The 133148-nt window shown below is 38.9% G+C and overlaps 2 protein-coding genes across 2 annotated transcripts; both read right to left on the reverse strand.

Moving 5' to 3' along the window:
- Positions 1-16373: 16373 nt before the first annotated feature.
- LOC114027883 (cytoplasmic dynein 1 light intermediate chain 2) lies at positions 16374-68989 on the reverse strand. The gene is made up of 13 exons (XM_027842056.1): positions 68883-68989; positions 68129-68202; positions 66279-66395; positions 61096-61326; positions 52231-52400; positions 41692-41785; positions 39110-39245; positions 32910-33021; positions 31365-31424; positions 27579-27620; positions 26803-26920; positions 25175-25291; positions 16374-19557 (listed from the first exon to the last, which is right to left on the reverse strand). The coding sequence occupies exons 1-13, from the start codon at positions 68987-68989 to the stop codon at positions 19454-19456; spliced, it is 1482 nt and encodes a 493-aa protein (XP_027697857.1). The 3' UTR covers positions 16374-19453.
- A 150-nt stretch (positions 68990-69139) lies between these two features.
- On the reverse strand, positions 69140-120394 carry TERB1 (telomere repeat binding bouquet formation protein 1). The gene is made up of 17 exons (XM_027842081.1): positions 120364-120394; positions 113366-113476; positions 113045-113173; positions 111525-111656; positions 110602-110662; positions 110396-110511; positions 109963-110085; positions 101281-101433; positions 98530-98661; positions 96539-96664; positions 94702-94862; positions 92828-93201; positions 89470-89534; positions 89041-89136; positions 85320-85469; positions 84926-84990; positions 69140-69349 (listed from the first exon to the last, which is right to left on the reverse strand). The coding sequence occupies exons 1-17, from the start codon at positions 120392-120394 to the stop codon at positions 69140-69142; spliced, it is 2235 nt and encodes a 744-aa protein (XP_027697882.1).
- Positions 120395-133148: the final 12754 nt, after the last annotated feature.

Here is a 133148-nt window from a genome sequence, read left to right on the forward strand (position 1 = left end):
TGAGCTTGGCACTGGCCTATACTATTGACCAGGGTCATACAGTCATTATGTCAGAGGCAGGACTTGAACCCAGGTCTCCTTGGCTTTGAGGCTGTCTCTCTGTGCACTACCCCACACTGCCTATACTGGGATTCTTATCCCCATTTTAGGAAAAAGGAAATTGAGGCAGAAGGTGGTTTCATGACATGTTCATGGTCATATAACTGTAAGGGTCAGGGGTGAAACTCTAATTCCATAACTATTTTCTATCTTCTCCAACATTCTTAACCTCTCATATTGAGGACCTACTATGTGCAAATAGGGGCAGCTATGTGGTACAGTTGGATAGAGCACTGGACCTGCAGTCAGGAAGACTCATCTTCCTGAATTCAAATCAGGCCTCAGACACTTACTAGCTGTGTGATTCTGGGCAAATCATTTCACCCTGTTTGCCTCAGTTTCCTCATCTGTAAAATGAGCTGGAGAAGGAAATGGCAAAGCATTCCAATACCTTTGCCAAGAAAACCCCAAATCGGGTCAAGAAGAGTTAGACACAACTGAACAATAACAACATGTGAAAATTACTATGCCTAAGGTCCTGAAGCACAAAGAACTGTCCTTGCTCTCAAGGACCTTATAATCTCATGGAATATAGATAGAATCAGATGGCCTAGGTTTGAGGCCCAGCTCTGCCATTGACTGTTTGTGTGGCTAGGGATAAGTTCTTGCTTTCTCTGAATCTCAGTTCATTCATCTTTAAAATGGGGACAATATATGTCCTCCCTGTCTCCCAGGACTGAAGAAGGATATGGCTTTCAAAATGCTATCTGAATGTTAAGTATAACAATAATGAGACAGGATAAATTCATTATAATCTCTTCACTTGAATATACCCTGGAAACTGTCCCTAAAAATAGTTTGCTGGGATTTCCCAGTTTGACATTCTTTCACTTTCTTATGACTCAGAACAGATTTGTACTGTAGACAGTCTGGAGGAGTCCCATGACTTTGTGGGTAAAATTGAGAAATCTAGGCGGCATATGTAGAGTGACCAATGAGTGGCCTTCAGGAATTTAGAAGAATGCTCACTGTGGGCTAGAATGATAGAGAAGCTTCCTAGGAAGATATGAGTCTTGAGCTGGGCATGGAAGGATGAATGGGGCTCTGATCATCGGGGAAGTGGGTCCCAACATGATTCCCCTCATGCAGGCTGTGTTCAAACCAAACCAAGCTATTGATCTGGTGACTCTGATCTCCAACAGCCCATCCACTGTGACTGGAGTGCCCTCCCTCTTCATCTTCTGTTTTTAAGAATCTTTTTCTTCCTTCAAGGCTTAACTCAGGTCCTATATATCCTACAAAGCACAACGCCTTCCTTAATAACCTGAAAATGTCCTTCCACTCCTCATACTGTCCTAGAGCACTTAATTTTTTTAAAAAATTATGAACTTAACATCAATAAACATGAATATTTTATATACAAAGAACAGGATTGTATATGAAACCATGAATCTCTTTTATGTTCAACTTTTTTAAAAAGTATGTTATTAAATTTAAATGATAGACCAATATTTGCCCTGCTTGTGAACTTCTTTTTGCTCTCTCCTATTTTCAGTGTTTCAATGATGCTCTTTTCTTCTTCTTTTTTGCATCACTATCATTACCTATCCATTCCCCTCCTGACAACTTTCCTTCTCCTCCCCTCATATAAAAGTCCTCCATTGTAACAAGTAAGCATAATCAAGCAAAACAAATCCACACCTCAATCATTTCTGAAAAATGAATGTCTCAGCTAGTCCATCACCTCTCTGTCGAGAGGTGAAAAGTATGGCTCATCATTGGTCTTCTGGAATTGTAATCGACCACTGCATCCATCAGAATTCTCAAGTCCTTCAAAGTTGCTTTCCTTTACATTGTTGTAGTCATGGTATAATTTGATTGTCTGGTTCTGTTCAGTTCAGTTCATTTGATATCTGTTCAAACAAGTCTTCTCACTTTTCTCTGAATCCATCCCTTTTGTCACTTCATAATTAACATTCCTTTACATTCATATACTGGATGGAGAGAGAACCTCGTTTCCAGTTCTTTACTATTACAAAAAAAAAAAAGTGCTACTTTGCATGTTTTTGTAAAGATGGATCCTTTTTCTCTTTCTTTGACCTCTTTGGGGCATATTCCTAATAGTAGTATCACAGCAATGCAGTATGCTCAGTTTAGTGACTTTTGGGGTGTAGTCCTAAATTATCTTTTAGAGTGGTTGGATCAATTCACAGCTGCACCAACAATGCTTTAGCATGCTTGTCTTCCCTTGGCCCCTCCAACAGCTGTAATTTTTCTTTCCTTTTTTTTGTCATCTTTGACAATCTAATGGGCATAAGGTGCAACCTCACAACTGCTTTAATTTGTATCTCTCATTATCATCTTAGGACACATTTATTGGTTCTCCTTTGTGCCTGTCTCTCTGTGCCTTATATCATACTTACCTGTATAGATGTTGTATTTCCATCCTCCACTGAGATCCCTTCTTTCCCTCAAGAGAAAGTAAGCTCCACGAGGGCAGGGGCTGAGTTATTTTTTTATTTTTGTATCTCCAGCACTTTGGATTTAATAAATGTTTGTTGGAACTTGGTAAATGTCCAATTAAGAGCATCTCAATCCCAGGGGAATAGAGGTAGAAGTAGGAATATTTGTGGAACTCACAGGACAGTGAGTAGTTCAGTTTGGCTGAAGGGAAGAGTTAGGATAGGACAATAACAGAGATAAACCTGAGAATGCAGGTAGAGGTTAGACAGGTGATGGCCTGGAATTCCAAACTAAGAAGTTTGGACTTTGTAGCCACTGGGGAGTCAATGAAGGGGAGTGGCATTCATAACACAGTTTTACCAATGCTAATTTGTAGAACTTGGAGAAAGGGAGACCAGTTAGAAGGTTAATTTAAAAGTTCAGACTTAAGATATAACTTATCCAAGTTCTTCTCTACTGACCTGAATAACTAAGAGCTAACTATAATGGGAAACGAGGCAGTCAGGAGTGGGGATGTCACCTCCTCCAGGAATCCTTCTTTCACCATATTCTCCCCCAGGGTGAAAATAATCTTTTCCTCCTCAAGTTTCTCATAGCACTTTGGTTCTCTCCTTTGCATTTATTTCATTTCTTCTTGTTCAACAGTTACTCATTCGCCATCTCATCTCCCAATTAGATTGTGAACTCCTACAGGTCAGGGTCTATGTTATGTCTATTTTTCTATCCCATTTCTAGCAGAGTACTTTCAATTCAACAGGGATTTACATTCATGGCACTGTGCTAGGTGGTAGAGATACAAAGTCAAAAAATAGTCCCTACCCTCAAGTAGCTTACATTCTTCCAGAAAACACTTTACATACTTCATCTGAACCCTGTGAAATAGGTGTTATGGATATTATTTTCCCAACTGAGGTTGTGAAATGGATATTATACTATTTTATTAATAACTAATTATTAATTTGTGATTCACCCTTTTTCCTCTTATTTCTGTTAAATACCCATCTCCTGAAAAGGTCAGCCAGCCTCTGAAGGGCTTGGCAGAGTGAGCAGACTTGTTCCTAGCCCTCAAGGCACATGCTTGTTAGTTGGGCAGGACCCCACCCAACTGAAAGACCAAATTTCTGTTAAGAATATAAACAGAATCCAGTTAAGCAAGCCTTTGCTGGAAGAGGAACCCTCTGTCCTTGGTCCCCACCATTAGAATATAGGGCAACTCAGCTTATGAATGAGAAAACTAGCTAGAGAGGTCTGAATGGAAATGATTTCCCCTTTGCCCAGATGCCTTGAGATTTTTGAGTCTGATAATCAAGCCACATTCTCAACAGGAGATGCTGAAGACTTTTAGCCCACTTCCTCACTGGGTTGAGTTTTACTTGTCAGGGGAATTCCCTTTCATAAGGGATTTAAGGCGTTTCAGGGTCTACCTTGGCAGTTTTGGTTACTAGGAGAAACCACTAATGTCGATGTATTGATTGCCATCGATACTAATTAATAAATTGATTAATTACCTAGAAACTCTGTCTCTTGGGGTCACAGTAGAGAGGTTACATTACTTGCCCAAATTAGCAAATGGCACAGGAGCGATCCGAACTCATTTTTCTCTTGACTCTAGTTCTAAGGGTCTTTCCACTATAACAAGATGCCTTGTAGTAAGCATTGAATGTGTTTGTTGAATTGAACTAATGAGATTGGAGGAAAGTTGAGTAGTCTCTTTTCCCCAAAATAACTTCCCCATCCAGCTGGCTGGGCACTGGACCTAAAATTCTATCATTTTACATCTGGCCATTGGGCTGAAGCCATGGCCTCTCCAAACATCCTCTTAAAAAACTCTGGGAAGAAATAACCTTTGGTTCTCCTTCCAGTTCTGCCACTAATTTTCTCAGTGAACTTGGACAAGGCACTTCCACCACTTCATCATCATAGGGAGATGGAGTAAAGGATTAATAAAATTCCTTCTAGGTCTGATATCCTGAGTCATCTTTAATGATAAGATTCCCTTGAAGTCTCAATCAATTTGTCTGATGATTCCCTGCCAAGGTCCTAAAACAAATAGGATCAATTGGCATATTTTATGCATGAGAGGTCAAAAAAAGATCCCTGAGAGTTTACAAGTCAATGAATCAACAAGCATTTATTAAGGAGAAGATACATCCATAGTCTGAGACTTCCCTTTACTTCAGTCCTAATACACTATCAGGTATAGTTGTAGGTCTGGTGCTAGGCTACTAGTTCATGCTTTCAATAATGCTTCAAAGTCATCAGTCAACCAATTAGCCTCTCCCAAATGCCTAGCACTATACTAGGTGCTGGGGGAGACAGAAAAGAATTCTAAAGCTCAGTCACTGTCTTCAAGGAGTTTAGAATCTAATTGGGGTGTCCGGGTGATTTACAGAGTTTTAACATCCTAATGTTTTCTCTACCAATTCACAAATAGTAGTTATAACTTTGAATGTGAATGAGGATGTTTATAGCAGCTCTCTTTGTGGTGGCAAAGAACTGGAAATCGCAGGCAACCCTCTCAAATGGAAAATGACCAAACACGTTGTGGTGTATGGTTGTGATGGAATACTATTGTGCCATAAGAAATGATGAGCTCAATGATCTTGGAAAGGCATGGAAAGACTTGCATGAAATGATCAAGAGCAAAGTGAGCAGATCCAAGAGAACATTGTATACAGTAACGGCAATATTGTTTTAAGAATGATTTTGAATGACTAAGTCATTTTGACTATTATAAATAATTAAATTAATATATAAATAAATTTATTTTATTATTATATTATAAATATAGTATATATTTATATATAAATATATTGTAGATAAAACAAAAATAAATAATAAATTAGATTAAAATAAATAATTATTTTTGAAACTAAAGGACCTATGAAGAAAGATGCTACTTGCATCTGGAGAAAAGAACTGATAAATAGAAGTATGTATGGAATAATTATACAGATATACACACACACACACCCCTATTTATGTCTAATTGTAGCCATTTCTAGGGCAAGAGAGAGGGGAGTGAAGAAAAAAAGATTTACACGATAGCTTTGTTGTATATTTGGAGGGAATAGCAAGTTGTACATGATAAATTTGCAGTTTCATGTGTAGATCATCTTTTTTTATTGTACTATGTTATGGACATGCTTATTTTGTTCTGTGAATTAAAAAGAAAATAAATTTTTAAAAAATGATATTGGGATAGGGAAAGGACATCCCTATAGTGAGACACTCCATGGGCATTCATATACGCTGTAGCCAGGAGGAAAAGAATGGTTGGGGGCAGCTAGGTTGTGCAGTAGATAGAGCACTGGCCCTGGATTCAGGAGGACCTGAGTTCAAATTCGGCCTCAGACACAACACTTACTAGTTGTGTGACCCTGGGCAAGTCACTTGACCCCCAATGCCTAGCTTAAAAAAAAAAAAGAATGGTTGGTCACTTCCTTTAGAATTCTACTTAGTCACTGGTTCTTCCTGCTCAGTGCCTAATAAAGGGATTGCTTTTTCTTTTTTGTTGTTTTTAAGGCAATTGGGGTTAAGTGACTCTATCCATTGCACCACTTAGCTGCCCCAGGGATTGCTTTTTCAAGGCCAAGTAGCCTTTAGCAAGGATTCACACATGGCTGGCAGCAGGTAGGGGCTTCATCGTTCCTAGAGTACCTAAATGCTGAGCTAGCACATCTGGTCAACCAGAATCTAGCAGCTCGACTTTGCACAATCCCCAGTTACAGATAAATGAGGAGATAGGCTCAAGAGATCAGCCAAGCAGGTTAAGTTAGTTGCCTAAAATAAAAAAAAATAAATAATTCAGGAGCCACAATGCAAACTAAGGTATCCTGATTCCCAATATCAAAATAACTTTGCATCACTCTCATACATCATGCCACTTTTCTGACAGTATAGTACAATATAAAAGGCACTCACTTTGGTTCAGGGATCCCACTATTGGGCGTATACCCCAAGGAGGTCAAAGACTGAAAGCAGGATCCCATATAAATCAACATATTCATAGAATTACTTTTTGTGGTAGCAGTGTACTGGAAATAAAGAGGGGGTTGATCAGCTTGGGAATGGTTTTCTAAAAAATGCTATTATGTGAACATAAAAAGAGTGAAATAAAATGGAACCAGGAAACAACATGATACTATAATAATGCAGATGGAAAGAACAGTAAAAGGATGCTAAATTCTGAGTCATTATAATAAGCAAACATAGCCCCAAAAAGAGATAAGGAAACATACCCTCTTCCTTAAGTGAGTCCTGCAAGGGAGGAGAGGGGGTTAGCTTAGGGTAGATAATCAGTATAGAATGTGGCACCTATGGTCAGAAAGAGTCAATGTTGGGTGTTAGTTGTAATTTGCTATAAGGGAAGCTTAAAGAATGATGGAAGAGCCAAGAAAGGGGAGCAGCGCATCCAGAAATTATTATGGGTTTTTTTTTAAAGTATCAACAAAATTGGGGAAGAAGGCAGATGATGGCTATCCCCTTCAAATATCTGAAGAGCTACTGCGTAGAAAGATCAGTCACATTCAGCGTGTTTCCTGAGGGGAGATGTAGGAACAATGGGTGAACATAACAGAGTCAGATCTGGCTCGATGTAAGGAAAAACCCAACAACTTCCAAAGTAGAAGTTGCTTCCAGAGATATGGATTCCCCATCCCTAAGGGGCCTCAGGCAGACACTGGATGACTGTCCTTTGTCAAAGACGACCAGAGGGGGTCAATGTTCAGGTACAGACAGAGTGGATAGATGAATTATGGGGTTCCTTATTATTCTGTGACTGACAGCACTGGGACAGTAGTAGGACATGGGTTCCAGTTCCAGGTCCAGCATTTATTGGATGTGTGACCTTGGGCATTCCACTCTCTTGGATCTTAGCTTTCTCTTCCACTAAAAAAAAAAAGAAAGAAAGAAAACAAAGCCCCGCTAAATATGCAGAGAAGGACTTGACATATTTGAGGTTCCCTGAAACAGTCACATACTATGTTCATATATTTAAAGCTGAAAGGAAACTTAGGGACCATCTAGGCGAACCCCTTCATTTTACGATGAGGAAACCGAGGCCCACGGAGTGTGACTTTTCCAAGGTCATACAGGTAGTACATGGCAGAGATTGGATTGGAACCCAAGTCCTAAATTTACCAGTGTGACATTCAGGGATTCTGTAACTGCCTCTTGACTCTCATTTGTATCTACTGGTGAAGTTTAAATATAGTTTAAGGCATATTTGTTTTCCCACATATTCCAGAGCTTAATCCCAGGCTAGCATTTAATACATGACTCAAAGTTTGTGGGGGGAAAAAAGAGTTCTCTATTAAGCTGGGCCAAATATTTCAAATATCAAGGACAGATGTAACATACCACAGGCTGCTAACAGTTCTACCAAAGCAGCAGTCGTATTTAAAAATGAACTGCTGCTCCCAAAAAGCACACACACACACACACACAGTGGGAAATTGTTGAACTCCTCCCAAAACACAAAATTAAGATGCTTATAATAATCCGAGTTTAGCACTCAGTTTGCCTTTGGAAGCCAAGCTTTAAATAGTTCTTTAAACAGGCAAGTTGGTTTTTTCCAGTGTGGGTTGATGGCCCTTGTGACTTAAAAGGTTTGTTCTGATCAACGCCAGGAAAGCATACTTCCAAATGTAGCAAAGAATGGACACTTCAAAGCCTCCTCTATGGGGAAGGGGAAGAGATTATTTATCTCACCCTTATTTACAAAAAACAAAGTGAAACATCCTATGTTTTAGAGCTGGAGTCAGTCCATCAGTCAATCAACAAGCATTTATTAAGGCAAGCACAGAGAATGGCAAAAATAGCCTCTACCCTCAGGGAGTTCACAGCCACAAGGGACACAGAATGTAAATAACTGGGTATACACAGGACACCTACAAGGAAGAAAAAGGCTCTACCAGCTGAAGGAGATTAGAAAAGGCCTACGGCAAAAGGCAGGAGTCTTAAATGAAGCCAGAGATCTAAGACGTGAAGGTTAGGATTGGTGGGGGAGAGCTTTCCAGTAGAAGGGATGGCCCAGTGTCTCCAGATGGAAGGGTGCTGGATAGGGAAAAAGCCTATAAAGACTGGAAAGGTAGGAAGGGGCCAGGTCATAAAGAGCTTCAAAAACAAAACACAGCATTATGTATTTGATGCGAGGAGTCATAGGGAGAGCCTAGAGTTTATTGAAGGATGGAGGGAGACTGACATGGCCAGACCTATACTTTGGCAACTGAGTGGAAGAAAGATGGTAGTGGGGAGAGACTGGAGGCTGGGAGACAAGGTGGGAGGCTACTGCAATAGTGCAGGCTAAAGGTGATGAAGGCTGGAGGTAGGGTGGGGAGAAGGGGATACCAACAAGAAATGTTCTGAAGGTAAAAATGGTAAGATTTAGCAACTGATCAGATTTTGTGGGGTGTGTGAGAATGTTAAGATGAGGATGACACAAGGGTGGCTAGCTTGAGTGAACAGGAGGATGGTGTCACTCTCAAAGGTAACTGGGAAGTGGGGGCAGCTAGGTGACACAGTAGATAAAGCCCTGGAGTCAAGAGGACCTGAGTTCAAATCTGACCTCAGACACTTGCTAGCTATGTGACCCTGGGCTTAACCCCTACTGCCTCCAAAAAAAAAGTAATTGGGAAGTTCGGAAATGGGAAGGGTTAGAGTGGTAGGGAAAGAATGAATTCTATTTTGGACGTGTTGAATTTGAGATGTTTACAGGATAATCAATTCTAAATATCCAAAAGGCAATGGTAATATGAGACAAGCTCAGGAAAGAGGTTAGGGCTGGATATATGGAGCTAGGAATCATCTGGAGAAATGATAACTAAACCCACAGAAGCTGATGAGACCATCAAGGGAGCCAGGAGGAGATCTTAAAAGTTCATCTGATCAAGTAGACAAGGATTTATTAAAGGCCTAGAATGTGCCAGGCACTATGCTAAGTGCTGAGAATACAATGAAAGGCAAATACAAAGAACAGTCCCTGTTCTCAAGAAACTCCCAGTGCAACAACATATAACCACATACAAACAAGATATATACAGGATAAATTGGAGATCATCAACAGAGGGAAGTCACAGCATTAAGGGGATATAGGAGAGGCTTCTTGTGGAAGATGAGATTTTAGCTGAGACTTGAAGGAAGCTGGGAAAGCCAGCTGGCAGAGATGAAGAGGAATAGCATTCCAGGCACGGGGGACAGCTGGTGAAAATGTTGAGAGTCAGGGTGTATGGTTGGAGAAACAGCAGGGTCCAACTTACTTGGACAGATGAGGAAACTGAAGCCCAGAGAGGGCAGTAACTTGCCCCAGGTCATTTATCATGTCATAGTAGAAAAAAGCTCTGTGACTGCAGTTACAGGAACTGTGTCTGAGTCTTGGATATGTTATTTACCACCTATGTGATCTTGGGCAAGACCCAACTCCCCTGGGTCTTTATATTTTTCATTTTCAAAATGAGGGGCTTGGGAGCAGCTAGGTGGTGCAGTGGATAGAGCTCTGGCCTTGGAGGACCTGAGTTCAAATCGGGCCTCAGACACTCGACACTTAGTAGCAATGTGACCCTGGGCAAGTCACTTAACCCCGATTGCTCCACCAAAAAAAAAGAAAGAAAAAAAAAAGAAAAAATGAGGGGCCTGGGCTGGACCATCTATCTCTAAGCCCCCTTAACTATGATCTAAATTCATGGCAGAGCAAGGATTAGGAGATTAGAAGCCAACTACCAGTTCAATGTTCTTCCAAGACCTTTTTCTAAGGTGCCTTTCAGATAGGACCTGACAGGCAGGGTCAGGAAACATTAGAAATGACTATTCCAAAAAACATGTAGAAGGGAAACATCCTCTTTTAAAAAAAAAAAAAAAGCAGTTCGATTCACATCTGTCAGAAATATTCTAACCGTATCTCGGCCAGAACGCAGAAAGATAAATTAGAAGTCTCTCAAGCCCCTCCAATAATGCATCTGTAATATGGACTGACTAGGAATTTATATAGCTTTCCCTCACAATATCCCTATGTGGTAGATCATACAAGCATTATTATCCGCATTTTACAGGTGAAGAAGTTGGTTAAGTGATGTGCACTCCCAGTCTTGCCGCTAGGTGGCGGAGTGGTGCTTAACTTGGAGGTCAGGAAGACCTGAATTCAAATTATTGCTTACTATGTGACCTTGGCAAGTGGTTTAATTTCCGTCAGCCTCGGATTCCTCATTTGTAAAGTGGGGATAATGATAGCACCTAACTCACAAGGTTGTTGGGAGGCTCAATTGAGACAGTATGTATAAAATACTTTATAAACCACAGAGCACTGTTTGTTAGCTATTATTGGTATGTATCCAAACCTGGAACTGAACGGCAGGTCTTCAGGGGTGGGGAACCTGTGGGCTCTGAGGCCACATGTGGGCCTCTAAGTCCTCAAGTGTAGCCCTTTGACCGAGTCCAAGTTTAACAGAACAAATCTGGGGAACACTGTCCCAGGACTGCCCAGCATGGCGTGCCCTCACCAGAGAAGGTGCGGTGCTCTATGAGCAAAACAGAACTGAAGTAGCTGAAAAGAAATATGAGATGCACAGATTCAGAGAATCCACCCCAAATGTTCACATGGACTATTTGTGCCCGACCTGTGGCAGAGCATTCCAAGCTCCTATCGGTCTGATCGGCCACAGTCAGACACACTCTAACTTGACTCTAGCGATATCATTTTGGTCCTCTTTGAGAACAAAGGACAACCACCAATCAATCCTTCCTCCCACCCCTCTCAGGTAAAGTAGCTATAGCTTTTACTGCATTTTCATTTGTCATTCCAACCACTCAATCCCTTAATTCCATCCTCCTTAACCTTACCCACTGCCCCCCCCCCCCCCCCCCACATAACACCCCACTCCAGACCTATCTGTCCTTTCCTTTGTGCTCTCTGGAACACTTACTGTATAATTAATAAGCAAGCTTTCATCCTGAACCTTTTCTTTTCTCAGTCCCTCCATCTTCTGGCTCCCTCTTGATGTCACCTGGTCACCAGTTGCACTTTAACTTGTGCTCCCAATTTTCTGGTTATGGAGGTCTGGGAAGTTTAACAGATATGGGAACTGACTCTGAGAAAGGTTGTGACTTGCCCAGGGTCACCCAATTACTAAAGGCCTGAGGCAAGTTTTGAACTCAGGTCTTCCTGACTCCATGTCCAGTGCTCTATCCACTGTGACAGCTAGCTATCTGAAAAATAACGTGGTATGATTAAGAGGCCACATCATAGGTAAAGAAATTATCTGTCAGGTGTTTCCTTGGAAGTATTTTGAGTTGGGTGAAGGCAAGGGCCATGAGCTGACCAAGGATGAGGACAGAATGGTGTCAGTGAGGAATAGTACAATGTTGTTGGGGCAAATTACTTCATTTCTCCAAAACGAAGAATAAGTAATGGAGGTGCCATTTGCAGTACTGACTTTACCAGGAGGTCAAAGAAAACCATGTATAGAAATATATACAAAATAGTTTGTAACTATAAGAGCACTATTTAAACATTATTAAGAAACTGAGTTGGAGAGTATTGGATATGGTAGGAAATGTGGAAACCTGATCATCACCCCTTAATCCAGAGGTTCTTAACAAACCCTGAAGTTAGTCAATAAGCCCTGGGGATACAAAGAAAGGCAAAAGACAGTCTCTACATGGAAACTGAGGATGGCTGAACAAGCTGAGGTACAAGACTGTGATGGAATACTATTGTGCTGTGAAGAAATGATGAGCAGGATGATTCCAGAAAAACTGGACTTACATGAACTGATGCAAAGTGAAATAAGCAGAACCAGGAGAACATCGAACATAGTAAAAGCAATATTGTACGATGATGAACTGTGAATGACTTAGCTATTCTTAGCAATACAATGATCCAAGATAATTCTGAAGGTCTTATGGTGAAAAAGATGCTACCCATCTCCAGAAAAAGAACTGATGGAGTCTGAATGCAGATCGAAGCATACTTTTTTTGTTATTTTTTTTTGGGGGGGGGTCTTTGTTTCCTTCGCAACATGACTAATACGGAAATATGCTTTGTATGACAGCACTTGTATAACATATATAAAACTGCTTGCTTTCTCAATGAGGGGAGAGGGAGGGAATTTGGAACTCAAAATTAAGGAAAAAATGTTATAAATTGTTTTTACATGTCATTGGAATAAAATAACTTAATTTTTTAAAAAAGATAGTCCTTACCCTCAAGTGTGCATGGAGGGGTGGGGGGGTGGGGGGAAAAGGACAACTGTAAACTTGTTTTTGAAAAATAGTTTGAAAGATGGATGATAATCTTAGACAGGAAGACTCTAGAATGAGGAAACGGGGAAGGCTTCCTGCAGAAGGTGGTTTCTGAGAGGAGTCTTGAAGGAATCCAAGACTTGTAATAGGCAGAGGCGAATAAGGAGACCATTCTAAATCAATGTTACAGAGATGATAAAGTGGACATTTGTGTCAGCAATGCTCCTTGGTTCCCTTTGGGAACCCGTAATGCCTCATGGGGTTGTTACGAGGACCAAATAAGATAGTATACTCACAGCATTTTAGAAATTTTAAATCTCTGTAGATTTCAACTTTTATAAAATGTGATATGTAAAATACACATGTAAAATAATTATATTTCAATCCAGTTGGTTTCCTTTGTAATCCTATGTACTTTTATTTTGAAACATTATTTTGAGGCGATCCACAGGCTTCACCGGATTGTCAGAGGGGGGCTAGGACACACAAAAAAGGTTGAGAATCTCTATCTAAACCCTAAGAGGTAAATTGATTAATCCCTTTGAGCTCTATAATTCTATAAAACAATTACTAAGTACCTTCTGTGTGCAGGGTATTGGGTGGGGTGGATGTAGAATACTCCCTTTAGGTAAGTTTAGATAAGAAGCAGCCCCTGCCTTTTGGGAGCTTACGGTCTGGTAAGGGAATACATACATAGTTAATATAATATGCAACAATGTCTAAGTGGATTGTTGAGAGGAAGGGTAACAGATGAAGGGTAGAGGATGTAGAGGCATCTAAACTTCTAAACAGATAAAGGTATGTTCTGTAGCACATTAAGGTTCAGAAAATGCTTTCTGTGCAACAATTCTGTGAGATGGCTAACACAGGTATTATCCCCATTGTATTGATGGGGCAATACACATGATCACATAGCTAAGGTCTCAGGGCTAGGACATGAACCTAGGTTTCTAGACTTTAAGACTAACATGTCTCATGACATCATAACTCTTAAGTGCCAGTCCGTGACGGTTACTGGAGATTTTTATACTTATGAGGGAAGAATTAATCAATATTAATCCAATAAAGCTGTATGAACGTCAATATTTTACAAATATATTCAGGGAAGACATTATTAATATTTATTAATAAGGAGGCAGATGAACACATCAAAAAGGTGATTCAGGCATCTTTCCAAAGAAGGGAATACCTACTGAATATTCCCACCTTCCATCTTCTAATTTATGCCTACACTTACAGGCCCAAGTCAAGTGCCACCTTCACTTTGAAACAGCATAAGCCTTCTAAGCTACCAGTGATTTTTCATCACTGTCCTTCTCTTACGGATTTCCCTCAACAAAATTAATGTAATCAGGGTAAGGAAAGCAAATAGGAAAAAAAAAACAAACCTTTGTGTCAAATTCCTCAGATAAAGGTTTGGTATTAATTAATTAAAATTAATTAATATATGTGTATGTGTGTGTGTATACACAAACATATATGTATGAATATGTTGTTTATATAAAAGACAGAAAAGCCTAAGGGAATACATACACAGTCTAAGGTTGAGAACAGTTTTCAAAAGAACTGCGAACTATTAACAACCAAATGAAATACTGCTCCAAATCATTAATAGGAGAAATATAATCAAAAGAACCCCAACCAACAGCACAAAACTCAACACTAATGGGAATAGTCAACGTTGGAGGGGTTTGTAGGAAGAGAGATGCACTAGGGGACTGCTGCTGGAACTGTGAAGCAGTAATGACCATTATGGAAAACAATTTGGAATTATGCAAATAAAGTGAGTAAAATGTCCACACCCTTTGACCTAGAGATCCTACTACTGGGCTTATACCCCAAGGAATTCATTGATAAGGAAGTCCCCCAGAAATATTTATAGCATCACTTTTTGTAGTACCAAAGGATTGGAAATAAAGTAGATGTCCATCAATTAAAATAAATTGTGGTATACGAATGTAATGGAATATTACTGTGCCATAAGAAATTACAAATAGGATGATTACAGAGAAGTATGGGAAGAGTTATATAATCTGATGCACAGCAAAGTACACAGAGGCCCTCCCCAAAAATATACATAATTACAACAATGCAAATGGAAAGAATCACAAAACAATCAAAAGTGAATTATTGCAAACTCAGAATGAGCATGGTTCCAAAGAAGAGATATGACATCTCCACCTCATTTCTTTGCAGAGAAGAGAGGCCTACGGGTATGGTACTTTGCATTTATTTTCAGGGTTTTTTTTAATGTATTGATCAGTGTTTTTTTTTCTTTTTCCCTTTAAATATTATTTATCATATGGGATGGCTCTCTGGTAGGGAGGGGAAAGGACACTGGTCACGTTAAAAAAAAAAGACATCAATAAAAATTTGTAAAAAAAAAATTTTTAAGGTTGAGCGCTAAGAAAAGTCATTAGATTGCTCATAACCTTGGAGACAGCAGTTTTAGAACCTATCCAGGATGTAAGCTGGATTGAGAAGTGTGTAGGAAGGAAGGAAGGAAGCAGAAGCAATCAGCACAGACAGCCTCTTCGAGGAGTCTGGCAGTGAAAGGGAGGTAATAAAATGACAGTTTTAGGAAATGTTATTATTGAGGGAAGATGAAGGATGGCAGGGATAGAGCACGACTGTAGAAAGCAGGGACTCAGCTTACGGAACAAGACTGAAAATTAGAGAGAGGACTATCCAAGAAGCAAGCTACCAGGGAAGATGGAAACAGACAGAAATGGTGGCAGGTAGAGATGATGAGGGATAGGAGAGCTTGAAACAGGCTCATTTTCCCCCCAGTAAATTAAGAGGCAAGATCTTTTGTTGTGATGAGAGGTGGATATTAGGGGGAGGGAAGTGAGGGAGCTTGTGGATAGGTCTGTAACAAACACAGGGTATGTGATAAAGTCAACAGGGAAGAGTAAAGAACTGGACCACAATAACCAATGTGTAGTGGACCCAGCAAGCAAGCTGCTGACCTCTTCTGGTGGCACTTAGAATGTAAGTAGGACTGAAAGTGAACAGCAAGATTAAGGTTTGGAAGGGGATGAGTGGTGACAAGGGGCAGCCAGTAGGGAACTGCAACCAGGATCTGTTGCATAGAACAATATATCTAGATGGAGTGAACCTCTGAGAAGACATTGCTGACTAATGGTGGTAGAGGGAAAGTGGAAGTAGGCGTGGGCACCAGTATCATGCCATGTGTAAGAGGGAACAAGAAAAGACACCTCCAGCACTGGAGAGGGCAGCCAGGGATGTTGTGTCTTTTGGGGAAGTCAAATTTCTGTGACTGCAGGAAGAAGAAATGTGACAAGATGGACGGAGTGTGAGAATTAAATTTATCCCACAATATGGCAATAGTTCTGGATGTGAAGTCAGAAGTCCTGGGCTCAGACAACACTGCCACTTCTATGAGTGACCTTAAGCAGGTACCAGAATTCTAGACCTTAATTTCCTCATTTTTAAAATGAGAAGCCAGAACTGGATGATCTCCGTTATTTCTGGATCTAATGATGTATGGGTCCTGCTCAGGTGTGGGTGGGGCTCTATGACCTCTGACAGTCCTTCTAACTCTAGAATGCTATTCTCCTTTGTAATTTTACTCCTTCCCAATCAGATATGCAAGAAACAAAATCACAAAGCAATGCCAGCAGTCTGGATTCGTGTTTATTGAAGCCAGTAATTAGAGACATCTCCATTTTGCCAGCACTAGAAAGCGAGATTCCACATGACTGCATACTGCACCTGGTTAAAGCCATACAACTGGATTAAGATTTGTGGCTGATAATCTGCCATTCTAACTGTAGGTTAAAAAAGATCGATGAAACTTAGTGTACAGGACAGTGAATTACAGCGTGTATATTGTTAGATTCATGATGTACAGAGCAGTCACTTCCCACTTAATTAAATAAAATATGACAGTTTAATGTTGGTTTTAAGATGTCAATCAGAAACAGCGCAAGCTTTAAGTGAAAAAGAACAAAACTTACGCAGCTTGTCTGCAGTGTTCTTGTGATAGGCCAATTCTAGGCCTTTCTCTATGACTCATTTTCGGCTTTAAACAGGAACAGCAGATGTAACCACTAGAATGCGCATGTGTAAATAGTCACTGAGGAGTTTTTAACAGTCTACCACACAAGCGTATTCTTCAGAGAAAATAAAGTAAAGGCTGCTTGCTACTTGGCCTTTGGTTCCAATATTTGGTGACACCCAAAACAGGAAAACAACAGGAACAAAAAATACTTGGCAGCTGCCCAAAGCTGGCTGACTTTGGCAACCACTGAGCACACCAAGTTACTGACAAGCTTCTTCTGACACTAGGAGCACTCACTTGCAACAAAGAACTGGCATAAAACGGTTCCACGAGAAACCTTCTTTTACAAGACTGGGATGTTAGGAGCTTTTGCTCAATATTTTCAACAATCTTATGACAAATAATGAAGATACATTAGATTGATACCGAAAGTGCTTATCAGTTAAAATGACAAATAAAAAAAACCAAAATACCATTGTGCTAATTTTAAAAACCATACTGCGACAATAATAAACATACACATTTCCAATAATTCCTTCTTGCTGCTAAAGTTTTCCAGATACTGCTGGGACAGGAAGCAATGACTACTGATGGCATGGTCAGAGCCTTTCCAATATTCACTTGCTCCCAGCATGTATCCCTCTGAAGACATCTTACATCAACCTTCAACCCACAGTCAGTTCACAAGTGTTTACCTAGGCAACTTTGTAACTTGAGGCCACAGTACAATTTTTTAAAATGTTAAAAAAACAAAAACAAAACATATACTGTATTCCCAACAATATAAATGGCACAAGAAAAAGGCTTTTAGTTTAACATTTGTCAAAGAGGCAAGTAAATGCTCTTAGTTTTCTAGTTAGCAGTGTTGAGACAGTTACAAAATACAATAAAGGTCAGTCTCCTGATAGAACAGGATTTAAAATTATTCCTGGATTCCTATTAGTGGTCAATATAACATGGAAGGTATAAGTAATGATATATATGCATATATATATATATACACACACACACACACATATATATATGTATATATATATATACACACATACACACACACATACACACATATATGGATCAGGGATGTTATGCTCAGACATTGTAAAAACTAACAACTTCATCTCCATAAAAAGTAAACTCAGCATAATTAAAATTGTGGTTTTTCTCCCCCTTCAGTTTGACAACAAAAATGCTGTGTCCATGAAATTCATGGTAGTGTTTTAATATCTAAATGATCCTTATCACTCATGAAATAAAAAGTGCCATCTGAAAACTAGACATCTCCTATGTCACATATGTTGTTGTGATGAGATTATGGACTTGAATATCTATATATACACACAAACACACACCTATATCGTGTATGTGTGTGTGTGTGTGTGTGTGTGTGTGTGTGTGTGTGTGTGTGTGTGTGTATTTTATGTTGGGAGATAACTGAAAGTCATCTTTCCATAAGAAAAAATGCTACGTTTTCAGGAAAACACAAAAGAAAATAATTATCTCCATTTCCAATGTGCAATATTCACACAGATTCTCCATCTTAAATAGCTGCAGAGCAGACTAGTGAGTTGGGGCGAAATCTTTCAAAGAAAACCTTTGAAGGTTTCCACTAACCATAAGGCAGGAATCCATGCTAGCTTAGTAGCCAGAGTGCAATTATTAAAAATCTCTCTAAAACATTCTGTAGCATATTTCATTATGGGAAAATGATATGCCACCCATTATTCTATTAATAGGCCAGCCTGTTGGTATTAAAAAAAAATAAAAAATAAAATAAAATAAAAAAAAACCAAGGCAGTAACTATTAGAAAATACAATTTAAAATTAAATAATTCCATATTTAAACTAAAGCCAAACAGTGACTGTCTGCATTACAGTGCACATTAAGTCCAAGTACCTTCTAAGCCATTCCACAATGTGCCAGGTACTTGGATCTAAGCAAGCTGGAGTAATTTCCCCCCTGCATCAGGTACACTGAAGAGAAATCCCACATTTTATACATCTTTTAAAAACTAAAGACATGATTCATGACAAGAATAATTAATTCCCATGATGTTTAGTGTTTAGTTTAGACTTTTCTCTAATTTGTCTTTAACAGTGATTATTAGACTCCTACTGAACACACAGGTTTGGTAACACTGACTGTCCTTCTGTCTTCCTCCATCTCATCCACATTCGGTTTTCCTCTGGTATCCAATCTCATCCTCTCTCTTTAGACCTTCTTCGCCCTCCTGGACTCTGCTGCCACCTGCACCTTCTTTCCAGGCACAAAGGAACTGGTTAACACACAAGTGCTTGGACTCTAGCAACTATCTGAAAGTTGGTCCCTCCTTCTGTCCTTGCACGTCACCATTAGCTTCACTTGGATAGAAATTCTGCGGTTGGTTCCTTGGTGTTGCCCACGTCAAAGAAAGGTAGCTTCTCCCACTTCCCACCAAGGCTATCCTATCTGAATTCTAAGGGGTTATCTGAAACACAGGGATTTTTCTAGGCAAACTTCCTGAATGTGCATTTTACACTTGGACAAACCAAAGAAGTTGGTTGGTTGTGTATACGTGTTTTTTTTTTTTTAAAGTTCAATCTCCCCTGCCCCAAGAAAAACTGATAGCATGGGCTGTATCAGAAAAAATCCTGGTCTTGTCAGATCAATATACAGAGTTATTTGGTCATTTACACAGGTATGTTTAAGTACTATCAAGCTTCATTTTCTGTCGATGAGTTTGCTGTTACCACAGAGTCAGGCTTGCGAGTCATTCGGTCCAGCTCTTCTTGAACATTTGTCAAAACAGTCTTTTGTCCTAAAAAGTAATGAAAATAAAGTATTTTAAGTTACTATTTTTAAATAACCAACAAGTGTAACCTTGGAGAGGGGGAAAAAGATATCATAAAGGCAATCTTCTTCTCCTAATGGTCTCTGGTAATGTTAACAGGGAAGGTAAGGAATCCTAACTCAGCTCCCTCTGAACTCTAATCCCAAGGCACTCTCTGCTCCTCGCTGCCAGCAAAGACAGGATGTCCTTTTTTTTTTTTTTAAGTTTGCTCAAAAATCTTTATCGATTTTCACCAAATGTTGTCATGTCATTTTTGGAAACCATTTTTCTCACCAATGGACACTGAACACCAACTCCATCCGCATTACCAAATGCTCAATATAACATCAGCTAGTGGGTATAAATGCTGCAATCACTGCCCTCAAGAATCTTGCAATCCAAAAAGCAGGCTCTGATGTGTATACCACTAAGGATGACACAAGCCAGACCGTATAAAATAGGGGTCTCCAAAGTAGGGTGGTATGCACTCAAGAGGCCCTCCCAGCATTTGCAAACAAAGCATTAGAACTGAGGACAGAACACAGCTGTTGCATTTGCAGCTGCTTACAGCCTGGCTCAGATGCTCTTTCCCCTAGCATCTGCTCTCTCCTTCACCCTCATTCTTCCCTCTGCCTGCACCTGAGGCACACTGGACAGTAAGCACCTCACAAGCTTCCCCAACAATCATTCCCTGCTCAACTACATGCATTCAATGCTCTGTTCCCACTGTAGCAGCAGCACACACCTCAAGAGTCCTCCTCTCTTAAAAATTTAAAAAAAAAAAAAAAAGAGTCCTCTTCTCAGGCTCTGCCTACCACCTAGACCCCAGGGGCAGCCCAGTATGCCACAGGGACAGGCAGACACTTCCTTCCTGCAGAGTAAGGACTCTGTCTGTACCTAGTCCTCAGCACAGGATGAATGAGATGAATGATTCCTGTGCATCTAGCACCACCCCTCAGAAATTTGGAGAGGCTCAGGCTGCAAAGGGGACTGCCTGTTTGCCCAAACAGGAATTCTTTCAGGGCCTCATCCACAGGAGAAGATGGGTAAGATAGTTGCTTCACAACCTGGGACAGATAGGACATGCCACAAAGAATTTCAGGAGCAGGGAGAGGTCCTCCATGGGCCCAGAGAGCCAGGTAGGCCCAAGAGGGGGGAAATGCTTTTTTGAGAAGCATCTGGAGAAGTGTCGTGGCCCCTGCCAGTCTCCTTTCCATTGCCCTCAGGAGGAACTGTAGCAAAGTGAATTCAAGAAGAGCAGTCACAAAAGAACTGGAAACTGAAGGGATGCCCATCAATTGGGGAATGGCTGAACAAGCTGTGGTATATGACTGTGACGGAATACTATTTGTGCTGTAAGAAAGGATGAGCAGGAGGGTTTCAGAAAAACCTGGGAAGACCTAGATGAACTGATGCAAAGTGAAGGGAGCAGAGGCAGAACACTGTACACAGTAACAGCAACACTGTGCAATGATCAACTGTGAATGACCTGGCTACTCTGATCAGGACAATGCTCCAACATAACTCCACAGGACCAATGATGAAAAATGCTATCCACCTCCAGAGAGCACTGATGAACTCTGAATGCAGAGCAAAGAAGATTTTTTCCATTTTATTTTACTTGCCTTTTTTTTAAGCAGTATGACTAACATGGAAATAAGTTTTGCAAGACTTCACGTGTATAAGTGATATCATATTGCTCACCTTCTCAATGGGTGGCGGAGGGGCAAGAGGGAGAATTTAGAATTCAAAACTGAAAAAATAAAGAATGCTGAGAGAGAAGAGCAGATATAATGGCTGGCAAAACCAGTGCAAATCGCAGCAGCGGCAGCACGAGCAAGAGGAAGGGACAGCAACTGCCACCAGCAAGTGTGGGGCTCAAGGAGTCGTGCCTGAAAGTCTCTCGGAGGCGCAGCTAGGTGGTGTAGTGGAGAAAGCTCCGGCCTTGGACTCAGGAGGACCTGAGTTCAAATCCGGCCTCAGACACTTGACACTTACTAGCTGTGTGACCCTGGGCAAGCCACTGAACCCCACTGCCTAGCAAAAAAAACAAAAAACAAAACCAAAAAAACACTAAAAGTCTCTCAGATCCACAATGTGCTTCCAAGATTCCTTCCCACTCCACCCTCCTCCAATCTGACAGCTTCTAAGTAAATGAAGACCACTCCTCCCTAGGAAGCAGCCTACCCAGAAACCTCACCACCTATCCTGCCACTGCCCTTTTCTCCCCTAAACACTGGCACTAGGGGATCCAGGCCACACCCACCCAGACATCAAGGAAGATGGTAATTTACTAGCCAAATTTAAGCAAAACCCTTTGCATAACCTGTAAATGGGCCTGAAAAACGAATGTCATCATTTAATCTGTGTAGCCAATAAGGCAATTCTTCCATCTGGGTCTACGTGTCTTGGTGAGGTAACTTTTTTTTAAAGCCATGACAGCCATTAAAAGCCAAACATAAAAATACACTGAGTTTAGAACCTGACCTTGAAACCAAAATGTCACAAAGTGTTTAGCCACGATTTTCAAAAATTTAAAATATTTCACTGTTGTCTCATCCTTTTAAATTTCTATTTCTGTAAATGTTCTATAAGATACAAAATATATTTGTACAGTAGTACCTGTATATAATTCACGTGTGAATATACACCTCTGGTGGGAGAGGGTGCACACTCAAAAAATTGACAGGGGTGTGGCCAAAAAAGTTTGGATTTTACTTGTAAAGGTTACAGGGACAAAAGAGACATCCAGACAAAGTGCCCGAGGAAAACACAGGGAGGGAAAAATCACTTTCAGTGGTGAATATATGTGTGCTGGTGGAGGGGAGGGAGAAAGACACGAAAAGGTAGCAGATGAGAAGTGGGCCTTGAAGACTCAACTGACAGAAATAAAGAGGGAATGCATTCCAAGGAGTGAGCAGGACAAGATCTGGAAACAGCTAGGAATCATATGGGTAGAATGAACAGCCTATGAAGGGGAACAGTTAGGCTAAATAAGTAGGCTGTAAACAGTCTGTGGTGACCCTTAAACGTCAAAGGGAGCTATTATATCTCAGAATTAACAAGAAGCTAATGATAGTTTTCTGAGCAAAAGAGTTACATGCTCAAAAACGCATCTCAGAAGCTTATTTTGGTAGCTGGGCAGAGGACGAATTGGAGAAGGGAGACACTGGAGACAGGAGACCAGGGAAATATACTTGCCCTATTTCTTCCTCCCAATAATGTGAGTTTAGCATACACTGGGCTGCCTCCCTCATTCCCTCAGTCTTGATCTGCTTCCCAAGCCTCTCAAGTTACAATAAATATATGCTATGCAAATGAATAATCTAGAAATGCTTCCTACATTTCAACAGCAAGACTAACATAAACAAAAAAGGGATTGTCAGATGAGTGAATTGATATAATGGACAGACCAATGGACTCAAAATCACATGATCTGAGTCCTAGGCCACACTCAGCCAATAACTAGCTATGGACTGTGGCATACCACTTAACATTCTTGCTGTGTTTCCTCCTCTGTAAAATGGGTGCACTAGACTAGGGAATTTCCAAGGTCCCTTTCAGTTTTGACATTCATATTTTATATCTTGTGGTTCTATACTTTAATCTTCAAATTTTCTTCACGATACCAAATAAATGGAATTACTTAAAAACCACCATATATCTATAATATACTATTTGAGAAAAGATATCCCTTTTAAATCTAAAAGGTCATTATCATTAATAAATTATTTTTCCCTCAAAAATGTGATTTTTGGTATAAGACAGGGTTTAAGTTATGAGAAAGGAATAGCCAGTTATGATGCACAGATCACAACAGATTCTACTGGGGAAGGTAAAGGAGTACTATTTTTATGCATGGGTTCAAAAATGACAAAATGGCAAGCAAGTTTCTAAATGGCTCTTCCCCTTATAGACTACACATTCAGAATAAGCCACTGTCCTTCTCTGTGTCTCAATTTCCTCTCTTGCAAAATAAGGTATTTCTTTATCATCTACTATTTGTTGCTGGATTAGAAACAACTGACTTATTTTAAATGCTTATTTTAAAAATTAAAGATTATAGAATTATCTTTAACTCTAAACAAAACCACTTTTTAAAAAGGCCAAAGAATTTAACAAGCATCTGTTTTCCAGCTTAGACTTGTATGTCAAACATTAGAGGTGGATTTTTTCCAGGAGACATGGTGAAAACATTAAGACAAGACTAGTCTGCCGAATTTCAAATGCTTTTTCCCAAAGTAAATAGACGGCAATTTATAAAAAAGAAAAAACACCCCCAAAACTTCAATGTAGCCTGTTCTAACCAAAAAACAAATGAAACTAGATACAAACCTTGGGGTAGTATATTGGATAAAGAACTGATAAAGGAAACCTGGATTCACACTCGAGCTCTGAAACCTATCACCTGTGTGACCTTTGGCAAGTCACTTTCTTTAGCTGTGCCTCAGTTTCTTCATCTGTAAAATGAAGGGGTCTGACTAGATAGTTTTAAAGTCCTTTCTAGACCTATACCCCACAAGACTATGAAAGCACCTTCAAAACCTTAAAGCATTCCAGTAACATGAACTATTGTTATTACTACTTAAAACTGAAAAGAAAAATGATTACATATCCAAAAAAGTACTCAAGGGGCAGCTAGCTGGCACAACGGATAGAACATGGGCTCTCGAATCAGGTGGACCCGAGTTCAAATCCGACCTCAGACACTTGACATTTAACTAGCTGTGTGACCCTGGATGAGTCACTTAACCTTGACTGCCTCACCAAAAACCAACAACAACAAAAAAACAACCAAAAAACCCAACAAAAAAGTACTCAAGATTATTTGAACCTGCTTCAGGGTACAGCCTTCTCAGAATCTGCTCATTGAAGGAAGTAACAAAGAGACTTCTGTTTTCCTTCCTATCATACTCTTTTCAGACTGTTTCTGTTGGCAAATACCTAGAGATGCAATGTATTCTATTCCCCTGAAGAGAATAAAACTGTTTTTTAAGATTTCAAGAGATGATTTCACTACTTCAGTAGCTGCTGGAACAAGGTGGCTTTTGTTAAAGGTGTATCTGTATCAACTAACCCAACAGGTCTATTCTTGAGAAGATAGCATGTTAGTAATTAAAATGCTATTTCAAATGTACCCAATTTAGATGCAATGTACTGTAGTGGAGAGCATGCAGAGCCAGAAGTCAAAAGGACTGGTGTTCAAAGCTCAAAACTCAAAACTGCCATTTATTAGGTGTGCGGAAAAGTTACTTTTCTGGGGACCTCATTTTCTTCACTGATAGAAAACAAGAAGTTGTAGTACATGATCTCTAAGGTTACTTCTAGCTCTAAATCCTCTAATGGTGAATAATTTTGTAAAAAGAAACATCCTTCTTAAAAAGTAGGATTAATCACTGCCAAAGTAATCATTTTTGTTAAATTTGGATTTTTCCCGTGTTGAGTTTGTGTAAAACACAGTATATCCCTGAACATATATAACTAGATGTGGTCCAAATCAAACACTGAACAGTCAACAAAACAATGCCCCGGCAGGCAACCTCCACACCAAACCAACAAAAACAGCCCAGCCCCCGGCCCCAGACAAAAGGAGACCCTTCCGTACCAGACTTTTTGGCTGTGCCTTGGACTCCTCCAGCTCCAGGACTCCCAGGAGAGCCGGTCTTTTTACTCAAGAGGCTGTTAAAGAAGCTGGCCAACACTCCTTCGCTTGCAGCATTATCTAAAGAAATTCAAACAAAAAACCAGAGAAACCCGTTTTCAGCTTGGACCTTAAACATCTGACTGCACAACTTGTGATCTATGTTACACACTACAATGTCTACCAGTGCAAGAGCACATGGACATGGGGAATGATTCGATGCCTTTTGTGTGGATGGCTGCCTGTAGGCTGGCTGTGAGCAAAAGCAGCTTTTGTGACAGGACAGACAGAAACATGGCAGCTGTGGCAATTTTTTTTATTGGTTTTAACCCACAGCCAAGCACAGCCAACACTGTCATGCACAGGACGCAGGGCTCTTCGATCCTCAGGATCTCTAATGCCCTATCATGACCAGATTTTTGCTAAATTCTTGTTAAGCATGACACAAATGTACACACAGGGAGAGGCAGCGATGAACAGCAAAGAAGAATATGGAGTATGGCGTCAGGATTTGAGTTCTATTTCTGCCACCTACTAACCAGGAGACCTTAAACAAGTCACTTTGCCTTGAGCCTCAGTTTCCTTATCCGCCGAATGGGGATAACGATATTTGTCCTACCTTCTTCAAAGGGGTATTTTGAGACTCAAACCAAACTGTCTGAGCCTAGTATTCTTACCTTTACAAGGAGGATAATAATACTTGCACTATCTATCCTTATGGAAGTGTTGTGAAGAAAGTGCTTTGTACACTCTAAGTTATCATTGTTATATCTGACTTATCACAAGCTTCATTCTAGCTTAGAGGTGATCCTGGGCTGGAAGAGGTTAGAGTAAGACTGTATTCATTGTTCAAGGCACAGTCTAGCCAGTTGGGAGAGTCTCGTTCCCGTAATGAATTTTTTGGTCATAGCAACTTACGAAAGATACCTTACCAGTTAGGCATAGAAAGGTAGTGATCTACATCCACAGAGTAAGCAACCACACAAACGAATGCATGATCTTTGAAATATGGAAGTTGGAATCCTCCAGCACAGAAAACGATGGCTTCTATCACTATGCTATGAAGCTCCTCAGCATCTCTTTTGCAGCCAAAAGCACTGCAGATAAACCATATGATCTTGCAAAAGTCCCCAGTCCCATATAACTAGTCTAGCATTAAACAAATTTGGCTATACTATTTATTACCAATAAATTAATAAGCAAATATTAATTATTATTCAGTAAGGTGTTTCTGGGCATGGTGGTGCACACCTATAATTCCACCCAAAGGAGGCTGGGGCTGGTGGGTGTCTCTTGAGTTGGGGAGCTGAGTTCCAGTGGGCTATGGGGAGTGGGGAGCAAACCAATTTTCTCATCACATGAGAGGCTGAATTAAATGATTTCCAGGTTCTTCCAGCTGTAAATCCCATGAGTTAGAAATGTTTCGCTTTCAGCTTCAGGTTAAATGTTCAAGTCCAGCAGAAGAAAGTAGCAGAAAAAGCACTGGATTTGGGAGTCAAGAGACTTGGGTGTAAGTCCTGCTCTTCTCATTTGTAAAATGAAAGGACTAGACCAGATGACCATCAAGGTCTAGCCAATTCTGAAATACATACTTTTAATATTTGGATCGGGCTTCTTGACAGATGTGATTGGTGAGGCACTGGGGACGTTGGCGGGTCCAGCTCGGCCCTGTGTCCTTGGAGAGCCTGTAGGCCCTCTAGCAGGAGATTCCTTAGACCAAAGAGAGGTTATTAGTGTTAACAGAACTTTGAAAGGCACAGACATTACAGAGAGTGCAAACTCTGAAAATGATTAATATTCTTTTGCATTTTAATTTTGGAAAAATTATACTTCCTATGGAATTTTAGTCAAATCACTGAGCCTTTCTGGGCCCCAGTGTCCTCCTCATCTGTAAAACGACGAGGGAGGAATAGAAGGCCATGGAAGTCCCTTCCTGCTTTACAGCAACAATCCTACAACAATGATTCTATGATCAATACAAAGGAGATCATTCTAAAAGGAGGTCTGTGTGACGTAGTTAAAAAAGAACAGGACTGAAAACCACCAAGTGACCTGGAGTCTGGTTCCTGACATGGTTCCAACTAGCTGGAATTCAATTTTCTTATCTCCCAAATGGGAAGAATGATACTTGTCTTACATAGTTTTCAAAGGAATATTGTGAGGATCAAATCAGATAAACATGAAAGTATATCAAAACACTGTAACTCCTACACAAATGTAAGGCATCATAACTAATGACAAAGCATGAAAAACCTCACATTGGAATATACCTGATCAACACCACTACTTAGAATTTTTGCACTATTTGTCTACCGTTCATCATATTATAAAAAGGATTTTTCTTCACTGTAACAAAAACAATACTCACTGATGCTCTTGTAGGGGTGGCTGGCTGCTTGGCAAGGAAGGACTGCAAAGAAAAGGACTTTGATAGTTTACTGTCAAACAAAATTGCCATTTTAACATAAATAAAACAAGGTAAACTCCTAAGAAATGTGCTTAACTAAAACACATTGAGCCCTGCACTGCAGATTCAGGAGAGCTTTGGCTTCCACTCTTGGCTCTGCCTCCGGGCCAGTCATGCCCCTATTCTGAGCCTTCGTTCCCTTTCACTAGACAATCCTCAAGTCATTTCCAGCTTGGTCACGGGGTCAGAGATTTGCTGGATCCCCGCAGGAGTTGTACTCTTCTTGTTTCCAACTACAAGCAGTTTCCAGAGGAAAACAGTTGTAATGAGGTGTGAATTGCACTCAATCAGGAGGCCCAAGGCCAGGACTGGTCTCTTCTCATCTATAATACAGGGATGACAATATCAGCACCCTCTATTTCACTGGGCTGATTCAAGGAAACTGTTGGTAAACTAGGAAGCCCCACAAAAAGACGACCTTCCTTTATCCACGTGAGGAGGACAGCTGGAGAAATCCTAAAGCCAGGCTGTCCAGTTACTACTGAAAAGCAACGTATGGCAATTATTCTACAGCAGATTCTTGTAAGAAAAAGGGAGAAAACTAAAAGGAACTCTTTCCACCTTATCTCCTTGAGCCATATGTTTTTGACTGTATATTCTAAATTCTTCCCGAGGGGTGAGTAATCATACATAATGCCTTCTTTCTGTTACAAGTGGAATTTAAAGACTGTGCAACTCAGAGTTTATTTGTATGTCATAATTTATGTGTGGGATCACTGATCACAATAGTTCAATACTCCTTTTAAAGTGACTGAATATCATATAAATGATTAAAAGGCAGCATGGAATAGCAGAAAATACAATGACCCTGGAATCAGAAGGCATGGGTTAAAGTCTGAGTTATGTATGACACTAGGTGACCTTGGGAAATCTACACCTTCTTGATTTTGCCCCTGTGGGTTTTGTCCCTCCACAAAGAGACAGCAGTGCCAACATACAAATCTTAGTAGATATCTTCCCAAGCTGCTACAGCTGGGACAATCTACCACTTTAGGGTCACCTCTGTACTGGGGAGCCTCTCCTCCAAACTCACATTACCCTGGTTGTCAGGGACAACTTGAAGCCTTTCCAAGGTGAAATCTGCCAGATCTTACAGCCTTTGGGGGCCCAGAGGCACCTCCACACTAGAAGGAGGGCCTGCAGAAGGACTGCTAAAGTGGAAAATTTTGAGAAAGCAACAAGATTAGATGATTATAAATGTCAAATGTAAACTATTCTAATGGAATATACAAGCCTTGAGCATGTTCTACTACTAAGTTCTAGAAATTGCATTCAAGATTTTATATATGTAAAATTGTACTGTTCACCCTCTGTATAAGCCAAACATTTTCTGGTTTCTTTTAACACTTACTTTAAAAGGTTTTTAAATATTTAGTTTTTCATTTCTCAGTTGTTATTTGAATTTCTTAAATATAGCAGCATAACAACTTGCTAACTTTATACCACAAGACAGTCACAAGTAATAAAACTGACGTTTTTCCTTTTATGAGGCTTAAATCCGAAATAAAGAATAAAACAAATAAACACCAATCTTAAAAAGTTGAATGATAATGGAGCCAGTGCTAATTTAGAAAGGTACTCTTAACCTTAACTTACATGTCTACTTTGGTAAATATTAAATCTTTAACCAGAAGGATTCATTTTACAAGTCAGATCCTTATAGATTTTTTTTTAAAAAGATTCTTCTGGGGCAGCTAAGTGGTGCAGTAGATACAGCACCAGCCCTGGAGCTAGGAGGACCTGAGTTCAAATCTGACCTCAGACCACATACTTGACACTTACTAGCTGTGTGACCCTGGGCAAGTCACTTAACCCCAACTGCCAAAAAAAAAAATTCTTCCTGCCTGTTACTGGCAGTATCTATATCAGGTACAGGGTTTAGATAAAGATAGAAAACAGCAAAAGGTATGTAAAAACTTAAATTCTCTCAAGTTTCAAATGAACTAGGGGTTCCTAATTTGGTGCTCTGCTCTTGATAGGATTAGAATCATAAGGTTTGCCCTGGCTTTCACTATATGAAATAATTATTGGAAAAGTAAAATTTAAGTGACTGTACTAAATTGTATTGAGATCTGTTTTGCAAAAGATGTGAGCAGACATCGAAGAATTTCTACAAGTTAACCGGAACCAGAGAAGCAACTCCCTTCAGAGCTGCTCTGAGAACAGGCCCATTCTAGATGTCCAAGAGATGTTTCCAGAAATCAGACAACTATATGGGACATCTGGGATCCAAGATGAAATGTGCTAATTAAATGGATATTTAGAGTGGGTTACCAGGATATGAGACAATGTTAATTAACGTTGATGATCATTATTTTATTACTTTGGCTTTTTGCTTCACAGTATCTATGTTTGCTGAGTTTTCTTAAATTACCTTGCAGACATGTAAACCTCCCCTCTAATATTAGTCCATGATTTTGGATATTCTTACTACGACTTGTGCTATGATTAATCAATCTTGTTGTTCTTACGTTAACTGCTCAGGGAAAATTGTGACAGGCCTACATAAGATTCAACAAGTTATAGCAGAGACACAATTACTCATTTCAGGGGACTCCTGGTGGAATCCCTCTTCCTGTTCACATGGTCGCAGAGAAACAGCCTGTTATCCACCTTGGGTAAATGGGCCCTTGTTGCCTTGTCTTTTTATTCTTTTCAGACTGAATTAATTGCTGTGCTAACACGTGTTCTGAACTTGCACCAGAAAATCTTATGTTAGTGAGTCCTATTGGTAATGATTATGTTAAAGATCTTATAGAGTTAAGTGGATAGAGCACCGGCCCTGGAGTCAGGACGACCTGAGTTCAAATCCAGCCTCAGACACATAATACTTCCTAGCTGTGTGACTCTGGGCAAGTCACTTAACCCCAACTGCCTCACTTAAAAAAAAAAACTATAGAATTAGCTTATAGATAAGTGATCGAGGGGAAACATGCATTCCATTGATCAAAGCAGGGAACTGAGAAAATCAAACTGATTCTGATTTTATTTTGTAACATCTGTATCAGACCCAATATATTGTAAAATTGCCTACGCCATGCTTTTTTGCCTCCAAGTTCAGAAGTTCAGCTTTGCTCTCTGAGCTAAACTATCTCAAAAATCATCTTAATTCAAAGGAATATATCGTCTCTATATATCTTACTGCCCGTGTACAATTGGCGGTGCAATGCTGTCTATCCTTCAAGAAACTCTGGACTGTTATCGCTGTGACTCTACCTAACCATGCAGTGGGATTTCCATAGCAACAAGCTGGAAGGAGTTATTGCTGTTCGTGCATTCCTGACTTTCATCCACTCATATTGTTTTCCATCATCTATGATTCTTCATATTTTGTAACCAGTCATATTGTTTTATGCTTCCTGTTCTTTGTTCCCTTATAACTTCCCCAAACTATATGAAGGCTAGTAAGCCCTACCTCATGGTCTTTTGACTGACTGAAGTGTAAGAGACTCTTTTATTGGTAACTGTTAGCCTTACCAATAGATTCAATGTGCTCAGAACGTTGTGCCTCAGTTTACCTTAATTTCAATTGTAACAGACTGCAGAAGGACTTCAAGGGTATAATACTTACAAAAAAATCACAGATGATAGTACTCATGCTCCCTATGCCCCAGGGAGGTTGTGAGCTACAAAAGGTGACTATTTATAATGCAATGCCAATTGACTTAGAATTCTCAGTGCCATTACCTGCTGCTTCATTAGAAAAACTTGTTCATCTTCTGCTGCCAATTCTTTATCATGGACCAACTGTGAAACAACATGCTCAATTTTAGTCAAAAATGCACAAAAACACCAAATCAGTAACACAGAATTTTCCAAAAAACCCACAGAGTTTAAGTCTTACTATGCATCTGGGAGTCACTTTACACATAAAGAAACCCAAACCTTCAGCCAAAACTCAGAGAAGCTTCTCAAATGGAAAGATGAAACAATTGACTAAAAAATGGCAACATGGAGAGAGCAATGGGATAAGGAAGAGCCAGGTTCAAATCCCAACTCTAAAACTTATTAGCTGTATGGTCAGAGGCAAGTCTAAACCTGTATCTCCGTCTATAAAATGGGGATAATACCTACAGTACCTACCTTAGTGTTGCTGTGACACTCAAATAAGGTAATATACATAATGTGTGTTTATAAACTTCGAAGTGTTATCTAATTATTATTAAATTCATGAGTGCTGCTAAGACTGAAAAGGCCTAACACATTTTGGATAGAACTCAAATTTTATGCAATATCAGAGATTTTATTCATAGCTTTTTAAAAATTCTGAACTTAACCAATACTAAATGAAATGAGTATTTCCATATACAGAAAGAGGGCAGTACATCAAACTGCCGACCTCTACTGTACACAGCTTGCTGAGAATTACATTAACAAAGCTACAAAAAAGAGCTGAGGCAAGCATGAGTGGGCAAAAATTAAAATAGATTTCTTTGATGCAAAATTAAACAACACAGGAGCTCTAGAAAAGCATAAAAGAATCATTCCCAGATGATTGTGAGAGGCAGCAGTATGGTGTGATGGAAGAGCCCAGAAGTCCATGGTGAGTAGGCATGGAGCCAGAGACACCTTTAGGTTCCTCACCTATAACATGATGATATTCTTTACCTTTCACTCTGCCTATCTCAGGAAACCATTAAGGAACACTATATGAAATTCGGGTTACTGTTAATGACAAGAATCAACTTAACATTTTCTGTAGTCACAAGAATGAAAGAATATTCAAAGTACTTAAAAAAAAAACTTGTCAGAAATAGGGCTTCCAGAAAGTTTAATACTGATAAAATCTTGTATTACAAAGTAAGCATCCTAATGTTAGCACAGAAAAGGCTGACCCTGGGCCTCCAAAAACTGGGAAAACAATTTATCCTGCAACACATGTAAGCACTGTTATTAGTGAGAGGTCAAATGTACTTCAATACTAGTTTGAGTTTAAATACTTATTTTTATATGAAGTAATTGTGGCTAATGATTATGACCCTGAGAATACATCTGGTGGGTGAAAATACTAAATAATATCTCCAAGTCTAAATTCTAATTAGTAATTCAATTTATAAATGACACTGAAGTCCAAGTCTTATTTAAATTTCTTTTCAAAACAAATTCCAATAATTTTATTCCATAACATCACAATCTATAAGAAATCAAAAATTTTGTACATAATTTTCTTCTTTGAAATATTTTCTTAAGAACAACCATGCAAAACTTTTCAAAATAAGTAAGTTTTAGTACCTTTCTTACAGGAGGTTTTACTATGAAGTCTTCATATGCATCATCTGGTTTTACTGTTGTGAAGTTTTCATGTAAAATAGCTATTTTCTTTTCATTGTCCCAACCAGCAGGTCTAAAAGGAAAAGAAATAAGGAATGATTTGCTTTTTTGGACATAATTTAACATATTAATGAGATTGAGAAGTATTATATAGGATTCAAGCACACAGGACAAGGAGTTGTTACCTAATGATCATTGAATACCTGATACTTTTAGGGACTAGAGAGAGTATATTTCAGTTCAATTCAACAAATATTTATATGGCACTAAGGAAATAAAGACAAAAATTATGTTGTACCTGCCCTTGGAACCATATGAAAGCCAAGTTACTAACCAAATGGAATTTGTACCCTCAGAGGACAGCACTTTACAGGGCAGCCTATACAATAAAGTCCATATGACCCTTTCATTGGAAATGAAAAGCCCTTGGAGATCAAGTCCAGGCTCTGCCTTTTACAGAGGATAAAATGAAAGTCCGAAGTGGTCACATGACAGTCACAGAATTCTAGGGTTGGAAGGCAGCTTGTTCCACTGTGGAACAGATTCAAGTTTTAGGAACTTTTTGCTTATATTAAGCAGAAAGCCACAATTTTAAAATGCCTCCTACATCTCTGGGAGAACAAGGCTAATCATTCTTTCCCATTACAATGATTGTATCTCCCCTATATCTTCTCTTTTTAAGCTTAAATAACCTCAAGTTCCTTCAGCCATTCCAGCTCCCTCAAAATGAACATGGTAGGTGTTTTATGTCTGATGTCACAGAAAATAATGTTATCTCCCCTAAGAGGTGAACTGATGACACAATAAAAATTTCTTCATTTCAGGGGCAGCTAGGTGGCACAGTGGACAGAGCACCAGCCCTGGAGTCAGGAGGACCTGAGTTCAAATCCAGCCTTGGACACATATTACTTACTAGCTGTGTGGCCCTGGGCAAGTCATTTAACCCCATTGCCCAGCCAAAAAAAAGTTTCTTCATTTCAATGATGAAAGTTAAGAAATATAAGTTAATGCATTACAATATACACACACTGAAGGCAACGGTACAAAAATAGCCTTAGAATTGTGCATTTAAGGTGATATGTTAAGACTGGACTGTGCTGGTGTGATTTCCTATGCAGGTTATAAAATCACTCTCCCTGTTTGGAGGTTTAGGGAAACCTTTACTTATAATCTCCCAGGTCGTTGTACAGACATCACTACTACCATTTTAAAGAGACTGTGACTCTTTTTGAGATGGCAGGATGGTCTCAGGACCCAATCATTAACTCACTAGGGGCCTCAGCTTCCTCACCTATACAAGAAGGGAGTTGGACCAGATGATTTATAAGATTTGTTCCAACTCTAAATCCTGGATTCACATGCCGTGTTCCAAATCACATATTTCAAAGGTGCTAGGAAAAATAAATAAATAAATAAACGAAAAATAAACAGGGCAGCTAGGTGGCACAGTGGATAGAGCACTGGCCCTGAAGTCAGGAGGACCTGAGTTCAAATCCAGTCTCAGACCAAATACTTGAAACTTACGAGCTGTGTGACTCTGGGCAAGTCACTTAACCCCAACGGCCTAAAAATAAAAATAAAAAAATAAAAAAATAAAAAAGGTGTTAGGGTTATGCACAGACTCAGGTCTGAGTCCTGAGACTGGTGCCAGTGTATCTCCCCATTATTCCACAACTGTGTCCTAATGTGACAGGGATATAGAGACCCTACAAACAGTGACACATCAGACCAGTCTTGGCCGATATCTTGCTGATGGGATCAAAGGTAACAATATGATAGTTCATACTTACAGCGGGTTTAATAAATAATTTTCTTATTCCTTAAACAAATGAGATGCTATTAAACAAGACCAGACAGGCCTGACTGGTCCTCTGTATTAGGCTTTCATCTGTCCTGTGGTAGATTGGGGCAATTTAAAGGAGACAATTGCACTTAATAATTATTTGCCTTAGTTGTGGACCTAAAGGGATTTTGTATCTACCTTTTCTGAACTACAATTTTAAAAATCAGCGCTGAAGTGAATAATAGAGAATAACTAGATTAATTTCAACGGAGACTTTCAATGAATATTCACCAAGGTAAGTGCTCTTTGTCTTGCCTGGCACAGGACCTGGCACAATGCTGTGTATATAAAAGAGTTTAATGCTTTTTTTGTTGTTGATAGTAGACTTCAAAGAATACAAGAAAACCAACATAACCTACTATAATGTTTGAAGCAGCTAGGTGGTCCAGTGGATAGAGAAGTAGGTCTAGCCTCAGACACTTCGCAGCTGTGTGACCCTAAACAAGTCACTTTACCTCTGCCTGTCTCAGTTTTCTCAGCTCTAAAATGGGGATAATAACAGCACCTACAGGGTCATTGTGAGGATCAAATGAAATATCTATAAAGTGTTTAACACAGTCCCTGGCACAAATAAGTGCTTAATAAATGCTTATTCTCTCTCTCTCTAAATGCAAGATACAAATCTCTAGAGGATTATTTCATTTTCATCATAAATATGCATTATGTATCAAGCGACCCATGCAAAGCCCTATTGAAGGCCCTAATGAATTAGGGGAAATACCTGTAAATCTTATCAACTGGGATTGTACAATCCGGAATGGACAACTCTTGAATAAAAGTGCATAAAAATACATTAACTAATACTCAAAGAATCAAAACCACAAGTGACCCAAAGGGCAAGGGAGAGATATGGGTGGAGCTACGCAGATTGCAGCCTATTGCTAATGACAACTTGCGTATATAAATAATTGAGTAAGAAACTCAGTAGTCATGTGTGGGAAAACAGATAGGCAGTCCAAATACTGTAGAGGTGTTCATGAAGTATTAAAAGACCTAGAGAAAAGGCTTCCACACTCTGGAGAATTTATGGGAGAGAACACAGACAAGAACTGCATAAAATGAGATACACTATGGATAAACAAAAGACACACATAATCTCCAAACTTCATTTGCATACATTCCATCTCTCACTTCTATCATCTTTTATCAGCTATCCGAAAGCAACAAAAGTTATTTAGTCAACTTTGCTCCCAAGAATGAAAGCATTAAATTTTTAAAAAGGCCAAGGGAAAGGAAGAACGACCTCTTTGTAATTGGTTTTAAAGTTTGGTATAAGATCACCCCTACATCAGCTTTTGTTTCAGCATGTTGAAACATCAGCATGTTTCAGTACCATTTTTCTATAAAAATTGCATTATAACTTTATTCAATTCTACAAAGAGTCCTCACAGTCCTTTTTTGGGGAGGGATGGAGTGTCAGCAGCTATGATTTCATCAGTACAGGGAACAACCAGTTAGGAAATTCCTTCAAATGATAAAGACCAGAAGCTGTAAAAGACTGCTACCAACCATCTAGTATGCCATGCTCTCTGATGGATACTGCATTAAATATGTAAATAAATTAAGGGGATAAAATCATTATTACTGCATTGATGAACACTTAATCGTCCTTCAGTTATTCAGTTCTTACTTTATTTCAGTTAGTGTCATTTTGTAGTCATCCTTATACAAGTTATGGATTCTAGCCTGGGTAGGCTCATTCTCATATATCTCATTGATTTTTTAAAAATAGGAATGATATTTGTGGACTAATCATATATCCTATAACACTGCAAAATTTGTTTATTATCTCTGAATTTTCTGGCCAAGGTAACTGGATTGTCTAGACATGCCATTATGTAACCTGCAAATAATGATATTTTGAGTTTATTTTACAATGCTAATCCCTATATTTTTTCCTGTCTCATTGTAACTAATAGCACTTCTAAAAATGCCCCCAAAAAGTGGTAAAAGTAGGCATCCCTGTTTTCAGTTGGAAGACTTCTAATGATTTTCCATTAAAAATTATGTCAACAACTGCCTTGGGTAATCTTTTACTGTGCTGAGAAAAAAAAACCCTTCTTTCCTTTCTCTTTGTGATGTTTTATTTTTTTATGAATGATGCTGACTTTTTATCAAAAGCTTTTTGTCTATAGATAGGAAAGTTCTGAAAATTTTTTTGTTAAATTTTTACATGATTATAGATTTATAGCTAGAAAGAATCTTTCCTTTTTTTTTGAAATGAGGAACCTAACAAGCGGACATGCCTAAGGTCACACAAGTGGCAGAGTCAATATTAGAACACAGGTCCTCTGATTCTGAATCGAAAGCTCTTTCCACTGTACCACACTTCTCCCCACAGTGCTCATTTTTTCTGATGTTGAAACATCTTTGCACAACCAGCACTGGGTTGTAATAAATCATTTTTAAATGTACTGCTGTATTGTGTTTGCATTTATTTAGTATGGCAGTGTGGTGTATGGGACAGAGTGCTGGAGCTGGAAATCAGAAGATCTGAGTTCATATCTCACCCCTGGCATTTACTAGCTGTATGACTAGAGGCAACTCACTGGCACCTAAAACAACTCTCTAAGATTCTGAGCTGGACAATGGTTGCAGCATGTGTCAGTGGACAGAGTTCCTACAGAGGTTAAATCTCAGGTCCTTAATATATCATTACATAACAAGTGTATTTAGGAAAACTGGTTAGCATTTCATAGAGGAATGGATTTAAGAGTTCCGTCTTACACAATAAACCTCAATGAATTCCAGGTGAATGATAAACATAAAACAAAGAATAATGCTATTTATATCAATCAATCATTGAGGAGAGAGGAATACTTCTATTAAACAAATAGAAGGAACTACTAGGGACTGACATGTTTGATTACATTAAAATTGTGCAAAAACTAACAACAAAAGAAAAGTAGAAGGACAAAACATATTCATGGTAAACATAACATGTAAAAACCTGACATCTAAAATATATAAGATAATGCTAAAAATTTACACAGGAAACTCCCAGTCTAACAAGTACTAAATGGTCAAAGGATCTGAATAATTTTCAAAAAATGAAACATGAATCGTTAATAATCACTTGGAAAAATATTTAACCCTACTAATAATAAAAGTGATGAAATAAAAACTAACAGGTGCCACTACATTCACCAAACTGGCAAAATTAATTAAGAACAACAAAACTCAATGCTGGTAGGTTGTGGAGAAACAGATAAAGTCATTTAGTACTGGTTAAACAGTAAATTAGCAGAATTGGGGGGGGGGGGGGAGACAGCAATCTGCTAGTATCCAGTAAAGCTACCAAAAATAACCATATTTGACTCTAAAATTCCACAGTTGGGAATAGACCTTGAAAGTTTTATCAAAACAAAAAATGAGATGGCTTTTCCAAAATTTTCAGTGATATCATTTGTAATTTAAAAACAAACAAACAAACAAACTAGGGGGGCAGCTAGGTGGTACAGTGGATAGAGCACTGGCCTTGAAGTCAAGAGGACCTGAGTTCAAATCCAGCCTCAGACCAAAAACTTGACACTTACTAGCTGTGTGACCCTGGGCAAGTCACTTAACCCCAATTGCCTAAAAAAAACCCAAACAAACAAACCTAGAAGCAACAAGTCCAAAAATAGAGGAATGGTTAAATAAACTGTGGTAAATAAATATAATTAAATGATATAATTAAGACAGATTATGGGATAAAGAAATATGGATTTCTATGAACTACTGCAAAACAAGAAAGTCAAAATTGAAAAGGATACCCCAGACCAATTATGACCCCAGAAGAAGAAAAGTCAACAGGAACAAATGGAAAAAGAATCAGAAGGAGCCTAAGAACGTGACTGAAAAGACACTCTGTGCCACTGCAGTGAGCGTATCTAAATGTAAACAGGTGCAAGGCAAACTTAATTGGCTGTACTGATATTTACTGTTGTTCTTAATGCAGAAGAACAAAAAGTGAGGAGAAAGAAGCTCATGTTTTGGCTGACCCCGGGTCTCCTGGATCCAAGGTATTCTTTCAATTCCACTACGTAGACTATCGACTTCATTTTACAGATAAGGAAAACTCAGGATTGAATGAAGGTAATGCCTTCAAATAGCTGGTTACTGGCAAAAAAAAAAAAAAAAAAAAAAAGGCAGGTCTTCTGCCTCCTGGTTTAGGATTCTGTCCGTTATACGATACTGCCTTCGTGTAGCCTAATAGAAGGTAGGATGACAAAGATAAATCGAAAAACAGACCACTTGGGAAAATTGGGAAAAACCACACTTTACGGGGATAAAAAGATTTAAAATGTAAAGAAAAAACATCTTTAAGTGAACTTACATAAAAACTGCATCCTTTTCCACCACTAAGGCAGGTGTGGTGAAGTGAAAACCGTATGTTTTATGCACAATATACTTGTACAACAAGTCAAGGTTCTTTTCTTCCTTAACTGATGTATAAATCAAGGCAGCTCCATCTATTCAATTTGCTTAAGGAAAGCTGAGTCAGTATGAATGTTTAAATCAAGCATGCACAATCAAAATCCAATTAAGAAGAAACAGGCCTAAATTATTAATCCAGATACACTGAGACAAATATTGGAACTTCTGAAACATCAAAAAGGTAAAAACAGCTATAGAATTATAGAACATTAAAACTGAAAGATCATCTAGCTCCAATCCTTCATTTTCTATGAGAAAACTAAGCTCCAGCGTTAAGTCAATCATTCACTGGGAGGATTTGTAACTAAAATTCAGATATTTGGAATCCAAATCAGAGTTCTTAACTATATCCTGGCTTCTAGCCCAACCATCAAGAATCTTCTCACTCAGAATCCTAATGTTAAAATAATGGAAGGTCCAGTTTCTAATGAAAAAATGTACATATACACTTCGATATTCCAAGGATCCATGATTTTATCTGTGTGGCTGTACTATATATAGACCACAACACCTGTTCCAACTAAATAAACAGTCTCAGTGAGTTACCATTAAATTAAAAGTCCTTAAAACACTTGACCTGATGGCTAACGTGATGGTGAAGAGCCTCTCGACTCTTAGTTCATCAGACTAGTCCTCAGATAACATGCCATTAAAAGGACTACATACACTACCAGCTAGGTAGTGCCTATTCAAAAGCTGGAGCTCCAACAGGGACATCTTTCAAGAATTCAGTCACCTCTATCCCATGCTAAGGGATGTAAACAGTGCTTCAATGAAGGAATAACAAAATAATATAAGATATTATATTATTTTATATTATATTATTACATATTATTATATATATTATCATAAGATCTGTATATAGTTGCATATACTATATTTCTAGCAAAGAATATATTATAGCAAAGAATACACATATTGTATAGAAGAATAAACAATACATATACAGTATAATGCTACACATAAATGATACAGCATATAGATACGCAGAGTGTAAACAAACCCATTATGTTTTTTTTCCCAAAGGAATTTCCTAACTAAGCATATTTAGCTCAAATTCACTACTTCAGAAAATAATGTAAGCATTTCAGATATACATAAGACTATTCCTAGGTCACTAGATCATCCTTCATTAAATTACTAATGCAGTATATTAATCTGGCCTTGGTGGTACAAAACTACAGTGAGTATAATCTTTGAGTGAACTTTTTGCCAAAGAAATGATTTGTTCTGGCTCAGTTCTGGTTGTTAATTTTTCTGACCATTTTCCTACTTTTAAATCTCATAAAATTCATTAGCAGAAAAAAGAGCCTTGCACACCACAAACACATCCCTACTGACAGGATGAATCCACTGTATGCACATAAATAAAAACAGTTTTCAAATTTTTGTGAAATAAAAGACTATCAATGTATTCCTTTTATATCTCCCTTACATACTGTAAGCTATTCAAGAAAGCATAAGCCTATTTAAGGAAGCTTCTTGGTACAGCCCAGTCACCTAATGTGGCTCTGGAGCACCACTTGCTGGATTTCAAAAGACCCAAGGCTGGTGTTAACTCAGTGTCTTATGTGTAGACTACCAAGGGATTCCCCCTACTAAAGCCGAAAATTATGTTCTGTTTGACAATAAATAGCACATACAGCATTTAAATAGGGCTTTCCAATTTCCAAAGTACTTGGTGTTCATTAGCTCATTACATCCTAGTAAGATCTCTCTGAAGCACACTGAGCATTATTCTGTCCATCCGAACCATGAAGAAGCTGAAGTGAAGGAACTTGGCCACAAAAGGATAAAATGTCAGAGCTGCATTCAAGCCCAGCTTTCTGACTCCAAATCCACATCTGCTGATGATTTAGACCTAAAATTAAGCTGAGCTTCCTATTCTGAAAAAAGGCCAAGTTTAAGTTTTAAAAGGCACCAAATTCAAATGATGTTTGGCAGCGGAACTGTCAGTTCTTTACTTCCAGTTAATGTGTCAGATCACCCAAAGGGTGCCATCAACAAGGCTGGCTTACCACAGGTATGAACGGAATGCCTCCAAGTAATCCCGTATCGCAGCAGACAGCCTACTCTTTAGGAGGAAACTCTACATTCCTCTTCCTCCCTACTTTTAAGATGGCCACAGTATTTCACATTTCTAATGTGTTGTACAGTTTACCAAGTGCTCCCCTCACAGGGAGAGGACTCCTTGAGGTCTGGAGCACAGGCATTATTATCCCTACTGACGAAAAAAATCAAGGCGCAGAAAAGTCACACATGTAGTGCTACATTTAATTTTGGGGGATCTGCTATTTTATTGGTATAGAAGAGTCCTGATGAGGAAATTCTCTCTACCAATGAAGATCAGCAATCATTTTGCAAATTATGCGACAAAAACATTTAACCTTATGCTATTTCAAGTTGTGCAATTTTGAAGGGCCATCTTAAAGAAGAAAAAAGAGGAAATAGCAAAAATGACACCACCTTAAGTGAGGATACATTGTAAGCAGAATTTACGGATGTGCGACTGAATGAAATCAAAGTGCTCTTCTCGATAGTCATGTTCCTTTTCTAGGACGCTCACTGCATCACACTAGAAGAAAACAATGAAAGCAAAGGGTTAAAAGAGCAGTTCTCTAGTTTTATGGTCTCAGGACCCCCTTACACTCTTACAAATTATTGAGGAATTCCTCCCCAATCCTTTTGTTTATGCAGGTTATAGCAATTTATATTTACCATACTACATAATTAAAATATCTTAGTATTATTGTGAAAAAGGTTTTGACCTCATGGTCTCTTTAAAAGAGTCTCAGGAGCCCCAGAAGTACCTGGACCACACTCTGAGAACTGCTGGGTCAGCTGATTCTTACTAACATTCATCAGAATAATACATTTCAAATTCTATTTCCTTGTCATATCATTGACTAGCTGCTGACAAAAAATATTTACATCACTAAAAAGCTTGCTATCCACAAAGAACCAAACTAGATTAAAAGAGTAGGCTGAGCTAGATGATTTCTGAGTTCTCTTACATAAATGGGTGACCCTACAATCTCATCCTTAAAGTGAACTGACACAATGAAAGAACTGATATAATGGTGGGTGTTTTTTTTTCTTCAACTATTGCATCATAAACGCTACTTTTAGGAAGTCAAAGATTCCATAGCTAAAACCAATCTCTTGCAAAAAGCTAAGCTTACATGTTCTGAGAGCCTTAAAAGAACTGTCCCTTCCCCGCCAACATAAGAATATTTGCAGGCCCAGCACTTAGTGTAATAAGCTCTTAATAAATGCTTATGCCTTTATTACACACACACACAGACAGGCATACTGTGTATATATGTGTGTATGTATTTTTATTTTAAAATTCCTTTAAAACTTTAAAATTACAAATTTAAAACTATACAATTCACACTAATTTTAAATAAAAATACATTCTCAAAGGTACACATCAAAGTTATTAATGTCCTGATGGCAGATTATTTCTGACATTTTATATTTCCTTTTTTTCTTTGTTTAGTTTCTCCTGTTCCTTCTTTAAATCCAAGAATACTGGGAGTTTTGTTGTTGTTATTGTTTTTTAAGATTGACTTTTACAGAGTTTTTCTACTTCTGCTATTACCAAAGAAGGAGAACGTCTTTTGTACTTTTAAGGAACAGATTTCTCCCCCTCCCCCAATCAAACTATTTTTTGAACATTCAAATTTTCATCACATTACACAAAGGAAGTATTAAGTACAAATATATTTAATTAGTATTATTTCCAATGGTCTTCCATTAAAATTTTCCTCTAATATCCTATCATGCTACGATCTTGATCTAGGATTCTCAAAGACTCAAAGATCTGGAGGGTTCTACTATGTTGGAAAGGTTTTGAGTAATGGATGGCAATAGACTTTGTATTTTCTGTCTGGGCACCAATCAAGTTAAGTATGGAGATACTCATCACTAAAGAATGAATTTTTTGACAGCTAGAACTCATGCAATTGTCCAATGCATGGAGGGGATTATGAACTACACCAGTGAAAAGAGTTACCAGGATAAAAGCATGAATTTGTAAAGCATTATAAAGTAAAGAATTAGTATTTCTAATTTTACTTAACTTTAGCTTTGAGTGTCATTCAACTTGTGCCTGAAAAGAGTCATTGCACAAAGTCAACCAGGTTTTGCCTACTAGTGAAAGGAGACCCAAGCTAATCAAGGCAATTATTCTACTTGGGCACCATTTTGTTAGGAAGTCCTTCCTAGGCCAGAAGTGAAGTGAGAGACTCACATATCCAACCCCCCTATCATCAGCTCCCTGACCTGCTCCAGCTCATCTTGGGAGCTTGCCACAAGAACGCTGAACTTAGCCTGGATGCCCGTTGTAGCTCAGAACTACCAACTTCAAGAAATCCACTAGTCTCAGACTCTCAGTAGCAAGGACTATAGGTATATTCCACCATACCAGGTATGGTTTTGACCCTATTCTCACAGGAGTATACTATGATTTTATATTCATCTTTTACCCTTATCTCCATTTTCTGTATATGCTTTTTAAAAACCCAAGCTGGTCAATGAGCTCCATATTGGTATCTTTAGACAAGCTGTCCTTTTCTTCTTAATCAGAATTGTTTCTTTTCAGATCTTTAGAACTTAATTCTCATGCAATTTTCATCCTTCCTGGGCTGTAGAACTTCAGGTCATGGAATTCCTCAGACCCTTTGAAATCTATATACTTTGAAATCTATCCTTCCTACCTACCATTTTGTTTTATCCTCTCCAGAGCAAAGATCATGTTCCTTGGCAGAGAATACAGAAGTAAATTAAGGGTAAAGCATGTGGGCCTCATTTTCATTATCTGTTAACACTGTCCCACCTGAGTTTTTGCACACCTAACACTATTCTTAGATACTCTACTCAACTATGGCATAAATCCTATTACCTACTCTTGCTTCCAATTTCTCCAGTCTTTAAAAAATTCTAAGTTGGTCAATGACTTTAGTGTACATCCACATCAGTTTCCTTAGCTAACAACCTTTTATGTTGGAGTTCCTGGGATTACTTTCCCCACGAAATTTTAGTCTGATGACTCCTACTTATCACCTCTGAAATATCTGAAATTTGCTTTCCCAAAATCTATAGTGCAATGTCAAACTATGCTCTATCTTCCAAACCTGATACAAATTCTGATAGAGTGGTCACCTTCTCCCAAGCTTCCCACGATTTCTATTTCAGCAACCAGTTTTTATTTATTGATGGAAACCAGGTCTAATATAACAGTTCCTTTAGTTGCTTCCTATCTTTTTAGGAGTAGGAAATTATTATTATAGTAAGTCAGCTACTGTGCTTTAAGGAGAAAGGATATTCTAACAGATATCCACATAACAGAAGTCTCCTATCATTATTGTAACACGCCTCTTGGTACCAGGGTGATGATGTGTTTTCCAACTCTTCATCTATTTCCTCTAAGTGTTCTTAAAATTTGGCTTCGAAATTCTTTACTCAACTTAAACTACTTTCTACAAAATTCCCAATTATCTTACTGCCAAATCCACTGTCCTTTTTTCAATCATATTCCTTGAACTGTCTTCAGCATCTGACACTGCAGATCACCCTCTCCTCTTGGGTACACTTTCCTGTCTAGGTTTTCATGACACTGTTCTCTCTTGGTTCACATCCTGATTGCTTCTTCTCAGTTTTCTTTGCTGGCTCATTATCTATGTCCTGTGCCTTAACTCTGTGTGCACTCCAGGGCTCCGTTGTGGGCCCTCTTCTTTCTAAAAAATCCTCTCTTGAGGAATTTACCAGCTTCCCTGGGTTAAATTATCATCTCTCTGAGATTATTTTCAGATAATATTTATGTAATCCCGAATGTTTCTCTTTGAGTGTCATTCCTATATCATCAACTAGCTGCCTAGACGTTTCCAGCTAGATCTCTTGATTCACCTAGACACCAACCACTACAGTTGAGTTCTTCATCACTTCTCCTCTGGACTATTTATTTCTTTATTTGCTTTTTGGTGAGGCAATTGGGATTAAGTGACTTGCCCAGGGACACACAGCTAGTGTCAAGTGTCTGAGGCCAGATTTGAACTCAAGTCCTCCTGACTCCAAGGCTGGAGCTCTATCGACTGTGCCACCTAGCTGTCCCACCTGGACTATTTATTGCTAAAGCCTCCTTAACTGTTCTCCCAGCCTCCAGTCTCTTCCCATCTTCAATATATCCTCCACACAGTTGCTAGAGTGATATTTCTAAAGCACAGGTCTGATTAGGTCACTCTTCTAATTCCAAAGCTCTGCTGACTCTGTTCTGCCACTAGGAAAAACTATAAACTTTTCAGGCATCTAAAGCCCTTTACAATTAGACTCTAGCCAACCTTCCCATATAGTGGACAGTACTTCATCTCATGTACTCTATGCTCTAGACCTGTAGTGTAAAATTCAAATAGAAACGTTCCAGAGAGCTGCAGCTGCACATTTACTTAGAAAACCACAAATTAACATTATCTACATTGCATTGAATTTGTATCTCTTTTGTTAAACATTTCCCAATTACAACTGAATCTGGTTCTGAGGCACTCAGGAGTTCTGCTGGAGGCTTGTAGCCTGTAGGCCAAGACTCTGACACCACTGCTCTGGACAAACTGGACTATTTGGTGCCCCTCGTATATAACATTCTCCTTCCTATCTCTGAGCCTCTGCAGATGCTGTCTCTCTCCTCCATTCCCCATAATACCCAGAATGCAGTTGAGAAAATGCATCTTCTTTGCAGAAGACGTGTGGAACATATTTCATCAATCATCAGTCATCCTACTTGTGTACCTTGCTTTTGATGAGCCATCTTTTACCTTCCTTTTTTAATTTTTGTTACAATGAATGGTTTGCTGAGCAGGGAAGGAGAGGAATATGTTTGGGAAAGAATGCAATGTAAAAACAAAGAAGAACGAGTAAAAATATTTCTAAAAAATTCCTAATTTCCTTCAAAATTCAGCTAAAGTGCCATTTCCTACATGGATCTTTCTTGAACTCTCCCATCTATTAACACTGCCTTGTACTTACTTCAGATATATTTTGCATTTATTTATAAATACATGTTGTTTCCCCCAAGTGGAATGTCAGCTTCTTGAGGGTAGCAACTTTGTTTTTTGTCTTTGCATCCCCAATGCCTTAGCACCATGCTTGAATGGTAGGCACTTAATAAACACATGATGATTGGTTTATAGTCTGCAGACATGACTGCCTCCTTAATCTTAACCCAAATCCCCTCCATTATGCTCCCCTGGATTTTTCTTAACATATCAGGTTATTCCACCATTCTCCTTTACCCATTAACTCTCAATAATGTAGACTTTTTCAGAGCCATAGCCCAACCACGGTCCCATCTCACCTAGTTTCAAGGACTCCTATAAGGCAAAAATTTGCTTTCCTGTATTAGTATTTCTCCATCACCCTACTTGTTATTCATACTTTGTGCATTTGTATGGACATCAGAAGCCACAGGCTTTAGGGCTGGCTCTTTTTCTTGGATCACTTTCTGGGAACTTTGGGGGGTCACTACTGCTGTTCTCATATCCTAGCTACTTTCACTGACATTTAACTTGGTAGACATATGAAGGCAGTTTTCTCCTTGGTCCTTTCTTTTCGATTTAAAGTCCACAGAATTAGTTTTGCAAATTTCTCCAGGCAAACACATTTTTACCAGTCCTTGTACATTCCATCCCTACCCAAGAGCCCAGCATTCTTGTATTTTTAACCATGGTCCATCTATTTTAATCCTGTGTTCCCCTTATATTATATAATAAGACACCCAGTTATTAACCAGCAGCTTCCCATATCTGCTTCTCTCCTCTGAAGTGTTACTTTTTGGTCAACAGCAATAATAAAAATTTCAATCAGACTAAGGCCTTCAGTCCCTCACTGAAGACTTCATAACCCTTAGCAATGTTTTCCAGATCCCTTCTGGAAGTGTCACTTGTGACCATTTAAATGACCAGAAGTGGGAAGCACCCATCATCAGTTAGACTAGTCAATCACATTCTGCATTATAGTTTGACTCTCTGTTGCTGTTTCCAAATAAAATGGAGCCACCTCTGGGCCTCTCAGCAGGGAGTCGCCAATCACCACGACTCTTTTTGCTCTGGCCCCTTTCCTCCCTGAGGGCAGCTAGGTGGTGCAGTGAATAGAGCTCTGGCCTTGGAGTCAGAAGGACCCAAATTCAAATCCAGCCTCAGACACTTGACATTTACTAGCTATGTGATCCTGGGCAAATCACTTAACCCCGATCACCTCACCAAAAACAAAAAAAAAAGAAAGACCCCCTGGATTTGGAGTCAGAAGATCTGAGCTCATTCCAGCCACAGACACTAGGTGTGACCTTGACATGTTACTTAACCTCCATCTGTTTCAGTTTCCTCACCTGTCCATAAAATGTAGATAATAAAAGTTCCTACTCCCAGGGTTCCTGTGAGGATGACATATTTCTGAGGCTCTCTGCAAACCTTAAAGTGCTATACATGCTATTATAATATTATTAGTACTATTATATGATCTTTCACATGATAGCAACTGTGTATCTACATCATTATTCTGAGGAAAAGAAACAGCTGCTTCCTCCTCTAAAGTTTTAGCTTCCACCCCTCTGGAAAGAAATGTCTATTATCAAATATGCAAGCAGATGCCCAGTTACGCAAACACACTGCCTATGGACTCTTGGCTCACTAAGATAGGGTCAGAATTTAGCCATGTGGTTTGATCTCAGCAGTAGCTTTCATGATTCTAAAAGTTCTGATCTGAACTGTGTCTAAAAGAAAACTTCTATCCATAAGATCAACAACCCACTTAAGTATTCTACACATGATGATTTCACAGTCTAATAAATGTATCAATTTTCATTTTAAACCTAAAAGTATCATATTGACACAGACTATTATAATTTCATTTTGTTTGAAAATTTGTGTTCTTTTCCTTAAGGTGAGTATCTTCTATGTTTGGTTTCTGTTTAATTCATAATATACTATTGTTAGCAGAGGTTTTTTCTTCACTCAAGTTTTTTGGGGGCTACAAGGTCAGAGAGATAGTAGTAAGGGAGACAGACACAAGACATATTCTACCACTATGAAACATTCATGGATACTTACTCAATTTCATGTGAGTTTCAGTAATGACCAATATACTCAAGCTTAAACTTGCTGAACTGGAACCCTCAAGGAGGCAGAATAGCAGAATAACTTTCTATACTCCACTTTTAGATGATAGAGGCCAGACAGAACTGAAGTTCTAAGAATCTTTCCCAGGCAGGGACACTCTGCCTTCATTGCACCTTTCACACCATCTTGTTTCTATCTGTCAATTAAGTTACTGGTGTTTCTGCTGTATCTTCCTGGCTATACTTTAAGCTGTTTAAGTATAGGCACAAGGCCTTATATCAAGTAGATGCTAAAAAAATTTCTGATGCTTGTCACATGAATATGGAATTACTTACAACACTTCAACGGGTCTGTGATTTGTCAGTAGTGAAAGTATACCCCCTTGGCTTAGATATTCTTTGAAAGCTGTCAAGGACAATTGTACTTTCTGTAGCAACCCCAGTGATAAATATCTCAAATCTTAGCAAGGTTGTTTTTTAAATAACATGTCCTATACGACACATGTCCATCACAGACTGCACTAGAACCCATCCCCTCATGGCAGGGTTCACTAGAATTTGCACTCTTGACAAGGCCCTCGGGATCCCCGTTATTCCACAGTGAAGCTTCAAGGAGGGAGTGAGTGTAGACAGGTTGAAGTGAAGAAGAGTGTTAACACTGAACAGTTAAATTAACGGGGGACTTCATATTATAAAAGTATTCTTCATTTGAAATGGGGATTCTCTAAAGGGGAGTTGCCTTGATGAATTTAAAATATTTAAAACAGAATCTGATTTACATAAGATTTTTTAGGAAAATATCTGCTGAATAAAATGAAGTCTGCCAGGACTCATAAGTAAATCAAGCAAGCAGCATAAACCACTGCATGCAAAGAAACAAAAATAATTTTCAATACTTAAATCGACTCCTGTTGGGTTTAAAATTATGTAGATATCTAATAACAGAACTGCCCAACTGTAGAACTGTAGAATGGAATACTCCAAACAAAGATTCCAAATTCTATAGGAGTTTAATAGAAGACTCAATGACCACTTATCAGGGATATTGTAAAATGCGATTCATAATTTGAACAGGGTTCAGACTGAGGTTCCATCCACCTGTGTTAAATTGGAATTTTGACTCTATAACTGACCTATTTTCTCAGTTGCAAATATAAACATACTGAAAACTTAAGATATTCCAGAGTATTATTATTACCACTAATATTACTAATGGCTCACATTTTTAAGCACTTTAAGGTTTACAAAATATTTTATTTACAAAAAATCCTGTGAAGCTCCATGGTACAAATATTAACTCCATTTTACAGATAAGGAAACTGAGGATCAGAGAGACAAAGTGAATTGTTCGCAATCACACACGCAAGTAAGTATCAAAGGCTAGGTCTTGAATCTAAGCCTCCTGACTCCATGGCTCTTTCTTTTGCTCACACAAAACTAAAATCCAATAGCTTGCTACCTGCAAAGACAGCAAAGAACTGAAGCCAAAGAAAGAACTGGTCCTACCCTCTAACACTTTGATCCTATTGCTAAATGACTATCTGCCTCCACTTCCTCTCCTCTCAATCACCTCTCAATCCTTTGCAATCTAATCCAGCTCCCAACCTCAATACTCTAACGACACAGCTCCCTCCAAAACTACTAATGATCCCCTAATTGCTGAATCCAAAGATCTGTACTCGGTCCCTCATCATTCGTGACCTCTCTGCAGCAGCATATGACACTGCACAACAATGACCTCCTGTAACTCCCTTCTGCTTCGGTTTTCTTCCTACCTAGCTGACCATTCCTCAGTCTCCTCTGACAGTTCTGTACTCATTATCATGGCCCCTAACCATGGTCATCTTCCCAGGCCTAGTCCTGACCCCTCCCCTTCTCTCTCTATGCTCTGTCACTGGTGACCTCATCAACTCTTATATGCTCAATCATCATTTTTATGCAGAAAACTCCTAGATCTTTAGACCCAGCCTCAGACTCTGTCCTCAACTCCACTCTCACATCATTAACTACCTCTTGGAAATGTCAAACTGGAAGCCCCATAAACATCTTAAACTCAGTGAGTTTAACTCATTATCTTTCCCATAAAACTCTGCCTTCTACCAAACTTCTCTCATTTCTGTTAAAGACACCATTAGGTCTGCTTCCAGTTTTAAAGGTTCATTACCTTGGACTTCCTAGAATCCTCAGTCTTCCTCATGTCACAGAGCCATTGAGTTGCTAAATCTTATCATTTTTACCTCCACCTCTCCTGCAATTGACCAATTCTCTCCTTGCATGGCCACATCCTACATCAGGCCACCATTGCCTCTGGACTATTTCAACAGCCTCCTAATTGGTCTACAGCCTCACATTTCCTTCCTATGCATTCAGTCCTTCACACAGCTTTCAGAGCCTTGTTACTCCTCTAGTCAAACTCCAGTGGCTACTTAATAACTTTGAGATCAAATAAAAACTCCTCCCTTCGACATTTAAAGCCCTTTAACACCAGGCCCCAACTGACTTTAAAAGCCTTATCATACATTTATTTGCTTGGGGCAGCTAGGTAGTGCAGTAGATAGAGCACCAGTCCTGGAGTCAGAAGGACCTAAGTTCAAATCTAGCCCCAGACACTTGACACTTAACAGCTGTGTGACCTTGGGCAAGTCACTTAACTCCACTCCCTAGCAAAAAAAAACAAAAAACCCCAAAACAATACATTTCTTTTCTTTCTGCATGTGACAGTTCAGCTGAACCCAGATTTACTGTTCCCCACACACAGCACTGCATCTCATCTCTGTGCCTCTGCCCTGAATGAGCTCCACCCCTGGAACGCCTTCTCTCAACTCCACTTCTTAGAATTCCTTGTTTCCTTCAAGACTCAGCTCAAGCACCACCTTCTACCTGAAGCTTTCCTGATCCCTCCACTTCCTTGTGTTCTTTCTCTTAAAATAAACCTTGTATATATTTTGTATATACTTATTTGCGTACATGTTATGTCCCAGGAGAGAATGTAAGCTCCTTGAGGGAAGAAGTTTCATTTTATTTGTCTTTGTATCCCTAGCAAGGTGTCTGACATAGAAGGCATTTAATAAAAGCTTGACGGATCAGTCACTTTAAAGTGCAAATAATCTGTTTTTAGTTCAAGGTTATTGGTATGATTCACTGAATGAAAATGAATTATTTCATCCATCCATTCAACAACTATTTCTTAAACACCTGCCACATGTGAGTACTGTGTTTAGAACTAAAAGAGAAAAATAGAGGAGAAAAAAAAGATGTGGTTCCTGCCCTTAAGGAATTTACCTTCTACCAGGTGAACTACACTAAGGATATGTGAAAATACTCCTGGACTCCATTCCATTAGTAACATCAACTTGAGCAAGAGTAGATAGTGCATTTGTAGAGTAGCATTTTACAAAGAACTTTCAAACAAATTCCGTCATCTGTGCTTTACAACAACTCTACTGTGAAAGTGGAAAAGCCTGCTTTATTTTAAAAATGAGGAACGAGGCTCAGAGAAGTTAGCTGGATTACTAATGTCACAGAGCTAGTCAGTGACAAAGTGAGAACCCAAAGGCACAGAACTCCCAGGTCATTTAGTCCAACCCCTAGTACCTCTACAACCCATCCCCCAAATGGCTACCCAACTGTCATTTGCACACTTCTTGTGACAAGGAACTCATCAGCTACTGAAACAGTCCATTCTAGTTTGCCACAGCTCTGTTAAGAAATTCTTTGTTATATTAAACTGAAAATCACTTTTCTGTAACTTCTAGTTATTGGTCCTAGCTCTGTCTCAGTACTTTTTCCACTTACAGTAATTCATCTACTTATATACAAAGTCCCAAATTAAAATGGACCCACTGTCAGGTAGCATGTTTTCACTGGAGAACCATAAAAAGCAAGTAACACTTTAATCTAGCCAGGCTCACCTTTGTGCAAACTACCAAGACTGGGATCCCAAGATTATGTGTGAGCATGTTGTCTCCAAGTGGCAAGGTAACATTTTCACCATCTTGTGCTGAAGCTAGAGGTCCTCTCCTCTGTGGTGAGCCTTGATAGCCTTCCTCAGGTTCCACATACTCTTGAAAATCCTTCATGACTATAAAAGACAACACATTTCTAACAATATATTAGATGCCTTTAAGTAGCAAGCCCTGGAAAATTAAACCACCCCTTCATTCCTTCCCACCTCCCAAGAAAATCAAAGAAGATTAAAGGATGTCAATGAAGACTGCAAATTTTAAATAATCCGGTTAGAACTCTATCATTTTGGAGCAACACAGGCATTTCCAGACATCCTCATTGTAACTCTTTCTGAATACTTAAAAATACACTACCTAGTGGTTTCCCATAACACGTACTTTAAAAGCCAACGCATCTCAAGACAAATTTAGATAGTTCAGACTTTCAAAATATCATGGATAATTAAACTGCTTAAAAAGTATGTTAATCTTTAAAATTACTAAAACACCTGAAACTTAAGCCATACCAGTGAGAAGTTCTACATAAAGTCTGCTATACAAGGAAATAGAATAAAACACTTCTAAACTGCTATGGTATTTACATACTATAGAACAGAGCTGAACGTGCCCATATATCATCCCTGTTATATGTAAATAATGAGGATGGAAAACTCTTAGCTTAGAATACCCAGCTTCCTCACCTGTCAACTGAGAGGGCTGGACAATGACTCCTTCTAGCCCTAAATCCTACGGTCTACTGAGGCCTATTATTTAAAGTACTGTTCCTTGTAATTTGCAGTAACCATATAATAAGCTGTCCTGTCACAAATGTAGCAATTCCTTCGAGTAATTTAACCAAAGAGACAGAGAATGTTGTGCAGAATTCTCCACTCTCTCTTCCACGACAGCTTATTAAACAAGGGTAGACTTTTCTGAAATAGTTGTTGTGGGGAATCAAACCTATGATCTCAGCCTCATTAGCACAGTGCTTTAACCAAAAGAACTAACCAGCCACAGACAGGAAACAGCATCGTTATTTAGGCTCAGTACTCCTTGATCTAAATACGGAACAAAGGAAGGGGGGAAAGGATGTACACAACATCATAAAACTTTAGCCTTAGAAGAAACATCAGAGATCATTCAGCTCAAAGCCCCCACAGTACAGAAAAACTAAGGCTGGAAGAGAACTGCCTTAGCCAAAGTAACACAAACTAGAACTAATCTAGCTCTCAACCACCAACCCTATGCTCTTTCTACTACACCACACTCCTTCCCTCTTGTGCCAGAAAGAGAAGTTGCCAAATCACCCTTTCTTTCCATGCTCGACAAAAAAAGAGATCCGGATCTACAGAAGCCTCTAGTCTTTTACCTTCACAAATGTCATAGGCTCCAGAGTGAGAAGGGACATTAAAGATAATCTAGTCCAATCCCTTCATTTTTCACATGAAGCAACAAAGTGAGAAAATAAAATCAAACAACTAATTTCAAAAGAGTCCCAAAAGAGATACTACTCCTTATTCAAGGGACAGATTTTTAAGATTTAAAAATGCCAATCTGACAAACTCTTATCAACCACAATTATTGCATCAGCTTTGGATAGTTTAATTTGAAGAACACTGCTGTACACATGAAGTTATGGGGCTGATCAAATGTAAACTACTTCCAAATTGATGAAGCCCTCTGAACAGCATTGCGAATAGTGTTTTGTCTTTATACCTAATTTATAATGAATTTCATTCAATGATTTAAACTTTTAATATAAATGACCCAAGAAATATTCATGGCTGCATTGTGACCTGAAAAGCAGTGGTTTGACCCAAACCTGAAACACAATGTGTTCTAATGTGTCTGTTACGATTATTAATGAGCACTAAGGAATGATTGGCCTTTTTGCTCCTTCTAAAAACATAACAAAACTGTAATTACAACAGACAGTATTAAAAAAAAAATCGTCCTTTAGAACACTGAACAGCAAGCAACCTATCTGTGATTTCATGATGAAAATATGAAATGAAGGAAATTTCAACCTTGAAGAAAATTCCATTTGTTATAACAATAATTTGCAGGTAAAGTGTTAAACATAAGGTGTTGGTGATATTATACCATGATTGTTTGTCTAGCATTTTCAAAGCATAGTCATGTACATTTTTTCTTCACAACAAACACACAAAGTGACCAAAGAAAAACATTATTATCCCGGCTTATGGAGAGGCAGCGTGGTAGAGTGGATAGAGAGATGACCTCGAGCAGAGCTTGGAAGTCCTGAGCTCAAGCCCGGCCTCTGACATACACTGGCTATGTAACCCTGGGCCAATCATTTAACTTCCCAGGGTTTGAAGCAAGGCAGTAAGGCAATAAGTTTCAGAAAAGAGGTCAACTAGCATTGGTAGAGCCAAGCCTAGACTAGAACTGAGGTCTTGACCCCTAACCTTGTCCTCTTGCCCTCGAACTACAATGCCTCTTACTTGAGTAAGGCTCCCTCCTCTCAGATTATCACTATGCTTAACTAAAGCAGTTTCAATTTATCAAACTGGTGAAACGATTACATTTACTCTATTTTTGTGTAATGTATTACAGAGAACTCAACAGAAACAGACCCTGCCAGGTTACAATCACTAGTTATTACCATCACGGGAAATGGACGGGCTTTGCAAAAACACTTCAAAAACATCAGATTACCTTTAAACATTTTACAACTGGTTTTTCAGAATTTGGGTAAGGTCTATAAGTGTGCAACATAGTATCATTTTAAGTTTGTATTAAGATAGAAATTGGAATCAGCACTACCTCCAAACTAGAGCAGGAATAAACTTAAGGATACACACCAATCACAGCCTATACAATCTAAGTTTACAAAACAGTTCAGTACAGCTACAGCTTTGATGGATCATTTCTAGAATGAGATGGGATGTGAGGCAACCACGCTTCCAAAAATGAGAGTGCTTAAGAGTATAACTGAAAATGCTTTCATCATCTACTGGTTCACATTAATCAGAAGTCAGAATAATGAACTTCAGTCCTATTCAAATAACACCAAACCACTGTTTATACCTGAGTGAGCAAAACTCCTGAAATACTTTGGACAGTGTTTTGGAATCCTATGTTGGAAGAAATTTTAATTAAATAATTTTGTGGTAACTTGGTGAAGCAGCAGCAAGTCTGAACATTTTATGGGCTTTAATCAAGCTAGGTTCTCTGATCCTCAGAACGTTTCCATTGCTATTTGGAGCCTTAGCAGTTTAAACGAGAAGAATCTCAGCTACATTTCAGTTTTACAAATCTATACGTTTCAGACAACTATGTTTCATGGTGCAACACAACTAACAAGGAACACTATAAATCCCACTTACAACTTTTTTTTCACATGAAGAACCTTTTTAACTCATGTTCTACCTAAATGAAACCCTGTCCATTCTTTTTCCTGCCAAAGAAGCACACATGAAATTAAATGTCATCTAGTGCCCCATCTGTGGGGCACCACAGCCTCACACCCAGTCCCCAGGAAACCAATAAATTCCTATAGGGAATATGAGGAAACAGGTAACTTTGATGACACTTTTCCAATCACTAAATGATTTATCTTTGGAGGGGTTCTGAAATTTCAAATTATTGCCTGTACTTTAAACCCTGAGGTGACTTACAGACACAGATTTGTTAAAAAGAATAAATAATATAATATAATATAATATAATTCTGGCAAAATGTTTTGGGCATGTAACTCACCAAACACCCCCAAATGCTAAATTACTAAAACTCACTGATCATAAAAATCCTCACAAAGGCACTTTGGCAGATTACATTTTTGTATAACACGGCTCCTCCATCGTCCTGCTCCATGAACTTGTCCAACTGGCTATGCTGGGTCTCAAATTTTTCATCTATAAAATTTGGGGTTGAACTGTGACCTCTTCAAGTCCTTTCTAGTTCTGAAATTCTAAGATTCTATGAATATTTTCCTCTTCTTTCTGCCTATTCAATCTCTTGTTAACTTGTCTACCTCCCAGTTTCTGTGGCTTCAAGTCCTAGCTAAAAAACCACCTCTGTTTACTATCTCAAATTTATCCTAAATACATCTTACTTGTACATAATTATTGGCATGTTATCTCCCATTAGACTGTGAACTCCTTGGAGGAAAGGTCTATTTTTGCCTTTCTTTGTATCTCTAGTGTTGAGCACAGAGCAAGGCACACAGAAAGCACTTAGCTGCTTGTTAACTTGTCTCCAAACAAGTGTATGTTTACTCCACCTTAAAAAAAAAAACCCCTTACTGATCCATTCAGCCCCACTACCTATCATTCCATATCTCTCCTGTCTTTTGATGTTAAACTCTTTGGGAAGGCTGCCTACAGTTCATGTCTACAATCCACACCTTTGCTGCCTGTCACCTCATTCTTAATTCTCTATAGTCTGGCTTCTGCCCTCATCATCCGACTGAAACTGCTCTCTCCAAAATTTCCAATAAACTCTTAGTTGCCAAATTCAATGGCCTTTTCTTTATCTTCATTCTCCTCAACCTCTCTGCAGCCTCTAACATTATCAATCACACTCCTCTCTAGGTTTTCATGACATTTCCAGGTTCTCTAAGCGACTAGGAAGCACAGTGAAGCTGGGTCTGGAGTCAGGAAGACCTGAGTTCAAAGGTGCCCCCCCCCCCCCCCCCTCCCCCCCCCCCCCCCCCCCTCTCTCTCTGTGTGTAACTCTGGACAAGTCACTTAATATATCTGATCAGTTTCCTCAACCGTAAAATGGGGATAATAACAGTACCTACCTCCCAAGGTGGTTGTGAGGATCAAATGAGACATTTGTAAAGCACTTAACATAGTGCCTGGCACACAGTGGACACTTAATAAACGCTTGGTTTCCTTCCTTCTTTCTACCTATCTTGGGCTGCTCCTTAAATCTCCTTTGATAGACCTCAGTCCAAGTTGCACCTGCCTACAGAGGGCATGCCTCAAAGCCCTGTCCTGAGCCCTCTTCTCAGGTCCCTCTAGACTATTCCACTTGGTGATTTCATTGGTTCCCATGGATTCAACTATCATCTCCATGCTAATGGTTCTCAGATCTATTTACCCAGTCCTAACCTCTCCCCTGACCTCCAGTCCGGTATCCCTAATTGCACACTGGACATCTTACATTGGATGTCCTGTAGACCCCTTAAACTCAGCAAGTCTGAAACTGAGCTCAAACTTTCTCCCCAGCCCTCCTGTTTTCCTGATTTCCTTGTTACTGGTTGAGGGTACCACTATACTTCCACTCAGGCTCCAAACCTCAGTGTCACCCTTGACTCCTCACTTCCTTTCATTCCCCCATATCCAACAGGTCGGATTTCACTTTTGTGACATCTCTGGCATACACTGCCCTCCGCACTGTGGAAGACTGTTATTACCTGATGCCTGGGCTACTGCATAGCCTGGGGTTGGTCCCTCTGTCTTAAGTGTCTTCCTACTCCAGTCTATCTGCCCAAGGGATCTTCCTAAAGTGCAGGCTTGGCCATGTTGCCTCTCCCCCCTACCCCACTTCCCTCCGCCAATAAATTCCAGTGGCTTCTTACCACCTGTAGCCCCAAATATAAAATCTTGTTTGGTATATGAAGCCCTTCATAACCTTTCCATTTTTCTCAGACCTTACACAGCCCCAGGTACTCTGACCCAGTGCCACTAGCCTCCTTGCTGTTCCTCAAACAAGACCTCACATCTCCCAACTCTGGATGTTCTTTTCACTGGGGGTTCTCCATGCCTGGAAATCTCTCTCTCCTCCTCTCTACCTCCCAGTTTCTGTGGCTTCAAGTCCTAGCTAAAAAACCACCTCTTTACAACCTCACCTCCACCTCCAACCCTGCTCCCCATTCTCTGGCCCCTTAATGCGAGTGCTTTCCCTCTCTTTATTCTCTCCAATTTATCCTCTATATATCGTATTTTTACACAGTTGTTTACATGTTGTCTCCTTCATTAGATTGGGAGCTCTGAGAGAAGGACCTACTTTTGTTTTTTGTTGGTTTTTTTTTTTTTTTGGTATTCCCAGCACTTAACAAAATGTCTGGTACACTATAGGCATTTAATAAATGCTGCTGAGGACTATTCAAAATTATCTCTATTCTTTAAGGCCTAGCTTGAATTCCACCTCTTCCATAAAACTTGTTCTCAACTTTTTTTCCATTGCACTCTGAAAAGTGCCTATAGTCTATAATATATTAAACAGTATTTTTTATACACTTGTATGATCTCCATGTAATCTGGTTCCTTGGGAGATAGAAATCCATATGTCTTCACATTATTATCATTTCCATTTTAAAGGTATGTCAACTATACAAGTCTCAGAGGTTCCAAGTTAAGCCCTTGGTTGCCCTGCCATATATTATGGCTTTAGGTCACTTTTAGGTTTCAAGTAGAGTTAATAGGTAAATGTTCCAAAACATTTCAAAAGGTTCTGCCTAGTTCTCCTGCTCTGGTTTAAGCAAGGGACCACCCAAAATATACAGCTGAGAAGGAAAGAGTTCTTTAATGTAAATACTATCTTTCAATCACTTTTCCTTTAAAAATAGAAAAGCACAAGGATGAGTAATGAAGACACTACAGGATAATTCAACATCTGGAAGAATGTCACTATCGAGATGAAAACAGCCAGCTGACAGAATTAAAGCGTGTCCTGGGAAAACATCTAATTCAAACTTTTCATTTTAAAGTTGAAGGAACTGAGACTCAGAGAGGTTAAGTTACTTGTTCCAGGCTGTTCAGGTGACTCTCAGGTCTTCTTTAGCCTAACCACATTATTAACATGCAACTTAAGACTAACAGACACTTTTAGCACACAAGGCAAAAAAAACTGTCATCCCAAATGTCTGATACATTGGAGGTAGGGATGAGAACAAAGATTAACCAGAATTAGAATAAATTTACAGCACTGGACAGGACCAAAAACCCCCAACATTATAAACATTTTGCACATAGATATAGCACATCAGAGCTGGAAAGGACCTTAAAAATCACCTAGTCTGATCCCGTTATTTTGCAGAGAAAGAGAATGAGGCCCAGGAGGGTGGGGAGGAAAAGTAGCATGCCCAAGGTCACATGTAAGTGGCAAAGCAAACCCAGGTCTCCTAATTCTTACTCTGGGGATCTTGCTGCCTCCAAGCTTGATTTAAGTTGTTTTAAAAAAACAAAACAAAATAAAACAAAACCAAAAATGAAACATCTTTGAAATGTTATCACACTATAAAAATGAGCTCATAATAGTCAATTTATCACAATCAATCTACTTCTCTACATACCATACTATCTGTGTATTGGTTACAAAATTGCCCCATGTTCAGAAGTAGTTTGCTTTAGTGTGGCCTAATCCTGGGGAAAAAACCCTCATTATTTGTAAAGGTCAGTCGTTTGATACTGGCTAGCTGAACTGCATAGCAATCATGCAGCAAATACAGCTGAGAAAATTTACAAAAGACAGGTTGAAAGGATCAACTATAAAGCTCCCAGTGTCTGTGGGACACTTGAACTGACATGTGACAGAAGGCACAGGCAAAATGAAGAGCGTGACAGGAAGACATGGAATGTGGAATTTGATTTGAAAAGCAAACCTAATATTCAGGAACCATCATTCTGAGTGTCGGTTATAATGCACGAGTTAGCAATGTGAGGATACTGTATACCACGCCCAAAAGGGCCCTCATTAATTCACTGGAGTGATGTCATACTGTGGAAATAAGCCAGTTTGAGCAGAGCCAACCCTTGTCAAAGACTGTTGCTGCTGCCGCGGCCACTCCTACTCTTCTGGCAAGTGGTCAGATGCTCATGTAACTGCACAGAAGCAAGGGAGAGGAAAAACAATCTTCTGAACCACATATATTTTAAAACAAAAAACAATCCCTCCCCTCCCAAACTTCCTTCAAATTTGAAAATCAAGTCCTTTATTTTAAAAGAACTCTTATTTTAATAAACACAATACAGCCTACCATTTAACAATAGAAAATGGACTTTTAAATGCTCTAATTTTTAATTTAAGCACTTGAATTCAGAAACAAACTACTCTAGCACTGGCTTATGTCTGAATTCTCTGACAGAATTATGCTTTTAATTTTTATTTGTTCTCCTACAGGTTAACGAAGGAAACTAGCTTTCTCCTGCCAAATAATGTAACTCCTAGAGGGAGCTTCAGGCTATATAGACCACATTAGAACCCACAGACTCAAAAACTGTCAGAACTAAATGGGACCTTAGCAATCACTTTGCCTGGAGATCATCCCTACTTTACAGGAGAGGAAATACAGCTCCTCAAGGGGAAGTGACTATCCCATAAAGCTATTATGTGTTAGAGTCGAGACTTGGACCCCAGTTTCCTAACTGCAAAACCAGAGCTGTTCCCACAACAAACTGGGGCCCGCTAAAGAGCTCTGAGGCCACACATGAAAACAACAAAAAAGACCCACAGATCAGATCATGTTTAAATAAGGAAAGCCTTATTGTACATCCTTCCCTTTGAAAACCACACACACAATAAAATGACCTTAATCTTCTGGTCAACGGGGAAAGTAAATATCAATCAAACTCACTTCATACAGAGAAACCAACTGGGGATATGAGGAGAACCTTGAAAATGTTCTGAGACCCTAAGCTGAAAAGGGCTGAACTCTCAAAGAGCATCTTCAATGCAATCATTCATTCAACAAACTTTATTAAGTACCTTCTATGTGCTTACTTCTTCAAAGAGAGGATTCATGAATGTCCAAAACATTATCCACCTACTAAAATGAGGGGGGCAGGTGCCATTCAAAGGATCTACCATGAAAACAGGCCCATAATTACACTGTCATGCAGAAAAATGTATTGTACTTACACTTTTGCTCCATGTCTCTCATTTCTTCTGGTGGGATTTTCATTTTATCAATGTGTTCTCGCAAAACACTGGCCCATTTCTGTAACGATTCCATAACAGTCCAAGGCCTAGACATATCTGCTACAAAGATGACTAAAGTCTCTTGCAGGGTTTCTGCTGAAACAGCAAACTTCAACAGGCCTTTATGGTACAAATCTCCATCCAGGATCCACACATTGCAACGTGTCTGATCTGTGGAGAAGAGAAAAAAATGTAACCATTCAAAACTCAAGTTTGCTGCCACTGCAACTGCATCCTAGAAAAGTATCAGTAGATCTTTAATGTCAAAGTCAAAATAAAAAAAAAAACCTATAACTAGAAATGCTTTATTTTCAAAGGAAAATGTAACCAAGAATCATGTGCATATAAATTGCTTTATCCCTTAAAAGAAGTGATGAGAGGATATTTATAAATATTCTCAAAGCAACCTGAAGTGTGTACAACTTACAAAAAAAATACTAAGCCCTTTGCTACTTTTATTGGAAATCAAAGTTTTGTTACAAGGGAAGGCTGTATTTGGAAATAAATGTGATGTAAAAACAAAAGACATCAAGAAAAAAATGAAGGCCGCATTTTTTTTTTCAAATTTAAAAGGTAGAATTTGAGGAATGAGATGACAAATCCTGATATATTAAGGTTATACAATTTCATACATTACTTGACCTTCATAAAAGTCCTATTAGGCAATTACTAGAGGTAGGTCCATTTTACAGACGAAGAAACTAAGATTTAGTCTTTCATTGCCAGTAAGCAACAAGAAATTGATATGCTACTATTTGCCAACAGTGCCATTTTCATTAAATAAAACTGAAATTTAAGACTCCTACATTAACATCTTTTTTAAAAAACCTCATAATTATGGGCTATTTTAGAAAGTGTTTTTCACATAACATTTTATTTGACCCCCACCTCAACTCTGGGGCTTCTTACCCGCTTTTTGGATGAATCAGCTAAGGTACAGAGAAGGTAAGGAATTCTTTGGCATGAAGCATCAGGATGCATAGAATGCATCCTCTTCCCCTGAAACAGAAGCTTCCTAAGGACAGGAGCCTCTTTTTGTCATTGTATCTTCAGTATTTTGCACAAAGTGGGCACTTAATGTTTTCTAAATGGAAATGGGCACCCTCGTTCCACCCCTGTCCCCACACACATCCCAGCATTTCCAATTTGCAAATCTTACATTAGAAATGCCAGCCACTATTATTACTGTTATTATTACTAATGGCAATCATCAGGCCTGGTGGACAAATCCATGGCTTATTTCCTGTGTCTCTGTCAGGCCCTGTGGCCTTGCTCTCCCTCTTCACAGTAGGCCCCTTCAGGGCCCAGCTCAAGCATCACCTGTGTCTGCTCAAGGTCTCTCCTGATGTCCCCCCTTCCTTCTGCCATAATTGTGGTATCCATACCCCTTTCTTCACCTCACATTATTTTGTATTTATCTGTTATTTACTTTTTGTTGGACATGTTGTTTACCTTCAGTAAAACTTAAGTTCTTAGGGCAGCTAGGTGGCGCAGTGGATAGAGCACTGGCCCTTAAGTCAGGAGGACCTGAGTTCAAGTCTGCCCTCAGACCAAACACTTGACACTTACTAGCTGTGTGACCCTGGGCAAGTCACTTAACCCCAACTGTCAAAAAAAAAAAAAAAAAAGTTCTTTGGGAAAGGGGACCATTTCATTTTTGCCTTTATATGTCCAGTGACTGACACAGGGCCAGGCAGAGAGAAGGTATTTATCAAATGTTCTGTAAATTAAATTAAATTAAATAATCAGCTCTTAGTTCACACATCCCCAAATGAGTAGCCCAAGAAATGCCTCTGGTGACAATCTTTCCAAATTTGGCAGGGGTTTTGTTTTTGTTTTTTTGGGGGGGGAGTTATTTTTTGGAGACTAACACTTCTTATCACATTACAATCACCTTCAAATGCATATATTTTAAATCAAAACCATTTCATTATATGCCTACATCACTAAAGCAAAAAAGGTTAGAGTTAAAGAGAAATGAGATTTATTTGCTTCTAGTCAGAATAGTGCTTCAAGTAAAGACAAAATGACATCTAATTATATACCTCAAAATATCTATATTAAACATTTATTATAACTCACATTTACAATGGCTAATACTTTTTTTTTTAAAAAAGTCTTTTCTTACAACATCTTACATGGTAGGTAGTGAAAGTATTATCTCCATTTTAACAGATGAGGAAAACAAAGCTCAAGGAAGGAAAAAACTGCCCAAAGGCAAACAGCTAGTAAGCAAACCAAACCCAAGCTTCCTGGTTCTAAGCCCCAAATTATATATATATATAAATATATATTATACCAGGCTGCCTACAAAATTAGCTATTACGGTAACCTCAAAGAAATCTGAATGAGGAGTTATTACTCTACTTCTACTTAGAGGAAGTAGGGTGCACAGAAAAGACACTGGTAAGTAGACTGGATTCCAGTCCTCACTAACTTGCTGTGTGACCCAGAGTAGGTCACCTAACCTCTCTGTAAAATGGAAATAAAACCTCCCTCACAGGATTGTAGTCATGAGAATCAAATGAGGCAAGCCATGTAAAAGCCCTCTGCAGTCATAAAGTCCTATAAGCATAAACATTATTAATGGTATAAGGACATAAAAATGCTTTGGCACGAAATGAACTTTTGACTACTCCACAATGAAGACTGTATCCACACTATGTATTTGAGAAATAAGAAAAAAATTTAGGAAACAAAAAGCAAAGGACAAAGTTTTCATTTGTTCAAAGGCCGCCCTATGTCATCTGTGGCTGAAATGTAGATGTTCTTCATATTACCTGAAGGGACTCTAAGAGTGGGCAAACAAATCTGTTCTTGAGTCTTGCAGGAAAGGAGGGTTTGGAAGGACTTTAGCACTGAAGCCAAGGTAACCACCCCCAACATTGCAATTTATGAGCTCAAAAGGGAGATATAAATCATGCTGAAGCTAGAAAATTCAAAAGGTGAGAGTTACAAGTTTAAACACTGATTTTAAAAAATATATTAAAAAGTAAAGGGAGCATGATATAATGGAGAGAGAACTGGGAACCAAGAAGACCTGGATTCGAGTCCAGCCGCTGAGGTAATAATGGCTGTTTGTTGTAGTTCGTTGTTTCAGGCATGTCTGACTCTTTGTGATCCCATCTGGCGTTTTCTTGGCAAAGATACTGGAGTGGTTTGCCACGTCCTTCTCCAGCTCCTTTTACAGATGAGGAAACTGAGGCAGAAAGGGTTAAGTGACTTCCCCAGGGTCACCCAGCTAGTAAGTGTCTGAGATCCAACTGGAACTTAGGAAGAGAAATCTCCCTGACTCCAGGCCAGCGCTCTGTGCACTGCATCACTGAGCTGGCTGTTTAACCTTGGACTAACCACTTAATATCTTAATATCTAACTTAAGAGACCGATGAGGCCAATCTCCTTCATTTTACAAATGAGGGAACTGAGGTCTAAAGAAGTAAGGTGATGTGCCAAATGTGTTCTATTTCATTTCATATCAACCTTCCTAGAATTTTAAATGGTCCTGGGCAAGATTTTATTATTTTTTGTCAACATAACCCAATTTAAAGAAAAGTATTTCATTTTTATTGTAACCTTTACATTCAGATGAACCTTCTTACAAAAAAACAAAAACAAAAACAAAAACAAAAACAAAACCTGAAGATGGTAACATTTCTTTATTTAAAAGCCAAAACTCCAAGCCATAGCAGACACAAAAGCAGGCAATGGATTTCATGAATAAACTTCAGTTAACCCTAGAACTACAGAATTTAAAATGGTGTAACAGCAGCACATAGATACCAGCAATCTGTAGGAGATACATCTCCTACCAGCAATCCAATAAATTAGTGCTAAAAAGGAATGCTGAAAAATGTTTAAAAAAATCCAAACTTCTAATATATCATTTCAGGAGTTCTTCACGGGAAAATAGCAGGCTACCAGACCAAGATATCAAGGCAGGCTCCTAAAAAGATTCTATCTATATCTGAACTTAAGTTAAGCTTTAATTTCTACTATTAAATCAAAGTCTGCAAACACAGGAGTAGATGTATTTTCTGTTTTCTATAATATTTTTTCAAAGGATAGAAGGGGCACTATTTAATACAAAAAAAAAAAAACCCAACACATTTTCATGTGTAAATTCTCCCTCTCACACATTCTATATCGCAACCAAAATGTCTCAGACTTTCCCAGCTTTACACACTTGCTCTTATTATTTACCACACCTGGAAGAGCCCTTTGTTCCCCAATTAAATTTTGCCTGTTGAATTTCTACCTAGAATTCAAGGCCCAGCTCAATGCTACATTCTGTAGGCATCCTGTCGTGGTTCTGCAAAGTGGAAGTGATCTCTTTTCATATGCTCCTACGGCAATGTGGGATCCAGGCCCCAGAGGGGTGGCTGCTCATACTGCTTAAATAAGCTGGGAGTCATCAACTCCAATCCTTCTGGTGAGATGGGGGACCACCAGGCCTTACTATCTCTCCCACTTCTATGCCCTTCTAGGCACTGTCATCTGACCTATCCCTGGGCCTTGCCATCTGTCTCACTCTTAAACCCTTAGGACTCTTTTCATCTGCACTTTAACTCTTCTCTCCTGAAAGGTGTTGTGTGGATAACCTGTGTCTGGTGGAAGACCTGGGTTCAAGCCCTGCCACCACACACTGTGACCATGTGATCCTGTCAGTGGTCTAGGCCAGAAGTGTTGCTCTCAAATAGAAATGGGGGCCACTTAACCATGATAAGGCACCCTAGGAGATACACACAGACTTAGAAAGGAACATGATCTATGTTTCATTTTATTTTGTTGAATATTTCCAATTACATTTCAATCCAGTTACATGTAATATGGCTGCACTAAGGGAGGGGTGTTGTGGGCTGCATGTTTGACACTTCTGTTCAAGGGGACTCTCTAAAACGTGCCAATCTGTACTAGAAAAGTTTTTTCATGGTAAAAGTTTCCTATACCAATGCAATGACTGGTCCAGTCCCTAGCCTATTTTCCTACAATTAGAGTGTGAGCTCCTTGAAAACGGAGACTCTTATTTTTTCTATTTGTATTCCCAGTACTTAGAACAGTGCTTGCATTGGCACATATTAAGCACCTAAAAAATGCTTTATTCGTGATGGGTTGGAACAACTTACCATCTCTATCTTCGTCATGAATGTTAAGGTATAGATATTCTAAACCTCTTCCTTTTTTGCTGTGCTCTGCTCCTTGTAATTTAGCCAAGAGTGTTGTTTTACCTGAACCATCTTCACCTAAAAAGAATATTTAGAAGAAAAACATAAGAATGTAATTACTCAGTACACAGAAACTATGCTGATATTCTGAAAGAAATAGGTATAACTTCCACATTTATACATATATCCTGACACGTAACAGAAACCCTTTAAAAAGTTGATTTCACAGCACAGGACAGGACTCAAACTTAGTTAACAAACTTTAATAGTTATGTTTTGGCAGGACATGATTTAGACATGGCAGAAACATGACAAATAAGGAATTATTTAAAAAACTGGAATAAAGGATATCATCAAAGAACTGTATAATCATAAAACATAAGAGGGTCACCTGGAAAGAGGCATGATCTAATGGACAGTTCATATACTCCACCAACATCTTCACGTGAGGAAAGATGAAGGCCTCTCAGCACAATGGGTAAACCCCTTCAATCTATGGTGAACTTAAGGAAAGACACGGACAAGACTGTCTCACAGGATGGGCAGACATAGACGGGCTACAATCTGCTCTGTTGAAGGGAACATCCAAACCAATGAGATCACAATTCTATTTTAAGTATTTTAGACTTGAGATTTTTAAACCTGGAACATCAAAGATCAATGGATCCAGCCCCTTACTTTTGCAGAAAAGAAAACCCAGGCTCAAGAACATGACTTGTCACATAATGTTACACACTACCTAGCCAGAATGGTAGAAAGGAGTTTAAAATCTAGGCTTTCTGATTTCCAAATCAATGCTTTTTTCTTTACTTCACACTGCCCTCACCTATCCAAGGTACACCTAGTTCTTCGTAATAATAACCAAAGTTATAACCCATTCTTTCATGTGAAAAAATAAATGAATTTGGCTCTACCTACAATTCACCCAAAAAAGTAAATGAAAAAGTCAAAGAATAAGCTGGGGTCAATCGCTTACTAGCAAATATGTTAAGATGGACTATTACAAAGAAAACAGAGTTCTGAGACATAATAGGTCTAAAATGACAACCTTAAACCTTCGGTGTTTAAACAATAAGGTCTGACTGCGACAGCCAATAACCATTAAGAGAAAATTCAGTCTGTGGCAGGATAGATACCAACATTTGCTTTCAACATCAGTGTATCTTCTTCACCAGCACAGTGAAGGCTGGGAAACTAATGAAAATAATTATAGAGCTAAGCAAAACTACAAGTCTCAAGCAGACTCTATAATCATCTCCAATTTATCCTGTATATATCCGGTTTGCACATAGTTGTTTCCATGTTGTCTCTCCCATTAAGAATGAACTCCTTAGGAGCAGGGGATTTTTTTTTTTTTTTTTTGCCTTTCTTGGTACTCCCAGTGCCTGGAACACAGCAGGTACTTAAAAATGCTTGAGGGATGGAACTGACTTATTTTGTTATTCTTCCTTTCCACCTACTTTAGTGACCTTTGCCACTGTAATGGAATAATTCTATCCAACCAGAAGGTCAGAGAGTATTTAAAACAACAACAACAACAAAAACATAACCTGGAAGAATCAGGGAAGAAAAAAATATGGTCAGTTTTAAATCTACCCACATTACATTAGTTGAAACAAGGAAGTTCCAAAGTCTACTTAGGGAAATACCACAAAAGCCCAGTGGGTACTTAGCACTTCCTTTTCTGCAAAACCCCACTCCCAAGCTCTTCCCCAGCTCCCAGCAACGTCTCAGGAACAGCCGCCTCCTGGCCCAGCCCGGGGTTGGGTGTCACACCTTCCCCACCCTGCTCCAGGTGGGGAGCCACTCACCAAACACCAGGATGTTTTTGCCTGCCGGTAACTTGGACCTGGAGCGGGTGGAGACTTCGCTCAGGATGGACGACCTGCGGGGTCAGAGCACAGCCGTCAACCGGGCGCTGACCCCCAAGGCTCCCCGGGCCCCGGATGCTGGGCGCGGGGGGCCGAGGGGGAGGAGCCCCTCTCCCCACACCGACATCGTCCTGGGGATAACAGCACGCCAGCGGTCTGTGAATCATCACAAAGTCCAGACCCGGCGGCGGAGATGCTGGCCTCGGGAGCCGAGGGAAGGGGTACACAGGCAAAAGCGAGGCTGGGGAGCAGAAGGATAAGCACGGCTAGTGTTTACGTAACGCTTAGAGGCTGGCAAAGCTCTCCCCAGACGCGTTACTTCGGTCCTCACAGCACCAGCTCTGGGAGGGAGGTGTTGTTATAACCTCCCTTTTACAGAGAAGGAAAAGTGAGGCCGGCAGAGGCGAAGCGACTTGCCCAGGGTCACACAACTAGAAATGTCAGCTCGGATCTGACCTCTGGTCTTGCTGCCTCCAAGAGAGAGAAAAGGAGAGGAGAGAGGGGAGAACGAAGAGGAGGATAAGAAGGGGGTCCCTCCGCGCGGAGCCGGGAGGGAGGGAGGCGGGCGGAGGCTGCCCCACCATCCCTGCCGTCCCGCCCGGTCCAGCGGCCCCGCCCCGCCCGGCCCGGCCCGGCCCCGGAGCCCGGGCCGCCCTCGGCCCCTCCTCACCCAGCCCGTCGGTCCTCCACTCACCACAGGTTCTGCCCTTCGTCCTCCTCGCTGGGCAAGTCCCCGGCGCCCGGGGCCCCGGTCCCCTCAGGCCCCAGCAGCAGCTTCTTCTCCACCCCCACCGGCGCCATCTTGCCAACTGCAGCCACAAAGAGGGCCTTCCCCCGGGCCCGCCGAGGACCCCGCGCCGGCGGGGTGGCCGAGCCCACGCCTGTCCCCGACACCGAATTACCTCACCCCTCTGCGGCAGCCGTGGCCGCCGCCCTACGCCAAATCACTCGTCAGCCCAGACGCCTGCCTCCCTGAACAGCTTGGCAGGACAAGCGAGGGCCGCAGGGCGTGAGGCTTGCTGTCAGGCAGTGACGAAGACAGCTAAAAATCCGAAGGCTTGGCACTGTCACACTGCGAGGAGCCGCCCTGAGTCTGAGGAGCGCGGCAGCGCCCCCTCCTGCCCTGAAGGAGGACGGCAGCCACGGCCACGACCTCCTGAGCTAGTCTGGTACCCAGGCTCCTTCATCCTGGGAGAGCATCATTGAATCCAGGGCCCTCCGTGACCGCAGAAGGTCAGCCACAGGGTGCCAGGGCTTGCAAGGGACTTTCGGTAATATATTGTTTCCAGGATCCGGAGCTCAAAGGAATCTTCGAGATCCACTTCATTTTTACAAATGGGGAAACTGAAGCCCAGGAGTGGGGAAGGGACTCCCCAGTATCACAAGAGGCCAGTGAGAAAGCCAAGAATAGTTTTGTTCAAATCGTCTGACTCAGAATCCAGGGCTCTTTCGATAAGAGGGTGAAGATAATTGGGTCCCTGATTAATTTGATGAGTTTTTCAATCAACCCACTACTAATATTTATACAGGTCTTTTTTTTTTTATAATTTTGCAAAGTGCTTTTAGTACATTATCTTATTGGAGTCTCGCAACAGCCCTGTGAGGCAGGTACTGTGGATGTGGTTATTTCTATTTTACAGATGTGGATTGACTTCCTGTTCCATTCCAGGAGACTACTTCCTCTGTCATCCCTACCCTTTCACTTGTCTTCAGTCACTCCTTGTCTACTATCTGCTTCTCTACTGACTGCTAGGCATGCCCATGTCTCCCCCATTATCAGGGGATCCTCATTTGATCCTTCTATTCCTGCTGGCTGTCATATCCTATCTTTCCTGACTATTGTGATGCACTCCTGGAAAGGGCTGTCCGCAATAGGGCCTCCACTTTTTTCTTGCTCTCTTCCTAACTTTCTGTGGTCTGGTTTCTGAGCTCACATTTGACCAAGATGACTCTCCCCAACCTTGGGTTGCTAGCAGTCTCTTGATTGCCAGATCTGATGACATTTTCTCAATCCTTATCCTTCTTGATCTCTCTGAAACCTCTGATATTGCTCTCTTCTCTCTTAGTTTTTGTGACACTGCTCTGTCCTGGATCTCCTTCTTTCTGACTTCCTTCTTGGTCTCCTTTGCTGGATCTTCATCCAGGTGACCCTTGTGGGTGTTTCACAAGACTCCATCCTGTGCTCTTTTCTCCCTCTGTATTATTTTACTTGGTAATCTTGTCAGCTCCCATGGATTGAGTGATCATTTCTATGTTAATGATTCTCAAATCTACTTGTCTAGCCCTGGCTGTCATTCTTGACTACTCAACTCTTCACTCTCACCACCACCCCCAAAATTCCATGTACAATCTATTGCGAAGGTCCATTGATTTTGTCTTTGTAATATCTCTTGCATATACCCCCTCCTCTCCTCTGACACTGCCCTGACATCTAACATGGGTTCTCATCATCTCACACCTGGACTTTTATAATAGCCTGCTGGTTGGTCTGTCTGCTGTGGGTATCTCCCCATTTTCATCCATCTTAACTCAGCTGTCACAGTGATCTTCACTAAGCCCATGTCTGATCATGTCACACACCACCACCATCACCCCTCAGTGGCTCCCTATCACCTCCAGGATCAAATATAAAATCCTCTATTTGACCTGCGAAGCCCTTTGTAACCTGTCCCACCCCTACCTTTCCAGGCTCCTTAAACCTTACAGTGCCTCCCCACTGGGTATTCTTCAATCCAGTGACACTGGCCTCCTTGCTGTTCCTAAAATAAGACATTCTATCTCCTGACTGGGCATTTTCTCTGGCTATCTCTCATGCCTCTCATTACCTTCCTCATCTCTGCCTCCTGGCTTCTCTAGCTTCCTTTAAGTCCCAACCAAAATCCCACTTTCTATAGGAAGCCGTTCTTGATTCCCCTTAACTCTAGTGCCTTTTGTCTGTTGATTGTTTCCAATTCATACAGTGTACTACTTGTTTGAAGTTATTTGCATATTGTTATCCCATTAGATTGTGAGTTCCAAAAGAGCAGAGACTTTTACCTTTCTTTGTATTTTCAGCACTTACTATGGTCTCTGGCACATATCAGGCACTTAATATATTTATTTAGGGCAGCTCAGTGGTACAGTGGATAGAGTGCCCAGCTTGGACTCATCTTCCTGAGTTCCAACCTGACCTCAGACACACACTAGATGTGTGACCCTGGGCAAATCACTTAACCCTGTTTGCCTCAGTTTCCCCATCTACAAAAAGAGCTGGAGAAGGAAATGGCAAACCACTCCCATATCTTTTACAAGAAAACTTCAAACCAGGTCATGAAGAGTCGGACATAAGTGAAAATGACTGAAGAACAACAAATGTTTATTTACTGACTTACTCATGGCCATACAGTGCCAGAGATAGGATTTCAACCCACTCCAAGGCCAGCATGAAGCTGTCTTTCAAAGCTGGAAAAAAATCAATTCCAGTTCTTCATTTGCTAGATGGTGAAACAAATGGAGACCTGGAGCAATTGTGTCTTGCTCATTCATGGTCCTGCTCCTACTGGCTCTGCTAATGAAGTAAGAGAGAAGAGGAACCAAAGGATATGAGAGTTCAGGCCAAGCTGTCTCTACTACTAGTCCAGTTAGGGGTTAGAGAAATGGGGATTCTCTCCCCCTTGGGACATGGGATCCATGCTTGGGAATGGAAAGCCATTGCTTTCTGCTTATTATCATTATTTATTTTTCCTCTCCAATTACACATAAAAAAACTATTTTAACATTCATTTAAAAAACTTTTTGAATTCCAAATTCTCTCTCTTTCCTTTCCCCCTCATTGAAAAGGTAAGCAATTTGATATAGGTTATACATGTGCAGTCATGCAAAACATATTTCCATATTAGTCATGTTATAAAAGAAAACATAGACCAAGAAAAAAAAGAGAAAAAATAAAGTTTAAAAAAAGCATGCTTTGATCTGCATTCAGACCCCATCAGTTCTTTCTCTGGAGGTAGCTAGTATTTTTCATTGTTAAGTCTTTCAGAATTATATTGGATCATTGCATTGCTGAGAATGGCTGAGTCATTCACAGCTGATCATTGTACAATATTGCTGTTACTGTGTACAATGTTGTCCTGGTTCTGCTCACTTCACTTTGCTTCAGTTTGTATAAGTCTTCCAGGTTTTTCTGAAATCATCCTGCTTGTCCTTTTTTTTTTTTTCCTACTTTTTAGGCGTTTGGGGTTAAGTGACTTGCCCAGGGCCACACACATGTCAAGTGTTTGATCTGAGGCCGGATTTGAACTCAGGTCCTCCTGACTCCAGGGCCGGTGCTCTATCCACTGCACCACCTAGCTGCGCCTGCTTGTCATTTCTTATAGCACAATAGTATTCCATCACAATCACATACCACAACTTGTTCAGTCATTCCCCAGTTGATGGGTATCCCCTCAATTTCCAATTCTTTGCTACCACTAAAAGAGCTGTTATATATTTGTATACATATAGGTCCTCATCCTTTTTGTTTTTTCTCTCTTTGGGATACAGACCTGGCAGTGGTGTTGCTAGGTCAAACGGTAAGCAGGGTTTTATAGCCCTTTGGGCATGGTTCCAAATTGTTCTACCGAATGGGTAAATCAGTTCACAACACCAGTGTCTCAATTTTCCCACCTCCCCTCCAACATTTGTTATTTTTCCTTTTCTGTCATATTAGCCAATCTGATAGAAGTGAGGTGGTACCTCAGACTTGCTTTAATTTGCATTTCTCTAATCAATAGTGATTTAGAGCTTTTTTTTTCATATGACTCTGGATAGTTTTAATTACTTTGAAAACTGCCTGTTCATATCCTTTGACCATTTATCAACTGGGAAATGTCAGCCATTGTTTTCTATGATCACTAAGATGAAACTTGGGCAGTAGGTGTGGCTACCAGGAAGTTGGACAAGGGTTTGTCCTGATGTAGTGCCAGAGGTTGAGTACATTTAAGGGAACTCCCATGACATCCTCAGGAGGCAGTCTCCAGGCCAGTGTTGCCAGAAGCACAGAAGTGGGCAGCAGGTAAGGCAAGGTTTATTCAACATATACTTGTGATCAGGAAGAACTCAAGAAAGGACACCAGGCAACTGGGGTGAGTTGTCCTCAAATGGAGAGGGCTACCAGAGATTTAGCCATATGAGAGAACTTTTATAGAAGATAAAATGGGATCAAGTCTCTTCTTTTCCCAGTCCTTAGTCAAGTTAGATCCTCATACCATATCAACCCCACCAGTGCATGGATGGTTCCCATCTGGAGGGAGAACCTTTGATTGATATAGGTGAGTGGTAAGGGGGTACAGGACTCAGATCCTGATATTGCTAATTGGGCAGTCCTCAGGTGGCAAAGAAGGACACCAATAGTGATGGGGCTGGAATGAGTAGGGTGACTTAGGCCAAAGGTCATCTTCCTGAATTAAAATCTGGCCTCACCCATTTACTAGGTGTGAGATCCTGGGCAAGTCACTCAACCCTATTTGCCTCAGTTTTCTCATCTGTAAAATGAGCTGGAGAAGGAAATAGCAAAGCACTCTAGTATCTTTCCCCAAAGGGGGTCACAAAGAGTCAGACACAACTGAAAATGACTAAACAACATGACAGTCATTATTGTACAGCAGTAGAAATGATATGGGGTCAGAACCCTGGTTTCCTGGCTCCTGGGCTTTTGCTCTTTCCAACATCCCAGGCTGTCTCTTCAAGGACATCCTCCTATATTCTGGCAGATGATGCATCTACTCATCCCAAATAGCAGCTTTCCTATTAATGATTTTGAGGGAAGGAGACATAATTCTAATCCTTTATTAAAAAAAAAAATTACCCCATCTCATCTATGAGCCAGAGCTCTATATATGGTTGGTGCTATGGGAGATACTGAGGCATAAAACACAATTCCTCATATAACTGTGACCCCTTCTTTTAGTAAGCTTCAATCATGACATGACCTGGTTAAAAACCAGTTCTTTAGTGGCTCCCCATTGCTTAAATGACAAAGTCAAAACTCTCAGCCTTGCCTTCAAGGCATTGTAAGACTTGATCTGAAATGATCTTTCTCCCCTTATCCTATACTTTTCTTCTATACATATTTCACACCCTAGGGAACCAGACTAGCCTGTCATCCTGAACATACCTAAGCTTTTCTGGACTCTGTGAAACGGAAATCCTGGGTTTTAAACTCAACCATTATTTTTTCCACCTGAAATGCCTTCATTTTCCATTTTCCACCTATGCTTCATAGGGTTGCTGGGAATCAAGTGCTCTAAAATTTTTAACTTGTTATATGTGGGTAGAAGATTATTATATTGAAATCCTATCTATCCTTCAAAGTCCAGGTCAAAATGCCACCTCTTTACTTGCTAATAGCTACTTAATCAAGAGTTATTCTCTACTTGAAGGTCACAAGAGACAGAACAGACTGATTTTAGACGTGGTGTTGATGAAGGATATAAAATGCTGCTTATGTAAGTTAAAGAATTCACATTCCTGGTGTGTTTTCAGGTAGGGACATTTTCTCCTTTCACCCTGCTTCAAACAACAACCAAAAGACAATTATAAGTTCATATGTCCTCCTTAAAAAGGGAAAATACCTGTTTCATTACTATTATTTCTAAAACCACATCTCTATTCATACATATATCTACATCAACATTTATAGCAAAATATCTATACATATATACTCAAAACTAATATTTCTCATTTTCAAGAAAATAAGTGTTAATACACAACAGGCTTCTAAAAAATTCTCTTTTAATACTGTCAACTCTTGATTATCTGGGTTAGTGAGCTGAGACTAAAAGCACATTTTTCCCCTGGCCAAGGCCAGACCAGTCCCTGATGTAGATATTTGATAAGCTTATCTCTGAGAATGCCTAATGAAGGGCCCTACTCCTCTGGCCAACAGCTGGAAGTCTGTAACAATTTCTCTTCCTTTCTCGAATACAGTGAGAGAGGAAAGAAGAGTGAGGTCCTGTGGGAGTTTTTGGTACGAAAACTCAGTTCCAGCTCACCAGTCAATCAAAAATGTCCCTTTCTTTGATCCATAGTGAATGGACAAAAAACGGGTAATGGGATATCTGTACTTGCTCCAAAGTCTAAAACAAATTCTCCATTACACATTCTTGGAGGCAGGCTTATCAAATATTCCCAAGGGGGATTGCATTAGGCAAATATACTTCAAAAACAGTCTTGAGGACTGGGTGTCCCACTCTTTGTGGTATGCAGGGTGACCCTGGGTTCTCGAAGTCTTCAGACTTTCCTACTTCTGTTGAAGGTACCACCATCCTTCCCAACTCCCAAGTTCATAACATTGGCATTATGCTTGCATCCTTATTCTCCCTTACCCTACCAAATCTTACCACTTTTACCTTCGCAGCATCTTTCACATCTGAGCCTTTCTCTTCACTCACACAACTACCTTGGTTCGGGCTTTGATCACTCCTTGCCTAGATCATTGCAGTCCTGGTCTCTCTGCATCAAGTCTCTCCCCACTGCAGTCTATCTTCTACCAGTGCTTCTTAAACTATGGGTCACGACCCCATATGGGGTTGTGAAAAACTTGTCAACAGTAAAAGATTTCTGAGCACGCAACGACCAAAATTTAAAAATCAAACACATAAATGAATCTGAGATGTTTCTGGCAGTGCTTGCCCATGTTGCATCGTGCAACTTCACTGCAGCCTCGGTTCTGAACACAAAGCATGCACACTTTGCACAGCACATGCCCTTAGACCACACAATGCCAACAAACGCTGTCCAAACGGGAAGATGGGTCTCTAGTGGAAAAAGTTTAAGAAGCCCTGCTCTACACTGCTACAGAAGTAATTTTCCGTAAGTGCAGATTCAACCATGTGACTCCCACGATCAATCAACTAAATGGTTTCCTATTGCCTCTAGGGAAGAAAAAATAAACTCCTTTGTTTAGCTTGTAAAGCCGTATACAACTTGGCTTCATTTTATTTTTCTAGCCTTACTGGATAGTATTTTCACTCTTGCATTCTGGGAGTCATTCTGATCTTCATGTGGCTGACTGTCTGTCCCACATGCCTGGAATGCACACCTTCCTCAATTCTCACCTCAGAGTCCTCTTCCTCTAAGATCCACATCGAGCATCATCTTCTGCACGAAGCCTTTCCTGATCCCCCTAACTGCTAGTGGCCTCCTTACCAATATTTAACTACTTTGCATATATTTATGAACTTTATATTGATGCACTATACATATTTAAAGCTACTTGTTTCCTGAATTACAACGTAACTCCTCCGGAGTGGAAATTGTTTCATTCTTAAGTCCTCAATGTTGGGCACAAGGGAGGCACTTAATAAATACTTGTAGACTGATTGAAGGGTTGATGGACAGCCACTAAGGACAAGCTCAGGCGGCTACTACCAAGTTGAGAAGTCTTCGGTGTCATAGTTGCTTTATGACTTTACACAAATCACTTTTCTCTGGACCTAGAGTTCCTAGAAAATGCAAAATGAAAAAAATTCATAGGATTTTAGACTTGGAAAGTATTTAGATATTATATAGTCTAATCCTCTCAGTTTGTAGATGAAACTGAGGCTCAGAGAAGGTGAAATATTTGACTATGGTCACATAGTCAATAAACATTTAAGCTGTTGATTATGTGTCAGGCACTATGCTAAGTGCTGGAGATACAAAGAAAGACAAAAGACAGTCCTTGCTCTCAAGAAGCTCCTAATTGATAGCAAATTCACTCAATTACCCTAAAAATGTGTATTGGTATCTCTTGTTTTTATATCATCCTTTCTGAATACATTCCCCACCCTGTACCATCCTGAAAGTCATCCTTTATAATAAATAATAAAAGAATGGTCGCAAGGGGATAGTGTAAGTTAACAAGTCCACAAGCATTTATGAAGTGCTTACTAAGGTGCTTAGATGTGCCAATACAAATACAAGCACAAAGGCAGTCCTTGCCCTCAAGGGGCTTATTTTCTCATGGAGGGAAAACAACATTGAAAAAGAAAATGAAAAACCACTGGGGCCTGGTAGAGAAAGTTCAGATAGTCAGAAGTGCAGCCTGGAGAGGAAAGAAAATATGGCTGGTCTGGCTATCCTCCTTAAAATGGAGGTTCTATGAGGAACCAGCCAATCAAGCCTCAGAAATAGAAGGTATTTTCAGTGGGAGAATTCCAGGAGTGAAGTGAACATCAAGGGTGAAGAGGTTTAAGGGGCATGTAGAAAAATATCTGGGATTTAGGAGCCTGGAAAGGAATGAAGGCTTAACATGTCTGGGTCTTTTCCAGCAAACCACACTGTTGCGTTCCTTGCAGAGGTCATATACTCACTGGCAGTGGCTTGTGGTTGGATCCTTTTATTTGAACCTGTATCAAAGATGATTGTAGACTGAGCCAGGAAAAGATTTCCCCTAGCTCCCATGTAGGTTTCACGAGGTAACATTCCCCCGTCTTGATGTAGCATCTTTGTTGGGATACAGAAAATACCAGCTGTCTATTAGGCTTCTAGCAAGAGAGGGAAAGAGGCCTTTCCCACCCTCCCCCTGCCTCCTCACCCTCAGCAATGGTAACTGCCCTCAAGAGGCATCAAGAACATCCTAAGAGAGCCTGAGATCTGACCTCAAGTCTGTCTCTTTCAGTCTGTGTTTCTTTTCCTGAGCACTAGTGATCATACAGTGATCCCGATAGGTGGTCATTTACAGCCATGTCATGATTTTGATATATTGGGAGCTAATTGCCAAGCAGATAATTTTTTGCAACAGACTCTCGGGAACAATAACCACTTCTAGGAGAATACTACAGCTATAAGGATTAAGAGAGCCCAAGCCATGGCTGGCTGGCCAGAAAACAAACACCTTGAAAACTGCTTCTGTGGTATGTATGGGAAGTGAATATGAAATGACTATTCAGTCCTACAAGTTTCCTGAAAATCTTCACCTTCCAGGAGAGTAAGACAGAGGTGATGGATTACTGGGATATTTTAAGTATTTGTTAATGGGCATTTATGATTCTTTTGTATTTTAAGCATTCCTTTTGTGATAGAGAAAATAATATTTGTCTCCACCTGGTATCTACTTTATGAAGAGTATTTTTCTAGAAAAGGCCCTATTAATCTCTTTTAAGGGAGACCCCAGAAATGAACCATATCTAAGCTTTATTTTAAAAGACAGAGGTAGAGAATTCTAGAAAAGGTAGAGAATTCTAGAAAAGGTTAATCCATTCTCTTAGGGATCAGGCTGTCCTAGGACTGAACCTAATGCATGTGACTACAGAACCAATGCCTCGGTAGATCAGCAAAACCAGGCTACAAGTCTACCAAATCTGACAGTATAGATAGTATTCTGTAATATGTTGTTGTTGTCCAGTCATTCAGTAGTGTCCAACTCTCTGTGACTCAGTGGACTATACTGTCCATGGGATTTTCTTAGCAAAGATACTGGAATGGTTTGCTATTTCCTTTTCCAATGGATTAGGGCAAACAGAATTTAAGTGACTTGTTCAGGGTCACACAGTTTGTAAGTGTCTGAGGCTGGATTTGAACTCAGGTCTTCCTGACTCCAGGCCCAGCACTCTATCCACTGAGCCATCTAGCTGCCTCCATTGTGTATTTACAAAATGTCTGCCCACTGGTACAAGTTCTCTGTCTGGGGCTAAACAAAATAAATGCAGTTTTGAAGAATGAAGAAGGAGATAATTGAGACTGGGAGAATTAGAAATGATTAAAGAAGCTAGAAACTCAGATTAGCTACATATTTAGGCAGAGGCATAAATATTTTATCTAGTAAACACTCTTAAGATTTTTTCAAAGTTTAATTTCATTTATTTAGGAGTAAAAAGTATTTAAATTCTACTAACAGGGCCAGAATATAAACAGTGCAGGCACAAGCAATATCTACAGCTGTCCAACCTTTAGAAACTTAATAAGACCATAAAATCGTACTTTCCCATCTTCTTTATTTCACACAAGACATCTCATTCTTCAGACAAATTTCTACAAAATCTTCATTTCTCTGTAATCAATTGGGATTATATTTGTCAGTCTTTTATACAGTTTATAGAATTTATGACTAACACTTAATGAGTAAGATTCACCCCAACATGGGAAGTTGCTTCCTGAAAAGAAACCTGGCACTCTTGGTACCCTAAGGTCTGAAAGAATTATTACTCTAACACACTCTTAAATAATGACTTGGAGATCAGAAAAATCAGTAACACCTAGAATAAGACCATGCACATGGTAAGCACTCAATATGAACTGAAATGGCTAAATGAAAGTCGCCACACTGATCACCATGTAAAATGTTAAATTTTTTTAAAAATCCTGCTCAGCTCAAGTGAACAATTAATAACAGCCCTGTGAGATAGGTATAGATGAGAAAACAGGTTCATAGAGGTTAAATAACTTGCCCTTGGCTGCACCGTTATGTTAAAGGTTGGATTTGAACCCAGATCTTCCTGGTTCTAAGTTCAGAATCCTTTCCACTAGTGCATTTCATTCACACAGAAATCATGCTGGTTTATGGAAGACCATGCTGACAGCAAGCTCTGGCGAGTCCTACAAAACTAGAAAGACTCAACTATGGCGCCAGGGACAAGCTGATGACCCGTGAAACATGCAAAAATTTTACAACCGCTTTCAGTTCCTGTTGCTCTTTTTTGTTTTTGTTAAGGACAGAAATGAGAGAAAAGAAGTAAGACAATTGTTAACAATCACAAAATTATTAAAAATATTACCGGTTCATTTTTGGCACTATAAATGAGATCTTTATCCAATGATAGAAGAGTTGATACACTACATTTTCACCATAAACATAACTAAAAGATATAAAGTTCTAGGCACATGGAAGGATGGCTCACAAGTTCTCCCAAATGTAGGTAAAAGAGCTAGTTCTACATGGTTTCATCGTGACCACAAAGGCAACAAGAAGCCTGGGACCCTAGGTCATCTCCTCTGCAGTCTTCATGGTAAGTAAAAGCCAAAAGATAATGACCAATAAAATAACTGCAAGATGGCAGAGGATAGGCAACCACTCAGCTAAACTGTCTCAACATATCCCTCCAAACAACTTTAAAATAACACTTCAAATTGAATTTTGGAGTAGCAGGACCAACAAAAAGTCAGGGTGAAACATTTTTCTAGCCTAAGACATTTAGGAGGTCTGCAGGTGAAGTCTGTGACACCAGGGTATGAGAGGATAATGGCTAGGAGTGCTAGGCTAGAAGCACTGCCATTCAGCTCTTGGGCTCAGGGTCCTGGGCTGTCTGTATCAGGGTCTGAGGGGTGATAGAAGTCAAGGTGATGGTGGTCTGACTTGCCTGGCACATGCTACCTCAGAGTGCCTTGATTCAACTACTCATGCCCTTAACAAATGATTCCTTGATAAAAGTAATCATAAAGATTACTTTGTGTATAAATCAAGTCATAAACAAGGGCATATGTGCTCACCAAAGATTCACCAATGTCACGAAGTATGTCCTGTGCAGAGTACAAATGGAAGAGTAATTCCCAAAAGAGGGGGAGCTGCTCCAAACACTCCATTTTGCAGATGACATTGCACAGATTTCATCAAATCTCTGAACACTACCAGATCCCCTCAATGAAATGAAGTGAAACTCAAAAGAGATCAGCCTGAAAATCTTCATAAGAAAAATTATGCAGATGAAGAATGCATATTGCTCAGATCGTGATATGCAGTTGGATAGGCCACTGGCATTTACATCTTGAACAATGAGTTGGGTCAAAAATTAAAAGGAAAAAGAGAGCACGATTGTATTTAAGAAACTGTGTAGTACTTTCAATGATACAAAAATTCCTCTTTTTAATAGCAATATTCTACCAGTAACAATATACACGGAATGAGTCATGGAATATTATGCTTTTCAGATCATAATAAAGTCAAAATTGCAGGTGACCCAAAGAGCAACAGAGAGACAAAGAGGGTTTGGAAGGAGGCTGCAGCACATTGCCAATGATGATTTGCTTGCAAGAAGTGGAGTAAAAGACATTCAATTCAACAAACATTTATTAAATGTCCACAATGCGCAAAGCACTGAACTAATCCCTGGGGACACAAAGACAAAAACCAAAGAACCCCCACCCTCAAGGAGACTGCATTCTATTGGAGGGATAAAACATGTAGAATCTAAATTTTTTTAAAAATTGAGAAAGGACTAAAAATTGGGAACATCAGAAAAAGTTAAGTGTAGGGGATGGCCACTGTGCAGGGAGACTTGAAACAAGCTCAAGATTCAATAATCTCTATACAAGTGATTTCCTGATCTATATATTTAGTCTGAATCTCTCAAATGAATTTTAGTCTCTACTCACCAACACTTTTGTGCGTCTCAAACTGGATGTCTTGGGGGTTTGGGGGCAAGAGGCACATTAATGCACTGTGGGTGGAGCTGTGAATTGGCCTCATTATTCTGTAAAACAATCTGGAACTATACCCCAAAGATAACTGAACTGTTCATAGCCTTTAACCCAGCAATATTGCTACCAGGCCTATATGCCAAAAAGACAAAATTGAAAAGGACCCATATGTACGAGAACATTTACAGCAGCTCTTTCTATGGTAGCAAAGAATTATAAACTAAGTGGGTGCCTATTGATTGGGGAATGATTGAACAAATATGACTGTAATGTAATACTATGGTGCCATAAGAAATGCTGAAAGGGATGGTTTCAGAGGAACTTTGGGAAGACCTGTTTGGAGTGATGCAGAGTGAGGTAAGCAGAACCAGGAGAACAATTTATACAACAACAACATTATAAAGACAAATAACTATGATGCAGTGATGAACCAAGATTCCAGAGAGCTGATGATGAAGCATGCTATATGCCTCCTGATAGAGAGGTGATGGATTCAGGGCTCTAGACCAGTGACCACACCACTGTGGTTATCAGGATGTTAAGATTTTTCTTATATAGTTCTGCATATTCTTGTCACTTCTTAATCTCTTCTACTTCTGTTAAGTCCCTACAATTTTTGTCTTTTATCACACCCATTTTTGCATGAAACATTCCCTAGTTATCTCTAATTTCCTTGAAGAGTCTCTTGCCTTTCCCATTCCATTGTTTTCTTCTATTTCTTTGCGTTGCTCATTTAAGAAAACCTTCTTGTCTCTCCTTGCTATCCTCTGGATTTCTGCATTATTTGAGTATATCTTTCCCTTTCTCCTTTCCCCTTCTCTTTCTTCAGCTATTTGTAAACCTTCATCAAACAACCATTTTCTCTTTTTGCTCTTCTTTTTCTTTCAGATGTTTTTTTTTTATTGCTGCCTCCTATTATTGTTCACAATATTGTGAACCTCCGTTCATAGTTCTTCAAGTACTCTGTCTACCACATCTAAGTCCTTAAATCCATTCTTCTCTTCTTCACCTCCACTTCATATTCATAAGGGATGTTATTTAAATCATACCTATACAGTCTGATGGTTTTCCCTACTTTCTTCAATTTAAGTCTAAATTTTGCAATAAGAAGCTCATAATCTGAGCATAGTCAGCTCCAGGTCTTGTTATAACTTACTGTATAGAGCTTCTCCACCTTTGGCTGTGAAATATATAATCAATCAGGGCTCTATTGACTTGAGCCACCTAGCTGCCTCATTTCATATGTCCTTAAGCATCATGTTGTTTTCCTGTTTGTTTCTTTTAATCATATCTATTTTTATGTTCCTTTACTTTGCCATTCCTGCTTTTTAAAAGTTCACTTAAATCATAATAAATTCTGCTCCAGATCCTGACATAATTCTATATAAATCCTTATAGTTCAATTGTAAACAACGTATTGCTGGAATCTGCTTTCTAATCTGTTCTGCCATCTTTCTCTATATTATGGGTGAGTTCATCCCAAATACAATCCAGAACCATAACTAAAAACCTATACCCACTTATACAGCTAGGTCCCAATTAGTGCAAATAATGAATCCCGTGAAGTGTTTACATGTGTTTGAATTCCAACTATTTGAAGTTATAATTATGTAAAATATGGATAATTAGTTCCAGTCCAATGACCACTTCATAGGATTCATTAATTGCACTAATCAGGACCTAGCTATACCTTCCTTAGACAAACTGAATATACAAGACCCAGAAGGGAATCAAACATAGCAACACAGTATTTGATGAACCCAGGGGACACAACTCCTAAAATAAGGATTCCTGATTTGAAAACTACTGGGGACACTGGAAAGCAGTCTTACAGAAAATAGTTAAGATGAACATCATACACCATATGCCATAATAAATTCCAAATGGATACATGACCTAACTATAAAAGTTCATATCATAAACAAATTAGAGGAGCAGGGAGCTTTCACAACTATAGACAAAGGAATCTTGATCTTGATGCAAAAAGAAGTGAGCAGAACCAGGAGAAAAAATTGTAAAATGACTACTATATTGTAAAGGAAAAGACATGAGAATTATTTAAGAACAATGATAAATGAAATGACCAATCACTATTCCAGAAGACTGATTTATATGAAACCATGGTTCCCACCTCTTAGAAGAGGTGTGATGAATCAGAGGTATAGAACGAGATCTAAATTTTCAGACTTGGGCAATATGGGAATTAGTTTTGCTGGACTATATTTGTTACAAGGGAAGTATATTATTTGGGGGGTGGGAGGACTGTTAAAGGACAGGGAGAGTCACATACACTGACACAATGCTTTTTTCTTTCTTCTTTGAATAGGGAAATGTTCACATTTGTCAATATCAGGTTCACAATAAAAAAGAACATTTTTAAAACAACGTAAAATATGGTAATTTTGATTTTTAACACAGTTATCTTTTTTTCTCAACACATTCAATAAGTAATCTTCTCAAATACTAGCTATTAATATTAAGAAGCAGCCCCAAGTGGAGTGGGAAAAAGAGGGAAATGGACGTGTAAAGTTTTTCACCAGAGTTAAAATTTAGGACTATTGATGATGTAATATACAGCAAGAGTTCATTATTTTATTCAGATGTAAACACACTAAGTTTTAAAGTAATTCAGTAATATAAGGGCTGCGGGAAAAGAGTATATACAAGCAGTAAATGCTACAGAAGAAAGATCCCCAGAACTGGTGCCAGAAGACATGGATTCTAGTCCCAACTTGTCCCTTTCTAGCTGTATTACTGATAGCAAGTACAATTTCTCTGAGCCTCAATTTCCTGCAATATGGTGATAATATTTGCACTACCTATATCAGAGGATTATTATGAGGAAAGTACAATGTACATTGAAAGCTACAGAACATTACATGAATGTCAGCTATTACTATTAACATTTTTTGCTTACCATGGTGATCATTACATAATTACTGAATCTGAAAAACAGTGAACCGATAAATGCTTCACTGCAGAGTATTTTTCTAATTGTCATGATGGGTAGTGTTTATTTTAAAGTGGAAAAGAAGAAGTCTATAGATTAAGTGAGAATGAAGATGCTTAAAGAAAGAGAACAAGGTTGTTGAATGTTAGAACATTGGATTTACAGTCAGAAAACCTGGCTTCAATTGTTGATTATGTAAATGTAAGCCATTATTATTCATCATTCATAGGTTCATAGCCAGATGGAATCTTACAGATTACCTAGTATACTTTCCACATTTTATAGACAAGGAAATTGGGAATTAAAGCCCATAAGAACATCTCCATATCAGTCATCTGCTCTCTTCTTTCCCAAGGGAAATACCTGAAACAGGAAAACTTTATTTTATTTTTAAAAATTCAGAACTCACTTTGGAAATTGTTTTGAAAATTATTTCTTTCTTCATGTGTAGAAGATTCACTACCAAATCTTTTTTTCTTATGTGGAGTCAATAGTATTTCTGTAAAATATAAAAATTATTTAGAGAATCTTTAGAGTATTCATACAAGCAATCACTTGTCAAATCTATATAGTAAAATATGTAAAATACATATTTAATGTAGACCTATATTTTACATTGAAAAGTTTAGGTGAGCTGTTAAGAATTTTAAAAACTATCCAAAGAGACTAAAATTATTCCCCAGGACTTTTTAAGAATCTCTGACTGCTCAGAAACACGTTTTCTTTTCCATAACCTTTTCCCCCTTAGCTTTAATGTATTTCATAGTTTAGAAGCTAAATCCAGTCCAGAAATTTTATCATAAACACAGTTAAAAGCTGCTGAATTACCTTTGTTAAAGATAAGTGATTTCCTTAAGTCACTTTTATATCTATCTTCAGTTTCCAGAATGACTTTGTGGAGATCACATTGGAATGGGCAAGAGTGCAAGAGCCTGCTAAAATTTCTGCTATTCAGGGATTTTCCTACTTCTATGCAACCTAAAAAAAAAGCACATTAAGATGATAGACAGATGTTATAAAACAGCTAATTACAAGTCTATGAATGCAAAATATTATCTTTAGGATGGTAACTATACTCCAATAAGATACTTAGTTATGTTTATTAAAAGGTGAATATGATCACATTATGTTTGTAGATAATTAGCCAACATTTGCCGAATACTTACAACATGCCTAATGCTGTGGGAAGATGCATAATAAATATAAAACAATTTTAGCCATCTAGAATCTAGTTGGGAAGATAAAGCAAACACACACCAAACAGCCAGAATCCAAATGAACGCTAAATTATTGGAGTAGCAGAGAGGTAGGAATTAACAGAATATATTTTAGGTATGCCTTATTGGAATGGGAGGGATGTTGAGAGTAGTAGGAAATGATTAGAGTGGGGTTGGGGATAGGAAAAAATAAGAGAGGGGTCCTGAAAGTCAGAGGAGTTTAATTCTGATACAGGAGGCAATGGACAATTATTATATAATTATGAAACAAGTGGCATGATGAAAGTGACATTTTAGAAAAGCAGTTAAGAATTGGTTATATGGTGTTGATTAGTTGGGGAACAAATGGGAAAACCAATAGTTACAATAAGATGACAAGAATCAGAGCTAAAAGAGACTGCAAAGATGATCGCTCCCTCATTTTACAGATAAAGAAGCTGAAGATTGAAAAAGGAAAATAACTTGCCTAAGTTTACAAGCAGTTTTAAAAAAAAAATTATCAATAACTACTTGAGAAGGTATTCAAGCTATTTAATAATAATTACTGAAATGCAAAACAAACCAAGATACTACTTTATACCTATTAAGATAGTAAAGAATCTTAAAAATAGTAAAATGCTCTTTTGTGGCAATGGTCCAGTGAAAGAAGAGCAATGGATCTGGATTAAACTGTCCCAAGTTCAAATTCAGTGTTGGTAATGCTGTAGGAAAATAGGCACATGTTGCTGGAGTTGTGAATTGATACAATCTTTTTGCAAATTACTTGGAATTATATGGTGAGATTTACAAAGCTGTTCATACCATTTGATTTAGTAACTGCATTGGAGATCTACACTAGAGATGCTATTGATAAGAGGGGGAAAAAAGAACTATTTGTATGGAAATATTTTTAGTAGCATTATTGGTACCAGCAAAAAAAAAAAAACCAAACAAACCTGGAAATGAGACATATTCGAAGTACAACAACTGGGGGAACATTTTTAAAAATTGTGATATATCAAATAAGACACTATTTGTAAAGCACTTAGCACTATACCTAGCATATAGTAGGGGCTTAATAAATGTTTGTTTCCTTCCTTCTTTCCTGCATGAATAGAATGAAATAATGTTGCACCACAAGAAATAAAAAATATGAAGAATATAAAGAAATATGGAAAACATGTAAAGTAATGCTGAGTTAAAAGCAGAATAAAAAGAATATTACATACTGATTTCAACTAAGTAAAAGACAGAACAAAATCTGGAAAATATATTCAAAAAGAAGGTAAAGGTGGCATGTAAACAAAAAGGCAATTGTTACTTTTTTTAAGTATATATAATTTGCTAAACAAAATGTAAGTGATAGAAACATTTTATGTACACCTTGGTTTTGCTCTTATTATTGTTGTTTTGTGTTTTTGAAGATTTGTACTTGTTGAGCACTGTCAATTTTATGATAAAAATTGCTTTTATAGAAAAAAGGAAATAAAGGCCTAGAGTGAAATGAGCAAGGTCACAGATGTGAGAGCACTGACTGCAGGCTGGCTCTTGAGTTGAAAGGGCGAAAGTGAATGAGCTCAACCAGTGACTACTTAGAGAGATGATAAAGGACTATAATAAAAGAGACCAATGGAATAGTCATTATGTCACCAAAGCCAAGGAAGGAGAGAGTTCCACATAAGGACTGCATGAGATGGATGTTGAGATCCCTTCCAATTCTGTGATTCTGAATCTGTAAATTGCAAGCAGGAGGGGATGATTAAATAGCGATACCTTTAAAGAGAAGTCAAGGAAGATAAGGACTAGGAAAAGGACACTGGTTCTGGCAAGAATATCAAGGGAAGCCTTTAAGACAACAGCAGGGAAGGAAGACAGATTTTGGAGGGTTAGTTAGGGACTGAGTAACTAGGGAAAGAAGACAGCAGGCAGAGCTCATAAATTTGAGGAATTTTATGGTGAAAGGAAAACATGAGATTGAATGGAAGCAATAAGGGGTAGTAGGAGCAAATAAATTTCTCTTTCTTCCTTCCTACATACATACCCTAAAGATAGCACAGACCTGTGCATATTTGAAAGTGGAAGGGATAAAATCTGAATCTGGTCCAATCCCACTCCACCATGAAATACTGACTATAAACTAGATGATGTAACGAGGTAACAAGGATACAAAAAGAAAATTTAAGTCTCTGTCCTCAAGGAATTTACATTCTATAAGAAGAGAGTGAAGACGCTAGAAGGACAAATATCTGAACTATAGAATAGAGCTGAAAAGGACTTCAGTGATTACTGAATCCAATTCCTTCACTTTAAAGATAAGGAAACAGGCTGAAATACATTCCAGAGTCACAGTCAGATAGAGGAAAAGGTAGGATTAGAATTCTAGTCTACTGACTCCAAGGTAATGCTCACTCCACCTCATTACACTGCTTCACTAATTGTGACTGAGCTCCTAGAAAATCAGGGAAAGGATGGGGTCTAGAACACAGGTAAACGGATGTTTAGAGAAGAAAAAAAGGAAATTCTTCTTAAGATTGATGGGAGGGATGAAAACGTGGATACACTGACAATGAGACATTATGGTAGGATGCAGGCAGGCAGAGAACTCATGCTGGATGGTACTGATCTTCTCTACAAACAAGAGGCAAGGACATCTACTGAGAGAATATGGGTTTGGGGGAAGAGCTAGAGTTTTATGAGAGAGGTCACAGACTAAAAACTATGGGAAGTGTGTTGAAATGCCATGGAGAAAGAAGAAATAATTTTAAAATGTTTACTATACATTGTTATACTATTTGCTAGAAATAGCGAAAAAAAGTTTTATATTTGTGTTTACAGAACAATCCAAAACACACTGCTTTACATTAAGACCTCAAAAATATGAAAGAAAAATTGTTATCTAATAAAGTTACAATGTACACATCAGGAAGAAGACAGTTGTTCCAAAAAGTGAACTAAAATGAGCTCTGTTTTTTCATTCATTAGCTCAGAAAAGCCAATGAGCAGCCTTCCATGGGTTTATATCAGAGGAAAGGAGAGTTGTTGAGAAATTCATGCTCCTACCATATTACACTGGATTTTTTTATTGTTTTCTAGGTGACCAGAGATGTTCAGAGAGAAAGAGGGCATCAGTTTGGATTGGTAAGAGAACTAAGTTTAGACCTAAGAATAGAATTAGGGGCTAATAGCCTATAAAAAAAAAAGTTTTAAATTTGGGACTAGGAGATTTATTTTTTATGTTGAAGAAGAAAAGTGAAATTTAGTAGCTCTGCAAAGAAAAAACTAAATAACTATCTGACAATCTAGAACTGTGTTAATTATGAAGTAGCTCTAATTGTTAAAAAAAAAAAAATTACCTGAACACCTGAAATTCAATGTTTTAGGATAACTGTCACTTCCTTGAAAATTGGAAGCTTCTTTGCTGATTATGTCTGAACACAATGCAAGTGGATCTGAAAAGCAATATTATAAAATACAAGATTTATCTACATTCACGATAACAAAAAGGGCTTAGCATCTGTAAAGGGCTTTTCCTCCCCCAGGATGAGTGTACTGAAGTGCTCCATCCTCTACATTTTAATGGGTTTCTCCTAAAACAGACCCCCACTGCTCAAATAGAGATGAAGTTTTAGAAAGAGAATGCTTTTACCAGACAGTGATGAGAACAGTGGTGTTAGGCCATCATTGAAGGAAGGGAGAAGAGATACATGAGTATTATTATTAGCTGTAATACCCAATTAAGTATTTTGGCTTAAAAAAGGAAATGAAAAATTTTGTCACTGTACCTGTTACTGGTGACTGATGCTTTCTATTTCTGACAACAGGAGCTGGACATTTACAAGCTTGTTCACTAAAAGAAAGTGGAGATTAGGGTATTAAAAATAAAATATAACATTAGCAATGAGGGCAAAGCACTTTTTATGAACAAAGCACAGTAAGAATGCTCAGTATTTAGCAAGCAGAAGGGGAGCAGTAGGCGCGGCAGGGGCTGACTACATACATCTGGAAGAGTTTGTAAATTCAGTAGCCCTGAATATAATCTTCGGAGCCACTGGCAGACCTAAGATATTCTGAGAGGAGAAAGAATAAAATCAGAGATAAATGAGAAGAAGTGGTTAAGAAAGAAATAAAGGAATAAAAGGAGGAAAACAAAGAGAAAAGAAGTGGCCAAAGTATAGAGTGTTAACTCTCTACTTTTAGCTCCTGCGTTTATTTTCAGAAGAATCTGGACATGGCATCAGCATGGATTAGAGGGGGAAGAAGTAGAGAGATCAATGAAAAGACTGTTACAGCAGGGTAATAGGAATCAGAGGAGACCAAGTAGCATAGCCCCAGATGAGGAAACTGAGGCTCAAAGATAGGAAATGGTTTCCTAAGGCAGAGGAGGGCCTGGTTGACCTAGATCAGGCTGACATCAGCAGGTCAATGGAGGATGGAGGTGAAAAGCAGAAAACAGCTGCCACAAAAAGGCCAAAGCTTTGGTAAGGCAGGTTGATTCACACAAGAGCCAAAACCCTGAGCATCCCCTATCTTACCTCCTTTCACTCTGAATTGACACATCTACAACTGATTTTCCCATCCATCGCAGCATATGTGGATTTTGGTAGTCTGAAGAAACCTCAGTGCCAGCATGGCCTGGCCTTTAGATTTACCTGGGCTCAGCTCCCAATCTATATACTGCTTCTTCTTCCCTCAGGCAGAGGTTGCTCTTACTCTGGACTCAGTGTTTGCCTAATAAATGGCATACATAGGACCAGAGGGCCTACATGACAGTTACTTCCAATCAGCAGGTATTTTAGGTGTTACTCAGCAGAAACTGTCAGAATTGCCCACCCTCATGGAAATGAAATCCTCTATCTCCCAAACATAGGTGAATCTAACATGATATTACATGGGTGAGCCACCTCAGCTGCAAGGGAAACTATTAAAGAAAACTGGGAACCAGAAGGCATCATGATTGAACTAAGGCTGAAATAGAGGGGTGAGGAGGTGGGTTTGAAGGCTCTGGCCACCATGAGAAGTCAAATAGTGTTTTCCTCTCCATCTTCAACATTTTCATATAGGCATAATCAAGTTAAAATGAGAAAAAAGAAGGGAAAGAAATGATCAGAGAAAGTTTAAGATGTTCAGTGGCATTTAGAACACTGGAAGGACAGTGGAAATGAGTCTTCTGGACTCAGCATCTTATCTGTGTAAGGAGCACTAGGTTAGTACGGTGCAGCAGAATGAGTGCTACATTTAGAGGCAGACAATCTGGGGGCCAATGCCAGTCCTTTAGCTTAAAACATAGGTGACCTTCATCTCTAACATCCCTTCTGACTCTAAATCCCATGAACAATTCTTTAGCATCAGTTGACAAAACTATTTCCCCATCCCTGACTCTGCCCGGTCACCAGCAGCAAGGAGGTCTTGCTGGCTCTTGGCTGAAAAACTGTAAACAGTGGCCAGAAGAACAAACAAACAAAAAACACGGGGCCAAATAGAGAAGAGTCAACAGGAAAAATCAAATGGTCTGACTAGGGACTACATACTTAAGAAAGAAAGGTTCTTTCAAATCTGGCCTCAGACACTTAACGCTTACTAACTGTGGGCAAGTCACTTAACCCTATTGCCTCGCTAAAAATCAAAACAAAACAAAAAAAGAAAGAAAGAAAGAAAGGTTCTAGACATGCTCATGTTCTAGACTCTGCTAAGTTCTGGGGATAAAGGCAAAAATGACAGTTCTTGCCCTCACGGAGTTTATATTCCACAGAGGGAGATAACATGTACTTGTACAATTATAAGCAAAATAAATAGAAAATAATTCAGGGAGGAGGAAGGCTCTAGATGCTGTGGGAATCAGGAGAGGCCTCACATATGTCATTATCTCAAGGATGAACTATGTACATAAGACTGAAGAAAATTTCTGTTTTGTCTAATCCCCACAAACTTCTCTATCCAAAGTAAGCATCTTTCAGTAAGCATTGCTAACTGGTTCTGACTTAATGGCTTCATCTGCCTGTTCTTCTTACCTCAGTAAGAACCTGGACCAGCACAAACAGCTGAGTACCCGACTTCTACTTCCTGTTGAGGACTCTGTGCTGATCACATCAACCCCTGGAATGATGTGGAGCCTCCAGAAACATTTAAGGGTTTTACCTAACTATCCAGAAAGGAAAAACCAAGGGGATAAAGGCTCTCTGTTGTTGCAGACACTGATACACAGTGGGAAAGCCAGCCAACAGATCAAGGACAAGCACTGAAGATGGATAATGAGCTGTCCTAGAATTTAATAAGAGAAATAGAGTGGGAAGGAGTAAATCTGGGAAATTGTGCAATGCTTTCAATAACTCCAGGCTTCTTCCTGAAATAAAAACTGATCTTTGTAATGCCAACAGTATTCCAATGATGCAATAGAGCTATAAATCATTGAAGAATCAAAATTACTAGTCACCCAAAGGGCAAAGGAGAGGTACCTGATGGACATAAATAGGCTGCAGCATATTTTTTGTTCAATCATTTTTCAGTTGTGTCTGACTCTTCACGACCCCATTTGGGGTTTTCTTGGCAAAGCTACTCGAGTGGTTTGGTATTTCCTTCTCCAGCTCATTTTACAGATGAGGAAACTGAGGCAAACAGGGTTAAGTGACTTGCCTAGGCTCACATAGCTTGTGTCTGATGCCAGATTTTAACTCAGGAAGAGGAGTCTTCTGACTCCAGGCCCAGGACTCTATCCACTGCACCACCTAGCTGCCCCCATAGGATATTACCAACAATGAACATAACCAAAGCTGCATGAAATATATAATCAAAGAGTTATATAACCAGAAAAGGGGTTGAATATGTCATATGATAAGATCAGCAGATTACAAATGGAGAGCCCACAGACTGCACAGTAATGTCAAAAGTAATGTCAAAAGATCTAAAGGAAAGCCCCCAGCAAGCTGGGGGGACTTCCAGTAGAGAACTGACAGGAGAACACTGACAAGGGTGTCACAGAATGAGAAGAGGTGAGTGACCTGGGATCTGTACAAGTGCAGGCAATACCAACATCAATAACATCACAGATCCACTGAAGCAGTATGAATGTGGGATGTGTTATATTAATATTAAACATGCCTGCTTCATTGCTCTTTGCTTAGGTTTACCTTTCACATACTGTACCTTGCTTGTAAGGACAAAGCCCTCTTTTCACAAGCCGCTCCTCTGTATAAGCTATGCCTTCTGGGGGCACTGGCAGTCGATGGCGCACTAGTGGTGCTCAGAACATTGGCGGGCCCACATTTTTTATAACAGGCGCTGACTGGATTTGCCCTGTCACTCCTCGATGGGTTCTGGGGCTCATGCCCTACAGGGCCATCACACCGCTCTGCAGCATTCGGCTCACAGCTCTGAGGCTGACACTGCTTTTTGGGGCAGCTTCTTTCTGCATTAGTACCTCTATCAATGCTATCCACTCTAGAGTGTTTTGACGTATTTTGGGTACTTAAGCTCGTTGGCAAAGAATCACCAACCAATTCTCTTCTTTCTATTTTTTCCTGTAACAGAAAAATGTCAAGTAAATAACTCCAAGAAGATCTATTATCCACGTTTTGCTTTTCCTTTCATTCTCTACACAAGAAATAGGTGAATTTTATAAAGTGTAACAGAAATACATTTTTATAAGTAATCGGAAACATCTCCATTTTAGATTGCGAAAGGGAAAAATAGGCAAACATTTTATAGAAAACAAAAAATATATGAAGAGAGAAATTATTTCATTTCTTTGTGTTGTCTTCTATACAGGTCTCAATGCAACTGTAAACGTTAGCTAGCATCACGGGCAAAAACCCATAGCAGTATATTGAAAAAAGCCCCACACTTGGAGTACTGACACCACGTCCCAATCCTGGCTCCAAACCTTGTTACCTATGTGACCAAGGGCAAGTTGGCTCGCCTCTCTGAGCCTCAGTTTCCTTACTTACACCAGGTGATGATCATGCTTGCCTTCCTTATCTCACAGGCTGTTACGGTGAATGCTCAATAACATGTAAACCCTGAAGGAATGGGAGCTATTCTATATTAGAAGGGGGAAGCTGATTTTTGCTAAGTCTAAGAAGGAGCTTCCTGGCAACGAGACATGTCCACCAATTTTCTGGGGGACTGCCAGGTACCAATCCAGAAGGTAGATGGATGCGCATCCAGCTCCACAGAACTTCTGCAGAAATGGATTCTGCCAGGGCTAAGCCCAAGGCCTTGACCTTCAAAAATGCCTTTTATATTCTTTCATCACTTTCAGGAATGGGGAACAGAGGTTTATTTGCTGTTCTAAATAGTGAGAGGCCTGGACCCTCATATCTAATAGATTGTAAGCTCCTCAAGGGTTTACTGTCTTATTTATCTTTGTGTCTTCCCAGGAGCCAGCAAAGAACAGTCATTGAGAATATGCCTGTTTTTTAGTGAATATTAAATCAAAGCCTCTTCAACCTGGCCAAAAGCAAGAATAATGATGTTTATAAAAAGAGATTCTGGTAACATTAACACTAAAGAAGAGGAAGGAGAGATCTCTGTGATACACAGACATTTACATATACGTATATAAGTAAGCCTCATGAGATAGTGCGGAGAGCACTAGCTATGAAGACTGAGGATCCAAGTTCAAATTCTGTCACTTTTACCCATGAACAGTGTGACCTTAGGCAGTTGAGAATGCAGGAGCCTGATCAGATCATCGCTAAGGTTCCTATTGACTCTAAAGGTATGATCCTACCACATGTATTTACACACACATACATTTGTGCACTCATGCACACTCATGTGCATACATACAGTGAAGAATTGAAATGATCTGTTCAACCATCCTTGCTAGCTAGTCTTGTCTTCTCCAAAAGCTTCTTTTTATCATGGTCTATATTTTCAAATGAAAAGTTTTGATCACATGTTTCATATGCTCATATTTCTCCCACTTGTGATAGAACCATCTAGAAAGGATTTTTGCCTCCAACCTTAACAAAAATCTTTGCAAGAGGCTTTATGTTCCTGAAAATAAGCAGGCTGACCTCATCTTCTTTATTTTCAAGCTGTTTTATTCTGTGAAGAATTTCTTTTGCTTTCCTCCAGAAGTCTTCAATATTCCTCTCTCTCACCTTCAATTCTTTTAACTCTTGTGCTTCATTCATATTAGAAGAAAATTCTTCTAGGTTTAGAGATAATTTCTCTGCTTTTATAAAACAGAAAAAAAGTGGATAGTTTATCATTTACTACAAAGCTTTATCATTTTAGTGATTTAACTAGGCAATAAAACAAAAAAAAAGTTGCTCGTCTACTCATCTACCACCTTTCCAGCTTATCTTCATGAAAGATCTCGAGAAGCATTTAATATATGGCTACTGTGCACAGAATACTATGCTAGGTACTGGGAGAAAGAGATAACAGACTTTAGATAAGATAAAATTTAGTAGGAAAATGACATATATGAATAGTCATGAAACCAAATCATATCTGACTGGCCATATTTATTTGTTATCAGGGAAGGCTTTTATTTTTGTTTCTTGGGGGAAATTTGGAAATGAGCATGGGGTAATGATAGTGATATTTCAAAAAGAAAGGAAACAAAGAAAGAACATTAATGAATCATTAAAAAAAACCAAACAGAAGAGAGCAAAAGGAAGTTCAGAATGAAATAAAAACAGGGTGGTGTTAGAACTACCATGTTAAATTTAAATTATACAAAAAAAGATGTATGTAGTGGGAAAAAAAGAACCTAAACATAATAATTTAATTTCATAAACAATTCCCTTTTTCTTATTCTTTTCATGTTAAAATGATCTTGTTTGTTGATGTTGATTAAGTTCTTATGAAAAGGAAAATGAATTTTTTGAAAAGACACAATAATACATGATAAGTACATTATAGAAAAGGTTATATAAAGTCTGAGGGGGAAATCAATAGTAAGGACCAAGAAAGACTTCATGGAGGAGCAGGCATTTCACAGGATCAAAGAATGTCAGAGTTCAGCAGAACTTCAAAGGTCATCTAATCCAACCCCAAAATTAACATAAGAATCTTCTTTTAAAGGAAATTGCTATCTTTTATTTTTATATCATCTTCATTTCCAAATATAACTATTTCTTCCTCCCATATCCTGGAGAATCTTATAACAGAGAATAATAAAGGAGAGAAAGCATATTAGCAGAACTAAACAACAAATCAATCTAGTCTGACTGTATGGGTAACGTTCCACAATCCACCACGAATGTAGGGAAATCCACTTTTTTCTTTGGTGCCAATGCAAGAATGTTTTCTAGAACATACTGAACAAGTGACCATCCAGCTTTTGCCTGAAGAAGTTTAGTGAGAGCGAAGTCCACTACCTCCCAAGATAGCCCATTCTACTTACAACTGGGTAGCTCTAATTATTAGGAAGTTTTTTCCTTACAGTGAGCCTAAATCTGCCTCTCTGTACCTTCCACCCACATATCCAGCTCTTGGAGGTCATGGGGGGTCAACTTAACTCCTTTTCTATGTTATAGCTACCAAGACTCTTCTCTCCAAGGTAAATATCCCCAATTCCTTCATAGGATCATAGCTATAGAACTGGAAGGAATCTTACTTCACTACCTTCATTTTCTTCTTCAGCAAACTGAGTCTCAAACAGGGTAAGTGACTTCACTAAGGTATACCATTAAGTAGCAGAGCCCTGATTCATACTCAGGTCCTCCTCCAAAGTCAATATTCTTTCCATCACACCATGCTCAGATTTATAAAATGCTTTTAGGTTACTAAGGGTTTTCTTCTTCTTTACCACCAACATAAATGCAAATAAATCTATATAAAACTGGGAAGAACTGTTTTTGTTTTGTTTTGATTTGTTTTTTATATCAAGAGTAAACTTACTAATTTTTTTGCAGTTGTGCAGCACAAAGGTAGCAGCTTTGTTTAGTTCCTCATTCTGTGATTCAGTTAAGACTTGGATCATTATTGGAAGACCATTGTTCTTAAATAGATGAAGCTGATTTTCTTCTATAAAATATAATATATGATGTTAGATAAAATTGTGACAGCAAATTATTTCATCATTAAATACTCTAAACCACACTTTAATTCCTTCTTGCAGGAATTTTAAGCAGTTGCAAGAATTTCTAACAGATCACACAATTTCTCCCAATCAAAAATGTTGTTCATTATGCTAATAAAAAATTAAAGGAAAAAAAATATATATATAGAGAGAGAGAGTTCTAAAGCATTTTCAACCCAGGCAATAATCTATGCTCTAAAAATGTATCATTTTATCAAGTGATAACATTTTACTTTTGAACTTGAATATGTGTGTTATGTACAGTTATTAAGATATATATGTGTATCTAAACATACATATATATTACATACATATAGTTTAGATAGATTGCTGTACTTGCTTCAAAGATTTCTCTCTCTACTAATGCAGGTCACAGCCCTTCTACAACTGAGCAAATGGTCTTCAATATTTGCCGTGGATAAAAATACAAAAAAACAAAAAACAAAAAAAAATCACCCAGTACCTCTATACTCTAAGCTTTTCCAGCATGATTGGCCTAGACAGAGCCTTGTGCTTCATTAGCACAGCTTTTAAAAATCTAAGGTGCTCTCTGCATCTGTCAATGAAGGATTAAAGAGGAGTCCTTCTCTGAATTCCAATAAAACTTAGAATCAAACATAACTTCAAACTTGCTTTCATTACTCTAAATGTTTTTTGCTTATACAAGTCCTATCTACCTCATTAGATTATAACTCAAAAAGGGCAGGGAATATATCTTCTATTATTCTTACATTCCATAGTTTTTAGCACAATGTTGAACACATAGTAAGTAAATATTTGTTAAAATAATGTGGCTAACACTTTGTGAGGAAGTCAGATTTTTATAAATAAAATTCCTAAAACATATGTGACAAGTACTCAATAAATATTATATGATGGAAATAACTTTTTCTTAATTCTTTACTTTTTTCTTGTATTGTATTTTCCCCACAATTTCAAGTTTTCCACTTAATTATATAAGAGATTCATGGTTTTTGTTTTCTGCATATTCCCAAATTTGAATAACCATTTGAAAAGACAGAAATTTTAGAGCCCTGTAAGGAAACATCATTATAATTTGAAGTTCATGATACCTATTATAGGTTTTACCTTACAAAATAATAGCTATAATTTACATTGTGCTTTAAGGTTTGCAAAGAACTTTGCAAATATTATCTTGCTTGATCCTCACAATAATCTTGCAAGGAAGGTCCTTTTGTTATCCCTATTTTACAGAAGAGGAAACTGAGGCAGACAGAGGTTAAATGAATTGCCCAGGGTCACACAGCTAATAAATTTCTGAGATGGTATTTGAAATCAGGTCTTCTTGACTTCAGGTCCAGCATCTATCCACTGTACAACCTAACTTACAGTTGGCTAGGAAGATAGGAAACATGTTAACATGTCATATCAATTTTATTTTCTAATGACAATATTCCAGTGGAATATTCAGCTCAAAACTAAAATGAGGGAATCAAAACAAAGAAAAAGAAATTGACAGGATGTGAATCTGTTAAAGACCAGGAAGTTATGTCTCAGGAGGATCTGTGGTAATTCTCAGGAGAATTCAGATCAGGGAACCTTCTAGACCTAGAAGGAACCAGAAAGATCATCTCGTTCTACAGATGAGGAAACTGAGCCTTAGAGAAGTTGAATGACTTGAATAAAGTATCAGTAGAAGAGCTAGGATTTGAATCAGGCCTAACTGACTCCCAGTCTATGGTTCTTTCCTATATTCCACGCTGGCCCAGGCTTATTACGGAACAAAACGTATGAAGTGCTTTCCTAGTCATCTGTGGTATCAAGTCCATTCAATGAAGCCCATACTTACCACAAGCTTCTGTGCAATGTCCAAGGGCAAGAATAATGCTAAATTGTTCTCCTGAATCCAGACTCTCATGAAGTAGCAGTGTCAGAAGCTTGGATACAATGTGATGTTTGGCTAGTACTACCCCAACAGCAGCTGTAAGCACAAAAGATCAAAAAAGAATAAGTATTAGAAAACTTCAGATATATATATGTATGTTGTCTATTTTCCAGAGTCTTCTCTAACTCCTTTTGGGAGATACATAACCACTGGGAGCTTGTGGGGAATCACATCTGCCTGCATAAAACCTCATTCCACCAGCACACTATGAAAGGCTGTCCTCTGAACAAGGAAGACATTCCCTCTCAGCCTCATCTGAACATATGTAGGCTCTGGTTCCTGGGATTCTTGTTGCATGACAAATGTCATGCTGATTACGTGGTAATATACTCTTCCTATTGTGCTTGGCCTTTGAACAGAAATGTGTCACCAGGTCATGATCTCGCTACTATTAATAATGCAAGGTTGCTCTCTATAGTAATTCCTCTCGACTTTTATATCTCTCATCAACCTTTCGTAGGCCCAGAAGCAATAGGGCAGAGAGAACACTGGCCTAACAGTCACAACATCCCGGTTTTAAGTTCTCACTCTGTCCTTCACTAGTGATATGACCTTGGGCAATTCACTTTCCCTCATCTGGAAGTACAGGGAGTTAAATGAGATTATCTCTACCATCCCTTCCAGTTCTAACATCCTAAGAGTCCTGGCTCTGCAGTCTATGAGATGGGTAACCTTAGTCAAGTGACTTAGCTTCTCTAAATCTCAGTTTCTCTATCTATAAAAATGAAAGATTATCTACCCCATAGAGTTGATAAATGAATTGATCAACAGACATTTATTAAATGCCTACTGTATAGCAGGTACTGCACTAGGCACTGGGGATAAAAATGCAAAGAATAAGATGATTCCTACTCTTAATAGAGCTAACATTCTAATGGAGTCAATAAGTACATATAGAAACACATACAGAACAAATACAAATAAATGCAAGGAAGTCAAGGAGGGAAGGAACTAGCAGTTGGGGATTCAGGAACGGCTTCATGTAGAAAGTGGTACTTGAGCTGAGTCTTGAAGGAAGAGAAAGATTCTATGAAACAGAGGAGAGGGATATATTACAGGTACTGGGGCAGCCAATACAAAGGCATAGAACAGGATACATAAGGGTCTGTGAAACAGAAGAACAGAAAGAATGTCAGCGTAGTTGAATTGTAGAGTGTATAATGTATAATAAGGCTGGAGAAATAGGATGGGACCAAGTTGTAAAGGCATTTAAAAGCCAGAGGCATTTATATTTTATGCTAGAGGCACTACGGAGACACTGGCTATTAATGAAAAAGGAAGTGAAATGGTCAATTTGACTTTAGGGAAAATCATGGATTTCCATGGAAGATGGAATGGATTGCAGGAAAGACTGAGGCAGGGAGACTGATTAGGAGGCCACTGTGATAGTCTAAATGAACATTGATGAGGGCCTCAACTAGGGCGATGGCTTGTGAATGCAGAAAGGGAGACATATTAGTAAGGTAGAATGGAAGAAATTTAGCAATTGGTTGGTTATGGGGGGGGGGGAGATTGAGGAATTGATGATAACACTGAGGTGGTAAATTTGGGAAAATGAAAGAATGGTGGGGATTTTGGGGATTCCAAGTGAAGCTTCAAAGAAGGAGTGGGTTTAGGCAAAAGATAATGGGCTCTGTTTCGGCCCTGTGGACTTTGAGATGTCTCTGGGACATCCAGCCTGAAATGTCCCAACAGGCAACTGGTGATGTGGAGATCAAAGCTCAGGGAAGAGACTGGGACTGGATATCGAGATCTGGTAGTTATCTGCATAGATATGATCATTAAACCTATGGAGGCTGATGAGGTTAGCAAGAGCCCTTTGCAATCTGGTTCCAGTCTATTCTTCTAGTCTCATTTCACAATCATCCCCCTCCTATGCTATATGTTCCAGCCAAACTGGCCTCCCTGCTATTCACCACACATGACATTCCCCTCCTGTGTCCAGGCCTGTGCCTGGAATCTTGTCCTTCCTCTTCTTCACCTCTTGGAATCCCAAGCACCCTTCAGGACTTAGCTGTAGTGCCACCTGTAACTCGACCCTTCCTGATCCCCAGTTAGCTGTGCTCTTTCCTACCTCCCCCCCCTTCCTTTCAGTTGACCACATGCCATTTCCCCCTCATACAATGGAAACTCCCTGGAGGCAAAGACTTTCATTTTTATCCTCTAACCCTGGTGGCCAGCACAGTGCCTGGCACACAGGACATAATCAATACAAATCTGCTACTTGATAGATTGATGTTGAATTCCCCAGTGGAATGTGTGCTCTTCGAAAAGAGGAATTGTTTCATTTTTATTGTTGTAGTCCCAGGGCCTAGCAGTGTCTTATTCAGAACAGATGCTTAAAAATACTTATTAATTTAACTAAATTATGCTTTGACTAATCACAGTTATTGGAAAGCACTACATTTATATTCACTCCAAATAAGTAAGGAACGCATAGACTGGACTTAGATCCCTTTCTTCTGTTCCTTCAACATAAGCATTTAGTTACTAGTGTGAAACCTTTATTTCACATCTACTATTGGTTAAACACAAGCAGTGGAAATAACTTCTCTACCATCACCAATGCTTTGGTTGATGCCAAACTTAAAGTTCAGCTCTCAATTGTCATTCTGTAAGTATGACACATGCAGATATTGGAATTCCATCACTCACGATTGTCAGCAATGCAGGCGTCCAGGGTCTTGGTCACCACCACTGCCAGTTTAGCACTGGGCAGGTTCCCATGGGAATCATGTTCCAGCTTTGTCAGAACTTCAGAGAGTATGGCCAGTCCACCAATAGATATAAAATGTTCCTGTACGTGTGCTCAGGAAATAAAGTAATAAGATCTTAGAACCAAAGAAAGTTAATTATGATTTTATCTAATTTATATACTGCTTGCAATAGTAGCTATACTTACCTTTTCTTCACGTGCCTAGTTTAAAAGTCCACAAGTTAAGGAAATGTTAAATATGCATGATGACAGTTAAATGCAGCTATCTGCCCGGATTGGAAGCTGGGGGGGCAGGGGGAGGTTGCACAGAAGAACAGCTCTACTCTCTTAGATGTTAAAGCCTTCCATGCCCTGAAACTCACTACCTTGCACCAATTTACAAATGGCATAGGGGATAAAGTGCTAGATTCGAAGTAAGAAAGAACCAAGTTCAAATCCTGCCTCAGGCACTTCCTTAGCTGTGTGACCCTGGCCAAGCCATTTAACCTCTCTCGGTTTCAGTTTCCTCATCTATAAAGTGAGGATGATAATAATGCCGACCTCACTGGATTGTTGTGAAGATAAAATGAGATACCATAGTCAAGTGTTTTGTAAACCTCTAAGCGCTATCTAAAGGCTGGCTACATTTGAGAAAACCAGCATGCCTTAGCCCTCTACGACTACCAAGAGCCCAGGTAGGTGGGGTCCACCGCTGCCTCTAGGGTTCTTAGCCCAGCACCTATTCCTTCTTTGCCAGCATCTCCCAGTGCCTGGTAGGTCCTCTTCTCCAAAGGTTTCCCTTCCATCTGTGGAGCCAGCACTACTTTGTGCTGTGTCACTGAACAATCTGAGCACTGTGGAAGGCAGAAGCCAGACAAGGGTGAGTAAGTCCTTAGTCATGCAAAAGTAATCTTCATTGCCCAGTGCCCTTTACTGGGTAAGACCTCCATTATCACCGAGCACCCAGGTAGGTGGCAGTGGCTGCTGACACAGAGACCCTTGCTCCAGCACCCATTTCTCCCTTTGCCATCCCTAATCCTAGAATGCTTGGGCTTCAAATCCAATCCCACCAAGGGACCAGATTTATAGGCTTCCTCTCCTCAGAACATCTTGCACCACACAGAGGCACTATCTATTCTGCCCTACCTCACTAACTCCTAAAAAATAAAATATTTCAGCCTGTTTGCCACCAAGATTCCATCTAAAATCGTCACCTCAGATACCAATCCTCCCATGGCTCCAAGTATATATTACATGTAGTGGGTGCTGAGTGTGGCTTCAAACCTGACCAGATGAGGTCCTGATCACTAAGAATTTAACAACCCAGATGCCTGACCCAACTCCTCAGCTGAAGAAAATAGGCTTTTGATATCCTCAGTCAACAAGAGACCCTTGAGGGCAGGAGCTTAAATAAACTAGCATTTTGCCTATCCTTTGGGGAGTAAAAGCCCACCAACTCCTATGATTCAGAGTCAGAGTTAGCTGAGACAACTCCCCTCCCCCTCCAAACATCATTTTCAGATATGACTGAGGTGTTGGTTTTGATGAATTGCTTTTTTTCCTTTTTTTTTTTTCATTTTTGTTACAAGGGATAACTCACTGGGTAGGAATATATTTAGAAATGAAAATGACAATAAAACAAAAGACAGCAATAAAAATAAAATAAACTTAAAAAAATACAAATGGAATCACCATATTTGTGTGCTACATGAAAAAATAAAAATGGCACTAAAGAAAACAAAAGTGGCCCTTTGACCCAGCAATAGCACTTCGAGGGCTATATCCCAAAGACATCATACAAATGGGAAAAGGATCCACATGTACAGAAATATTTATAGCAGCTCTTTTTGTGGTGGCAAAGAACTGAAAATTGAGGGAATTCCTCATCAATTGGGGAATGGCTGAACAAGTTGTGGTATATGAATGTAATGGAATATTATTGTGCTATAAGAAATGATGAGCAGGCAAACTTCAGAAAAACCTGGAAAGACTTGTATGAAATTATGCTGAGTGAAGTGAGCAGAACCAGGAGAACGTTGTACACAATAACAGCCACATTGTGCAATGACTAACATTGATACACTTAGCCCTTCTCAGCAACGCAAGGATCTAAGACATTTCCAAAGGTCTCATGATGGAAAATGCTAGCCACATCCAAAGAAAGAACTATGGAGTTTGAATGAAGATCAAAGCATACTATTTGCTATTTTTCTTCTTCTGTTTTGTTTTGTTTTCTCTTTCTGGTGGTTCCTCCTATTGGTTCTAATTCTTCCTTACAACATCACTAATGTGAAAATATGTGGCAGCTAGGTGGCGCAGTGGATAGAGCACTGGCTCTGGAGTCAGCAGGACCTGAGTTCAAAAAACTTACTAGCTGTGTGACTCTGGACAAGTCACTTAACCCTAATTGCCTCACAAAAAGAAAAGAAAATGTGTATAATAGGAATGTATATGGATAGCCTACATCAGATTGCACACCATCTTGGGGAGAGAGGACAAGAGGAAGGGGGAAAAAAATTTAAAACTCAAATGCTTATTGAAGTGATTGTTGATAAATTAAAATAAATTAATAAAAAAAGTTAAAAAAAAAAAGAAAAGTGGGAAGTGCAACTAGAGTAGCCCATGTATGTAGAGAAGAAGTCCATGCCATCTTAATAAGATAATTTTAAGGGTACTGAAGAATTTTCAAGATATCTAAAACCAGGGAAGATATCTAATGATTTGGAAAAAATTACCGGTATTATTGCGACCAAAAAAGTATGATCAAGAAAACAGCAAGAAATTCAGGTCCATATATCTGCTTTCTCATGACTAGAAATTTTTATAAGAATAATTTCTTTGGCTCACCTATTTGTTCAAATGTAATATGGTCACTAACAATGAACTATTAATATTATGAAGCAAAAATATGACCATTTAAGCAAGCTTAGTCAATTCACTGTGCTTACTGACTACAAAAAAAGGAAATGAGTGGGAACAGGAAAATGTCACTTTCAAAGCTCTCTCCAACAAGGTGTTTTCCATGCATATGTTAAAACTATACAAGAGTCTTTGAAAGACACAAAGAAATAAATTTGTTTAGTGAGCCTCTGATTATTAATATCAAGCAAGGCATAAGGCAAGGAGCTATGTACTTTCCAAAGGTGTTTCTCAAGAAAGATGCCTAATCTGGGGTCCAGATTGAAGAGGGGTACCCTATAAATGGTGACAGTCTCCACATGCTTCTCTTTGTAGGTGACATTATGCTGGTTGCATTAAGCCTTGGACAACTGCAACAGTATTCTCATTAATTACCTCCACCCTATCCAATCCATTCCTAACACACATGTCCCCCCAAATCTTTATGAGGCAAAATTTGACTACGTTACTCCCCGACTCAGAAATCTTCAGTGTCTCTTTATTGCTTTGGGGATAATGTGCTATTCCTGAATCTGTCAATTAAGGTCCTCCACAATCTGGTTCCCACTCATTTTTCCTATTTCTCCTTTTCACTCTACATTCCAATCAAACTAGCCTAGTCATTAGTATGTGGACTTAGTATTCCACTCCCCATCTCTGTGGCTTTGTACGGGTGATCTCCTCCGCCCGGAACATATGGCCTCTTCAACTCTATTAGAATTGGTCACTTTCTTCAAGGTTCTTCTTCTTCCTGCCACTCCCTACATATAAACTTTACTGACCTCCCAGGTGTCAGTGCTTTCTCCCTCCCCAAATTATCTTATATTCACGTGTGCCTGTTTAGCCCCTCAGTAGAAAGCAATATCTTTAGAAGTAAAGACTGTTTTATTTTTATCTTTGGCACCTATTATAGTATCTTGTACATGATAGGTGCTCAATAAATGTTTGAATTCAACTTGAATTGGAATGTAGAAGAAAATCCTTATTCGGCATTTATGCACATATCAATTACAAACCAATTCTTAAATTGTATTTACATCAATATACCTATGCTTTTCGATAAGCATGTTTAGACCACTCTCTCTTCTACTGTACAGAAGTATCTTCTCTTTACTTCTCCAGGGACAGTAATTTGATAAGCTTTGAAGTCCCAAATTTAAAGGGCCTAGTGGAATCATAATGACTAGACTTACTTATTTAGTTTCCATTGTAATCATCAAGCTGCCAATTTTGTCTGTTCCTAATCTATTCAATATTAGGGTAGCTCGGTGGCACAGTGGATAGAGTGTTGGGCCTGAGACAGGAAGACTCATCTTCAGGATTTCAAATCTGGTCTCATATGTTTACTAGCTGTATAACCTTGAGCAAGTCATTTAACCCTGTTTGCCTCAGTTCCTCATTTGTAAAATAAGCTGGAGGAGGAAATGACAAACCACTCCAGTATCTTTGCCAAGAAAATCCCAAATGGGATCACGAAGAGTCAGACACAACTGAAATGACTGAACAACAACAATGATTCCGTCAAGTCCGAACACAGAACAAAGTAATATAACTTTTGTCCAAGAGCATTTCTTTCATTCCACCTATTCTAGCTAATGCTCTTATTACTTCTCAGAATATATGAATTACTACACTAACGAATGCAGGTAAATAGCATATATTCTTAGTAACCTTGTAGCATATATTTGTTTTTCTAACACTCACTGCAAATACAGCCAGCATGACCCAACAAGTAACTGGTTCACTAGCAGGAGACAACATCTTTTTTTTTTTTTGGCTGGTCCAGAATCTGGCTTACTTGTCTATCCTTGCCCAAATGTTCTTCCTTCACCTGTTGGCCTTCTCTGCTTAGGCATAAAGCTGGGGATCTAATTATAGACTTAGTTACATGTATGGTCACTAATTATTATTCTGTCATGACTTCCTTTTCCCCGGCACAACTCTAGTTCCATGAATTAAATGCAAGAACCATTAAAGAAACAAGACTATTTTTACCCTAGCGTTCTTAAGGAATATAAAGATTTAATTCTCAGCAGGGGAGAAGTCTTTCCAAAATTTTCTACACTTAGAAGTGAAACTATAAGAAAAATTTCCAGGATAAGGCGAGAATTCAAGAAGTTTTTGATAAAATCGCTAGAAACTATTTTTATGAAAAAAAATTATAAAGTTAGGCTATATGACTACAGAAAATGAGTTTTCATCAATTTGTAAAGCATATTTCAAATAAAGAACACCTAGACTTGCAAAGTGATAAGCATCTTTGGTCACCCTGTGTCATACTACACAATGAACAGTTCAGCATTTCTGCTATTCTCCATTTCTTACAATCTGCTGACAGTATGCCATTCTATACCCATGTCCTTTTAGCTGAATTCTAAGGTTCAAGGAAAAGGCAAAAACCTCATGAGAGCAGTATCAAATTATTACAATTTAGGGGATCATATTTTCTCTGCAAAACATAACTAGTCCTTTTATACCTTGGAATGTGGATAATTGCCATTAACGATTCTGTATTAATGCTTTACTTAAGCATATAAGTCTTCTCAAAATATCTTTGGTGGAATACTCATGTAATTGAGTTTTCTAGTTTTTCGCCCTTCCAGTTCAAAACTAGAAAGAATCCTAAAAGTCAACTAATCCCTTCTCTTCCCCGAACTCATTATAAGGAAACTTAGACCCAGAGAGACTTAACTAGCTGCGTGACCTTGGACCAGTCACTGAGCCCCAATTTCTTCATTGATAAAGTGGTGATAATGTTTGCTCTACCAACTCCACAGAGTTGTTTTAAGGATCAAATGATCTAATTTATGTAAAGCATTTCAAAGGCCATAAAGCCCCACATAAATGGAGGAGGGATTATGAGGAAGAAAACTGAAGCCCTGGGAAGTTAAGGGATTTGCCCAAGGTTCCAGAATATTATTTGCAGGCAGTGAGTATGAGAGCGTGGATTTGGACCCAAGCTTTCTGACTCCAAACCCAGTGGTCTTTCCATCCTACCACACTGGCTGCATTCTTTGAGGAAGGCAGATATGAGAACCATATTCCAGGAACAGACCACAGAATCAATGATACAGAGTGGGAAGGGACTGCAGAAGCCACCAACTATGCCCCTCATGTCAGAGAGGAGAAAGATGAGGCTTCAGAGAAGTAATTTTCTGGCTCTGAGTCACACAGACACAGGGTATGGCACAGAGTCTCACATATAAAAAGTATTTCATAAACGTCCATGGAATTGCAGGCCTTGGAGATGGGAGGAACCTTTCCCAGAGCCAAGATTAAAACTCAAAAGGTCTTTTGACTCCAAATACTATATATGTTCTTGATGCTCTACAGCTTGTGTGAATACACAAAGCCTACAGGTGAAATGCTAAGTCAGAGGGAAAGCAAGGGACAAGCATGGCTGGAATATGGGAATAACATGAAATAAGACTGGGAAGTCAGGCTGGGGTCAGACTGCGAAAGTGCCTTAAAATCCAGGCTTTTATTTGGATTTCATTCCAGGGGCAACAGGAATCCACTAAAGGCTTTCAGGGAGCAACATGGTCAAAACTGTACCTTAGGAAGACACTTTTCACACGTCCGTGGAAGCTGGATTAGAGAAGAGATCAGAAGCCAGACCAATCAGTAGGTTACTGTACTTGTCCACATGAAAGATGGTCTGGACCTGACCTACAGTGGCTGTCACATGAATGGAGAGAAGGTAAGGAACCAGAGAGATGGATGGAGGCACAGTTGTTCAGACTCAGAAATAGCCCTTGAGATCAGAAAAGATTAGATCAGTGGCAGAGATTTGAAAGCTGTTGATGTAAAGATGACAGTTGAATCCTTGGGAGCTAAGAGAAGGTAAAGTGCGTAAAAGGCCTAGGAAAAGTCTTATGGTGGGGCAGCTAGGTGGTGCAGTGGATAGAGCACTGGCCCTGAAGTCAGGAGTACCTGTCAAATCTGGCCTCAGACCAAACACTTGAACACTTACTAGCTGTGTGACCCTGGGCAAGTCACTTAACTCCAACTGCCTTAAAAAAAAAAAAGAAAGAAAAGAAAAGTCTTATGGTACACTTATACTCAGCAGAGCTATGGTTAAATAATGATTCAGCAAAACTGACTAAAAAAGAATGGAGCGAGAGAAAGGTGGTAGAAGAATCTGGAGAAATCAGTATGATGGAAGCCAAGGGAGGAGAGAACATCAGCTCCACACTCTCATTCAACCTACATACCCAAACTATTGTCAAATCCTGGCATTTATGCCTTCACAACATCTCTTGTGGATGTCCCCTTCTCTTCATTCAAACCACTACCACCCTAGTTCAGGTACTTACCACCTCTCACCTGGATTATTATTACAGCTTTCTAATTGGTCTCCTTGCCTGAAGTCTCAATCCAGTCAAATCATCCATTTCTCACTGCCAAAGGGACTTTCCTAAAAGGAAAGTCTGACCGTGTGATGACTTGCTCCCCCCAATAAATTCCACTGGCTCCTTACTACTTTCAGGATTAAAGATAAAATTCTCTATCTGGCTTCTTCATGGCCTGGCTCCTTGTAACCTTCTTCTGATTTGCTTATTTCCACAAATTCTTATCACTTAGCTATACTCTCCTTGTTGGTGATCCTCACACAGGGCATTCTTCTTCCTCTGTCTGTCCCCCAGCCACGGCTGTCCCCCATGGATGCACTGGAATGCAAGGCCTCCTCACACCTGCTACTTCTCTTTCCTGATTTTCTTCAAGTCTCAGCTAACATGCCACCTTCTACAGGAGGCTTTTCCTGGTCTCCCTAGCTGCTGTGGCTTCCTCTCTGAGATTACTTCCCAGATACTCTGTGTATATCTCATATGTACTCAATTATTTAAATGGTATCTCCCCTCCCCCTAAAATGTGAGCTCTTTGAAGAGACTTTTTTAACCTTTCTTTGCATTCCCAGTGCCTGGCATACAGTAAGCACTTAATAAATGCTATTTGATTGAAAAACCAAAGAGAGGTTCAAGAGGAGGACTGAGAAACGGCCATTTGATTTAGAAGATTTTTTTGTTCAGTCTTTTCAGTTGTGTCCAAATTTTCATGACCCAATTTGGGTTTTTCTTGGCAAAGATACTGGAGTGGTTTGCCATTTTCTTCTCCAGTTCATTTGATTGATGAAGAAACTGAGGCAAATAGGGTTCAGTGACTTGCCCATGGTTACACGGCTAGTAAATGTACGAGGCCAGATGTGAGCTCAGAAAGATGAATTTTTCCGACGGCAGGCCCAGTACTCTGTGCACTGTGGCGCCACCTAGCCGAAGATTAGAGATTGCTTAAAACTTTCAATGACTACAGATGACTCTTTTTAGGAGTCTGGCAATGAAAGGGAGGAGAGCTATAGGATGATTGTGTGAGAAGATGGCAGGATTAAGCAAAGGCTTTTAAAGGACAGGAGAAACCGATGCAAATTTGTAGGTAGCAGGAAGAAGCCAGTACAGGGAAACTGGAGACTGGGGTGGCAGGAAGAACATAATTGATAGGGCAAGATCTGGGAAGGCAATATCAAGGATAAAAACAAAGGGATTAGACTGGATAAGAAGAAAGAGAAAAATGAGTCGTGGTGTGGGGGAGAAACAGGAGTTTTTTTTAACAACATTAGCAGATTCAGTATTTTCCCAAGTATAATGTGATGAATATACATTATAAACAAATTAGTGAACCAAAGCAAATGTTTACTCCTAAAAGAAATCTGCTCTTCTAAGTGCAACAATTAAAAAATAAATACTTACTGTTATTTGCAACAGTCAGGCAAATAAATGAGCAAATAGGGCGAATTATCTCAGGTTTTACACAGCTCTGTAGCCATTTATTTGCATGTTGAAAAACTGAACTGCAAATTTTCTGGTTGACATCTAAAAGAAATTAAAATCAAATATGATTTATTTTAGCCTGGCTAAAAATTTTCTATTTGAAGTGTGAATTATTAGTAATTAGATTTCCATTTTTGTTTTTAGGTTTATTTTCACAACTAAAAGTCAAGTTCAGCAAACATTTAAGCGTATATTGTGTACAACAACTATGTTAGACACAGAAGAAAATAGATTAAAGATGATATGGTATATGCTTTGAAGGAGCTTATAGCTTGAATAGAAGGTGAGAAAGGTTGAAGAGAAGGAAAAGACATTCCAGCTAATTATCAAATTAAACACTTGAGATCATTACCATTCTGTGGATTATTTACACATGCACACAAAGCACTGCACACCGAAGACCACAGCTGATAATTCTGGTAAATGGTTTCATTTGACAAATCCATCTCAGACATGGAAAGAGCTGTTCTATTAGGGAACAAGCAAATACAATGACTTAAAATGTACTGATGACTGAAATGTCAGTTACTTATTAACAAATATCTTACATCTGCTCACCTAAAAAACTGTAGCAGGATACCAACACAACCTGTTTCTCTCACAAGAGTCTGCCCAGCCCCTAAAAATAAGCATAGAATGATTTGATGACCCACGTTATTCTCTAATAGTCTTCAACAAGCACTGTTCAGATCAACACCCTCTCAACCTCCCAGAAAATGACCAGTTCTAATTTTATATTTTTCTATTTAGAAAATGGAGAAGCCAGGATCATAAAATTCAAAGCCAGAATTATTTTAAAAATAATTTAGTCCAATCGTCTCACTTAACAAAGGAGAAAAATAGGTCACAAGAGGTAGGTCACATAAATAGCAGGTAGCAGACCTAAGATTTCAACACAGGTTCCCCTGGTTCCAAGTCCATTACACCACGCATTTACCCTTCTTTGGGTAAGTTCTATTTTAAGGAAGAAAAGTCTGGAAGCTATCTGCTAAGAGCAATTAAGATGAAATTTTATGAATCGAATGTAGCAATCCTCAAACTCAGCCCTTGGTAAAGTACCTTAGGAAAATATACACTCTAAGACTATGTCTACAAAAATGCCTAAACAACCTATCAATTGGGGGGGAAATCAGTGCCAGTCATTTACTACTAAAACAGTCATTTAGTCATATGTGGACAAAACAACTTGTTGACTGACTGATGGACCTGAGTGCACGTGTGTGTGTGTGTGTGTGTGTGTGTGTGTGTGTGTGTGTGTGTGTACAAAGAACTCACATTATTTCACTTCTCTTAATATTAAGAATATTGAGATAATGTGTTCTTAATTTTCTTCTAACATCTTTCAGAAGTTAGTGAGACAAAAAGAATTCTGAAGAATCAGAATTAAAGGGTTGAGAAAAAATAAAGCTATTAAATTTTAATTTTAAAATGAGGCATTAATATTGAAAATGTTTTTCTAATACAGCAAAAAAGATACCTACTGTTATTTGAAACCAGGACTAACATCACATAAACAGACATTCTTTTCAAATTGATGTTAGATTCATACTTAGATAGAAACCAAATAATGTCTTCAAAAAATTCTGAAGTGCACAAAGTTTGCTGACAATAAACTGAAAGAAAAAATGCAAAATTTAAATTACTTCACAGAAGTATCAATTTAAAAAATGAACATAATTATTTATTCAACAGGTGAATATACTTACTTTCATGAATGTATAGATTAGCCATATATTTCTATTATGCTACATAATTTCTACTATAACTGATTAGCAATGATTTAATTGGTAGACCTGAGCGACCGCTATCCAAGGCAAGTGTATTTAAGTGATCCTCAAAAATGGCTCCATTGCCCTTAAAAGGTATCCATCGTGTTGAAAATTTGAACAAATGAAAACTCAAAATAAAATCAGAAAAAAATCCTTAATGAGTTTAGGAAACAAAAAGCAGACAAGAAGTTTAAGAGTGAACCTCTTAACCTCATGTTAGGAAATAATAAGACCAACTACACTGGTGCTATTTCCCTATCACTTTTAAAAAGTGATCATCCTCTGGCATCTTCCTTTCTTACCGTAATAATTCAGTTAAGAGAGGCAGTTCGGTGGAATGGAAAGAGAGCTGGCCTTGCAGTCAGAAAGGTCCTGGGTTCAAGTCCTACCTGTGATACTTATGGTTGTGTGAGCTTGGGCCACACATTTAACCTCTTCTTGTCCCAGGGGACTAAGACTATGAGCTTCTACGTAGGGGCTGATCTGCTAATAGGAGCTCCCTACCCTGGCAAAATCAGAGGTCCACCAAACATATGCAATACGCTTTTTAAAATAATTTGGGGATTAAAATACGCCCAACTATATCCCTTATTAGACAATAAATTCCAAGAGGAAAGAGAACATGTTTTATTTAACTACCTAGCTTTTCCTCAGCTGCTTAATATACTGAATGGAAAACAGAAGGTGCTTAATATATGTATGTTTAATGGATGAATTCAACACAGGTCGTAGAACCAGTCACCAAAATATTGTAGGAATTTAAAGTTGGTTAGATATAATGGTAAATTATTGCAACATGAGAAATGTCAAACATGAAAAATGAAAATAAACTGTAAACAACTCAAGCTTGAAGTTTCACATGTGATCTTTAAAAAAATGTGCATTTAAAATTTTCTGTAGATGGCAACTAATTTTAGAATAAAGATAATTTTTAAAGGAACAAGTGGGGAGAAATAAAGCTGAGGTGATAAACTGCTAGTTTAGCTTCAAATTAAGTTTTATCTGCAGATAAAAATAGCATTTCAAAAAATATTTTATGCTTTATGGTATGTATACCCCAGTACTGGGCAGTTTTAAGTCTTTGAAAAATTTTTTTTTTACTAAAACAGCACCCATAGAAAGCTATTTAGTGTGAAAACTAAGGAAAAAGTATAATTTTAAAATATTTGCTGGCATTATAGTAATATAACAGAATATTTAAATAATAATAAAATAATAAAGTAACATTTTACCATCACGTTCTGCAATAGCTCCTAATGTAAATAAGGCTGCTTCTTTTACCATGCTGTGAATGCTTGACTTGGCAAGATTTTTTACAAACATCAAACCACCAATCTCTCGAAAATAAATACTTGCATAACCTAAAGGATTGTAAACAAAATAAAAGAAAAACTACATTTATCTAATGATTCTCTTAGGACAAAATAAAGTCCGTAATGATAATAATGTGACAACATATAGGAAATATAGAGAATATAGAGAATTACATATTATTGCACTGAAATAGCACATTAAATGAAAATCCCTAATGAAATGTTAACACATTTTCTTACTGTTTTGCTGACACACTGAATAAATAGTAACCAAAGCCTCCTTTTGTGAAGATGGGTTGTCCATTTGATATTTAAGACATTCTAACAATAAATTCAGGTCAGTCTTCATTTCTAAAAGAAAACACATGTTTTATGAGTTCTAATTATTTTAGCCAAAAAGGTTTCAACTAATTATTTTTTCTTTTTTATGTGACAATCCTTTGAAGACAAGAAAATAAAACATAAAAACATACTCCTTTTAAGGAACACAGAAGCTATTATGAACCTACCCAGCAGTAGATACTTAATTGGATGCTCATAAGAGTCTGTGAATTCCACAATGCACTGTTCTTAATTATAAGAACTTAATTTAAGTACATAATTTGCTGTTATTTCTTATACAAGCCTTTATTATATTGCTCAAATTTTTTCCCTTAGTATTTTACCTGTAGAAGCAGCTAAATGGCGCAGTGGATAGAGAGCCAGGCTCAGAATCAGGAAGACTGCTCTTCCTGATTTCACCTCTGGCCTCATATATTTACTAGCTGTATAACCCTGGGCAAGTCACTTAATCCTATTTGCCTCAGTTTCCTCATCTGTAAAAAGAGCTGTAAAAGGAAATGGCAAACCACTCCAGTATCTTTGCAAAGAAAACCCCAAATGGGGTCACAAACAGTTGAATAAGACTGAAATGACTGAACAACAAAAACAAAAATTTTTTAAATTAAACTGGCACCCATAAAAAGTCACTCAAAAAAGTGAAAACTAAGAAAAGGAATTCAATTTTTAAATAGTGGGAAAACTAATAGAATGGTTAAATAATAAAATAATAAAGTAAAACTTTACATTCTACAACAGCTCCTAATGTAAATAAGGCTGCTTCTTTTACCATGCTGTAAATGATTGACTTTGTAAGGTTTTTTACAAATAACAAGTCATCAATCTTGCATGTTTAAGTTTTCTCAGAAATATAGGGTCCAATAGTATTGACACAGAGTGAAGAAATCAGAACCAGTAAGTGAACATATTCAATGTCTAGAAAACTTTTAACAGCTATACTCAGATTTTCTGCAATGATCAATCTTGGTTCCAGAAAACAGATGACGAAACACACTTCTTTTCTTTCAGTAAAGAGGTTTAAGAAACTATAGGGGTAGAATGTTGCATACCCTGCCAGACAGGGTTATTTGTTGACGGATTTTGCTTAATTGTTTTTCTTTGTGAAAAAGGAAGATTCAATTGGAGAAAGAGTATATCGAGAAATGATTACAATGTAAAAAACAAAAGGTATCCAAAAAACACTTTAAAGATGTGTCAAAATACTATACACTAAAAAAAACCTAAGATATCAATGGATGCTTAGTCTTCTACTTTAAAAAAAAATCAGTCTAATAATTTGGTATAATGAAGCAAAATTATACATGTAATAAATAATTAAATTAACTACTGAGAATCTGATAATAGAAAAGCTATCACCAGGTCTTCATTTCCTAGAATAGGGGTTCTTAACCTGATGCCTGTGCACTTGCTCTTTTTAAAAAAAATATTTTGGTAACTGTGTTTCAACATAATTGGTTTTCTTTGTAACCCTATCTATTTGATTTTATAAATTTAAAACTATTCTGTGAAGGGGTCTAGCCTTTAACAGATTGCCAAAAGGGGCCATGACACAAAAAGAGACCCTTTCCTAGAATGAAAAATTCTTTTTAACAAGATTGTTTTGGGTACAGCCATACTAGGCATCAATAACTTCTTTTAACTTAATTTTGTTTTAATTTTTACAGTATTTTTTCCAATTACACGTAAAGACAATTCTTATCGTTCATTTTTTATAAAATTTTGAGCTCCAAATTTTCTCCCTCCCAACCTCCCTAAGATCATAAACAATTTGATACAGGTTATATATGTGCAATCATGTAAAACATATTTCTATATTAGTCATGTTGTGAAAGAAGAAACAGTTTGCAATAGGGAAAAAAATCACAAAAAACTCCAGTGAAAATAGTATGCTTTAATCTGCATTCAAACTCCATCAGTTCTTTCTCCGGATGTGGATACCATCTTTCATCATGAATCTTTTGGAATTGTCTTGGATCATTTCATTGCTGGATCAAAGAGTATGCACAGTTTGATTGCCCTTTAGGCATAGTTTCCAAATTGCTCTCCAGAATGGTTGGATCAGTTCACAACTCTACCAACAATGAAATGGTATCCCAATTTTCCCACATCCTTTCCAACATTTATCATTTTCCTTTTCTGTTATATTAGCCAATGTGCGAGGTGATACCTCAAAGTCATTTCAATTTACATTTCTCTAATTAAAAGTGATTTAAGAGGATTTTTCATATGACTGTAGATAGCTTTGATTTGTTTCTGAAAACTCTTATCATTTGACCATTTATCAACTTGAAAAAGACTTGTATTCTTATAAATTTGACTCAGTTACCTACATATTTGACAAATGATGCCTTTATCAGAGACACTTGTAAAAATAGTTTCTCAGCTTTCTATACATCAATAACTTAAAATGCCAAAGATGACTTCTGCTATTAAGACTCAAAGTAAGACTGCAAAGTAGAGGAAGTTTTCTTCCTCAATTTCCCTTCTTTAATCGCTCTCACTTTCGGTCACTCTGTTCCATCCAACCCTCAAGTATCCAGTGCCCTCACACTACTCTCTAGACATCTAAAGTCCCACTCTGTGGTAGTCTACCCAATTTGCCTTTCATGAAAAATGTGCCAAGTCTAGAGTTATTAATCCCTCTTCCTCCAGCTCTGATTAGGACTTTCTTCCATCAGTAAAGTAAAAAACAATTATCATTAGCAATCAAGGTAAAGTAAATATGACTTAATCCTCTAAAGAATATTTGCTTTTGGAAGGCCTCAAAATCTTTATGGTATCTCTTATCAGTAGAATATATTGCAGAGATTTTTGAAGATGGGGACCTTCCTAGGTTCCTTACCTACTTTGGGCCATTATTCTACCAGCTAGCATTTCTCTTCCTAAAGTGGTCCCATCAAGTAAGAAAAGCAGAAACTAGCAATTTGGCCTCCTGCTTCCAAAAGGCTGCAAACAGCTAGGCAAGACACTCCTTGGTAAGAGATACAACAGTCACTTTTATAATTTGGGGGAATTACAGGAATTGTTTCAAAAAGTAGGAATATGTAAATTTATAAAAATGTAATAAACTAAGCTTCTACTTTAATAACAACCTCACTGAAAATTAAAAACACCAACATTGGTAATTGAGTTTGTACATCAATAATAACGTCCCTGTATTTTAATAATGACCACAATGCCTACTATAAATTCTTGGATAAATTGGCTCTTGTGAATCCTCCTAATCCCAAAAGATTAACAAAGTGTTTATGGGGTAGATTATCACTGCTTCCACTTCAGTAGCTACTTCACAAACTTAGGAAATGGTGTTAACTTAAATCATAGATTAGAACCTTTTATTGAAGTATAAGCCATATAATTTTAATCTACTTACCAATTTTTATAGAAACCTGTTTGTTCTTCAGAACTAGTTTCAAAGCAAACAATGGTGATATTTAACAAGTATTCCTAAAATCAGCTCACTATGAAAATAGAAAATTTATTGGATTCTTAAAGAAAATGATAAACTAAAAAAAGGTAAACTTCTATAATATAAATTAGGAGTTTCATTTTTAAGATAATCAAGTTTAGAGTTAGAATAGCTTTTAGAGATAATCTGTTCCTCTGCCCTCTTTTTACAAAAGACCCAGAAGTTTAAATTGGGGGTGCTGTAGAAGGGTTCGATCGGGTAGAGTTGAATTATATGATCTGAGGTCCCTTCTATCCCTGAGACTGCAAAGTGGAACAGCACTCTGCTATACTGGACAGCGATGGATTTATAGTCAAGGAGACATGAGTCTGAACCCTATTTCAAACACGTCCTATGTAACCACAGGAAAAAACACCTATCTCTGAGCCTTTCTATTCATCTGTTAAAGTGAGGAGAACTGTGCCTGGAATACTCGCCTCACAGAGTTGTTGTGAAGCTCACATGAGAAAATGAGTGACCAATGTTTTGAACATCTTAAAGTGCTGTTGTAATGAATAATAAATGAGAATAAAGCTATTGTAATGAATAATACCAAATTATTTACCCAAGAGCACATGGGAAGCAATTAGCAGAGTTGGAATTTAAACCCAGCTACTTTGACTCCAAATCCAATGCTTTATCTCATTAAGTGGCAGTAATCAGGGCTGAGCACTGCACCAAATGCTGAGGACACAAAGACTAACCCTGTCCTCAAGGAGCTCACATTTTTTTTTCCAGTTCTGCTCCTGTGACTTAATTTTTAAAAAAAATTTTTATTAATTAACTTATTTTTAGTTTTCAACATTCACTTTCATAAGCTTTCAAGTTTTAAATTTTCTTCCCCTCCTTTCCCTTCTCCCTCCCCAAAACAGCGCACAATCTGATATAGGCTCCACATTTACATTCCTATTAAACATATTTTCACATTAGTCATGTTGTAAAGAAGTATTAGAACCAATAGGAGGAACCACAAGAAAGAAGAAACAAAACAGAAGGAAAAAAGAGCAAATAATGTGCTTCGATCTGCATTCAGACTCCATAGTTCTTTCACTGGAGGTGGATAGCATTTTCCATCATGAGACTTTTGGAGATGTCTTAGATCCTTGCAATTGCTGAGAAGAGCTAAGTCAATCAAAGTTAGTCATTGCACAATGTGGCTGTTACTGTGTACAATGTTCTCCTGGTTCTGCTCATTTCACTCAGCACCGGTCCATACAAGTCTTTCCAGGTTTTTCTGAAATCTGCCTGCTCATCATATTCTTATAGCACAATAATATACCATTACATTCATATACCACAACTTGTTCAGCCATTCCCTAATGGACAGGCATCCCCTCAATTTCCAATTCTTTGTCACCACAGAAAGAGCTGCTATAAATATTTTTGTACATGTGGGTCCATTTCCTGTTTTTATGCTCTCTTTGGGATACAGCCCTAGAAGTGGTATTGCTGGGTCAAAGGGTATGCACATTTTTATTTGGGCATAGTTCCAAATTGCTTTCCAAAATGGTTGGATCATTTCACAACTCCACCAACAATGCATTAGTGTTCCGATTTTCCCACATCTTCTCCAGCATTTATCATTTTCCTGTTTTGTCATGTTGGTCATTTTGATAGGCATGATGTGGTACCTGAGAGTTGTTTTGATTTGAATTTCTCTAATCAATAGTGATTGAGAGCATTTTTTCATATGACTATAGATAGCTTTAATTTCTTCATCTGAAAACTACCTGTTCATATCCTTTGACCATTTATCAATTGTGGAATGACTTGTATTCTTATAAATTTGACTTAGTTCTCTACATATTCTAGAAATGAGGCCTTTATCAGAGACATTGGCTGTAAAAATTTTCAGTTTTCTGCTTCCCTCCTAATCTTGGTTGCATTGGCTTTGTTTATGCAAAAACTTTTCAACTTAATGTAATCAAAATTATCCTTTTGCATTTCATGATGTTCTCTATCTCTTGTTTGGTCATAAATTCTTCGGTTCAAGGAGCTCACATTTTAATGGAGGAGACAAAATGAAAAGAACTAGAGACACAGAAAATCCATACAGAGCAGATGGGGAAGGCTAGCAGCTGGGGGGACCAGGAAAGGCCTCCTGCAGCAGGTGGGATGGGACTTGAAGGAAGCCAGAGAAAGTAGGACAAGAAGAGGGAGAACATGGGGGACACACAACACAAAGACACAGAGATGAGAGCTAGAATGTCCTGCAATAGGAATAGCAGAAAGGCCATTGTGCCTAGATCACAAAGTTCATGGAAGAGAGTAAAGTATAAGAAAACTAGAAGGCTAGGAGAGGCCAGGTTATGAAGAGATTCAAGTGATAAAGAAAATATTTTCTATTTGATCCTGGGAGTAAGATGGGATCACTGGATTTCTCTCTCTTTCTCTCTCTCAGGGGGTGGAGGTGGGGCCAGTGGTGTGGTTATAATCAGTCCTAAACTTTAGGAAAATCACTTTGGTAGTTAAGTGGAAAATGGATTGAAGTGGGACGAGGCTTAAGGCAAGGAGACCAATTTGACTACTGCAATAGTCTAGGCAAGTGGTGATGAGGCTCTGAATTAGGATGGTGGCCTTGTGAGTACAGAGAAAGGAACATATACAAGGGATGTCATGAAGGTCTACCAAGATTTGACAAGACTGGATGTAGATGGGTTCAGTGAGAACAAAGATTTGAGGATGACACCAAGGTTGTAAGGCTGAGTGACTGAGAGGACGATAGTATTAGGAAAGTTACATGATCCTCCATAGTCATAGGGGAGCTAAGTAGAGGAATCAGAGGAGGGGGAGCAGGGAAGATGAGTTCATTATTGGACAGACTGAGTCTGATGTCTTATAGGCAGTAGGAGGTGTGAGGCCAGGGATCAGGAGTGAAGCTAGGGTTAGATATAGAGATTTGGAATCATCTGCATACAAATAACTGAATCCATGACAGCTGAAAAGCATTGAACCAAATAGTATAGAAGGAGAAGGGAACATAGGGCAGAGGGCTGCTTAGGGGTCATCTGGTCCAATTCTTTCACTTTACAGATAAAGAAATGTAGGCCTAGAGAGGTTATAACTTCTCCTAGGTTTCACAGGCAAAAAGCAGAAAGCAGGGATTTAAAATCAGGTCCTCTAATTCCAAATCCAACATTCTTTCCATTGCAGGTGCTTATTAAATGTTTGCTGATTGAATTAACTATAGAAAGCTAATAATGCTAAATAAAACACATTTAGGGGGCAGCCAGGTGGCGAAGTGGATAGAGCACCGGCCCTGAAGTCAGGAGGACCTGAGTTCAAATCCAGCCTCAGACCAAACACTTGACACTTACTAGCTGTGTGACCCTGGACAAGTCACTCAACCCCAATTGCCTAAAAGAAAAAAATATATAAAAAAAAAACAACAAAAAAACACATTTAACAAAAACATGAAATCTGATTCAAGAACACAAACTGAGTTTCCCACCTTGGGTCTTCTTTATCTCATCTTTTTCCATTTTTTATTTTCTCAAGCTTCACCTATAAGAGAGACATTTTATCAATTCAAATCCACAGTGCTTCAAATGATTGCAAATACAGTAAAAGTATGTCAAGAGCGCCAAGCTAACTTCCTCTAGCTCCTTTCCCTTGACTGTCCATCTCTGAATTATTGATCCCACTGCTACAGCAGAGTTGCTTTACCATCCTCCTCTAGAGAAGCAAGACAGGAATTCACAAAAACCTTCAGATTAGCTTTTCTAGGACCTGCTTCTCTAAGACGAAATATAATTTCCAATTTTGCCACCATAATGTACACAGGGAGGAAATCATTTAGTGTAAATGGAATTTCTGACTTTCCATACTCAGTTCTATCACACTTTTTAACAAAGTTATATAGTATGTATAGTGTTCATTCTCTTTATTTTACATACAGAGTATTTTAAGAAATGGGAGTTCAATAAGCAGCAAGTTAGTTGTTGTAAAATTCCAATTTTACATGATTAATGTCACTTTTGTAATTAACTTTCCTGTTTTTCAATTCTCACAATTTCCTAATTAAAATACTACTAGTAAATGTTTTCACTGATCTTTTTACTGATGAAAAACTGGAGAAGTAATTTTATGGGGAAACTGCTTTGATAAGTGAAATGAACTTTAGCTGCCACAAAACACTGAATCACTTAGAGGAAGTCACTTCCCCTCTCTGGGCCTCAGTTACATTATTTGTAAAATACGGAGTTAGACTAGATCTTCTGGTTCTGAATTCTATGATTCTTCACCCCATTTCCTATCCCTCTAAGTCAAACAGGAAATTAGTAGCCTCAGTTCCCTTTTGTGATCATGCCAAGTTTTTTCTTACTTGTTGTCCGTACCTTATTCATACTAAAATCATAATTCTCATTTTCCCATCTTTGTGATCTCCAACAAACACAAGCAAGGTTTAACTTGAGAAAATGTACATGAAAAATTAAGTAAATGACGACTATCCAGGATTTAGCAGTAATGATTCAAAAAAAGCCTTATACTTGCTAAAGCATTGAAAGAGTTCAAACTATTAAGCTAATCATACTTCTAAAGGGCACTGATAATTACTGTAAAGATGACATTACATTGCCTGTTTACCCCCCAAAAAGGAAACTCTCACCCAAAACTATTATAAGTGTGATGTTAGAGCAGTTTAATTCTCTAAACATTAACAGAAGCAGTTGGATATTAAGTTTTGGTTTTGTTCTTATGGAACAAGGTTTCTCCTCAGTAGCAGAAGGACACAGAGGATCACAGCGTAACTGAGACCTGGGGAAGGTAAAGTGACTTGCTTGAGGTTACATGGGTAGTAAACAGACCCCACCTGTCCTTTTCTTCCAATGTGGTTTCAAAAATAACTCTCCAGCCTCCCAATTTATAGTTTGAAGTATAGCATTGCCAGGAATCTCAAAAATGTAACAAGGAAAACCATGTTCCCTGGTGCTGTTAGAAAAATACATCTCCAATGTTTATTAAAGTCCACGGAAACAGCTATTTTTCCTCAAAAACCTTAGGAAAGTAACTATTTTCTAATATATAAAAATTAGCACATTTAGTACTAAAGTCCTAAGAAGTCTATGTTTGTAGTTTGTAATTCCCCTATTCTCATTTAGTCTTTCAAAGGTTGGGACTGAAAACCCAAACGAGGGAAATTTTATGGAGGAAAAAAGTCTTCAATTTCTTCTTCAAAATTGCTTTATGGACCACAGACAATAAGAGAAGATAAGAATATTCTTATATTCAAAATATTCAAGTAAAGATGATTTGACATTGTTCTTCTGTTAAAACTGCTAATCACTAGAAAACATGTTTGAACCAATCAATCAGTAGATAAGCATTAAGAGCTTATATGTGTCAAGCACTGTGCTAGATACTAGGGATGCAAAGACAAAAATGACAGCTGCTGCTCTCAAAGAGATTACATTATATAGTGAGAGACAATATGTACTTATATAATTACATATAAAATAAATAAAAGGTAATTTGTGGGGAGTAAGGCACTAGCAGCTGAGATCAGAAAAGGCTTCATTACAAAGTAAAATTCCAGGCATGGGAGATGGAGACAGGAGATGGTGTGCTGTGTGTAAGGCTCTTTTGGCTGGACTAGAGAGTTTGTAGAGGAGTTATGTACATTAAGGCCGGAAAGGCAGACTGAAGTCACATTGTGAAGGGCTTTAAATACTAACAGAGAAGTTTGTATTTGACCCCAAAGATATTAGAGCATTTTTGAAGTTTATTGAATAAGATAATTACATGGTCAGAACTGGGCTTTAAAAAAATCAGCTTGTTAGCCATGTGAAGGGTGAATTGGAGGGAAGACAGACTTTAGGCAAGCAGACAAGATTTCTGTTCTGACATGTGGAGATATGTCATCAAAGTGGTTTCAAATGAAGGGGCTATACAAAAATTCACAAGATACACTACCTGACTTATTTACCAGACCATCTGTATTGTACTTATTCCACAGTCTTCCCACAGTGGTCATTATAAATTTAATCCCATCCTTTCACTTGGCCTTTTTTCAATATTCCTTCAGGATTTTCCCTTTCCTTTGCAGAGTCCAAATGGAAGAGGGGTTCACTAGCGATGGTGAAGTCCTCCAGATGCTCCTGCTTGTGGATAATATTTTGATAATTGCAACAATCCTAAAATACTACAGGGACTCAATGAGACTCAAAGCTATTAAAAAGATATCAGCTTAGCAGGTAATAATAAATTCATGAAAAATGCCTACTGCTCACAACCCAACAAGCTGTTGGATAGTCAGCCCATTGAATTAGTCTATCACTGACAGGTACTGAAAACAGATGAGCTGGACGCAAAATTGAACAGAAGGAGGTGGGTAGGTTGGATTTTATTTTGGAAATTTCAAAAGGTGCTTTCAAAAATCACAAACTGCAACCTGACACAAAACTCATTTTTAAAAACGCTAACATTTTCCCTACAATGTAGCTACTTATCAAGGAACACTACAACATCCAAAATAAAGATAAAAATTATGGATGACCCAAAGGGCAAAGCAATGACATATATAGTCAGTATAAGTAAAATGAAGCCTAATCCCAGGAAGTTATCAGTAAGGAAATACACTGAAGGACGAGAACACAGTAGATAAGTCATGTGGAAGAATAAAAGATAATAGATGAAAAACCTGAATGTTGCAATGATACCCATGAAATATTTTTTAAAAAACAAACCCTGAAGGCCTGTACTGAGTTGTGTGGGATTCTCTAGGGGGAATTTATGGAAGGTCATGGACAAGAATCATAGCCTGGGGGCAGCTAGGTGGCGCAGTGGATGGAGCACGGGCCCTGGATTCAGGAGGACCTGAGTTCAAATCCGGCCTCAGACACATACCACTTACTAGCTGTGTGACCCTGGGCAAGTCACTTAACCCCATTGCCTAGCCAAAAAAAAAAAAAAAAGACATAGTCTGAAAAGGCATGGACAGATTGAGATCTGCCTCAATGCAGCGAGTATCCACACCGATGAGACCAAAGATTCCTTAGCCAAGAATCCTATGAAGGAAATGTTCTTACTCTAAAGTCCTCAGATTGATTTAGGGGGTTGTAAACTTGGATGGGAAAAGAATTATATCTTTATTTTCATTAACCTTTAGCTAAAATTTAGCTTTTCTTCCATCATGAATTTTTAAAAAAATCATTATTCTGAGAAAGGTGCCATAGGTTTCTCTAGACTGCCTAAAGGGGCCCTAAAGAAAAGTTTACTAAGTCCTCTAAAGGTTCTAAAAATGATTTCTTGATCAATGATCTGAATAAAGAGCTTCCAGAAACTGGAACATGGTAGAAATATCACTAAGCTGGGAGTCAGAAGTTTACAATCCTAGTCCAGGCCTGTCACTAACAGGCCAGCCTCAGTGACCCTGGCCAGGTCCCTTCTCTTAGGTTGTGGGCTCAGAGGAGGAAGACCAGCATTTGAACCCTAGCCTTGACACTCCCTTGCTGTATGACTGTGAAAATCATTTCATTTCTTCAGACTTCAGTTTCCTCTTCTGCAAAACTGTGATAGTAAAATTTGTACTACTATCTACAACGGCTGTTGTGAAGAAAGCACTTTATTAATCTTAAAAAACACTGTGTAATTATTCACCTCTCTGGGTCTTAAGTTTCCCAATTTATCTAAAAATGAAGGGCTTGGACAAGATGACAAGTTCTAACATTCTGCAACTATCAGGGTATCTTCCTCTTAATCCCTAAGCTGTAGCCGTAGGCCATCACCCTCCTGTGTTCTATGGAAAACTAAGTTCTCATCACCAAGGGATGTACCTTAGTTCAAGTCACTCCCGTCTTCTAAAGAAGGGCCAATCCCACAAGTGCCTCACTCCATCACCTCACTTGAAATAACAATAATATAATATGTAGCATTTATACGGTCCTTTATAGTTTATAAAGGCTTTACAAATACTATCTCATCACATTCTCAGCACCACCCTGGGAGAAAGGTGCTATTATCATCATCCCTATTTTACAAATGAGGAAACTGAAAATCAGAGCTAGCATCTGAAACTGAATTTTAAGTTGAGTCTTTCTCACTCCAGGTCCATTGGGAACATCTAGCTGCTTATTTCAAATACATCCTGGATCCAGTCCTCCCTATCTCAACACAGGGCCTCCAACCACTCCACCCCTTACCAGGCAGTGGCTAAAAGGGTTCCCCCTCCAACGGATGCCTCCTTGGTGACGGCCCTCTCCTGGCCTACCTTGGCTGGCTAGTCCTCAGATGGCAGAAGCCACCCTCCACCCCATTTTGGGCTCGCAGCCCATGCCAGCGTTTGGTCAGGTGATCAGGAAGCCAGGGTCGTCAGGGAGGGCTTTGGGGAAGGGAGGGCCTGGGGGAAGCCGTGATGCTCAACCGCACCCCTCCCCCCAAGGCCTTTCCAGGGTGGGAAAGGGTGTCCTCTCGCACAGGACGAGTTGGGCCTCCCTTTCTTCCTCTGTATGAGGAAGAGCAGAGGGGAACTACTGTACCTGCCCCATCCTATGAAAAGGTGAGGGAGGGAACAAGCATTTATTAAGCCACTGCAGTATGCCAGGCCCTGTGCAGAGTGCTTTACCTCATTCTGTCGGTGGCTTCTTTAAGCCAGACCCCCTCCCCGCCCCCCCATCTCAGTTTCCCTCTCTGTTCCAAGGACTCTATAGCACCGGGGAGGGGTTGAGGGTGGGGAGGTCAGTCAGCACGCAAGACCTAGGCCTGGCCTCGAGCTCTCGGTGCTCCAAGCAGGGGAAAGGGGCGCCCTGGGGCGCGCGCGCGCGCGCGCACACACACACACACACACACACACACACACACACACACACACTCCTCGGGGGAGGGGGGCACTCCTCAGTCCCTCCCGCAGGTCCTGGACCAACCCTCGGCCTCTCTCTCTCCTGTGGGGGAACTCCGAGTACCTCAGTCAAGTCCAATCCGCCATTTCCCGCCGGAATGGGAAACGCAACTTCCGCCTGAAGGCAGGACTTCCGGTGTCTCCCGAAGCCCTGTGGGCACAGGTGAAAGGAGTGCCTTCTTCACACCCCACCCCCACCCCCACCTCCCGCTGTGTCACCAGCTGGTGAAAGGCTGACGTTTGGGCCCCTAAGCGCTTGGAGCAAGTCCCACCCAATTAATCCCAAGCAAGGATAGACTTGGGCCAGCAGAGGCCGCAAGTGGCCAGTTCAGTCAGTAAATGTGTATTAAGCATCTCGGTGCAATAGCCCCCTGCCTGAAAGATTACATCCTGCAACATATAAGTCATTTCATGTGTCATCATGTTACAGGCTGTGACAGTACATCCTGTAACATGTGATGTTGTTATAAGATGTAACATAGAACAGGATGTAACACAATACACCCTGTAATATGTAGGTTACAACCTATATGCAAATAGGTATGAAACAGGGTAAACTGGGGAAAATAACTGAGGTTATTACAATTGTCCAGGTATGAGGTGATGAGAATTTGAACCAGGATTGTGGCAGTGTCAGAGGAGAGAAGGAGGCCTATAGGAAAGAGATTGCAAAGGCAGATATGAAAACATTTCTGATTAGATGGGGGCGGTAAGAGAGAGCAGCTGAGGATGACACCTAGGTTTCAAGCCTGGGTGGTACTCTTGATAGCAATAAGGACCTTAGGAAGAGGGGAAGGTTTGAGGGAAGAATAATGAGTTTAAGGTATCTATGAAACACTCAGTTTGAGATTTCTCATAGGCAGTTGGAGATTTGAGACAGGATTAGAGAAATTAGGGATGGACGACTAGATCTGACAGCCATCCGTATAGAGATGATAACTGAAACCATGGGAGCTGATGAGATAACCCTGCTGAAATTGTGTAGAAGGAGAAGCGAAGAGGTCCCAGCAGAAAGCCTTGGAGGCTGAGGAAAGAGATCCGACATCAGGCTTATCTACTTAATACTTATGCTCCTTTGTTCAGGTCACTGCCCCTCACCAGCCTTCATTTTCCTTATATGAAAAATGAATGACTGGACTACATTCCAGTTCTATGGTCTTCTGCTGTTCAAAATCATTCTCTAACACCCCATTCTCTCCAGGATAAAGTAGAAACTCCTTTAGCTAGGCACTGAAGGCCCTCAGGCTCCCATCTATCTTTCAGCCGTATTCCATCCTAGTCCCTTCCATTGTTTGCCATCCAAACTGGCCAGCTAGTCTTTCCATCTCCTTGAATTTGCAAAAGTGGTCCCTTATTCCCTTAACACATTTCCTCATAGCCACCTGTCAGAAACCATTGCCTTCCTCCTCCCAGGTTCACCCGGGGTGCCACCTCTTCAGGGAAGCTTTCCCGGATTCCCACCCTCACACCCCAGTTGCCAGATGGTAGAGAAATCTCAAACTGAGTGTTTCATAGATACCTTAAACTCATTATTCTTCCCTCAAACCTTCCCCTCTTCCTAAGGTCCTTATTGCTATCAAGAGTACCACCCAGGCTTGAAACCTAGGTGTCATCCTCAGTTCTTCTCTCTTACCGCCCCCATCTAATCAGAAATGTTTTCATATCTGCCTTTGCAATCTCTCTCCTATAGGCCTCCTTCTCTCCTCTGACACTGCCACAATCCTGGTTCAAATTCTCATCACCTCATACCTGGACAATTGTAATAACCTGCTGGTCATACCTGTCTCAAGTCTCTCTCCATTCCAATCCATCCCTCACTCAGTTGTTGCATTGATCTTGCTAAAATGCAGGTCTGACCAAATCACAGTATCACGTATCACAACCCCCATGTTCAATAAACTCCAGTGACTTCCTATTACTCCAAGATCAAATATAAAATCCTCTCTTTGGCAATGGATAACCTGATCCATTCCTACCTTTTCAGGTTTCTTACACAGTCTGTGATGCAGTGACATTGGTCTCCTTGGTGTCCCTCAAACAGGACAATCCATCTCCCAACTCTGAGCACTTTCACTGTCTCCTGTACCTGCAATGCTCTCCCCGTGTATTTGTCTCCTGCTTCCTCGGCTTCCTTCAAGCCACAGATAACATCCCTCCTTCTGCATGAAGTTTTTGTCAGTCTTTCTTAATCTTAGTGTCTTCCCTCTGTTAATTATTTTCTACTTATCCTGTACATAGCTTATTTGTACATAATTATTTGCATGTTGTTTCCCCATTAGACTGTAAGCTGCTTGAGGGCAGAGTCTTTTTTTGCCTTTCTTTGCCAGCACTTAGTGCCTGGCACATAGTAGGCACTTAAGAAACACTAGTTGACTATCACAGTACAAATGTATTAAGGACCTACTATGTACACTGTTCTCAGAGGTGCAAGAAAGCTGAGGACAATTTTAGTATAGCAGTGTTACAGGATTTACATACTAACACGTAGGCTACATAAGAAATATACCACTTCAATCTACTCTCATTCCAAGTTGTAAGGTAATCCAAGAATATGTTTGGATAGTATTAATTACTAAAATTATAACCTTTCTTAGAACTGAATTTTATTTTATTAAATATTACTTCTTTAACAAACTGGAAAAATATTTTTTCCTCATAGTTATCTCCCTATATGTCTCAAAACTCCTAACCACCTAGTTTAAATAAAAATACTAGCACTTTAAGGTTTGCAAAAGACTAAATTTCTATTAGTCTCTCCTTTTTACATTACTTACATTTTTTTTTTTTGGTGAGGCAATTGGGGTTAAGTGACTTGCCCAGGGTCACACAGCTAGTAAGTATCAAGTGTCTAAGGCCAGATTTGGATTCAGGTCCTCCTGACTCCAAGGCCAGAGCTCTATCCACTGCCCCTATTACTTAAATTTCTTAATATATCCTCCCTTCCCAGAGAGATATCTCTTAACATTTTAAAAAGAATGAAAAAAATAGTTCTACAAAACAAACCAATGTATTAAAAAAGCCCGATGCAGTATTCCACCTCTATTGTCCCCTACCTCTGCAAAGAAGTAATGGAAAGAGTGTTTTCTCTTACCTATTCTTAGGGGTCAAAGTTGACCATCATAATTTTGTAGCATTATTTTGATAATTTTGTTTTGTGGTTGTCCTATTTACATTGTATTCATTGTGTGTATTTTTTTCGTGGTTCTGCTTTCTTCACTTTGTGTCATATAAATCTGTTCATTCATCATGTTCTTCATTTCTTACAACGTAGTAATATTCTATTACATTCATGTACCTTAATTCAGTTGATGGGTATCCATTTTGTTTCCAGTTCTTTACAACTACAAAAAGCACTGCTATAAATGTTTTGATGTATATGGCATGCACATATTCTTAGGGTATATGCCTAGCAGTGGACTTTCTGAATCAAAAGGTACAGAAATTTTAGTCACTTTACTTGCATGATCCCAAATTGCTTTCCATTATGGTTATAAAAATTCATAGCTCCAATAATTTATTAGTGTGCTTCTCTTTCCCTACCCCCTCCAACACTGACAGTCTCATCTTTTGTCATCTTTGGCAATTTCCTGAGTGTGAGGTAAAACAAAACTTCAGTGGCATCCTGTTGCTTCCAGGATCAAATATAAAATCCTGTTTGGTACTCAAAGCCTTCGCTACCGGGTGAAACCCTTCACTAAGCTGGTTCCTTCTCTGCTTTCCAGTCCTTTTACACTTTATCTCCCCTCCCCGCCCATGCACTCTCCAATCCACCTTCCATCTCTATGCCTTTGTAGTCACTTCCTCATGGCTAGAATGCTCTCCTGTCTCCCCTCCCCAACCTTCCTGTTAAGTAGTCCCTAATTTTCTTCAAAATTCAGCTCAAATACCATTTACACAATGGACAAAGCCATTCTAAGTCTCCTGCTTTCCCCTAAACCCCGCTAAGTCCTCTAAGATTGCCTTCCATCCCCTGTATCTTATATGTCCCTAGTTATCTATGTGTTCTCTTCCCCCATTAGAATGTGAATTTCTCTAAGACAGACAGTGTTTTTGTCTTGGTGTCCTGAGAGTTTAGCACAGTGCCTGGAACCACATAGTGTTTAGTAAATTTTTTTTTTATTATTATTAGTGATGTGGAACATTCCTTCATTTTATTGTAAATAATTTTTCAATTTTTAAAAAATGTTTGTTCATGTCTTCTGCTTATGTCTTGGGGAATGGTCAAGCTATCACTATGAATAGTCTCTTTAGAAGGGCAATTAAATAGCCAGCCTCAAGATTCTAAATCTTCTTTAGAGAGACAGTGACTGTTTTATGGTCTCTGGAGGAGACCCTAGTGAAGTTGGAGTGATAGTAGAAAAGAATACTAGCTTAAGGGTCAGAAGACTTGGCTTCAAATCAATCAATCAGTAAACATTTGTTAAGTGCCTACTATGTGGCAGGCTCTTGCTAAGCTTTAGGGATACAAAAGGAGGCAAAAGATAGTCCCTGCCCTCAAGAAGCTTACAAGCTAATGGAGGGAAACAAAATGCAAACAAGTAAATACAAAACAAGCTACATACAGAATAAACAGGAGATAGTTACTAGAAGGAAGGCCCTGAAATTAAGAGGGGTTAGGGAATGTTTCTTAGAAAAGATGAAATTTTAGCTAGGACTTAAATCCTTTAAAGGAAGCCAGGAAGGTCAGTAGTTTGTGTACAGGAAGCAGAGCATTCTCACCATTGAGGACAGCCAGTGAAAATGCCCAGAGCCTTTCAGAGCCAAAAGATCAAGTGTCTTGTTTGTGGAACAGCCAGGAGGCCAGTGTCACTGGATGAAAGAATACATGTTGGGGAATAATATGTAAGAAGACTAGAAAAATAGGAGGGGCTAGGTCATGAAGGGCTTTGAATGCCAAACAGCATTTTGCAACTGAATTTGGATGCTATAAAGAGCCACTAGAGTTCATTGAATAGGAAGAAGTGACATGACTAGACATATGTTTTAGGAAAATCACTGTAGAGGCTAAATGAAGGATGGATTGAAGTAGGGGGAGGTTCAAGGCAGGCAGACTCACCAGCAGGCTAATGCAATAATCCCAATTGTTACTGTCCATGAAATCTTGGACATGCCACAATCTCTCTGAGCCTGTTTTTTTCTCCTATAAAATGATGGGCTGGATTAGAATCGCTCTCCTAGTCTCTTTTGGTTCTTTAAGCCCTACTCCTATGAGAACAAGAACTGGGGACTGAGAATTTTATTCAAGTTTGACTTGAATGTAGGGTCCATGAAGAAAAGCCATATAAGGAGGCTAGGAAGGCTGGTTCAAGAATGAGATGTTTAAATTTTATTCATCATGTAGTTCAAAGTCACTGAAGGATTTTGAGTAGAGTGACACGATCTGAGAGATGCATTAGGAACATTGCATAAAGGATGGATTGGACAGGGGAGGGACTGGAGGCAAGAAAACAAGCTACAAGTTAAGAGGAGATGAGAGCTTGAACAAAGGTGACTGCAGTGGAAGTTGGTGGTATGCATGGGAGAGATACATTAGTAGGCTCAACAAGATTTGATATGGGGTAGGTAAAGTGAGGAAGAGTCAAAGATGATTCAGTGCACTTGAATTTGGATGACTGAAACCATGGTACTATCCAAGAAAACATTGAAGTTAGATGGTAGTTCAGGTTTAATGAAAATAAATTCAGCTTTGCACATATTAAGTTTGAGGTGCCATAAGGACATCCAAGTGGAGACATGCCATGAGGCAGTTGGAAATACAGAACTGATCCTTTGGGGAAAGAATTATCCTCCTAGAGAAAATAACTGAAGTCATGCATGGACTCACAGAGGGGAGGCATATAGAAGGAGGAAAGACAAGGCCAGAACCTTGGTAGACACCTCTTTAAAGGACTGGAGAATGAGGAGCCAGCAAAAGGCAGAGGAGTGGTTAGAGAGGTAGAAGAAAAACCATGAGAGTATTTCCATGGAAGTCAAGGGAGAAGAGAGTATGAAGAGGAGAGTAGCTCACAGGATTAAATTCCACAGAGAGATCAATGGGGATTAGGACAGAAAGCAGCTGTTGAATTTAGCAATGCTGAAGTCAACAGTGACTGTGAAGAGAGATGTTTGAGCAGAGTGGTGTGGTGGAGATTAAAGCTGGACTGCAGAAGACACAGTGAAGAGGTGGTGAGCAAGTAGAAGCATCAAGTATAGAAAATAGGTGAGATTCTATTTTGCTCAATTACATGCTGATAAAACTGACAATCTAAATGAAATGGATGAATAGTTACAAAAATATAAAATGCCCAGATTAACAGAAGAGGAAATAAATAACCTTATCTTAGAAAAAAAATAACTGAACAAGACATAAATGAACTCCCTAGGAAAAAATTCCAAGACTAGATGGACATATAAGTGAATTCTACCAAACATCTAAATAACAATGAATCCCAATACTATATAAACTATTTGAAAATATAGGCAAAGGAGTCCTACCAAATTCCTTCTATGACACAAATATGGTTTCGATACCTAAACCAGGGAAAACATGAACAGAGAAAGAAAACTAGACTAATTTCTCTCATGAATACTGATGCAAAAAAAATTAATAAAATACTATCAAGAATACTACAGCAATATATCACAAAGACCATACATTAAGACCAGGTGGACTTAACTGGGAACGCAGAACCAGTTCAAATTAGGAAAACTACAAGCATAATTGACCACATCAATAACAAAAGCAAAAAACTGTATTATCTCAATAGAATGCAGAAAAAGCTTTTGACAAAATGCAACGCTTATTCCTATTAAAAAACACTAGAAAGCATAAGAATAAATGGAACTTTTCTTAAAATGATAAGTAGTATCTATCTAAACCCTTCAGCAAGCCTTATTTGTAATGAAGATAAACTAGAAACCTAAACTAGATCTTATTGCAAACAATAAGATCAGGAATGAAGCAAGGATTTCCATTATCACGACTGTTATTCAATATTGTACTAGAAATGCTAGCTATAGTATAAGACAAGAAAAAGAAATCAAAGGAATAAGAATAGGTAACAAGGAAACAAAACTATTAACTTTTTGTAGATGCTCTAATGGTATATTTACAGAACCCAAGAGAACATGACTAAAAAACTAACTGAAACAATTAACAACTTCAGCGGGATATAAAATAAATCCACATAAATCATCAGCATTTCTATATATTGCCAACAAAACCCAGCAGGAAGAGATAGAGAGATTCTATTTAAAATAACTGCAGACAGTTTAAAATACTTGGAAGTCCACCTGCCAAGACACACAAAAGAACTATATGAACAAAATTACAAAATATTTTTCATACAAATAAAGACATCTAAACAATGGGAGAAATAGTAATTGCTTGTGGGTAGGTCAAGTCAACATAATAAAAATTA

The sequence above is a fragment of the Vombatus ursinus genome, unplaced genomic scaffold (assembly GCF_900497805.2).
Source record: "Vombatus ursinus unplaced genomic scaffold, bare-nosed wombat genome assembly UNPS02014864.1, whole genome shotgun sequence".
Lineage (NCBI taxonomy): Eukaryota > Metazoa > Chordata > Mammalia > Diprotodontia > Vombatidae > Vombatus > Vombatus ursinus.

What these genes read in the sequence shown, in the direction of transcription:
- LOC114027883 (XM_027842056.1), bottom strand. Translation starts at nt 68,989, where the DNA reads ATGGCGCCGGTGGGGGTGGAGAAGAAGCTGCTGCTGGGGCCTGAGGGG. An exon ending in CAAAAACATCCTGGTGTTTG is followed by an intron (nt 66,396 to 68,128) that starts GTGAGTGGCTCC and finishes TATTCTTTTTAG; the next exon opens with GTGAAGATGGTTCAGGTAAA. An exon ending in GAAAAGGATGCAGTTTTTAT is followed by an intron (nt 33,022 to 39,109) that starts GTAAGTTCACTT and finishes TTTTCCTTTTAG; the next exon opens with ACCTGCTGGTTGGGACAATG.
- TERB1 (XM_027842081.1), bottom strand. Translation starts at nt 120,394, where the DNA reads ATGGAAAAAGATGAGATAAAGAAGACCCAAG. An exon ending in ACATTGCACAGAAGCTTGTG is followed by an intron (nt 96,665 to 98,529) that starts GTAAGTATGGGC and finishes TATATTTTATAG; the next exon opens with AAGAAAATCAGCTTCATCTA. An exon ending in GCATCAGTCACCAGTAACAG is followed by an intron (nt 89,137 to 89,469) that starts GTACAGTGACAA and finishes ATTGCTTTTCAG; the next exon opens with ATCCACTTGCATTGTGTTCA.